This window comes from Megascapheus bottae, chromosome 1 (genome assembly GCF_031878675.1).
Source record: "Megascapheus bottae isolate mThoBot1 chromosome 1, mThoBot2.hap1, whole genome shotgun sequence".
NCBI classification, from domain to species: domain Eukaryota; kingdom Metazoa; phylum Chordata; class Mammalia; order Rodentia; family Geomyidae; genus Megascapheus; species Megascapheus bottae.
The window spans coordinates 103,740,688-103,881,955 of NC_143509.1; the positions used below are offsets into that span (position 1 = coordinate 103,740,688).

The window sequence follows — 141,268 nt, forward strand, 5'->3', positions numbered from 1 at the left end:
ATGCCACCCCGTGAAGAAGCCAGACACAAAGGGCCACTGTGTGATCACTTCTGTGAAGCACTCAGAACGGGCGAGTCTATGGAGACGGAAAACATACCAGTGGTTTGGAGGACTGGGTGGGAGGAGGGATTAGCCGCAGAAAGCACAGGACCTTTCTGGAGCGACGCCAATGTTTTAAAGTGGATTAGGAGGTGGCCATGTGACTCAGAAAGCTCACAAAAATCACCCAATTGTCCACTTGAAACAGGTGAGCTTTATGATACAGAAATCCCATCTAGATAAAGTCCTTTAAAAACAAAACAAGACAGGTGACTGGTACACCAGCAGGAATTCACACAAGGCGGGGCGGCGCCAGCGCTAGGCAGTGCCACCCTGAGTTGGCGTGGGCAGCCCCCCGGCCACCGTTTGCTCAGGGTGGGGCTAGGAGGCTCTCCTTCTTCCATGTCACTTCTGAAACTCAAACAAGAGACACTTGGACAAATAAACAAACAAAAAGAGCAGCCAAGCAGGGCAGCCGCACCCGTGTTCTGGCTGTGGTGGGGACATTCCGTCTCGGAGAGCCGCGGGTCTGTTTGTGCAGGCAGCTCTGTGTGACGTCAGCACCCGCAGCTGCCACCTCTGCCCCACAGGCTCCAGTGCCACCACCCAACCCTCCCTCTGCAGCCTGGCACCTGGTGCACATCTGTGAGCACTGCAGGAGCGGAGGGTCTGAGGGCGCCCCTGCTTGCCAGGGAGTGATGAGGTGGTAACTGCCCCCCCGACACTGTACCCGCCAGGGTTATGGAGACCTGTCCCCATCATAAGCACAGAGGAGTCCTCAGGTCCTGTCCTCCACCTGTCCCCCCCTCAACATCCCGTCCCTTACTCTGACAGGGGGAAATACACCCCTCCCTGCCCAGTCTGGCAGGGAGACTGACCTAAACAGAAAGATTAACAGAAGGACCGCGTGCGAGTCAGGACAAGACCTGGGAGGAGACCGGAGGCAGGAATGCCGAGCGGCACCCTTTCATCTTCCCCATGCTTTATTTATCAAGAATAAAGGGAACTTGGAAAAGTAGTGTACTTAGCCATTTAAGGCTTGATTATAACCCTGACTAAACCCCCTCAAATCATCAAAGCCATGGTGGCTGATTTAGGATGATTCTTCTAAACACTTGCAACCTCTGGAACGGCAGACAAAACATCCACAAATGTAATTATCACAGAAACTACAGCTGCGGTCTCCTAAAGCATTGCATTTCCTTCATTTTCGTTTTCTTGATTTCCATCCTTGTTTTCAAGTCTCCATAGGGCTTGAGTAACATTAATACTTTCTCAAGATCACAGAAGTCCTTTATGACCCAGAGGAAGTATATAAACCCTGTCAGCAAATGCATGATGTACACGGTCTACCTGCTTCGTGGTTGTGTTAAATCAGATTAAATGTGGCCCAAAGAGGCCTAGATGGTCCCTGTGTATCAGGAATTGTAGATTATTAGCCTAGTGAGCAAACCAAGAAAAAGACTGAGCGGGGACAGCTCTGTGACTGCCACCAGACCCCGCAGCCCTGGGGTGAGGAACCAGGCAGCGGCAGCAGAGCAGGCCTTCTCTGTGCCTCCTCCATTGTCTGTCCATCAGCTTTCCAAGCCTGTTGGTCAGCGCTCTGCCTCTCCTAGGTTCTAAGGGCTGTGTAACTGAAGAATGGTACAGAGGAATCATTAACACCTGCAAAACTGGATGGTCTGTAATTTTGTCTCTTGGCGATCATTGATAGGTTTTAAACCTTTCCTACAAAGTGTGGCTAGCGGCTCACACCTGCAGGCCGAGCCATTAGGAGGCTGAGCTCTGAAGGTCAAGGTCCAAAGCTAGCCAGGCAAGCAAGTCCATGAGCCTCTAATCTACGATAAACTACCGAAAAGCTGGAAGTGGAGCTATGGTTCACTCGTTAAAGCGCCAGCCTTGAGCAAAAAAGCCAAGGGACTGCCCAGGTCCCGAGTCCAAGTCCAGTCCCCGGTAGACACCAACACCGCCTCCACCCTGAGCCCACCCCACCCATCCCCTACTGGTTCACTGTGGACTAAATCCTTCATCTCAATCAACAGTACAGAATCTCAGAATGACAATCACTTTTCTAAAGCCCAGCACGATTATTGCACCCAGAAATAAAATAATTCCTTAATACCACCAGAGACCAAAGCTTCCAAATGCCTCATAATTTCTCTTTAGTGGTTTTTGTTTGTCGACTACTTGGCTTGTTGGAAAGCTGAGGTCTGGACAGGGTCTGAGGGTGGCATTTGCCCCCCACCTCTTCTAAATGTTTTTAATCAATAGATTCAACCCTTCTGTCTTTCCCTGCTTGTGGAGAACCGGTTGTTTGTCCTGAGTCCTGTGGTAGTGTCCTTGGGGGCAGTTCATTGAGGCCTTGTGTCTTCTGCAAATCAGGACCTGTCCCAGCAAATCCACCTGAGATTTGTCCAGCACCCAGATCCTGAGTTCAAGCCCCAGACTGGCATAAAAAAAAAATATGAGCAAAGATGAGACCTCTTATGGTTTGAATATGAGTATAAATAGCTGTACAGTCTCATGTGTTACATATTAGGCAAGAGGGCCTCGCCAGAGGAAGGAGGCTCTTGCAGTGTGTCACTGTCCCCACCTCTCTCTCTGTCTCTGTCTCTGTCTCTCTCTCCCCCCCTCTCCTTCTCCCTCGCTCTCCCTCTCTCTGCTTCCTGCCCACCATGACAGGTTGAGCCCCCTGACACTGTGGGCTAGAATCAGTCCTTCCTCCTCTAAGTTCACCAGACTGTGATGACACCAAGTCTGACGACACTGCAACACTGGTAACAGAGAAGTGATTCAGAACTCTGTGGTTCTTGGCCAGGACATCCAGGAGCTGGAGAGGCCACTGGACATTTCCTCAGTCCCGAGGTGGCCTGGTCGCTGGGGAGTGTCTATGGCTGCCTCCCCAAAATTTGAAAATGCCTTTTACAGTTTCTATTAGGCCCCATGCGCCCTGGGAGAGGATGGGGAGGTCGGCTGTGACGCGTTCACACATGTATACAATGTATCCGGTCATGCTCCTTCGGTCCCTCTCCCTTAACCCCCCAACGGGGCATGTTAACCTGAACATCCTCCAGACAACGGGCTGTTTCTCCAGCAGCGACTGTCACACTAGAGCAGCCTCCTCCCTGCGAGGCCCTGATCTGTGGTCCCCCTTTGTCACTAAAGCAGCTGAGACACAGGCTGGGCAGCTTGGCTGGACACCACTGTGCTTTAGGGGGAGCCCTGTGGCCATTCTTCATGGACCAGGCTGGCAAAGATTCATCTTCTTATCTCAAAAGCACATCCCCACCAGAGTCTGTGGTTCTTCCTTCCTCCCAGCCTCTCTCCCCTTCTCCCTTACCCCAGACTACGTCCTCTGCCTCTGTCCTGTTCTATCTTGGTTTCCATTTCTGCCTGCTTCTCTCTGTGTCCCTCCACCCCCCTCCTGTCCTTGTGTGATGTCTCTGCCTCTGTAATCTGCCTCTCAGCAGCATGGGATTGTGGGAAGTGACTGTGCCCCAGTCCTTCCAGTGTGGACAGGACCAGCCTGTGTTTATCACAGTGACTCACCTGCCCTGTGGCCACTGGGTGGCTGGTGGAATCCATACTAAGCTCCTGGGTGAGGCTGACGCAGGAGGAGGCATGGCTGCCTGGCTATTTGAGGGACATCCGGTGTGGGCATCACCACTCAGCCGTCAGCACTGAGTGCTGAGATGCCCTGACAGCTGCCTGCGGTGGGGGTGGGGGGGAAGACACTGCAAGGGACAATCTCAGGGCCCGGCTTTCGTGGGGAGAGCTGCTTCCACCTGCTGGTTTGGGGAACCAAAACACAAGTTTTCTGGGAATCCTGGGAGGTTCAACCCCTGGACTGCTGGGGGGACTCAGCTCTGTGGAGCTCTTCACGGAGCCCCGGACCCGAGAAGCTGCAGACTCCTGGAAGGGCTGGGGCCTCTCCAGTTGGCCCGGAAGCCCCAGGGCCCCGCGCTGGAAAGGGGCTGTGGGATGAAGGTCAGAATGTGTTCTGCCCTGGTGAGCAGCTCTGGTAGAAAAGGACCTCTCCGTGCCACCTTACTTGAAGCGTACGGGAATGGCTGGGGCCAGGCTCCAGCAGGCCCCTCCCAGCAGCCCACCCCAGAGCCTGGCAAGGCAGAGCTTCCCCTGAGCATTGTCTGAGACCAAGTTTCTGTGTCAGGATGGATGAACCACCAGCTGAGGTGGCTGAGGAACAGTCAAGCTGGTAATCTCCGAAACAAAAATGAAAATACCACATTCATCCACGTGGCTGCTCAAATTCCAGCTGTCCCCCGGTCCAGGGGCTGAGAAGGTGTCCCATGTGATGAGCAAGTGTGCCTCAGGGAGGATCAGAAGCTCCGGGGAGGGAGCAGGCGTCCCGGGGGATGAGCAGGTGCTCCACGGTCAGAGCAGGTACCCCCAGAAGCTGTGCTGTTGGTGGTCAGCTGGACCTCCCACTCCCAGCCACCTCATAGCGTGATTATATGAAATGGGTTGACACACACCCGTGCTCCTCATGCAGTCGTCATCACACCCGCCACATGTGTGTGCCACTCACACACCACAGCCCGCTCTTGTGCTCTCGCTGTACAGGAAGATCTCTTCACCTAGAAGGCCACACACACACACCAAAAATCTCTTTAGAACTAGTAAATGAATTCAGCCAGATTTCAGGACACCTGTCAACACGCGTCAGCTTCAACTACACCCTCGCAGGCACAGTCTGAAAAGGGGGTAGTCCATCTGCACTAGCACCAGGATGAATGAAGTACACATGAACTGAGAACTACACGGCACGGCAGAGAATTAAAACACAGCGACACATCCTGCTCATGAATTTCCAAGTTTTGTTGTTCTGGTTTGGGGGTCAGGCTCTCACTATGTATCTATCTTCAAATTCACACACCTTCTGCCCAATACCTGAACTCTGGGATTACAGGCGGGCACAATCATGCTCAAAGCTTTAAAGATTTAATACTAACAAGCTCTCAACAGCATTATTTGGAAAGAACATTAACAGAAAAATCCATCCTAAAATTCATAGAGCATGTTTTCAGTAGACATTTCTGTAAGGAAGACATACAGACGGCCAACAAGCTCATGGAAGTATGCTCAACATCAGCCATCATTAGAAAAACTACCTTACAGTCCAAGAATGGCTACTATTGAAAAAGTCGAAAAACAAGTGGGTGGGAGGGAAGACAGCATGTGCTCTGAGGGAAGATGACGGTGATTCTTCCCTTGGAGGGCAGATAGATGGGGACAGCTGTGCTGACACAACACTACTCACAGTGGACAAGAAAGAACAAACCACCGCGTGTCCATGCATCCAGTGAGTCTACCCATCCAGGGGAATATTATTCAGCCTTAAAAAGAGAACAGCAGCTGGGTGCGGTGGCTCCACCTGTCATCCTAGCTACTGAGGAGGCTGAGATCTGAGGATCAAGGTTCAAAGCCAGCCCGGGCACACTAAAGACCATGAGACTCTCATCTCCAAATAACCCCTAGAAAACTGCAAGTGGGGCTGTGGCTCAAGGGTAGGGTGGTATCCTTGAGCTGAAGAGCTCAGGGACAGTGCCCAGGCCAAGTTCAAGTCCCATGACCCACACACACAAAAAAAGAACAACACAGAAGGACCCTGAGCCATGCCAGCACAGGACACAGCTATGTGATTCCATTTACATGAGGCAGGGAGTAGTCAGCATGATGGAATGGTGGGTGGCAGGGGCTGAGGCAGGTGGTTGTTTAATGGAAACCCCATCTTCCTGTAATCAAAACTGGCCCGTGTGGAAAACCCGGCTCCTGTCTCTTTCTCCTTCCGAGAAGAAAGCCATACAACAGCTGAGCTTCAATTTGGTAACGGGGCACTTCAGCATGAATGAGTCTATTTGGATTTTTGGTCTTGTCTTCTAGGGCCCAGTGCAAGGCCCAGAAAACAGCATAGCTGCCTGTAGTTTTTAATCCCACATTCATAAGCTGCTGGCATGCAAACACTTGTTGCCACAAGATACATGATGGCTGGTCCCAGTCAGTCCCCTGGCTGGACCAGGCCATCTAAGGAGGGCACAGCACAGGCACTTGAGAACAGAAGACTACTCTCAAAAGGACGAGCCTCTCGGACGTGCCCTGCCTGTGTTGGTGAGCCCAGGAGGACAGCTTTGAGTATGAATATGAAGTGCTATTCTTGGTGACCACATGCGCCTGCCACCCATAGCCCAAGGGGGCAGCTCCAGACACAGCCAGGGCCCGACAGGGGAAGCTAGGAAAGTTCTGAGGGAGTGGGGGGACCAGAGGCGTGGGCAGGGTTGGTGCAGGGCAGGCCTTCGGGACAGGCGGCCCAGCCTCCACTCAGGACAGCCAGCCCCTGCACTGCCCTGCCCTGGGGACCCAGGGTGCTGGGCTAGCCCCGCATGCCATCCCTGGGTGGGGCTGCCACCCCTCCCTTGGCCCTGAGCTGGGACCCTGCCAGTGACCCACTTTAGGCTTAATCAGGAGTCCTGTGTTCTTACCCCAACATGACAACTCTAGGCCAGGAAGCAGAGCAAGGGCATAGGGGTGCTGGTTTTGTTGTTTTCATTTTTTTTAACAGCTCCCCCTTAGTATTGGAGCTCACCACACTGGCCTTTCCTATCCCCTGCTCAGCTCCTACTCGCTCAGGCACACAGGGAACACCCCCACTCCCTACCCCCATAAAATACACACACACACACACACACACACACACACACGCCCCGTGCCTTGCTTCTTCCTGAGCTCAGGACTCCCACCCTATGCAGCTGCCCCCAGGCCCCCCCCAAGCCAGTGACGCACAGCCAGGAGGCTGAGGCTGAGGGCAGGAGGAGCCTTCCAGAACGTCTCACCATCCGAGGTTGGCACTGGCTTGGGTAGTGGAGCCTTTGCCTGAGTGAGGAAAGTGGCTCCAGCAGCCCCAGCAGCTCACAGGACACTCTATGTCTGCACCCTAGGAACAGGCTCGGCCCCAGCATGGGACAGCTGCCTCTGCTGCCCAGCGCCCCCATGGCACAGTGGGCACACAGCCCACAGGGGATACCCTCAGGCACATCAGGCTCAGCACGCAGGGGCCGTCGCTGGCCTTGCCCTGGCCAGGACAAAGGGCCGTCTCTGCAACTGAGCCTGGCGGCCTCCCCACCGTGAGTGGCGCTGAGAGACAGCACACAGAAGGCAACTCCTGGGCACAACTGAGAATGCATTCACGACTGCAGTTCTACATCCATGTGCCTCCCTGGGGCCCCAGAAGGCCCCTGCAGTGGCATAAACTACATGTGGCATAGGCACAGGAAGTGAGATGCATGTTCAGTGGAGATTGTACTTTGAGTTCTGATCTTTTTTAGGGCGGAGAATTTTGAATACTGGGCAGCGGCGCCAGCTACATCCTCCAACGCCCCAAGATGAGGGAAATAAAAGTCAGCAGTCCACACACGCCAGTGGAGAACTGAATGCATTTGACATAATGATGTGCTCAATGTACATCTTTCTTGGGTGTGGGGGAGGCATCTATCATAAAGAGCTAGCAGCTCTAAGAAGAATGAACTAGATTAAAACTGTGTCAGGTACAAATGCCATACACATGATGTAGGCTCAAAGTAAAACCAGTCAATGGTACCCAGAGTGGATGGGACAGGGCAACCTGCCCACAACACGCCTGCACCGGATACGTGGATCCTCAGTCAGACCCATTCTGAGGGGGCTGGGGCCTGAGGGCCAGGGGGCAGAGAGAAGGCACACGGACCTGAGCATGGCCACTGAGGGCTGAGGGACAGTGGAGAAGGTGGTGAGCACCTGGCAAGAACACAGGGAAGGTCAACCCTAAGGGGCAGGGGGTGGGCTGTCATCTTCAATGGCCCCTCAGACTTCTCAAAATAAGAGGGAGGAATCACAGGCTCAGTACAAAGAGTAGGGCCTCTCAGGACCTAGAGAATAGGACAAGGGCCACATATGGTGGCTCACGCCTGTCATCCTAGCTACTCAGGAGGCTGAGATCTGAGGACCAAGGTTCAAAGCCAGCCCCGGCACAAAAGGACCTGAGACTCTTATCTCCAATTAACCTCTAGAAAACGGGAAGTGGGGCTTGGCTCAAGGGTAGGGTGGTAGCCTTGAGCTGAAGAGCTCAGGGACAGTGTCTAGGCAGAGTACAAACTCCATGAACCACAAAAAAAAAAAAGTCTCAGGTCCTTTTGTGCCCTGGCTGACTTTGAACCTTGATCCTTAGATCTCAGCCTCCTGAGTAGCTAGGATGACAGGCGCGAGCCACCGTGCCGGCTCACACTTCTCTTGGCCACACATGTGGCCCATGTAGACAGGGGTGAGGTCCCCCCTTTTTCTGGAGCATGAAAGGAGCAAACATGGGCCAGCTCTCAGTGGCAAACGGAAACCACCCACCCCTGCTGAGTGCCAAGGCCTTCCAAGGGTGGAACTCACAACCCGGTCCTTTCAAGGAGCAGGAAATCCCTGGCCCGAGGTGGGGCTTCCCTCTTTCTGTGCCTCAATGGCCAGGCCAGGACCAGACATATTTGGATGCACAAGGCAGGTGCCAACATGGCCAGATTTACTCTTGTGGTCTGGCTTTCTCTGCTGAAGGGTAGACACAGCAGATGGCTGCTCCTGACCCCGGGCATACGCAGGCTGCCAAGTAATTATGGGTGGACCAGACAGTCAGAGGACACTGCCTACTGATTAATGACCCTTGGGTGGCTTCAGGCTCTGAATCTATCCTTGCCAGCCTACAGGACTGGTGTCAGGTGACTAGACCCCCGTGCAGGGCCTCCAGACTCCCCTGCCTGCCCTTGACAGGTGGCAGACTGTCTGACTTAAACAGGTGTGCCCATATGGTGCCCTCAGTCATCTTTGGCACACAACTCTTATCCTCGCTTCATACCACCTCTGGATGGCTGTTATCAATGGCATGGCTGTCCCTCGGGGCGGGGGGCGGGGAGAGGTCAGAGGGTACCAGGAACGGTGCCACACCACTACCCCGCAGGTGCAGGGAGGCCACAGGAGGAATTCCACCCAGAAGAGTGCTAACGCACTGGCATGGCAGGGCCCACTTGACAAGAACTGGCTCCCTCCGCAGAAGAGCAGACTCAGCCCGCTCCAGGCCTCCCAGCTTCTGGGGTTTGGCAGTCACCCGCAGAGGTCACTGGCTTGCAGAAGAGCAGCCCGATCTCTGCCTTCATCGTGGTGACCACGGTGTCGGTGTGTGGCTCTGTCCAGGCTCCCCTCCCTCCGTGGACAAGAGCCACATTCCTGCTCTGGTTGACCTCATCTTAAGTTGATGACTGTGTGGAGACACTTTCCAAGTAACGATATGCTAAGGGCTGAGACTTCTGGACCTTCTTGGAGGAAATGATTTAACTCCTAACAAGTAGACTTTCAAATGAATTTTTTTTTTGCCAGTCCTGGGCTTGAGCTCAGGGTCTGAGCACTGTCCTTGGACTTTCTCAAGGCTAGAGCTCTACCACTTGAGCCTCAGCACCACTTCCGGCTTTTTTTTTTCTATGTATGTGGTACCGAGGAATTGAACCTGGGTCTTCATGCATGCTAGGCAAGCACTCTACTACTAGGCCAAACTCCCGGCCCTTCAAGTGAATTTTTAACTACAGAATGTGGTAAATTTGATGGACATGCTAAATTTTAATCCTCCCCAACCTTATACAAACTTGTAAAGATCAGACTTTTTTTTTAAGTGCTTTAGGGAAAAATAGGGTCTTCACTCAGGCAACGTAATTATGCTTCAATCTCAAGAAGGTGTTCAGTTAGGAGACTGCTCTCCATGGCTCCCACCGAGCCTGGCTTCTGTCACTGACGCCTCTAGCAAGGACTCCACACTTCAGGCCGAGGCAGCTGTGTCTGTCCTGCTTCTGGCTTGGAGACACAGTCCCAGGAGCAAAGGTGAGCCCCTGGCTAGCATGACATGAAGCAGCTCTCCCAGCAAGCCATCCCTATGTTTCTGCCTGAGTCCCAGGATTGGAGGGGGGGTTGGGGGGGCTCTGAGGGAGGGGTGCTGCGGGGTGCCATGGGGAGGCTTGGGGGGAGAGTGCAGACAGCCACGCTCTTGCACCTGACTAGGGTGAAATACCACTGGAGTGGAAATTTGGCATCTACCTTGTCAGCCAGGCCAGATTACTCATAGAACACAGCAAACATACAAAAGTTGTTTCTGTCACAAAGCTTCTTCCCTGAACCATGCTCATGGAAGCTGGAAGGCTCGTGTGTGTGTGTGTGTGTGTGTGTGTGTGTGTGTGTGTGTGTGTGTGTGTGTGTGTGTGAAGAAGATACCTGTACCCACCCGCCCTCCGTGGAGATGCTTCCTGACTTCCGGGCTCAGCTCTGTCAGCTACCGGGCCCTGGGAGGAGATGGGAGGCGTTTGCTGCAGAGGGCAGCGCTGCTGGAGCCCTGGGACCGGGGAGTGCACTTTCCAGGAACCAGGGCTCTGACTTTCCATCCTGATCCCCCTGCAGCACCAAGATCCTAGCTGTCTATACGTGGTCACATCCTGTAATTACCCAACTCCTCCATCTCCTCACCCCCTGACTCTCCACTCCTCTCCTTGCCCTGTCCTGCCTGCCTCCCCTCCTCTTCCTCTCCTCCCCTTACCTCTCCTTTCTGCTTTTCCCTTCCTCTTTCCTTTCCCTCCCCTCATACCCTTATCTTGGCGGTACTGGGATTTTGAACTCAAGGTTTCACACTTGCTAGACAAATGCTGCACCACACAGGCCATGCCCATTCACCGGGTCTTGATCTGAATTAAGTGTAATCAATCCTTTTGTGACTTGTGTTTCTGGTGGTGAGACCAAGGAAGTCTTCCCTGATGGGAGGTTTTCCTCTGGACATTTTAGAGAGTGAGGCTTTATATTCAGTCTATGGTCTGTGTTGAACGCACACCCTGACTGTGGGCTGCCCGCTCCTCCTCGGGCCTGACCCATCTGTTAGAGGACTAGCTATCTTTCTCCATGGGGGGAGCTTGCACTCTTGTTGGAAATGTATTTGTAAGCCTAATCTTCTCAATATGTTGTCAACCACATTGCCACCATCATGCAATCTCAGTTGTGGTCAGGTTAGCAATCTGTGTCCTCCTGTCTGACTTTTGCTGCTGCTGCTCTTGGCCACTCTGGGTGAGCCGATGACCCCGAGAGGATGAGTCAGTCCAGTGCCCCTCCTCAGAGTGTCTCTCCACTGATTGCATCCTTTGTTCCCCTCAGCAATGTTTTGTGCTTTCCAGCATTTAAAATTTAGCCCTAAGTATTTTATATTTGTTGGTCATATTTTTTAGTTCCATTTTGAATATGTTACCAGTAAACAGAACATGATTTATTTCTGTGCATGAATCTTGTGTTAGCCTTGCTAAGCCTATTTCTGTGTCTGGGAGCTTTTCTGTACATCCTTGTAAGATTTTCTACATGGCTGATGAGGGCCTCTACCTTCCAGTCTGGAGACCTCCTCCTCCACGTAACCTTGAAACCTGCACTGTCAGAGGGAGGCCTTGGCCAGGAGACTGTGCTCAGAAAAAGGAGACATTTGGACCCGCACGGAGAGGAGGTCAGGAGAAGGTGGAGGCCGAGGCCGGGGTGAGGCGTCTACAGAAAAGGAATGCCAAGGAAGGCGAGTGGCACTTCCGGAAGCCAGGGGAGGCTGACCAGGACCCCAGACCGCAAGACACCTCCGGGTGGTGAGAACAAAGCTCTGTGCTCCCTGCCTGACACCCCTGCAATCCTACAGAGGGAACAGAATCTACCTCACTGCGAAATGTGTCCTCAGCCGGGGCCTCCAGGCTCCTTCCATCAGGCTGAAGCCCTTATGTGGGCACGCATAATACCACGAAAAGTGCCCGTCAAACCCTGGCCAGACCCCGTGCCCCACGCCGCAGTCCCAGGAGCTTAGCACGCATGTGTCAGGTACAGCTGCCCTAGCCTGCTGCTCCCATGAGCTCCCAGGCCTTGGGAATTTGGCTCAGAAGGCAGGGAGAGGGTCCTGGCCTAGAGTTTATCTCCAGTACAAGGCAAGGACGATGCCAGAACAGGCACAGGATCTGGTAAGCAGCCAGATTCTTTTGCAACATACACTGGTGGAGGAGCATGTGGGCTGGGAGCTGTCACTACCATGCTGGCATGCCTTCCCTGGGACCTGGTTAACTGGTACACCTGGGAGAGTCTGAGCCAGAGGCGCTCCTCTTCCAAGGCCACTCGGGGCCTCCCTCCAGCCTGAAAGAATGAGCACTCTGGCTAGGAAAAACATCCAAACCCAGGCAAGCTGTATTTTCTAGCAAGAAGTGCACTGAAAGTCACGGGACATTCCTCTGACGCCCCCTCAACAGGTCCAGCTCCTCTGCGCACCGCTACCACTGTAGCCCATGGGGGCCACAACAGCGGGCTCTTGGGAAGCAAGTCTGGAGCATTTCCCACAGCCAAATCAGAGATACCATGGATAGGGCAGGCAGAGCAGTGGGCTTTCCAGGCCAGAACAGCTTCCTTCCCATAGGAGAGCCTCTGCTCTGGCTAAGATCACATTTCAGCCAGAGTCACCAGTAATGGAGGTGCTAGCCAAAGATGCCCTTAAAAGGCCAGGGCCCAGCCAGTCCCAGGGCTCCCAGGAGGGCGTCTAGGGCTGTCGGTGTCGTCACACTGGACATGGTGGTGACAGCTGCTTTGGTCCATTTATAACTCACAGCCCCAGATCTCTGAGACCCCTGGACGACAGACAGACACATCACACACCGATCTATCTGGGAGCTGAGGGGAACAAGGAGGGGCCCAGTGCTCCTGGATAGTTTCTCAAAGGGAACAATATGGGTGATGAAACCACCTTTGCCTCCCATCGGTCACTCACTAGAGCTGTGGTCACCACCTGCCCATCACATGCCAGGGGAAAGGAGGGGACAGGCCAGACCTAGGCTGGGGGAGGTCATTGACCCTGCCTGTACTGACCACCTGCCAACAAAGCAATGAGGGCAGTAGTAAGTTGTGGGCCTCAATCCAGTGAGATCCCACAATGCAACTCAAAACCTGCCTGTCCCTCTCGTCTGTTCTTTCTCCAGTGTCTTCTAGGTCCCTGGGTCTTTGCTCATCCTGGCTGTGCCAGCCCCTTTCGAAGCTCCAAGCCCCCTCCTACCACAGCTCTCGCTTGATGACCATGCACTGCTGATCTGGTTACCTGTTACCTCTGTCCTCACCCCAATCCCCAGTGGGGTGTCCTCATTAGTCAGTGGAGAGACAACATAGCAGGGACAAAGGAGACACCTCCAGCTATCTCTCCTTCCTATGTGTCCTGTACTGTACCCTGAGTTTTGTCCTAATTTTCCTTCTCACAAAAACCCAAAGTTGTCAGTTGCCCCCTGGTGGGTCCTCACTTCCTGACAGTGAATACAGAACCTCTCCCAGAATGGGCAAGAAAGCCCAGCAGAGTCCAGAGACAAAGCTGCCCCAGCCAAGCAGAGTCCACCCAGGAGGCTTTCAGGGCACGAGGGAGGACCGGGGACCCACTCTCCTCAACCTCATTCCTCTGCACGGTGGCTCAGAGACTCTCCTCTCACAGATTGAGACTATGGGGCCTAGAGGGTGGGTACCAGCCAGGGACCCCCATTCCGCCCACACTCTTCCTGAGAGGTAAACAGATCTATTGACTGGAGGCTGGCCTCACAAGCCCATGTGGGAGTAGCGCTTCCTCTGGCTAGTCAGAGCCTAAGGATCCTTCCTTTTGAAATCAGTCGATCAACAAACCGTGGTAGCTGGGATTTCCTGGAAGGCCGAGTAATCCCTCCCGGAGGACTAACAAGGCCTGCCGCCCACAGCCTTGGCCTGGGCCAGTTCCAGGAATCTGGCCAGTGGCCTAAGTGTTGTCGGAAGTTGCTCCAGGGGCTGGAGGAGGAGCTGACTCTGGTCACAGGGCCCAGGGGACCAGGCCTGGCCACTCCAGGCTACAAAACCTACCCTCTCTCCACATTCTCAGAACCATAGGCAGATAAGCGAGACGGAGTGGTGGTTCCTGCCAAGAGGCCAGGCTGTGGGGTTGGGAGCCCAGTTGCCCAGTCACAGAGCTAAACACCTCTCACCTCCTAAACCCAAGCTCATACTCAGATAAGAGCTTCACCACACGCGGCACAGGGAAGCCACAGAGACTTTCAACGGGTGCAGCTAACACCTCCAGAGGAAGAGCTTGAGGCCCTGAATTCAAGCCCTGCTACCTACACATACACCCAAAAGTGTTTTATACCCTTTCCAGGAGTTCAGGGAATGTAAATCAGCAGCAAAGCCACTCTCCATGCTGGGCAGTTCCGGCCAGTCTCCACGTGAGGAGGGCTAATCAACTCTCATGAATGAAACCTCATTTGGAGTGCGCCTATGTTTAGAGAGCTGAGTCAAAGCACGCCGGGGTCCTAGAGAGGATAAGGAGAATGACAAGCCAGGTGGCTTACGCCTGTAATCCCAGCTACTCAGGGGGCTGAGGATCGCAGTTCTAAGCTGGCCCTTGAGACTCTCATCTCCAATTAACCACCAGAAAACTGGAAGTGGCACTGTGGCTCAAGTGGTAGAGCCCTAGCCTTGATCTGAAGAGCTCAGGGACAGCACCCAGGCCCAGAGTGCAAGTCCAAGACCAACAAGAAAAAAAGGAGGAAGAGGAGGAGGAGTCCAAAAGCTGACTCCATGGAGACCAGCAGGAGTCCAGGAGACCCCAGGAGGACCAGTGGCACAGGCCCTTGGACTTGCAGCCTCCAGGCTGTGACATAATAAGCCTTGCTGAGTAAGATTGTGAGTGGCCTTACTGTGACACCAGCGTGTTACAGAGGCCATAGTGGATGCTCTACTGGGCACAGGTGACATCACACAGTTAGTGGACCCTCCACCTGCCACCATATAGGTTACAACAAATCTCATACCCCCTCAGATGTCTGCCGCCTGGATCCACAGGGAGGAGCTAACTGCTCACCCAGGTACACTCCCTGTAGGAAAGCCGGCAGCTGCAGACCGAGGTCTCCACGAGGGGCTCCTTACACTGAGCCAGGCTCTTACCCTGACAGTGAGGGCCCTGGCACTGCAGTGGGAGAAAGGCACAGAATCCCATGGGTAGGAAACAACAGGGACTCTTGAGGCAAACTCATGTGCACTCATCTGTGCATGCACGAGCACACACACGCACACACATGCACACACACGCACACACACACGCACACACATGCGCACACACGCGCACACACGGACGCACGCGCACACACACGCACACACGCACACACACGCACGCACACACGCACACACGCACGCATGCACGTGACAGTAGCCTGTCCTCAGGCCCTGTGGCTGCTGAGGACGACTCTGCTGTCCTTACTGAGGTCCAGGTGACTCTTCCCACTCAAGGAAAGAAAACTGTTGTCTCCATAAAAGGAGGCTCCGAAAGCTGCCTCTGCCATCCAGGTGAGGAAAGCAGCCTGGAGCCCACAGATGCCACACAGATGTCAGGTCTGTCCATTCGCTGCCAGCATGCTATGACACGCCTGCCCTGAACACCTTTCTCAGAGCAGCCCGTGTCCAGTGAGTAGGTCCTACCTCCACAGGAAGTGACCCCAGTCCTGCACGAAGAGCAGGCAGTTATCTGGCTGTTGAATTACCCAGGATGGGACGCTGAGCTGTGCTTAGGCTACGATTGACGCCCAAGATCTCATCCCCAGTCTAGTCAGTCTTGACAACCAGGAGCCTTCAGAATGCAACGATGCTTATCTCTTGCCTTCTGTTCCTAGCTAGCCTCTTCTGTGACAGTGTCCCACTGCTACAGAGAGCCATACCACTCCAAGACAGGACATGGTTTCCTTGGGCGCTGTGCTATACTGCTGTGGTGACCATTCTGACTCACTTCCTCCTCCTTAGCCTCCGAGAGAATGACAGACTCAGTGATTGACTTGGGTCCCTTGGCTGCTGTGGTGGCTTCTCTGTCTCCAGTAAATGTCTTGGTCCTGGTGTAGCATGTGGGTGGCTGGGAGGCTTGAGTAAAAAGGGAGCTTCCTCCTGGCCTCCACTCGGCTCCTTCCCGTCTGGGTGAGGAAAGACCTTGGTAGGCAGGGCTGTCCTTCCTCCTGAATCACCCGCGATGATCCATCCACTGGTCCCCGGGAAGTAGAAATGGACTCATGAGGCTTTCAAGCTCCCAGACTGTGCTCCTGTTAATAAGCAAGGCCCCTTTCTGGACAGCACTGGCTAGCAGGCCAGGCCCCTCTATAATCAGCAGTGCCCGTCAGGCTATGCCCCTTGTGAAGAGTGGTGGTTCTGACGAGGGTCTGGTCTGGAAGGCAGGCTCACAGGCCAGAAGTCTCTTCTATTAGAAACCCCTACTGGCCAGATCACTGCCTGAGCATCCAGAAACACACACCCGCTGGCAAGCAATGACTTCTAAAACCTTTCCCCTGTTTTTTCCACAACGGTAGTGGGACAGGGGGTGACCATGTCACAGATGAGAGGGATCAGAGTCATGCTCATGGCTCCAAGAGGAAGACAGGGTTCAACTTCACACAGAGAACTTTGGAACAGTGGGAACTCTCCACAAGTTCCTCTCTCCAGTGAGCATCTGTTCTGGTGGCTTTTCTCAGACCTATGTAGGAATTTATTGCCTGTCCTGGCCACTGAGAGAACCCAGCAGCCCCCTCTCAAGTCCCACAACTGTACATGGTCCTGGGTGGACGGACATAGCTCCCATCCTAGTCCTCTTGACTTTCAGATCAGATTCTGTGAGACCTTGGTTTCCTTTACATTCCTGAAAATCAGTGGCATACTCTTGGCTTAGCAGTCCCCAGCTGACATTTCAGAACATCAGAGTTGGCAGAGCCAGGCCAGGCTGGAGGAGGCCCTATGGCCAAAGAGACCTGAAGGAAGCCAAGGAAAGCAGAGACTCCTCCAGGGCTTCCTCCACCTTTGCTGGTCTACGCAGATAAAGCTGCAGGCCTTCCAGGCTCATCTCTCTCTGGAGTGAACTGTGTGCTGTATCTTAACATCACAAGAATCTAGTGGTGGACACAGGCCAGAAGACACTGGCCAGCCCGAGGCTAGCTTCCTATGGGAACCAGACACCAAGCCAGGCCATGGTGAGGCCAGAAGAGACACAACACAGACACCTTCAGGCTTCCCAGTACAGAGGAGAGTCCCAGGGTCCAGCTGTCCACAGAGGGATTCTGTACTGGCCTTTTTCTCGAAGTCTCCAAGGTGAGTGTAAAATGTCAGGACAGAAAATGTATGTGGCTAGAGTCAGGTTCCCAATAGCCAGAGAGCAGTTAGGGCAGATTTGGTTCAGGCCAAGAGACTGGCTTAACCACAGTGCATATTCAGGCCAGAGGAATCTTCCACCTTTAGCTCCTACCCACTTCTCCACCTCACCTCAGGCAGGGAGTTTCAGGGACTGATGGGCGAGGGTGTCTTTGGTCATTAAGTGACCACCCCAACTGGGCAGCAGTCACTGGGTACCTGCTCACATAACGCGTACCCCCCACCCCAAGAACACCTCATTCATCATTCCTCTGTCAGGTTTTACCGCCTGTCCACCTGTGTCAAGCATCATTCTACATGTGGGGCACAGGCAAGATGTAAACCTCAATTTACCTTTGTGATTGTTTTTTGTTATTTTTTTGCTAGTCCTGGCACCTGAACTCAGAGCCTGGGCACTGTCCTTGAACACTTTTGCTCAAGGTTAATGCTCTGCCACTTGGGGCACAGCATCACTTCTGACTTTTTCTGTGTATGTGGTACTGAGGAATTAAACCCAGGGCTTTGTGCGTGCTAGGCGAGCACTCTACACTAGGCTATGCTGCCAGCGCTCTGATTGTTGCTCTTAATGTATTATGTAAAGTTATTTCTTTTCTCTTTTTTTTTCCACTTATAATTTCATGTGGTTACTGTATCTGATTTTGTTACCTGGTATATTGTATATACGTTCACTTGAAATAGGGAAGGAAAGGAAGAAAACAAGATGATTGGGGAGGTGAGGAAAAAGGGATCAAAAACATGAGAAGGGGTATCAAGGTTTGAGAAGTAATGTACCCATTACCTGATAAAGGTAACTGTAATCCCTCTATACATTATCCTGACAATAAGATACAATAGGAAGAAAGCAAGCAAGCAAGCAAGCAAGCCTCAAACAATTAGCAAGGACTGTGTCAGCCTGTACCTAACAGGTGAGTCTAGAACTTGAACAGCAGGCTTTGCACACTGCGAGTCAGAGGAATTTTAAGCAATGTGACGTGATATGGTCTGGTGTAGTCTACTTTTAACTAGCTGGCTTCTGAACGGCAAATGATGGCCAAGGGATGGAAAGGAGGTGGGGGTCAGGGGAGGAAGTCAGCCTTGGCTATTGTCATGGCCAAGCCACAGAAGCCTATTGATCAGTCACCACCTCCAAATGGGAACCTGGCCAATGAGCCGGTTCCAGGAGATGTCGCAAGGCCTCAAACACCTGGTGCGCCTTTACAAAGCGTCAAGTACCCCTGAGGCTTTCTTGAGAAAGAAGGAAGTCTACTCCCGGGCTCTTAGCCTCTTAGTTCCCAGGCAACCCATATCAGGTTTCAGGCATCATCAGCCTCCATGTGTACAGGGCCTAGGCTTCTCTGTGCCTGATGCAGGCCTGGGAAGTGTGGAATGCCTTCATGAGCTCACACGGGGGCTGGGCATGGGCACTTTGGGGACAGCTCCAGGACAGGGACACCCAAAGAAGTAAAGGGAACTGAGAGGGAAGCCAATGTGAGCGGAAGGGTATTAAGACAGCGATGTGTGAGGTAAGGGGCAAGAGGCAGGCAGATGGGGGTGAGGGGACATGGGAGGCTGAAGGGTGCAAAGTGGGGTGTGGTATGTGGAAAGCATGAGTGGGGATGATGGGGTGCATGTGGATGTAAGCTGCCCAGTGTCCCCAAGACATAACAGCTGTCCCCAGACACAATTCAGCTGCCAGATCAGCCACTGAAGAGCAGGCTGACAAGGAAGCAGCCTCTATGCAAGACTTACTCTCTAACTCAGCAAAGCTTTCCAGAGAGCTTTCCAGGCCTTTCCTAGGCATTGGTGGACAGAGGTCCAGGTCTGTTGCCAGCTTGCTGGGGTGGGTCCTGGAGTTAATTAATAAGAAAAATGTAGAAAAAAGACAGGCAGAGGATACCTGAGGGAGTCTTTCTGAGGGGGATTAGGCCATGGTGACCTGGAAGGACCACCAGGGCTAGTCCAGGTTTCCAGACACAGTGTCAAATAACTGAAACCACAAAGAGAAACCTCAGTTAGGTATATGAGGAGCCTCCATTCGGCCATGTGCACAGACCCAGTGCCTTGGCTCAGCATCTCCTGCATACAGACACAGGCTTCTCTCCAGAGACCATGCCACAGTGTACCTGAAGAGCAGGCTCTAGGAAGGCAGGGCCCTAGGAAGACAAAGCTCTCTTTCCCTGTGAATTCCAATCCACGCAAACGTGCATACATACCTGCATACACTCGGGGGGTTGTGCTTTCTGTAAACATACAAGTCACACAGGATGTAAGACATACATGTTTACATACCACAGAGGCCCTTAGTGTGTCCCCAGTGCTCTACCATGTTCCTCTGACTCTCTCCAGACTGCCTGGCCCATGAGTCCAGTCCAGCCCTTCGTGACAGCCACCTCCAGCTGCCCCCAAGCCTTTCCAGGATCCTCCAGCCTAACCTCAGTGAGTATAAGAAGACAGGTTACAGGTGAAAGAAAACAGGTAAGTCTAGGACACTTGAACAGCAGGCTTTGCACACTGGAAGTCAGAGGAATTTTAAATAATGTAACATGATATGGTCTGGTATATTCTACTTTTAACTAGCTGGCTTCTGAATGGCAAATGATGGCCAAGGGATGGAAAGGAGGTGGCTTAGTGGTAGGGTGTTTGCCTCCCATGCATAAAGCCCTGGGTTCAATTCTTCAGTATCTATCACATATACAGAAAAGGCCAGAGGTGGCACTGTGGCTCAAGTGGCAGAATGCTAGCCTTGAGCAAAAGAAGCTCAGGGACAGTGCCCAGGCCCCAGGACTGGCAAAAAAATTTTTTAAAAAAAGAAAAAGAAAGGAAGGCAGGCATGCAGGCAATGGGTTAGGCACACAGGTAAGAAGTACCGTGAACCGTCACCAACATAGATGGGGCTACAATCGAGCCTGGAGACAAAGCACAAGTACTAAGCGGACGTGGAGGTGGAGACTGATCTGGCCCTCTGTGTCCTGAGGAGGATCCAGTCCTAGAGGAAAGTCTTTTTAGGAAAGCTAGTCATGTGCTTGGTCTCTGGAGCTAGGGGTGCAGAGCCCGCCTCCAGTCTCCAGGAAAGGGCCCATCAGTAGACATCGAGTGTTCTAGCCTTATGTTGCAAGGCTGAGCCTCCCGAGACAAGATGGTGTTTCGGTCCCCCAGGCTGCTGCTGGCCCTGCCCACCTCTCCTGAAAGGGCCTCCCCATCACCAGTCAGCTGGCCTCTCTCGCACACGGGGTGAGACTGCCCATACCCTTTCCACTGGCCTCATGGACAGGAAGTGCTCAGGCCAGTTTTACTGCCTTGAAGTAGAACCCATGGCAGTGGCCATAGGCTGGTGTGTCCTCTGCCATGCCGCCCTGACTGGGTGCCATGGCCCTGCTAACACAACAGGCAGGGGCTGGGAAGATGGCTTGGGCAGCCTTGAGTTTGTGAAGCTGGAGCTCTCTGTGACCTCACTCCTCTTGTTTTTCTGGTCCAGTGACTCAAGAACACACAGTTCTTCCCCCGAGTATGAGTCATCCACATTGGATGTCCAAACCTTGCCAAGAATGCAACCTCACCAGAGCAGGTTGCCCATCCATAACAAATGTATGTCAATCGTCCTAAAAGGTAGGGACCAAACAGAAAAACCACCCACTGCAGAACAAGGCCAGGTGCCAAGTCAGCACTCCTGAACAAGGAGTCACAGTGAGGCTCTTAATTCCTCCCCCAAGAACTCTGCCCTGGAAAGGGGCCTCAGTGGAAGTCAGCAACATTTACTACAGGCAGTATGTGGCAGCTCCAGAGTCTGCAGAGGTAAGACTACGGTCCAGTGAGGCCTTGATGGCCCCAGCAGTGACAACCCAAGCTGGCACATGCTACCTTTCCCCACCAATCCTCTTCCATATCCAGCTTCTGTCCTGTGTCCTTCAGAATCCAATTCAGAGTCAATTCTACGCTGCTGCTAGAACCCTTTCCTGCCAGAGGACCTCTTCTCCTCCTCTGTGCACTGCCCCAGCCCAAATGAAGGACAATCCCTGCTCACTCCTTCTGTAAGTTGACTCTGGACTGTCCTGGGAGACAATAGTGTTTTCTAGGAGCTCTGGTGAGGATCCATGAGGCCACCTAAGTGATGCGGGTACTACATTCTATATACATACTACATCGTATATACATACTACACGTTCAGGAAACATCAGCTTAGATTCTGGTGACTGTGTTATTCCCAGCCCCTAGAATTCTGATGTTGAATCTTTGGGGTCTGGCCCAGGACCAAGAGAATGGCTCTGGTGTGGACTTGTCTACTCAACTCCACCTGAACTCTGTGTGTGCTGTTGACGAGCACATCTGGATCTCTGGCTGTAGTCCTGCTTCTCGCCAACCTCATGCTCAAGGTGCCAAGGACATGCAGATGGATGTTAATAGGAACCAGAGGGGGAAAACATGTGACACATTCCAAGGTAAGGAGGGAAATCAATTAGTCTAGGACTTCCCACCTCAGTTCCTGGATACAGCCCTGCCTTTTCCGTCCTGCAGCTCTGAGAACTGAGAAAAGCCATCATACCTGAGAAGGAATACCCTACTGTAACCAGAGCCACTGGAACATGGTTTTCTGCTGCTCTGTGAGAGGTGCAAACACACCACCCATTCTCTGATCCTGTATGCATTCTCTCCCCATGGGGCTTCCAGACATGCGTCAATACAGAGCTGGCTGTATTCCACCTCTGAAAAGACCGCCTCAAGCTGAGTGACTGAGGACAGCTATGGCTGTGGACAGGCTGCTAGCAGACTAGAGAGCCTGGAAAAAGATTCCGCTGTTTCACACAGTGCATTGTTCATGGAGGGGCAAGAGAGGCAATCAATCCCTCCAAGAAGTATATATACCTATTGGTAAAGAGCAATAACTTGAACTTTGTTTTTCTTGGCATGTTCCATCTGTAGCTCCTAGGAAGGCAGAAGCAAAATGTTGCCTCTCCTTTCCTCTCCAAATTGGTAGTGAGGCTACTCTGTGTGACTGAGAAGCCCAGGCCAGTGCTGGCAAGAGCCAGCATTCTGGGGCCGGGAGTTTGGCCTAGTGGTTAAAGTGCTTGCCTAGCATGCATGAAGACCCGGGTTCGATTCCTCGGTACCACATACATAGGAAAAAAAAAAGCCGGAAGTGGTGCTGAGGCTCAAGTGGTAGAGCTCTAGCCTTGAGAAAGTCCAAGGACAGAGCTCAGGCCCTGAGCTCAAGCCCAGGACTGGCAAAAAAAAAAAGAGCCAGCATTCTGTCCATACCCACAAACACACAGAGGAGGTGGAGGTCCCCAGGCCTGACAGCCATCTCTGGATGGAGACCGAGCCCTCCTCCAGCATAAGCACTCTTCATTTCCCACTCAGGTGAAGGCTGCTTTCTGAAACTGTATAAGACATGCCCCAGGTCAGAACGTTCTGGAAGGACCTGAAATAAGGAAGTGAGTGCTGAATAAGGGCAGAGATTGCAATTTACAGGAGAAAGATACCAGCTGCAGCCTCCATGTGGGCTGTCAAACCCCTCTGGTGCCCTCCAGGACCAGAGACTGATGCCAAGACCAGACAACTTGGCCTAGAACCGAGTGTGACTAATTGAGGATAGGCAGGACCCCGGTCAGGCTTCCTGTGAGACAAGACAACAGTATCAGTAACCCCTCGAGTACAGGCAGCTTTGTTCCTTGTTCTGAATCTTTCAAGCTAAGAACAGATGGGGTGTGCAGGAAAACAGAGCTGGTGAGTGTATGTGTGAGAGTCTCAGAGACCTCGCACCACAATCCTGCACCCTCGGCCCAGGGTTTCCTCATTTCCCTAAGATTCCTGCTCCTTGACTCTGAACATAGCATTTTGTCTGGCAACCTGCAGGAATGGGATTCTCACATCAATAAAAAAGGAGATGGAGGAATGGGCTTTGGGTGGTGAGATAGCCAGGAACGGTGTAGGCGGCAGTGCAGGTTGTGCTGTCTAGGGCTTTGGTCAGAGGTCTGTGAGCTGAGTTGTAAAGGGCTCAGACAGCGCCTTGGTCACCTGTCATAGCCTCTGTGCCTGATCAAATGTCAGGCACCTTGGTCTGCTGCCAAAAAAGAGTTATACTAATAATATGGCCTGGGACATTTAGCCACATGGACACCTCAGGGTATCCTGCATTTCCTAGGCCCATGGAATGCTGTAGCCACAGTGCCCTCCAGCCTGTCAGACCCAGGGCAATGATGAGGAGAGGCGGGAGGGGAGAGGCTCACCTGAACCCTAGCACTACCCCCACACAACTAGGGCCAGGACCTCCCCGTCCCCAGAAAACTTACCCTGGGCTCCATATACCATGCAGTGCATGTTGGACCACACCCCTGCTAGGTGCTAATGGCCCAGCTCTCACTTAAAACACCAAAGCACAGCCCTCAGAGCCTTCCTTTCCCAGCACACTCGGTCCTCAAACTCTGTACTTCCCTTCCACTCTGGAGAGAAACCTAAATGGAAAGGCTCAGGTTTTCTTATTTGTAGAGAAATCCTTGATAAGCCTTCATGAGACTAGGAAAGGAGTAAAGATAGGTGTGTCTGGCATGTTAGGACGCTATGGGAATCTATACACACCTGCACACAGAGACATAACTATAGATAGGCACATGTAGATAGGTACACACAGGCACAGACATGTACATAAACACACACAGAGATGCACAGACATGCAGAGACAGAGAAACCCATCTATTCATACTTCAAGCATATCCATGATAAGTGACTACTTCCCCTGATTTTCCTCATTGGTACAACTGTAGACACCAAGGAGCAGGGAACCATGGTCTGAAAGCTGGAGACATGGACAAGGCCCAGAAACAAGCAGATGACACCAGTTGAGAGCAAGTCACCACAGAAAGGGGCAGATGTGGGTCAAATCCCCGTCACCAGTGCTTCTGCATCCTCATTGCTTGCCATCCAAAAATGCCTTGGTAGACCTGGCCCTGTACTACACCACAAAAGTTCAGCAAATGTGGTTCTCAAGTACAGAGCTCGAGAGGCTCGACCCATGAATTCTCAGAAAGTGTATATGGCAATTTCTATTTTAAAGGAAAAATAGGTATGCGGCACAAAGAGGAGCGTGGCAGCTGGTGGAAGCAACTGGGGGGCAACCCTGAGGATGTACTTTCCTGGGGCAGGAGGACAGATGACAACAGTCTCTACAACTACACACGTGCATGCCACTCTCCCTGGAAGAGGCATGTTAAGGTAACTTCAATCAGGTATGGAGTCGTGGCCTTCTGCCACTTTATGAGGCACACAGTTCCCCCACCAAATAATCCTAGAAACATTTTCACAAGTATACCTATAGCACATCTATCTACTCCTCCCCACTTCCCCAAGAGTCCATGCTGCCTGCACACACACACACACACACACACACACACACACACACACACACACACACACACACACACACACACAGCTCTGGGCCTTCACTTCTCTTCCAGCTCTCTGGGCCCTGAAACCTAGCAAATGGAAAACTTGATATTCACATACAAAAGAATAAGGCTGGACCCTAGATAATAACATAATCCAAGGTTTACATAAGCCAGGCCTAGGGACATGTGTACGTAACATGTGTACGTATTCCTAGCTAATCAGGAGGTGGAGGAATCCAGGATTCTGAAAACAACTTGGGCAGCACCATCAGATCTCATCCCAAAACACACAAACAAAAACTAATCCTCAGTGTGTGAAACAGCAGTCAACAAGGAGAAAATCTCTTGGTCACTGGTTTGTTGATATTATCTTGGATATGGCACCAAACACACAGACAACATCTGAAAAGATAAACTGGACCAGTTCACAATCAAGATGATCTGCCATATCAAAAGGCACTGTTAATCAGGAAGATACAACAAACAGAATGAGAGGAAGCATTGTAGATCACATATATGATAAGGCATCCAGAGCCTGTGAAGAACTGCAACAGAGCAACACAACCCCATTCAGAAACAGGCAAAGATTCCCAACAGACTTTTCTCCAAAGAAGACATCTAAATGTCCAACAAAAACCTTTTTAAAATGGTCAACCTCATTGTCACTAAGCAAATGAAAACCAGAGCCTCAAGAAGATAGCACTTAGCATTTGTTATCAGTGGTTTTGTCAATAAATGAGATAGTGAGATAAAGAAACTGGAGCCCTTGAATATTCAGCTGCTGGAAATAGAAAATCATGCAGCTGCTATGGAACTTGGACAGGTCAACAAAAAGTTAAAAGTAGAGTTACCATACGATCTGGCCATTTCATTCCAAGGAAGGTACCCCAAAACACTGAAAGAAGAAATTCAAACTAACACATATAATCTGGGCAGAGTCATTCACTAGTAGCCAAAGAGCAGAACAAGCCCAAATGCCCATCCATAAAAGAATGGGTAAATATAATATGTTACAGTTCTGCTAAAAACATGCACCAACCTTGGGGACATTATGTAAGCAAAACAGGTCAGATCCAGAAGGACATATGCTATCTCATTCTACTCATAAGAAGTGCCTGGGGGGGTGGGGTGTAGGGGAGGGTAATGGGGACCAAGACATGTGAAAGGGTATCAATATATGTGAATTAATGCACCTTCTATCTGGCAAATATCATGTAACCCTTTTATTAATTACAATTAAAAATATTTTAAAAAAAGAAGTGCCTAAATGGGCACTGATGGCTCACTCTTGTAATCTGAGCTACTCAGGAGGCTGAGATCTGAGGATCATAGTTCAAAGCCAGCCTGGGCATGAAACTCCATGGGATTCTTATTTCTAATTAGCCACTAGAAAACCAGAAGTGGTGCCTTAGCTTAAGTGATAGAGTGCTAGCCTTGAGCTGAAGAGCTCAAGGACAGTGCCCAATCTCAGAGTTCAAGCCCCACGACCAACAAAAAAAAAATAGAGAGCCTATAAGAGTCAAATCTATACGAAAAACAAAATAAGGATACCAAGGGTCTGGAGGGAAAGCATTTTGGGAATGAGAATTGCACTTGGAGATGAGGAAAAAATTGTATATTCTGTTATGTTATAGTGTTATGGAACACTAAATATATTTAATGCCATTTAATTTTATACTTAAAATAGTATTTTTTTAATATTAGGCCCACCTTATCATTTTAAAAACTTAAAAAGAATCACAAATACCAAGTTTTTGGAGCCAGGCACTGGTGGCTCATACCTATAATCAAGCTATTTCAGGAGGCTGAGATCTGAGGATCACAGTTCAAAGCCAGCCAAGGCAGGAAAGTATGAGACTCTTGTCTCCAAGTAACCACCTGAAAACCAGAAGTCACATTGTGGCTCCTTGAGCTGAACAACTCTGGGACAGCACCGAGGCCTAGAGTTCAAAGCCCCATGACTGACAAAGAAAAAAAAATTTTTTGGCCAGGCATGAGTTGCATATGCCTGTAATTTTAGCTACTCAGGAGGATGAAATCTGAGGAAAGTCCAGAAACTGGACATGGCACTGGGGCTCAAAGTGGTAGAGTGCTACCCTTGAGCAAAGAGCTCAAGGACAGTGCCCAGGCCCTGCGTTCGAGCCCCATGATTGACAAGAAAGAAGTTTTCATTTTGTAATGTGAACCAGTCATTCAAAGCATGCTAACTTATCACACGAAGCCAAATTTAAATGTTCATACTCTCAGAGCAGAAAGACAGCCACCAGTCTTAAAGATAAGCTTGTGAAGACACAGCCCCTGTAGGAGAGAAGTACTTAGGACCTGTCAGTGGGTTAGCACACTGTTCTGCAGGCTGTGAGGCCTGTTCTGAACCACCCACATCATCAGGATCTTTACCCACTCTCCACCCTCAGAGAAGCCCTGAGACATTTCTTCTATACATGGAAGTAAACTTCCAGTCAGAGCAAACTTCAAACTCCATGGTTTCGTAGAAAATTATTATGTCTGCCAAAGTACTGATGAACCTTTTCCATGCACATGCATGTCCCAGCAGTGTACAGTGGCAGACCAATAAGAACCAGTGTTGTGGGCACATTTACAACCTTGCTTTTTTCTTTTAAATTTTTAATAGTAGTACTGGGGTTTGGACCCAGGATCCTGCAAACTTGCTAGGCAGATGTTTTACCACTTGAACCACACCTTCATCCTCCTAGTTTTATTTTTTGGATAAGACCTTCACATATGTACCTGGACTTCCACTCTCCTACCTATTTCTGCTCTCCTAGCTTGGATTACAGATGTAGACACCACTCCCAGATGGTTGGTTCTGACGAGGCCTCACTACCTGTTTATTCAGGCTGGCCTCAAAAATGCAATCCTCTCAACCACTGCCCCTCAAAAGGCTGGATTGCAGGTGTGAGCCACCATCCATACCACATTTACAGCTTTCTGGGATGCTTACCTTCTTACTACTTGTCTACTCTGTTAGTTTCGTGTGAATCTAGACCTTTTCTTTGGTCTCTGCCACTGGTGTAAAACAAGCTATGGGATGAGAAAAATGGGACATCTAAGCCCACAGACTGTTTTGTCAACCAATTACACAAAGGGAATAAATTTCCTAACATCAAACTTACATTTCAGAATATAATGGTTTTAATATGCTGACTCTTTTTTTATTCAAAAATAGAGGCCCCAAAAACAAACAGCTAAAATATCTAACGTCATATGAAATCACAGGATCTCCAAAAGGTTATAAAGGTAAACCTGCATAATAAGGGCATTCATTCTAATTACTGGAGAATGAGTGAGTTGTTTTTCAGAGAAACACATGTGGAAAAACGCTGGTCCCAGCCCATGGTGATCTGATCCCCCACCTTTATGGTGAGGTACTGCTCTGAGAAAACCCTCTCCCCGGGAGTTCTGGCACAGCTTTTCCAGAGAACAGATTCTTGTCTCACTCCCCATTCTGGCAAGATTAAACCCCCCACTGTGTGCGTAGCTTTGCAGAGAGCACGCTGTGGGATACCGATCCCCTCAGGCCCACCTCTGGTCAGTCAGCCACACTGTGGGCCCTCTAACAGCATGTGGCACAGCACGTGGGGATGGCAGGAACCTGGGGAGGACTGGGACACTGGCACGTCACCACACCTTGGTGACTAAGTGCACCTACTCATTGCGCTCCAGGGAGCGGAGGTCATCCAGGAGCTCCTGGGCCGCTGTCTGCAGGTGGGGGTTGCGGCTTTTTGACATGGCCAAGATGCGCTGCAGAGGTAGAGAGTTCCGGAACTCAGAGGCTGACTTGGAGAAGACTTCTGGTTCCAGAACCACAGACTGGATGAGCCGCAGAACATGGAGACACACCTCTGCGTCTGGATCTGAGAAAGACAGATGGTGTTTCTGGTTAGAATTAGAGCTTCTTCAGGAATCAACCCTGTGAAGGCCTGGAGTGACATCTAGATGGGTGAGAAAATGCCAGGCCAGTCTAGAAACAAGAGTTATTTCCTGAGGTGAAAGCCCTGCTCATAAAAACACTAGACAAAACTCAATCAAGCATCCACCTACAAGCACTCTCATGGTCTAATTTAGAGTACTGAAGCTGCAATGGGAGTTGGGAAGTGGCCCCCAAGGCTGAAGCTGACCCGCAGCCTGTGGTGCTCTGGGATGTGGTGAACCGCTGGGAAGTGGGGTCTACTGGGAGGAGGTAAAGTCACTGGGGATGTGTCTTGAACCCCTTCCTGCTTCCCCCTGCTTCCATGAGCTCCTGTCCTGATGCCCCTGTATGCTGTCCCAGGCCCAAAGCACCACTGAAACCTTGAACTGAACACAAATAAGCCTTTCCTTCTCTGGGTTGGTATTCTCGGGTATTTTGTCACAGTGACACAAAGCTGGCTAGCACAGAGGCTTTTTGTATGATTCTGCTCACTCGATTGTCTTAAAGCTATTACTTCATTTGCAGCTCAGCTCTTGTTGTCTTTTGTCCTCGTCTTTTGATTTGTGGTGGGGCTGGGCTCCCGATCCTCCTACCTCAGCCTCCCAGTGCTGGGTTAGAGGTATGCACCACACACCTGGCTCACGAACTCTGCTTATAACGAGATGACACCTCAAACTAGGGGTGGGTTCTTTCACCAATTTGGAAAATTCCTTCAGCTTTATCTCTCCAATGTTGTTTCTGAGCTATTCTTTCTCTCTTCAGTTTCTAGAACACTAATTCACTGAAAGTTAAGGTCTTTGTCTTCTCTCTGCGTATCTTACTTGCTCATATTTTCCAACTTTCTCTTTGCTTCATTCTGAATAATTTCTGCAGATCTATCCATTCAATTATCTATTCAAAAATGTACAGTCTAGGGCTGGGAGTTTGGCCTAGTGGTAGAGTGCTTGCCTAGCATGCACAAAGACCCAGGTTCGATTTGTGAGTACCACATACATAGAAAAAAGCCAGAAGTGGTGCTGAGGCTCAAGTGGTAGAGCTCAAGCCTTGAGAAAGTCCAAGGACAGTGTTCAGGCCCTGAGCTCAAGGCCAGGACTGGCAAAAAAAAAAAAAAATGTACAATCTGCTATTAAATTAGTCCAGTATCCTGGCGCAGTGGCTCATGCCTACAATTCTGCCTACTCAGGAGGCTGAGATCCTAGGATTGAGGTTCAAAGCCAGCCCAGGAACTAAAGACCATGAGACTCTTACCTCCAATTAACCACTAGAAAACTGCAAGTGGTGCTGTGGCTCAAGGGATAAGGTGGTAGCTTTGAGCTGAAGAGCTTGGGGACAACTCCTAGGCCCAGAGTTCAAGTCCCACATCCAGAAAAAAAAAAAAGAAAAGAAAAAGAAAAAAACAGTCCAGTAAATTTATAGCTGCAACTAATTATAATGTTAATTTCTAGAAACGTTATGTGATCTTCTTTCAGGTCCACTGGGTTATTTTATAACCTCCCTTCAGTCACATGTTAATTCCGTTACGGACTTTTCCATTCATTTCATTTTTGCAGTGTTGATACTAGGCACTTGCTTTGCCACTAAGCTACAACCCCAGCCCCATGTTATGTCTTTAAGTACATTATATCTGCTGGATGGCATGTTGGCTTACTAATTCTCATCTTTAAACCTTCTGTAGGTCTGACAGGGCAAACCTGTTCACAGTACTTTTTGAGACTTTATGATGTGATCTCTGATCTTGGAAAATTATGTGTCTAGGAATGTTTAAAACACTTGAGAGGATTTGTGGTTTCCTCTTAATGGGGACTGTATTAGTCAAGGTTCTCCAGAGAAACACAAGGACATAAGGAGAGACAAATAGATGAACTGACAGATGAAGAGAAAGATAAAACTATTTTCTGTAAGGGATGGCTCACAAGTTAGAGAATCTGAGAAGTCCCACAAGATCAATGGTCAGCAACATGAAGGTCTGATGTCTGGTTCCAGTCTGGAAACTCTCAAGCTCAAGGCTCAAGAGTGGATGTTTCTGTTTGTGTCTTAAGGCAGGAAAAGACCATATTCCAGCCAAAGTAGCCCAGGAGTTCCTTCTCACCCATCCTTTCTGTTCCACTCGGGCCTTCAACCATCAGGGCAAATACTAGTCACACCAGGGAGGGCATATGCTTTAATCTACAGATCCCAAAGTTCATTTCCCTCTGAAACATCCTCAAAAGGGAATGTTTGACCAATGTCTGGACGCCTTGTGGTCTAGTCAAGTTGATGCATAAAATTATCCATCCCAGGAGCCACCTAGGTGGGCTGAACTAAAACTACATGAAAATCATTCCAGTACCTGGTTTCTAGAGCCAAAGGTCAAAATAAATCGCTGTTCTGAAGATTCCAGCAGTGGCTGATGTCTTCAGCTTACCCACGCACGCTGCTCCGCACTGCTGGGCATTCTCTATTGGGCTACCGTCTGGAGTAGGACTTGAGCCCCATGAGCCACAAAAGTCAAGGCCAAGTTTAAGCAGGTGGCTGTGCTACCTGTAATTCTAGCACTCAGGAAGTGAAGCACTCAGGAGGACTGTGATTTTGAGACCATCTGGGCAACAAAGGGATCAGAAATTCTGTTTCAGACTTAGTCCTTCCACTTTCACTTGGCTTTTGTGTTCTAAGGTATAATTTGTTTTTTAACTCAAAAGAGCATATAAAACTCTTTTCTTCTTCTTCCTCCTCTTCTTCTTCTTTTTTTGCAGCTTACCCAGTCCTCGGGACTGTTCAGTGAGGAGAGCCAGACTCCTGGCCCCAGTTCGTAGACTGAAGGGCATTGTATTCTCCTGTGAGATGCTGGTGGCTCAGAAAAAGGAGCAGGAATGACAGCTAGTGATGTGATCTTGGGTGCTTTGAAAGCAGAGCCCTCAGTCAGACCTAACATATTCGGTATGAGTGTGAAAGACTGGGGGGAAAACAGTCGAGAATGACTAGAGGGATTTTACGGCCTGGAAAATCAAAAAGGGAGCTGTAATCAGATGAGTCTGGGAAGGCTGTGGGTAGCACTTCCCACTGGCCACAAAAATATATTAGATGTCCACATGGATGGATCAGAGAAGGATCCATGAGTCTGGAACATGAGAGAGAGCCTGACCACGTAAGTCTAAAAGAGTATTCCAGAAAAGCCAGACAGATGTTAACACGAGGTATCAATGCCTGTGTGCTCAGCTCAGCACTGGACAGGTACAAGTGTGGTAAGGACATGAGGTTTCATTAGCAGTGACATAACCTGTGCTCAGCATCCCAAACACTCTGTTCTCAGCAGTTATCTGCTGGAGTTCTAATGCCAGTTTTGTGGCTTAAGAGGAATGTGAAGAATCTGGACCACGCCTAGGCAAAAGCAAGCCATGTAGATGAAGAAAAGAAAGGGAAGTAAAATCCAGTGGAGGATGGAAGGAATGCGATAATCTAGGCAGGGTTGAGACTGCCAGCACCAGTCATTTCTTCTAGATCAGAGGCATCGGGACACTTAGAGATAAGTTGTGCCCACCAGCAAGCAAGATCAAAGCAAGATCCATCACAGCACAAGATATTTAGATAAGAAATAAAAGGGGAAAGTAGCACCTGTTTAATTAATGCCTACCACACTAGGTATGAAGACATTTGAGTTAGAAATTCCCACTTTGTAGATCAGAAAACTTGGCTTAATTAAATTTCCAAATATTATAGCTTCAATTCAAATCTGGGTCTACTGAGTCTAAAGCTAGTGTTCAAATACATCTATTTTGTAACAATAAATATTGATAAAATGGGAAATGATGACTAAGGTTTTTCCCTAGATCATACAAAAATTAGACTGGGGTCTGGTGCCAGTGGCTCATATCTGCAATCCTAGCTACTCAGGAGGCTAAGATCTGAGGACTGTAGTTTGAATCCAGACTGAGAGGTTCATGAGATTCTTATCCTCATCACCTACCAAAAAGAAAAAGAAGAGGAGAAGAAAAAGAAAAGAAAGAGAGGGAGGGAGGGAGGGAAGGAAGGAAGAGAGAGAGAGAGAAAGGAGAGGGAGAGGAAGTGAGAGAGAAAGGAAGGAAGGAAGGAAGGAAGGAAGGAAGGAAGGAAGGAAGGAAGGAAAGAAGGAAGAGAAAAGCTGGAAATAAAGCAGTGGCTCAGATGGTAAAGTACCAATCTCAGTGAGAGCACTCAGGCCCTGAGTTCAAGCCCCACGACTAGCACCAAAATAAAAAAAAAATAGATAGGACATCAGAGAGACCCATACTTGAAACCCTAAGCTATTCAAGAGGCTGCAATCTGAAGGACTGCAGTTTCAAAGCCAAATACTAAGCAAAAGGGTATTATGGCTCAAGTGGTAGAGCATCAGCCAAGCAAACTAAGTATGGGGCTCAGAGTACAAACTAGATCTATTACCTAAAGCAAAGGCAAAGAAGTAGGCAAGTTTAAATCCAGGTTTTAAATCTTCTTCTGATCTTAAGCAGTCATGTACCCTGGATTCTGAAAAGAGTACCACTATCACCAAGTAGCACACACCTTTACAGTGAACTACTTTTGCTGGTATTTTCCTACTCTACAACAAAATGTATATTCAGCTTTCTAAAACGCACCATGGATAGAGATATAACTCAGTGATAGAGTGTTTGCCTAACCTACCTGAGGACCCAAGTTCCATCGACAGTACTGCCCAAAACAAAGCAACTTCAAACGCCCATTCAGGGACTCCTCTTTAGTCCCTTCTCTGTATGGATAGAGAGTCTTGATACTCTCTTTTATGGCTTTATTTTCATTTTCAAATAAAACACCATCCAAAGCTGAAGCAAACATGAAGTAATTCCATATATAACAGTAGTTAAATACCTTCGACTACTCTGAGTAAACTTTGTTTAGTCTGACTTCAGAACAGATGGTTCTAAAGATACCAAGTGATGTGGCCTTGCACAGACCTGCAGGATATGAACTGTGCTTGCTGTGTTCAAAGAGCCAGAAACAGCTGGGCATGATGGTTCATTGCCTATAATCCTACCTACTCAGGAAGCTGAGAACTGAGGATTGAGGTTCAAAGTCAGCCTGGGCACTAAAGTCTGAGACTCTTATCTCCAATTAATCACTAGAAAATGGGAAGTGGGGCTATGGCTCAAGGGTAAGGCCAAATCCTTGAGCTGAAGAGCTCAGTTACAGCACCCAGGCCCAGAGTTCAAGCCCCATGACTGACAAAAAAAAAAATAGCCAGAAACTGTCTCCAGGGACAGAACCAAAATGGTATATTAACATACCTTAACAACTATTTCACACCGTCTGTGACCCAAGCTTTTGGCAGAAAATCTACCCACATCAAGAGCACTCTGATGAGAGTGAGGAACTTACATTGGATATGTGCCATCAATAGAGTTACCTAAGGTGAAACTTGTGGTTTCTACTCACCTAGGAACATTTCTGGAATAGCACAGCTAGAAAAGGCCAGAAAATATTTGGCCTACGCGCTTCCTTTTTTGTTGTTTTTTTTTTTTAACTGTATTTTTTTTAACTGTATCTTTTTTGGCACTGGGGATGGAACCCAGGACGTTGCACTTCCTAGGCAAGCGCGTTCCACTGAGCTACATCCCAGCCCCTAAGCTCTTCTTTTCATGAGAAAGCAAAGACTCACAGAGGCTGCTGAAGGATCACTGGCTGCAGCACCCCACGCCGTCAGCACACTGTTTCAGGGCCACTCTCTGCAAAGCTAAGCAAAGCCCAGCCTAAAACCAAGGAAAGCCTGGCCTACACAACAATGAAATGGTTACCTCCACACCAGAGCTGCCAGCCCTAAGTCACCGCCTGATGAATGTTGTCAGTGGTGTAAGGTAGCTGCTGCTACCTTGTGCTAACTACTTTGTCTCCTCAAGATTTGTTCTCTAAGCACAGTGGCTCACGCCTGTCATCCTAGCTACAGGAGGCTGAGATCTGAGGATCAAGGCTCAAAGCCAGCCCCGGCACAAAAGGACCTGACACTCCAAAGAACCTCTAGAAAACAGGAAGTGGGGCTTGGCTCAAGGGTAGGATGGTGGCCTTGAGCTGAAGACCTGACCACGGCCAGGCCAAGCTCAAGCTCCATGACCCACAAAAAAAAAAAAATAAGTTCCAGAAAAAATTTTTTGGCAGAAACTAACAAGCTCATTCTCAAATACATATGGAAAGGCAAAGGGCTTAGAAATAGCCAAAACAACTTTGAAGAGACTTAAGACTTATTACAAAACTATTAGGTTTCATTAAACTTAATGATACTGACAAAACAACCCAGACTGACCAGTTGAATAAAGCAGAGTCTAAACCCGGCCCTGTGTTTATTATTGTTGATTCTCAGCACCTCAGAAAAGACAGCTCTCTGGATAAGTCTGCAAGTGGACCCTGTTGAGGCAGCCAAACAGTCTTACACAAAAGAATTTTTTTCTTTTTTTTTGCTTGTCCTATGGCTTGAACTCAGGACAGACCTAGGCACTGTCCTTGAGCATCTTTGTACTCAAGGCTAGCACTCTACTTGAGCCACTTGAGCCACAGCACTACTTCTGGCTTTTTTGAGTAGTTTATTCGAAATAAGAACTTCACAGGGACTTTTCTGCTGAGGCTGACTTCAAACCACAATCTTCAAATCTCAGCCTCCGTAGAAGCTAGGATTACAGGAATAAGCTACCAACACCTAGCCACAAAAGAATTCAAAAGATGCCAGGAGTTTGGCCTAGTGGTAGAGTGCTTGCCTAGCATGCATGAAGACCCAGGTTCGATTCCTTGGTATCACATACATAGAAAAGCCAGAAGTGGTGCTGTAGCTCAAGTGGTAGAGCTCTAGCCTTGAGAAAGTCCAAGGACAGTGCTCAGGCCTTGAGTTCAAGGCCCAGGTCTGGCAAAAAAAAAAGAGACCATCCCCTTACACAATTATTAACTTGAAACAGGTCATATTACATGAAAAAGTACAAAACTATCAGAAGAAAACACGTATCTAAGACATATGTATCTATGACATACAAACCCTCAGCTTAATTTTAATTATGTCCTAAACTCTAACTGCCAGTGATTGTATATATAGATTCCCTTTTGAATACTTCTTTGTTAAATACGTCATTTGAAATATGATGTAAAAATCAATGTTAATAAATTCTTTAATAAAAAAAGAAAAAAATTTTAAAAACTTTGGAATCTACAAATTCTTCACCAAGATAGAGAAAACAATCAAAAAATTCATATGAATTTGGCAAATAGCCAAAGCAATTTTAGGCAAAAAAAGGGAAAAAAAAGCAATGCTGGTGGTATCACAAACCTAGACATCAAATTCTTCTTTTTTTTTTCTTTTTTCTTTTTTTTTTTTTGCCAGTCCTGGGCTTGAGCTCAGGGCCTGAGCACTGTCCTTGGACTTTCTCAAGGCTAGAGCTCTACCACTTGAGCCTCAGCACCACTTCCAGCTTTTTCTATATATGTGGTACCAAGGAATTGAACCCGGGTCTTCATGCATGCTAGGCAAGCACTTTAACCACTAGGCCAAGTTCCTGGCCCCTAGACATCAAATTCTACTACAGAGATATAATAACAAAATGAATAACAAAAAGCCTGGTACTGGCAAAAAAAATGGACCCAAAGATTAATGCAATAGACAAGAAGAATCAGAAATAAGCCAAATACTTATCAAGGGAGCCAAATGTATACACTGGAAAAAGCCTCTTCAATAATTGGTATTGGGAAAACTGGAAATCCATGCATTGAAAACAAAAATTGGAATCCCATTTGTCATCAAGCAGCAATATCAACTCAGAATTGACCAAAGACCTCAGTGTCAGACCTGAAACTTTGAAATTACTCCAGGAGGGAATAAGAGAAGCACTAGAACTCATAGGCACAGGCTGAAACTTTTTGAAGAGTCCTGGGGCAAAGAAAATAGGAGAGAGACTTAACAAATGGAATTACATCCTCAAAGGACATAGTTACTAAGCTAGAAGGAGAGATTTCTACCAGTAATATATCTGACAAAGGCCTAATATCCAAAATACACAAAAAAAAACTCAGAAAACTAACCCCTCTGAAACTAACAAATCAAGTGTCTTGATTTGTTAGGAGACACTTCTAGAAGAAGGAGTACGCATGGCAAATAAACACATGAGGAAATGCTCATATCCCTGGCCATAAAGGAAATGCAGATCAAAACAGCACGGAGGCTGGGAGTTTGGCCTAGTGGTAGAGTGCTTGCCTAGCATGAATGAAGACCTGAGTTCAATTCCTTGGTACCACATACATTTAAAAAAAAAAAAAAAGCCGGAAGTGGTGCTGAGGCTCAAGTGGTAGAGCTCTAGCCTTGAGAAAGTCCAAGGACAGTGCTCAGGCCCTGAGTTCAAGGCCAGGACTGGCAAAAAAAAAAAAGAAAAAAAGAAAAAACAGCACAGAGATTTCATTCCACCCCAGTTAAATTGACCACCATCAAGAATTGAAGCAGAGTCCAGAGGAGGTAGCACCAACAGCCTGTTCCGTCTATGGTGGTTCTGGAACCTGCTGTGGTATCCAGGACGAGGTATTAGTCCATGAAATAATATTGGGCACAAGGTGAGTGGACCTCTTGAACATACCACCAGCAGGGAAGCTGTCCTCCAAGATGCATAAAACCAAAGTGTACCAGAAGGACCACTTGCAACTCTACAGGTAGGCCAGCTGCAGTATAATGGCCGCACTGCCCACAGTTTCACCAATGGAATCCAGCCTCAGTCGGCAAGTGCCCCTCCCAGTGGATTATGCATCTCACCAGACCAGGTATCTTGGGAACTCATGGACGACATGAGGGACTTTTAGATCTGGCCACAGATTATTCTTGCTTAGTTTTACTGTATAGTATGTGACAAGTACAACACTGGCTTCTGATAAGTTAAAATATTACTATTCTGTTTTTAAAAATAGAGAATCCAGGGCCAGGAGTTTGGCCTAGTGGTAGAGAGCTTGCCTAGCATGCGCAAAGACCCAGGTTCTATTCTTCAGTACCACATACATAGAAAAAAGCCAGAAGTGGTGCTGAGGCTCAAGTGGTAGAGCTCTAGCCTTGAGAAAGTCCAAGGACAGTGCTCAGGCCCTGAGCTCAAGCCCTGGACTGGCAAAAAAAAAAAAAAAGTAAAAACTAAAAATAGAGAATCCTAGGCAGGGCACAGTGGCTCACGCCTGTAATCCTAGCTACTCAGGAGGTGGCAATCTGAGGATCAAACCCAGAGCCAACCCAGGCACTAAAGTCCATAAGACTTTTACCTCCAATTAACCACTAGAAAACTGGAAGTGGGGTTGTGGCTCAGCGGTTGCGTGGTAGCCTTGAGATGAAGAGCTAGCTCAGGGACAGTGCCCAGTTAGTATAACCACTCTGGATGGTGGTTTGGTAAATCCTTCAAAACCAAAACATAGAACTTCCCTAGGACTCAACCATACCATTCCTGGGCATCTATCCAGATCACTTCAAGTCAGGATATAGTAAGGACACTTGTGGGCCAGAGCGAGGCCTAGTGGTAGAGTGTTTGTCTAGCATGCATGAAATCCTGGGTTCGATTCCTCGGTACCACATATACAGAAAAAGCCAGAAGTGGTGCTGTGGCTCAAGTGGTAGAGCTCTAGCCTTGAGAAAGTCTAAGGACAGTGCTCAGGCCCTGAGTTCAAGCCCAGGACTGGAAAAAAAAAAAGAGATACTTGTGCATACATGTTCATTCCTGCACTAGTCCCAATCACCAAGTTATGGAAACATCCCAGTTATCCTAATACAGAGCGTGGACCAAAAACTTGTGGTACATATATACAAAAGTACTTTACTCATCCATTAGTAAGAACATTATGTCATTTTCAGGGAAACAGATGAACCTAGAACAAATCATGTTAAGTGAGCACACCAAGGTCAGAGAGACCAACAGTGCATGTTTTTCTCTCCTATGTGGAAGCTAGATCTAAAATACCACTGGGTATGATCATTTACACAGGGCTCTAGGCACTCACATACTGTCAGGCTAAAGGAAGACTTTGAGGAAAGAATCCAAAGGTATAATGCCTCTGAACATCTGAACACTATTTATCAAAATAAATTCCAGGAAATATCCTTGTTGCTGTCATTGGTAGTGGTGGTGTTTTATGTCTTGGATTGCGGGGGGGGGAGACAAGTGAAGGGCACAGAAATGAAAGAAGGGGGGCCGGGAGTTTGGCCTAGTGGTTAAAGTGCTTGCCTAGCATGCATGAAGACCCGGGTTCGATTCCTCGGTACCACATACATAGAAAAAAGCCGGAAGTGGTGCTGAGGCTCAAGTGGTAGAGCTCTAGCCTTGAGAAAGTCCAAGGACAGTGCTCAGGCCCTGAGCTCAAGCCCAGAACTGGCAAAAAAATAAATAAAAAAAAATAAAAAAGAAATGAAAGAAGGGTGAACAAATATAGTCAGGGCATTTAATATATACTATGTGAAAAATGAACCATGTGTGGGCAGGCCTCAGTGTGGAAACTGGGAGAAAGCAAAAGAAGATATGACACTGTCCAAGAACTGCACTCATTAACTGACTTAAGGAACTGCAACTCCTTTCTGTACAATTCCTTAAGAATAACAATAAAATTTTAAATATTCAAACTACCTTAAAAACAAACCAACAACTTTGTGGAAGTGAAGATATAGATCAAGTGATAAAGTTCCAGGCTTGAATGAAAAGCCAAGCAAATGCTTAAGGTTCTGAGTTCACTGGCACCAAAAACAAAACAAAAACAAAAACAAAAAAAGCTTAGTGATCTTAATTTAGGCAAAGATTTCTACACTAAAGCATGATTCATAAAGCAGAATGAAAAATTGGACAATAAATTGAACTCAATCTAGAATTGCTTCTCTTTGAAGATGTACCAGAGAATGAAAAAATAAGCCATGAAATAAGAGAATGTTTTTGTTCACACTCCTAGGAAAAGATGTATATATTAGAATATACCAAGAATTCTCAGCACCCATTGACAAGAAACAGCCTTTTTTTTCTAGTCCTAAGGCCTGAACCCAGGACCTGGGTACTGTCTTTGAGCTTTCTCCAGGCAAGCACTCTACCACTTGAGCCCACAGCTCCACTTCTGACTTTTTTTGCTGTTGATTGAGGATAAGCGTCTAGGAATGTGGCTTAGCATGCATGAAGCCCTGGGTTCGATTCCTTAGTACCACATAAATAGAAAAAGTTGGAAGTGGCACTGTGACTGACTCAAAAGGTAAAATGTTAGCCTTGAGCAAAATAAGCTTAAGGACAGTGGCCAGGCCTTGAGTTCAAGCACCAGGACTGGCAAAAAAAAAAACAAAACTAAACTATGGCAAGAGGCTCTCTGGAAATCAAGGAGCAGGAGGCAAGAGAAAAGGCCCTTAGAGCACAAAGCACCCTTGAGGGATGAGAGTTCCCTATTATCTTAACTGTAGTCACAATCTTTATTATATTTCTATCAGAATTTATTGTTTAAACATGAGCTCCCTAAACCCATAAAACTGAGACTAAGTATGTATTCCAACACCAAGTATAAATTAAATCCCCAAACAGAGATTAATTTGAATTTTAAGAAACAAGAAAAAGCCCTTTTTGCATACTGAATGACATATATAGCCATTATTTTAAATTATGATGACATAGGGACAAAACCCTAAGTTGGTGGTATTGAGTGAACAGGAAAGAAGGTAATAAAGACATTTTGGGTTTGTTTTGACTTTTGTCAATACTAAAAATTGGATTAAAGACTTGGCATTTGCCACAAGCAGCATTTTGTTTTTTGCTTTAGTTATTTTTCAGACAGAATCTTGAGCTTTCTGCCTAGGACCAGCCTTGGACTGTGATCTGGACACCCATGGCCTCCCCCACAGCTGGAACCATAAATATACATCACTACTCCCAGCTTGTTAAGAAGATGAAGGTCTCGCTCCCAATTACCACCTCCTGAGTAGCTGGTCTTACAGACTTGCAACTCCATCCCCAGCCTGCTGTGGCTGTGTGTGTGTGTGTGTGTGTGCACTCAGGGTCTCACGTTCTTACTCGACTTTTTTTGCTCAAGGTTGGTAGTCTACCATCTCCACTCCTGACATTTTGGTGGTTAGCTGGAGGCTTTCCTGTCCAAGCAGGCTTAGAACCATGATCTCAGACCTCAGCCTCCTGAGTAGCTACGATTACAGACATGAGCCACCATGCCCAGTCTGATGGGTATTATTTTTTTAAATGCATATATCATGTGTAACTTCAGAGCTGTAGCATCTTCCCATTATCTTTTTGCCCAAATTTCACAACAGGACTTCCCTTTTAGAGAGAGTTGATAAGAGTTTTACGAGATAACCTCTTGTCATAACCCACCACGAACCACAACTCAGTTGAAAGTAATACCCAAGAAACAGGATAAGAACCATTAAGCATGCAATGAATATTCTAGAGCTTGAGTTCAGTTTTCCTTTTGGTTTTTGGTTTTCTTTAGTCATCCTGGTGCGTGTAGGTGCTCTCCCTGAGTTACTTTTGGTCAAGGCTAGTGTTCTATTATTTGGACCATACTGCTACTTCTGGCTTTTTCTGAGTAGTTTATTGGAAGCAAGAGTTTCCTGGGCTAGGGCCAGGAGTTTGGCCTAGTGGTAGAGTGCTTGCCTAGCATGCACAAAGACCTGGGTTCAATTCCTCGGTACCACATGCATAGAAAAAAGCTGGAAGTGGTGCTGAGGCTCAAGTGGTAGAGCTCTAGCCTTGAGAAAGTCCAAGGACAGTGCTCAGGCCCTGAACTCAAGCCCAAGACTGGCAAAAAAAAAAAAAAAAAAAAAGAGTTTCCTGGGCTTGTTTCAAACCACTATCTGCAGATCTCAGCTTCCTGAATAGCAGGATTACAGATATGGGCCACCAGCACATGGCTCAAGGTCAGTTTTTAAAGAGTAAACATCTAGAGAGGTCAGTTCCCTTTTCTAATCTTTCAGCGCCTTTGCAGGGTACAGCACATTACTCCTTACCACTCAGAAGCCACCACAGCAAAGGGATGAATCCAGGGCTCTCACTGATGTATTTCAAGCCTTTGGAATTGATGCTCACATTGTACAAAGACATCAGCATTAACCTGGAATGCAAAAGAAAATTGTGGTGATAAGAGGTAAGGGACAGGGGCCGGGAGTTTGGCCTAGTGGTTAAAGTGCTTGCCTAGCAGGCACGGAGACCCGGGTTCGATTCCTCAGTACCACATACATAGAAAAAAGCCAGAAGTAGTGCTGAGGCTCAAGTGGTAGAGCTCTAGCCTTGAGAAAGTCCAAGGACAGTGCTCAGGCCCTGAGCTCAAGCCCAGGACTGGCAAAAAAAAAAAAAAAAGAGGTAAGGGACAGCACCCAAACCCTGAGTTCAAGTCCCATTACTGATGATAATAATAAGGAGGAGGAGGAGGAGGAGGAGGAGGAAAGCATCACTGACAAGTAAAAAGGAAGGAGGTTAAATGCAGAAAATAGCAGGTTCTAGAAGCCTAGAATTTCAATTATAGTGGATTCTTGTAGAGGCTTCTTGTAGAGGGATTGAAAAAAAAAGCCTGACCGACATAGTCATTCATTCAGATCACAGCTCTGCAGAAAACAAAAAAAGAATAAACTGTTAAATCCATATGAATTCACAGCTGGTAGCCCTGGAAACACCACAAGCCTAAAACATAAAGCAGCTCTGGGCAGCAGCTTTCCCAGCTCTCCTGGACATTAAGGCATCCCCATTAATACAACTCGAACAAGTGTAGGTTCATAATGCAAACCACAGTAAAAGTCATGGAAAAAATAAGACTACAAGTAACAGGCAGCAGCCAATGGCAGAGTATGAACCAGAAAGCTCTCAAGGACTAGAGGTGCAGACTGCAAAAACAGGCACAGTGTGTTGAATAGATTACATATACACCCACACAAACACACTCATGCATAGACACATATACACATAATGCTGATACTGGGCTTAAACTCGGGGCCTGGGTGTTGGTCCCTAGTTTTTTCACTCAAGGCTGGCACTCTATCACTCGAGCCATAGCTCTATTTATGGCTTTTTTTTTTGCTGTTTGTTGAATACAAGAGTCTAACAGATTTTGGCTAGGAATGTGGCTTAGTGGTAGAGTGCTTACCTAGCATACATAAAGCCCTGGGTTTAATTCCTCAGTACCACATAAACAGAAAAAGCCAGAAGTGGAGCTGTGGCTCAAGTAATAGAGTGCTAACCCTGAGCAAAAGAAGCTCAGAGACAGTGCCCAGTCCTGAGTTCAAGCCCCAAATCTGATACAAAGTGCATGCACACACATACACACATAAAAACAACAATGGTAACATGAGTGTATAAAGGAGGCTGTCTGGAGGGAAAGGGAAAGGCAGAAAAAAGCACTTTACTTATTTATCTAAGACCTCAGAATAACGAAACCCACCACTTTTTAAAAGGGAGAAAGAACTTGATGAGACTGGTTTGGGAGTGGGAGTGAAGGAGAAGGGAAAACGACAGGGTGGTGATTATAATTTTTTTAAGTATTGTATACATCAGTGGTGCTGTTAAAAAGTCCCTTTCTACAACAAATAGACGTCAATTCATTAAATCAGAGGGAGAAGGGAGAAGGGAACACAGTAGGAAGGTGAACTTGCTCAAAGTTACTGTGCAAACTTATGACCTATCGCAGTGAAAACCCTTTGATGCATGCTAATTAGAATTTTTTAAATAAAAGTTTTTAAAAAAAGAAAATCCTCTTGAGTTGGTAGCCAGCCTCAGAACTGCACAACTGCCAATAAGGGAGCTGCCAGGTGCAGTGGGGGCCAGCATGTAAGTTGGGTGAAACCAGTGGCTGTTGCCTGCTGTGCTGAGCGCAGCTGTGGTGTTCTCCTCAGGGAAGGACAGCAGCCCCTGCAGTCTCCACAGCACACCTTCTGCAACATCCAGTGCAGGGACCAGCAAATCTTTAACTGGCAGCTACAAAGTCGCATAAGGAGAGGACAGTACTTGCTTTGGGCACAGATTCAAGGGACTGCCAAAATGCTTGATGACTTTTTAAGTATTACAATTCAACATTTTTTAAACCAAAACTAATGCAAAAAGTCTATATTATAGTCTATATGCCATGTAAAAGTATACTGGATCCCAGAGCAAAATAAAATAATGGGGCCCAAAGTGTCGTCTAGGGGTAGAATGCTTGCCTAGCATGCATGAAGCCCTGGGTGTAATTCCTTGGTACCACACATACAGAAAAAGCCAGAAGTGGTGCTGAGGCTCAAGTGGTAGAGTGCTAGCCTTGAGAAAGCCCAAGGACAATACTCCGGCCCTGAGTTCAAGGTGCAGGACTGGCCAAAAAAAAAAAAATAGAAAAAGAAAAGAAAGAAAAAGAAAAAAAAATAATGAATACTATTCAATCCCATTAATTAGGGACTAAGAGAAATACGATACTTGCATATGTACATGTCACAAAACTCATTGTTTAGAAGGTCAGTACACCAGCAGCTCCTGCCAGTCTTGACCCCTGGAGACCCATGCCCAGTAGCACCACTGTCCACAGTGGGAAGAAGCTGCAGTGGCTGTGGGAACCCAGACAACTGAGACATCAGGAGGGCACTCATTCCTACCACGTCAGCCCTACCCAGAGAGGCCGATGAGCCTCTAAACTCCCCTTCTGGGTAGCTGTGGGCAAAGTGAAACCAGAATCTGCAATAACAATGACACTGCACAGTGCACTAGCCCCAGGACTGACTGGAGGTAGGGGTGAGAAAATGGATCCCTTAGGAACTGTGTATTACGGGGGTACTGGGGAGAGTTAGGAGCTTGGCTAAGTGAACCTATTCCATGCTGGACATACGTGACCTCTTCATAAACAGCATCTGTAGGATTCAGTCCTATAGAAGAACGCCCACCAGAGGCGAATGGTGGCATGCTTGGACGGGCAAGGGCATATCCATCCCACAGCAGGGGAAAGATCCAGATAAAGACAGTATGAAAACGGGATTGACACTGAAATACAACACAGAAGATTTCACTGGAACTTGTAACCCAAGCCCAGCCGGGTTGATTGGTTGCTGGTTTAAACAAGGCTGAGTCTCAAAGACAATGTCCAAATGTCTAGGATTAACCCAAAGCTACTTTAATAAAGAAGTAAGAAAGGGTCGGGAATTTGGCCTAGTGGTAGAGTGTTTGCCTAGCATGCACGAAGACCCGGGTTCCATTCCTATGAACCACATACATAAAAAAAAAAAAGCCCGAAGTGGTGCTGAGGCTCAAGTGGTAGAGCTCTAGCTTTCAGAATGTCCAAGGAGAGTGCTCAGACCCTGAGCTCAAGCCCAGGACAGGAGGAGGAGGAGGAGGAGGAGGAGGAGGAGGAGGAGGAGGAGGAGGAGGAGGAGGAGGAGGAGGAAGAGGAGAAGGAGAAGAAGAAGAAGAAGAAGAAGAAGAAGAAGAAGAAGAAGAAGAAGAAGAAGAAAAAGAAGAAGAAAAAGAAGAAGAAGAAGAAGAAGAAATGAAAAATCTCAACCAATACATAAGAAGAAAATCAAAGGACACTAAGGCCAGGATAACAGAGATGCTAAAAATATATGGCATTAATTTGATTTGATTTAGTATGTGTTTTCATGTACTTGAGGATATGGCACTGGAGCTTGAACATAGGACCTCAGATTTGGCTTTTTCACACAAGACTGGTGCTTTATCACTTGAGCCACACTTCTATTTTCCATTTTTTGCTGGCTAATGGAGAATCTCATGGAATGATTTCTACCCTAGCTGTCTTTAAACCACAATTCTCAGCTACTGCTTTCTGAGTAGCTAGGATTACAGTTAAGCCACAGGTGCCTGGCTGGCTTCTATTTTAAAGAGATTATAGAAAACAACAAAAAAAAAGAAAAAGAAAGAAAAACAGTGCCCTGATAAGGAAAAGTCCACTCTCTGGATGGTGTGACAAGAACAATACTAAAATACCCCCAAGATTTCCTGCCTTAGGGCTATAGCTCAGTGGTAGAGGGCTTACCTGCTTGTGGGAAGCCCAGGATTCTATCATCAGGACTTCCAAAAAAGGAAAATGAAAAATCTTTCCTTCCCTGTAACTATAAATATATCACATCTTGATTGTGTTAAATTGCCTGGCAAAGGGGATTCTGCAATGAAATTAAGGTTACTCATCAGAGCTCTGAGTTGATTAAAATGGGTTTATGCAGGTATGTCTAATCTAAACACATGACCCTATATAAAGTAAAATGTCACTGGGCTAGGCTAGTGGCAGAAGGGGAATCTGAGAGACTCCAAGTAGCAAGAGGACTCAGAGAGCAAGGAGGCCACATGAGAAGGGTTCCAATCAGCCGTGTAGGGCACTATGTGCAGAAAGTACTGAGTGAATTCTCCCCTGAAGTCCCCTGAAAGACCCAGCCTGGCATTCCCTTGAACTTGGCCTTGTGTGACTTAGGCAGAGACGCCATTCAGAATCAGACACACAATTCAAGCAGACTCAGCATTCTGACCCATAGCACTGTGAGATGATAAATGTCCTAACTTGTGTTCCAACTTGTTCCATGACAACAGGTATCTGGACGTGGGGCACTGTGGTAACAAGCGCCTATTGGGGGTTATAAGACCACTAGTGCTATCCCCCTAAGGCAGCACATGATTCTATAATTGGGACTCATGTGTACTCTAAAGTAAGAACAAGTTTTCTTACCCTCCCCCATCTCTCTATCTTTCACTCTCTCCCTCTTTCTTCTCTTTTTAGGCTTTGAGACAGACCTTGATGTATATCCCTGGCTGGTCTCAAACTCTCAGTCCCCCTGCCTCAGTCTCCTGAGTGCTCGGATTATACAGAACTATACAACCACACCCGGCTCAATTTCTTCTAACTATACTAGATTGAACCCAGAGCTTCTCATTTTTTCCTAAATGTACTAGACTGAACCCAAGGCTGCTCATTTTCTTCTAAATGTACTAGATTGAACCCAGGGCTTCTCATTTGCTAAATAAGTGCTCTATAACTTGAGCTACATTTCCAGCATATTTTTCTAAACTACTATTAATCCAATAGTTGGGAGGCTGGACAGGAGGATCATGAGTTTAAGGCCAGTCTAGAATCTACAGCCAGTCCCAGGTCAGTCTGGGACTGTTTAAAACTAAATTAACTCCCATCAAGTAGATAGTACACCCTTAACCTCTCCAACCAATTCTCTTTCTTTCTTTATTTTCTTTCTTTTTTTTTTGCCAGTCCTGGGCTTGAGCTCAGGGCCTGAGCACTGTCCTTGGACTTTCTCAAGGCTAGAGCTCTACCACTTGAGCCACAGCACCACTTCTGGATTTTTTCTATGTATGTGGTACTGAGGAATTAAACCTGGATCTTCGTGCATGCTAGGCAAGCACGCTACCACCAGGTCATACTCCCAGCCTGTTTCTTCTTTTTTTAAAAAAAAAATACTGCCAAGCTAGGCACAGTGGCTCACACCTGTAATCATTGCTACTCAGGAGGCTGAGATTTGAGGATGGAGGTTCAAAGCCAGCCCAGGCACTAAAGTTTGTGAGACTCAATCTCCAATTAACCACTAGAAAAATAGACATGACACTGTGGCTCAAGGGTCAGGATGGTAGCCTTAAGCTGAAGAACTCAGGAACAATGTCCAGGCCCAGAGTTTAAGTACCACAACTGAATATATATATCTACATATATCTATAGATAGATATATAGATAATATATAGATATATCTCCAAATCAACAATTTACTTGGTGAAGCCCAATGAGCACTAAGCACTTTGTAGCTCATCAAGAACTGGGAGCTGTTATTCACATACACTTTGAGTTTGGTGCATTGTCCTGGCTTCAAGTCCCCCAGCAGCTGTAACATGGTGTCCAGGAGCACCCGACTGGAATTAACCAAGAATTCACGACCGCAGGCTATCGCAGCAACATCTGCAACAAACATGAAACAAAGCGTCAAGACTGTGGGGCTTCACAATATGGAAAATTGTGTTTAGGACTGAGTATGCAGCATTGATTCTCTCCTAAGGAAAGTATCAACAACTGGTCAGGCACTAAAAGCTGTGTTGTTCTTGGGTCACTGCTGCAGCACAAGGACCTGAACACCATCAGAACTACTAAGGGACGGAGAGAGGCAGGGAGACGTGGAGGCAGGGAGGCAGGGAGGGGCATCCTGTGCTGTGGCCCCACGCACCAAAGCACTGGCTGGCTTCCATCTAGCCCAAGGTGGGCAGGTGGGGCCTGCCCTGGAAGTAAGCATGCTCTCAGTTCTGCCAGTCCTGGCTAGTAACAGTTGGGGATTTTTTTTGTTTTCTGTCAGTCATGGGGCTGTAGAACTCAGGGCCTCAGTGCTATAACCCTGAACTTTTGTACTCAAGGCTAGTGCTTTCACATGTTGAACCACAGCACCACTTCCAGTTTTTTGTGCGTTTAACTGTAGATAAGAGTCTCAGACTTAGCAGGCTCAGCTCGGTGGCTCACGCCTGTCATCCTAGCTACTCAGAAGGGTAAGATCTGAGGATCTCGGTTCAAAGCCAGCCCAGGAACTAAAAAACTGTGGCGCCTCTTATGTCCAATTAATTACTAGAAAATGGTAAGTGGGACTTGGCTTAAGGGGTAGGGTGGGAGCCTTGAGCTAAAGAGCTCAGGGACAGCATTCAGGCCCATTACTGACAATAAATAAATAAATACATAAAAATGTTTCATGGACTTCCTTCCTACGCTGGCTCTGAAACTTATTCATCTTGTAAAACTAGGATAACAGGCATGAGACACCAGCACCTGACTAGGTAGTAACTTTTAACTGTGAAACAAATCATATGAGGTCAAGGACAGGGATGAAAATTTACTCTGAAAAAGACTTTTTCCCCAAATGTTATCAAACTATACTATGATCAGCAAATAACATCTTCATACACGGGGCCTGCAAACCAGCATGGAGACGACAACAGGTCATCTACCTGGCTCTCAGTGGACTGTGCTACCACCAGCCGGGCTCTATCAACACCTCGGCCTGTGTAAGGTAAGGAACATCAGGGAGCCAAGAATGCACACCAACAATGCACAGATGTACTTTCTGTGACCCTGGAGCATGATCCAAAGTGATTTAAGAGTCATTAAACAAGCAAGGCAAGGTGGAAGCAGCATCTTTGTCTTTTTCCTGACTTCAATAGAAATGCTTCTAGAAATCCACAACTAAGTGTAATGTCTGACCTGTTTCTAATGGACAGCCTTTGTCAGTTTCTTGTCAATTTGCTAACAATTATCAAAATCAAAGGAATAATTTTTACACTCATTTTGTACTTGTTATCTTACTGCAGAATATAAAATGTCATCAGGGCTACCTGATCAATGGAATCATGCCTTCATTTTCCTCCTTATCTTTGTTGACCTGAGCTATAATTAAGCAAGTGGTATATTAAAAGCCTCCAATTGCTAATGGACTTTTTCCTATTTCTACTTGTCTTTCTAGCATTTTTACTTCAAAACTGGTGCTATGTCATCTGGAACATAATTTTGTGATAGCTATAGCTTTATGGAGGATATGACCCTTCTTTATCACAATGTATTTTCTCTACTTAATGAATTTCAAACTGGTAACTAGTCTCCTGCAAATGACACATCCCACTTTTACTAAGGAAATTCAATCAAACATTTGGCATCATAAACACATGGCACCTTTGCAGGGGGAAAGCAATGCCAGGTAAGCAAGCATACCACCCACTGGGTCCCAGAAGGAAACATCAGCAATGTGGCATCTGGTAGCTGGTCCCCAGTAAGACATGCTATCCAAGAGTGGAACCCTATGCTCTTGCCTACACTGTGACTCACTTGTAACTGGTAGAACAGAGCAAAATTGACTTCATAATCTAGGAGATAGGAAAAAGCCTCACACTCATTCCCATCGTGGTCCCTTGTCACTCTTCTAGGAGCCCAGATTTCCCAAGGGCTAAATTGATGAAGTGATGGGATGACATCATGACACCATATAAGGAGATGGACAGCTGATAAGCCACAGCTGCTCCATCCCTCACAACTGTGGTGCTCCCTGATGAGCCACAGCTGATCCATCCCTCACACCTGTGGTGCTCCCTGATGAGTCACAGCTGCTCCTTCCTCACAACTGTGGTCCTCCCCCTAAGGCCACCACAGGTTGCTGAAGGGCAGCAGCAAGTTGTCCTGTCAAGTCCTTATCCAACTGCAGACTTGTGAGCAAAACCCATGCTGTATATAGCAGACAACAAGCCCCAGAACAGCAAATTACTAGGCAATGAGGTCTTGCACGGTAGATCCAGTACTATTACAGAAAATGCCATGGTACCATTCACTAAGTAGCAATAACTAAAGTCCAAACTAGTTTTAAATGAATGCGAATCAAGTCCTACACAGAGAGAGCCAGTATTTGTTCTTACTTGTTTTAAATCATAGTGATTTAAATTTTTTTATCAGTGGGTCAACTCTTGGCCTGAAGAATTGACTTTATTATCATTCACCATACAATAACAAAAGATGAGCTAATTTTCTGTTAAGATACACTTTTGGGGGGATGGGAACATAGCATGCTCATCTAGCATGCATGAAGCCTTGGGTTCAATTCCCTGATATCACATACACAGAAGAAGCCAGAAGTGGTGCTGTAGATCAAGTGGCAGAGCTCTAGCCTTGAGCAAAATGTGTCCAGGGATGGTGCCCACGACCTGAGTTCAAGCCCCAGGACTGGCAAAAAAATTTTTTTAAATGAACTCCAGGAAATGAAACCAAGTGTCTTTTGCTGTTTTTGCTTGGTTTCCTTTTCACTCTATTATTCATATGTCTTTGGGAATACAAGGGGAGACACAGCAATGGAGGGAGAAAGGGTGAACCAATGCAGCAGGGTGTTCAGTGGATATTATGTTGAAAATGAACTAGACAATTTATGGGTAGGAATAAGGAGAGAAACTGGCAGAGAGCAAAGTGATGCTGTCCAAAAGGAAATGTTTTTTTTTTTTTTTGGTCAGGTCATGGGGCTCGGACTCTGGGCCTGGGTCCTGTCCTCTTCATCTCAAGGCTACCACCCTTCAGCCACAGCCCCACTTCCCATTTTCAAGTGATTAATTTGAGTTAAGAGTCTCATGGTCTTTAGTGCCTGGGCTGGCTTTGAACAGAGATCCTCAGATCTCAGCCTCCTGAGTAACTAGGATTACAGGCCTGAGCCACCATGCCAGACAGGAAAGGTATTCTTTTTTTTTTCTTATTTTACCAGTCCTGGGGCTTGAGCTCAGGGCCTGAGCACTGTCCTTGGACTTTCTCAAGGCTATAGCTCTACCACTTGAGCCACAGCACCACTTACAGCTTTTTCTAGGTATGTGGTACCAAGGAATTGAACCTGGGTCTTCATGCATGCTAGGCAAAACACCTGACCCAAGGAAATGTACTCTTTACCTGACTTATGTAACTGTAACTCCTCTGAACATCACCTTTAAATTTTAAAGATGAACTTTTTCTAGGCTCATTTTTCATTAAAATTGATTGTATTTCTAAAGATTAGGATAGCAATTACGTATTTTTATTATCTTTAAATAGTTGTTCAAATGAGTTTCTGTTCCACATATCAATTAGTAAAGGTGTATGTGTGTGTGCATGCATGTATGTCTGTGTGTTGGTACTGGGACTTGAACTCAGGACCTGAGCAGAACTCCTGAGCTTATTTTGTGGCTTTACCACTTAAACCACAGCACCACTTTGGCTTTTTCTGAGTACTTTATTGGAGATAAAGAGTTTCATGGACTTTTGCTCCGGGGCTGGCTTCAAACCAGATCACAGCCTCCTGAGTAGCTAGTATTATAAGAGTGAGTCATTAGCACTCAGCAATAACTATATAATTGTCAATATTAGGACTGGGAGTTTGGCCTAGGGGTTGAGTGCTTGCCTAGCATGCATAAAGCCCTTGGTTCAATTCCTGAGTATCACATACATCGAAAAAAGCTGGAAGTGGTGCTGTGGCTCAAGTGGTAGAGCTCTAGCCTTGAGAAAGCCCAAGGACAATGCTCAGGCCCTGAGTTCAAGCCCCAGAACTGGCAAAAAAAAATTAATCTGGGGCCGGGAGTTTGGCCTAGTGGTTAAAGTGCTTGCCTAGCATGCATGAAGACCCGGGTTCGATTCCTCGGTACCCCACATACATAGCAAAAAGCCAGAAGTGGTGCTGAGGCTCAAGTGGTAGAGCTCTAGCCTTGAGAAAGTCCAAGGACAGTGCTCAAGCCCTGAGCTCAAGCCCAGGACTGGCAAAAAAAAAAAAAAAATTAATCTGGTAATGTGACTTAGTGGCAGAGTGCTAGCCTAGCATTCATGAAGCCCTGGGTTTGATTCCTCAGTACTACAGAAATAGCTGCAAGTGGCATGTGACTCAGATGGAAGATTACCAGCCTTAAGCAAAAGAAGCTCAGGAACAGTACCTACGACTTGAGTTCAAGGCCCAGGACTGGCAAAAAATAAAAATAAAATAACTGGATCTAAGAAGGTATGTTGTTACCAAGACATGAGAAAGGTATCAATGTGTGAATTAATGCACCTTCTATCTGGCGAATATAATGTAACCCTTCTATTAATTACAATAAAAAAATATATGAAGAAAAAAATTTTTTTTAAAAAAGAAGGTATGTTGTGGGCCGGGAGTTTGGCCTAGTGGTAGAGTGCTTGCCTAGCATGCACGAAGGCCCTCGGTACCACATATATAGAAAAAGCTGGAAGTGGTGCTGTGGCTCAAGTGGTAGAGCTCTAGCCTTGAGAAAAGTCCAAGGACAGTGCTCAGGCCCTGAGTTCAAGCCCAGGACTGGCAAAAAAAAAAAAAAAGAAGAAGAAGGTATGTTGTTATATCCTACTTCATATCACATATAAACATTAACTCATAATGTAACGAAGTCCTAAATATAAAAAAAACAAAAACTGTGAAATTCATAGAAGAAAAAACAAAAACTGTGAAATTCATAGAAGAAAATTAGATAATAGTGACACTAAAAAGTACAAGCTAGTCAGAAAGTAAACTAGTCATAAAGCTTAAGACCTTGGGACTGTCACATGACACTAATAAGAAAGTACAAAGATTCACAGAATGAGAGAAATATTTACAAACTATATATTTGGTCTAGAATATTGTAATAATTCTTGCAGCTCAATATACAAAGATAATTCAGAAGAAGAAGAAGAGGAGGAGAAGGAGGAGGAGGAGGAAGGAGAAGAAGACACTAGACTTTAATAGATATGTATCCAAAGGAAATTTGCAAATGGACAATCAGCATGTGGGAAGATGTAATCAACATCAACAGCCTTGATGGATATGCAAATTAAAACCACAACATGATACTACTTTATGTCCCCTGGGATGGCTGCAGTCAGGACAAATAACTAATGTCAAGAAAGCATAGAAAAACACCACATTGCTGGTGAGAATGTGAATGGTGCAGCTGCTGCTTAAAATAGTCTGGTGGTTCTTCTAACAGTTAAAATATAAAAGAGAGCTGGGTGCGGTGTCTTATGCCTGTAATCCTAGCTACTCAGCAGGCTGAGATCTGGGGATCGCAGTTCAAAGTCAGCCCAGACACTAAGGTCTGTGAGACTCTTATTGCCCATTAACAATTAAAAAATGGGAAGTGGTGCTGTGGCTCAAGAGGTAGGGTGGTAGCCTTAAGCTGAAGAGCTCAGGCCCACAACTGACAAAAAATAAATAAATAAATAAATAAATACATAAAAAAGAAATGAAAACCTATATCCATGCAAAATCTTGTGCATAAATATTGGCCTAGTGGTAGAGTGCTTGCCTAGCATGCACGAAGACCCAGGTTCGATTCCTCGGTACCACATGCATAGAAAAAAGCTGGAAATGGTGCTGAGGCTCAAGTGGTAGAGCTCTAGCCTTGAGAAAGTCCAAGGACAGGGCTCACACCCTGAGCTCAAGCCCAGGACCGGCAAAAAAAAAAAAAGTTGAAAGCTATGTAAGGTGGAACACACCTGTAATCCCAGCACATAGGAGGCAAAGGCAGGAATATCTCAAATTCAAGGTCTGATCCTACCAAGGCCCGATCTCAAAAAACAAATAAAACAGTAGTATACTGGTGGCTCACACCTACTTAGGAAGCTGTGATCTGAGGATCATCTTCAAAGCCATCCCAGGCAGGAAAGCCCATGAGACTCTAATCTCACACACTGGCATCAATCTCACCTCAGGCTCAGCCTGGCTATCTGAAAGCATTCCTTAGAGATGTTTCCTTACCCAGTAACTAACTACCAACCTATGTAAATGTCACCACATTTGAAAAGAATAACTTACTTGTTACAATTCCAGCCAGTGCAAACACAAACTGGTTTTCATCAGAATCCAGCTCTTTAACATCGCCATCCAGTGACTTCACAAAACTCTCCATTGTCTGACCGGTGATCCTGAAGAACTTCAGAGCCGTGTCCTGCCCCAAAGTTTGACAATGTGTCAGACTTTTTCACAGATTCCAATGTAAGAGTGTTTAAGACGTTCAGGATACAAATAATCCTGTGTCTAAGGAGGAATGCAGTTCAAAGCCAACCTGGACAGGAAAATCTGCCACACTCTTCAATTAACCATTTAAAGAAAGCCAATGGAGCAGGGAGTGGTGGTAGCCTAGTAGTGGAGTGCTTGCCTAGCATACATGAAGACCCAGGTTCAATTCCTTGGTACTACACACATACAAAAAGCTGGAAATGGTGCTGTGGCTCAAGTGGAAGAGCTCTAGTCTTGAGAAAGCCCAAGGACAGTACTCAGACCAAGTTCAAGGCCCAGGACTGGCAAAAAAAAAAAAAAAGCCAGAAGTGGAGCTGTAGTTCAAGTGCAAGAACAACAGCCTTGAGTACTACACTAAGGAACATGCCTAAAATTTAAGCCCCAATATTGGCACATTAAAAAAAAAAAAAGATCAAGATATACAAGAGAGATTTAGGAGCCGAGCGTGGTGGCTCACACCTATAATCCTAGCTAGTCAGGAGGCTGAGATCTGAGGATCACAGTTCAAAACAGCCTGGGTATGAAAGACCAAAGACTGAAAGACCGAAAGACCATGAGACTTTCTCCAATTAATCACTACAAAATGGGAAATTGGCCTGTGGCTCTAGGGCAGTAGCCTTGAGCTGAAGAGCTCAGGGACAACATCCAGGCCCAGAGTTCAAAGCCCCATGACCCACCAAAAAAAAAAAAAAAGATAGAGAGATAGCATTTACAATCTCTTCCTCCATATTAAAAGTTTCTGTTGAAAGTGGTTCACTCCTGTTATCTGGCCATTAGAGAGGCTGAAAAGAATCACAGCCCAAGGGCAGCCAGGCAGCCTCCAGCACACAGGAAAATGCTCAGCTTGATGGCAAGAGTCTGTCACCATCGCTGTTATGGGAAGCCAGAGTAGACAGATCACAGTCCAGGCACACACACCCAGGAAGTGAGACCCTGTCTCAAAAATTACCTGCAGAAACTGGGCACTAGTAGCTCATGCCTATAATCATGGCTACTCAGGAGGCTGGCAGCTGAGGATTTCAGCTGAAGCCAGTCTGTGAGGGAAAGGCTTAAGACTCTTACCTCAATGAACATCCAAAAATCTGGAAGTAGAACTATGGCTCAATGTGGTTAAAGCACTAGCCTTGAGGAAAAAAGTTCAGGGACAGGGCCCAGGTCTTCAGTTTGCAATCCATAACCAACCAAAAAATAAAATAAATTACCCAAGAGATAAAAACATATAAAAGCACTTTAAACTTCATCAAGCTCTTTACATATAAAGTAATTATTGAAGAGATTAATATACCCAAATATCCATGAGTGCTAGGGAAAAAGGGGATAGTATTTCGTTCCTTTCATTTTACATATCCTCAGAGCACCAGGTGCTAGGTGAACACTGGAGGTATTTGATGACCACCCAATATATGATTTACAACCCAATGGGTAACATACTCTAGGTCTCTGAAGAGACAAAGTCTCCTCAAGCACACTGGACAGCATCCAGAGAGCCTCTGGTACTTACTCCAGCCAGAATGGCTTTGACGACTTCCTCGCTGCTGGAGACTCCCCACAGGAGGGTACAGGCAGCCGCTCCCAGTTCTGTACAATACTCAGCCTGTTGTAGGAGCTGCTGTTTGGCTTCAATCAGCTGTTGTCGAAGGGCCAGCTTCTCCTAAATGCATTAACAACAATAAAAAAAATAAAAAAAGAAATTAGAAAAACAGACACTAGCATTTAACCTCAAAATATCTGTTAAGCTTTCCTCTTTTACAAAGACATTCGCAGAATTACAGAAAACAGATGCATATGAAAGCTAGTTCTTAAAAAAACATCATAGCCCTTACATAAAAAGTAAACTCCAGGGCTGGGAGTTTGGCCTAGTGGTAGAGTGCTTGCCTAGCATGCACGAAGACCCGGGTCGATTCCTCAGTACCACATACATAGAAAAAAGCTGGAAGTGGTGCTGAGGCTCAAGTGGTAGAGTGCTAAGCCTTGAGAAAGTCCAAGGACAGTGCTCAGGCCCTAAGCCCAAGCCCAGGACTGGCAAAAAAAAAAAAAAAGTAAATTCCAATCTTAGAAAAGAGTATGTTGTGTGCTTGCTTCGGCAGCACATATACTAAAATTGGAACGATACAGAGAAGATTAGCATGGCCCTTACGCAAGGATGACACGCAAATTCGTGAAGCGTTCCATATTTTTTATAGTATCTCACTTTGTTATCTGATATATTGAATTTATTTGTATTTGGATATTTGAAATTTGATGGGGAAGGGGGGAAAACCAAGACGGTTGGGGGGTATTGGGGGGGAGGGAAAGGGGTACCAAGACATGTGAAAGGGAATCAATGTATGTGAATTAATGCACCTTCTATTTGGCAAATATCATGTAACCCTTTTACTAATTATAATAAAAAAAAGATGCATTGTATATGTACAAAAAAAAAAGAAAAGAGTATGTTGTAATACATTAGTGCTTTTGGATATCCCAAAGATCTGAAGTTGTCCATCTAGTGAAGACAGGAGGAACCTCAAATCTTAAGTGATGACACCCAGCACATCACCAACCCTGAATACCTGAGCAAAGCAGCATCCTAACCTGCAGTCCATATACAGAGCAGCGTTTCTAGCAAAGGAGCCTGCTACCTCCAGTGGCCAGTCTACCATCAGGACATTGCCAGAGCAGACACTGGATAACAGGGACAGACACTGGATAGGACATGAGGTACTGCAGGAGAAATTCTAGGTAGCTATAACTAAATGGCTTTAAAAGATATAAAATGGTGGGCTGGGAGTTTGGCCTAGTGGTTAAAGTGCTTGCCTAGCATGCATGAAGACCCGGGTTCCATTCCTTGGTACCACATACATAGAAAAAAGCCGGAAGTGGTGCTGAGGCTCAAGTGGTAGAGCTCTAGCCTTGAGAAAGTCCAAGGACAGTGCTCAGGCCCTGAGCTCAAGCCCAGGACTGGCAAAAAAAAAAAAAAAGATATAAAATGGTTTCTGTAGCTTGTTTCTTTTTAAAAGAAATTCTATCACAGCATTTCCTTTTATAATTCTTGCTTTACTCCCAATAAAACTGTCCACAGCTGAGTGTGCGGCTCACACCTATAATCCGAGCTACTCAGGAGACTGAGATCTGAGGATTGTGGTTTACACCAGCCCTAAAGGTATCTATCACCGCTCAAGAAGCACTGCACCCTCTACCTGATGAATGTAGCTGTAGCCCCAACAATAAAACCTTAAAAATAAAATAAAACCAAGTCAGTCCTAGCAGGAAAGTCCGTCAGACTCTTATCTCCAACTAACCACCAAAAGGGCAGAAATGGGCTATGGCTCAAGGGGTAGAGCACTAAGCAAAAAAATCTCAGAAGCAATGTTCAGGAGCTGAGTTCAAGCCGCAGAAACAGCAAAACTACAAAACACGTTTCTTGAAACTTTGTATCAATGTTTGCTACAACTTCCCTTTTATTATCATAAAAGTGACATCTCTTTCCTCTCAAATCAAAAATATACAAAAGCCAGGTGTGGTGGCTCAAGCCTGTAATCCTAGCTACTGAGGAGGCTGAGATCTGAGGATCACAGTTTTCCTGGTTTTGAGTACAAACCTTTTTTGTTTTTTTCCCATTTTCCCTTCCTATCCCCACCTACAAGTTACCTAGTTCACTTTTTTTTTCCTAGTTCACTTTTTACATATGTATTGAATACAATAAAAATCTAACACAAAAAGAGCAGAAAGACATGAAAACCAGCTACTCAAGAGGCTGAGATCAGAGAATCAAAGATTGGAACAAGCCTTGGGCAGACAAATTCATACGACTCCTATCTCCAAATAAACAGCAAAATGCCAGAAGTGAAGTCACAGCTCAAGTGACAGAGAACCAGCCATGAGTAAGAACAAAAAGCTCACTGGACACAGAGGCTTAGACCTATGATCGTAGCTACTCAGGAGGATGAGATCTGAGGATCACAGTTCAAAGCCAGACTGGGCACTAAAAAGTCCATGAGACTCTTATCTCCAATGAATCACCAGAAAACCAAAAGTGGCACTGTGGCTCAAAGGGTAGGGCAGTAGCCTTCCCTTTTATGCATACTCAAGTACTTACTGGCAATATCCTAATTTAAGATCACAGTCACTGGATTCTTTCCTGATTCCTCAACTCTAATTTAAGCTTCCAAACTCCTGCTTCATGGTCTGTACAGCCCTGAACAGGGATGACAAGGGTTCAGAAAAGACAGCTGTCAGAGAGGAGAGTCTTATTATAGTAATCTTGAGGGGCTTCCATCAGTATTAAACTAGCATGAGTACCCAGTAGGAAACCTGACTCAAGATAGAAAAATAGTGCAAACTAAAATATTCCTATATTTTTAACCAAGGTCAAAGTACCAGGGCAATTACATGCTATGGATTTGAAGCTACTTTACCAAGGTCATTTCATTCACTGACACTGGTATTTGTTGGAATAGCTTTTGAGCTTTTGTTATACTGGAGTTTGAACTCAGGGCACATACTTATGTAGCAGACACTTAACCATTTTCACTGCATCCCAGTCCTTTTGGCTTTCATTGTTTTTGAATAGGATTTCACATTTGGCTCACGACAAGCCTGGACCTAGAACTAGTTATTTGTGCTTCCTACACAGCTGAGACTACAGATGTCAACCACTATGCTTAGAGTTCTATTGGTTAGGATGGGGCTTTGTGAACATTTTGTCTAGGATGGCCTTGAACCAAAATCCTCCTGCTCTCAGACTCCTTAGTAGTTATAGTTAGGATTACAAGTTGTGTAAGTCACCATGCCTGGTTTGTTTTCCTTTGTAAATAGTACCCTTCTATGTAGCTCAGCCTGGATTCAAGCTCTATATGGAGCCCAGGCTGATCTCTGTCTCACAATCATCTGCCTCAGCCTCCAGAGGGCTGCGATTACACGCAGGCACCACCTTTACCCAGCCTGAAGAAAATCTGTCTTTTATTATAGCTACAATTCTGCAAAACATTCACTTTCCTATAGCTATGAATTTCTCCTCATAAAAGAAAGAAAGGGGCTGGGAATGTGGCTTAGTGGTAAAGTGCTTGCTTAGAATCCATGAAACCCTGGCTTCCATTCCTCAGCACCAGATAAAACAGGAAAAACCAGACGTGGCACTGTGGTGCCACTGTGGTAGAGCACTAACCTTGAAAATAAAGAGGTTCAGGGACAGTGTCCAGGCCCTGAGTTCAAGCCCAGAACTGGCAAAAAAAAAAAAAATCTACAAGTCCCAGGACAGTACAAATTGTGTGTGTGTGTGTGTGTGTGTGTGTGTGTGTGTGTGTGTGTGTGTGATTTTGATCAGTTACTTTAGGAGTGGAAAAGAAAGATGGAGAGGCTGGGAGTTTGGCCTAGTGGTAGAGTACCTGCCTAGCATGTACGAAGACCCTGGTTTTATTCCTTGGTACCACATACATAGAAAAAGCCTGAAGTGGCACTGTGGATCAAGTGGAGAGCTCTAGCCTTGAGAAAGCCCAAGGACACTGCTCAGGCCCTGAGTACAAGCCATGACTAGCCAAAAAAAGCGGGGGAGATTAATTTTTTAAAAATTTAGCCTTAAAGCCAGGCATGGTGGCTCACACCTATAATCCTAGCTATTCAGGAGGATGAGATCTGAGGATTGTAGTTCAAAGCCCAACAACCAATGTCGTCCTCCCCCCACCCTGGAAAAAAAATCAATCTTAACAAATATCTAAGAAAGAGGACATGACCAAATTGTTTGCATTTTCAGATTTATCAAAGTTCTTCCTACCTGTTGGTTATCTTTGTTCAGACCATGAAAGGTAGTCTGAAATCAGACTAAAATTCTGGTTTGTTATCATCTGGTAAAACTACAATTTCAACTTTATGTAAACTCAACCTAACTCATATTTAAGAATAAAACTCCCATGCCAGGCAGGGCGGCTCATACATGTAATCCTAGCTACTTGGGAGGCTGAGATATGAGGATCATGGTTCAAAGCCAGCCAGTGCACTAAAGTCCATGAGACTCTTACCTGCAATTAACACTAGAGAACAGGAAGTGGTGCCGTGGCTCCAGGGGTAGGGTGGTAGCCTTAAGCTCAGGGATAGCACCCAAGCCCAGAGTTCAAGCCCCATAATCCATTTAAAAAACAAACAAACAATAACAACAAAAAACACCTCCCTCCCTCCAGTGATAGTGAGACTGACTGGAATAACAATAACTAACAAATGTTTTTTAGAAACTCCCTCCAACTTTGCTATGCTTGCTCAATATTAAAATATGTATAGAGAGGCCAGTGATTCACATGCCTTTTGTAATCCTTGCTACTCAGGAAGCTGAAAGCTAGAGGATAATAGTTCAAAACCAGCCTAGGTAGAAAAGTCTATGAATTCCATCCAAAATTAACCAGAAAAGGCCAGGGTGGAGGTGCAGCCCAAATGGTAGAATGCCAGCCATGAGCAAATAAGCTGAGCAAGTGCAAGGCCTCAAAGTTCAAACCCCAGTGTGTACAACATCTACCTTTACTGCCACTGCAAACATGGAGAATTCCTTTTTATACGGAGGCAGAATGAAACACAAGTGACCAGGCACACAATGTGACTTTGGATAGGCAGATTTACCTAGTGTCTGATGACAGTGCTTGTTGACACAGCTGTGCTGGGAGCACATGCCCTTGCCAGTACACAGTACAGATCCAATACTTACTAGCTATTACTATTATTATTATTATTGCTATTACTGTTTTTTTCACTGAAAGATTACAACACATATAAGCTTAAAACTTTCAAGTGGCAGAACAGATCTAAGTTCATAAAAGAAATAATTTAGGGGCCAAGAGTTTGGCCTAGTGGTAGAATGCTTGCCTACCATGCATGAAGGCCTGGGTTCCATTCCTCAATACCATATACATAGAAAATGCCAGAAGTGGTGCTGTGGATCAAGTGGTAGAGCACTGGCCTTGAGGAAAGCTCAAGGACAGTGCTCAGGCCCTGAGTTCAATTCCCAGGACTGGCAAAAAAAAGGGAGGCTAGGTGCGTAACATGCTCACCTAGCATACACAAAGCCCTGGGTTTGAGTCCCCAGAACCACATACCCAGAAAAAGCTAGAAGTGGCACTGTGGCTCAAGTGGTAGAGTGCTAGCCTTGAGCAAAACAATGTCTAAGGACAGTGCTCAGGCCCTGAGTTCAAGCCCCACAAGTGGCAAAAAAAAAAAACAAACTAATTTAGCTAAAAATATAAAAATACTTTAAAAAAATACTACACTCTCCCAATATCAAAATAAAACATAAGTAGCTATTCTTAAATATTAGTAAACAATCCAAATTGATTATAAACTTCTGATTTAATATCTATATCACCAATTACTAATCATTATGTACACAATATTTCCCCAAGATTTTTAAGAACCTTTATGTTTTTATTTTTATTTCCTTGGTGCCAGTCCGGGGACTTGAACTTGGGGTCTGGGCACTGTCCCTGGGCTTTTTTGGTCAAGGCTATCACATGAGCCACAGCTCTACTTCCAGGTTTTTTTGGTGTTAACTAGACCTTCCTACACAGGCTGGCTTAGAACCAAGATCCTCAGATCTCAACCTCCTGAGTAGCTAGGGTTACAGGCATAAGCTACAGACACCAGGCTTGAGCTTTATGTTTTAGAATGAGTGCTATATATGAAAGTTAAAAGGCAGCAGGAACTGGGCACTGGAGACCCACATCTATGATAATAACTTGTCAGGAGGCCGAGATCCTGAGAATCATGATTCAAACTCAGCCAGGGCAAATAAACTCGAGAGTATCTCCACTAAACCAACAAGAAGCCAGAAGTAAAGGCATGCCTCACATGGTTGAATTCCAGCCATGAACAAAAATCCAGTTGAGACCCTGAATTCAAGTGTCAGCAGAAGTGCAAGAGGAATATAATTAAATACAAGGTACCAAGCTAATATTCTGTATGCTCAGTGGTTATAAAATCCAAAGATTCATCTATCTTCCAGCCTACTCAGAAAACAGACATATAAAATTACAATCTCTGGCAGACTGAGAACCTTGAAGCCTCGCTGCTCATTACAAGCAAAGAGAAGCAGGCTGACACAACTGTCAGGACAGTGATGAGCCTGTGGATCCTCTGCTGGACCCATCCCAGGAGCCCTACCTTCTTCTCCTTCCCGCTGTCAGCCTGCACAATTTCCAAGCGGGCTTTGAAGTGCTCGAAGTCCAACTTCAGCTGCTCTAATTCTTGTTCTTTCCTTTCAAGGTCTAAAAGAGACATAGAAAGATGTAAGACACACAAAATCATTTAATCCTTTGAAAGCATCTAAGCATCTATTTCTCTCATCTTCCCTTAGTTAAGCTGGTATTGAGAACATTCTCACTTCTGATTTCCAAAAGCCTTGCATAACTAACATTCCTTAAGTGTTCTGTTTAAAGTTATCAGTTTCCAACCCATAGCAGGAAGGATTTTGTTTTTGAGGGGGATTTGTCAGCATGGCTAGGGATGAAACCCAGGGCCCTTTGTCTACTAAGCATACATTCTACCACTGATACACACCCCCTAGCCTTGAAGAACTTTTGTTGTTTCATATTATGATTTAAGGCCTCATTTTACTGCCAGACATGTTCTTAAGGCTTCAGGAAAATGTGTTATTTAAAGGACTTATGGCAGAGCTGAGAGCCTGACTGTCTCATGGCACCGACTTACATCTGCTCCATGAGCAGCAGAAGGCAGCGTAGTGAGTAGTGCCAACATGAGCTGATTCACACATTGAGTCCCACCAACCGGCAGGCTGACTCAATGGGAACAACTGCAGTAGTAGTGGATGGAGGCGGGAGGCACCAGAGATCAGAACAAGAAAATTCGAGCAAGGGGTAGAACCGTGTAATACTTCCTCTTTACTGCATTCATCTGGTGGATGAGGCAAATGGCCAACACAATTCCTAAAAACACCCACACCAATATACCAACTAAAATATTCTGTGACAGAATTACTGATACTCAAAAAAAATCAAATACATAATTCAAATTTTCAAGTGCTTGATCTCAAGTCCTGAGAAATTTTTTCTTTTTTGTCAGTTGTGGGGTTTGAACTCTGGGCCTGGGCACTGTCCCTGAGCTCTTCAGCTCAAAGCTATCGTCCTAACCCTTAAGCCACAGTGCCACTTCCAGTTTTCTAGACTTTAGTGCCTGGACTGGCTTTGAACCACAATCCTCAGATCTCAGCCTCCTGAGCTGCTAGGATTGCAGGTGTGAGCCACAGTGCCCAGCTGAAATTACCTTTTTATTATGTCAGTATGTGCCAAAATTTGAGAGTGAGTGCTCAGAGTGGATGATGTCAGGACACTGACTGTAAACATTAGCATACATCACAGCCACGTGGAGGACGTTGGCCCCATACCCAAGGTTTTGTTCCAGTAGATCTGGGGGAGATCTGAGAAAATTGTTTTGTTTTGTTTTGTTTTTTTGGGGGGGGGCCTGGATGCTGTCCTTGAGCTTTTCTGCTCAAGGCTAACACTCTACCCCTGAGTCGCAACTCTGGCTTTTTGGTGGTTCAAAGAGATGAGTGTCTCCCAGATTTTCCTGCCTGCATGGAAAAGACCCCAGCCTCCTGAGGGGCTGGGATTACAGGCATGACCTGCAGCATGCATTGCTAGCAGCCTGCCAGGAGAGGCCACTGCTGCCTGTCTAGGAAGCATACTTGGAGAATTACTTCGGCACAAGAGCCTTATCCTTGTCATCATAAGCAAAATGTAATGAACACACAACACATAAGTAGTACCAATCAGGAAAGGAATTCAGACCCAGCAATGCAGTAAAACTTAGAGGATAGGAAAATTGCCTGTGACAGTAAAATAGTCTCTAGGAGGAAAAGCAACAAAAATCTAAGATCGCCTCATCTTGAGGAAAAGTTTACAGACACACACTCAGTGGAGAAGGGCCAGGGCTCTGTAATATGGGGCAAGGGGTCTGAAAAGCAAGAGGAAGCTGAGATACAGACATCATGGCATCCTACTGGCTCTGGAAGAAAAAACAAGGCACTTTGACCTTTATAAAGACCCTGTTCAAGAATAAAGACTAACTTCTGGGTGGAGACAGGAGAAAAAAACTGGGAAACAGCAAGGGATCTGGTGACATTATCCAAACTGACTTAAGTTACTGTATCTCCTCTGTATATCACCTTTATGATAATAAAAAATAAAAATTTTGGCTGGGAGTGTGGCCTAGAGGTAGAGTGCTTGTCTAGCATACACAAAGCCCTGGGTTCCATTCCTTGGTGCCACATACACAGAAAAGGCCGAAAGTGGTGCTGTGGTTCAAGTGGTAGAGCACTAGCCTTGAGAAAGCTCAAAGGCAGTGGCCTGGCAAAAATAAAAAATTTTTAAAAATAAAAATTTTAGAAAAGAATAAAAGCTAGAATCTACAGGTCCATATTCAGACCTGACAGATTATGAAATAGGTAGGCTCCTCTTAAAATGTGTTTCTTAGAAACTAAGGTGAAGTCACTGTGGACTCTTTCTTTTCCTTTAGTTTTCTTTTCTGCTATCTTACCATATAATGCACTACTATATAACTTTTACTGGAATTATATATATTATCATCATTTATGAAACATATCACAAAGAGAAACAAAACAGGAACTAAGATCAAACTTAAATAATTTAACATGATCATTTTTCTCTTTGAAATTGCCTTAAATTTTTATTATTAAATTACATGTTACATGTGATACTTAAATTATATGTTAAATATATATATGTGTTACTTCCTTGTGTATACAGTTGTGTAGGTCCAAGGTCAGGTCCAAGGTCATTGACCCCACAGTCGGTCCCCAACATTTACCTATTCAGAACGCTGAGATCTGAGGATTTTGAAAACCAGGCAGGAAAGTCTGTGAGACTTCTCTCTAAATAACCACCAAAAGGCAGGAATGAAGCTATACCCCAAACGGGAGAACACGAGCCTTAAATGAAAAAGCTAAGGGATGGGCCAGGAATTTAGCCTAGTGGTAGAGTGCTTGCCTAGCATGCACAAAGACCCTGGTTCGATTCCTCGGTACCACATACATAGAAAAAAACCAGAAATGGTGCTGTGGCTCAAGTGGTACAGCTCTAGCCTTGAGAAAGCCCAAGGACAGTGCCCAGGCCCTGAGTTCAAAGCCCAGGTTTGGCAAAAAAAAAAAAAAAGAAAGAAAGAAAAAGCTAAGGGACAGTGTCCAGAATCCACAGAGAGGAAAACCAAACACCACCGCTACCACCCTGCCCATCAGCCAGCACCTGTGGTTCACTCCGACATCCCGCTACTTAGGATGCTGAGATTAAAAGGATCCCGATTCAAAGCCAGCTAGAAACAACGTCTGGAAAATGAGAATTCCAAAAAGAAAAAAGTAAGGGTGGAGATGAGGCTTACTGTGACCTAGCAAGTGAAGAAACAAGCATGAATCACTCAATTCAAACCCTCACACTCAAGGACAAAGAAGTACAAATAAGACCTTTCCATTTAGCCAGGTATCAGTGGCTCACGCCTGTCATCCTAGCTACGCAGGAGGCTGAGATCTGAGGATCATGGTTCAAAGCCAGCCTGGGCACAAAAGACACAAAAGACCGTGAGACTCATCTCCAATTAACCACCAGAAAAGTGGAAGTGGGACTGTGGCTCAAGGGGTAGGGCGGAAACCTTGAGCTGAAGAGCTCAGGAACAACACCCAGGCCCAGAGTTCAAGTCACAGCCAAACAAAAATAAATAACAAAAAAAGCTTTCCCTTCAAAAATTCCAGATCACTGATGGTGGGGATGAAAATACCCATCCAGACCAGAAACTGCCTTTCTGCTGTGTGAGACTGCCCCCATGTGGCCCAACAGCAATTGCTGTTACCTCAGAACAACTGCTTTTTTTTTTTTTTTAAAGTAATCATGTTTGAAGAGTTGGGTTTTTTGTTTATGTTTTGCCAGTCCTGGGCCTTGAACCTGAGGCCCGAGCACTGTCCTTGGACTTCCTCAAGGCTAAAGCTGTACCACTGGAGCCACAGCACTATTTCCAGCTTTTTTTTCTGTATATGTGGTACCAAGGAATCAAACCTGGCTGGGTCTTTGTGCATGCTAGGCGAGCACTCTTGCCACTAGGCCAAACTCCTGGCCCCTGCACACAATTTTTTTAAACCCAAGGACATGGGCCAGGGGCCTGAGCTCAAGCGCCAAGACTAGCAAAAAAGAAAAAAAAAAGTGGGGGGACATAATATGGATAGAGAGTGAATGATAAATCATATAATCAAGGTATTATCTTACACATACTTGATATTAAAATAGGGAAGGAGCTACAACCTAACCTCGATTCCTTCATTTGTTCTTAGCATTCAAAATGAAGGCAAAAAACTACATAAAGTGAAAAAGAGATGGCAAGGCTTCACAGACCTGATACAAAAAAATCACCCAAACATCAGGTATTTCAATACCAACTGAAGATATCACTCATAATCCCCCCCCCCTTTTTTTGCCAGTCCTGGGGCTTGAACTTAGGGCCTGGGCAGCTTGGGCTTTCTTAAGGATAGAAGCTCTGTCACTTGAGCCACAGCAACACTTCCGGGATCAAACCCGGATACTCATCCATGCTAGGCAAGCACTCTACCACTAGGCCAAACTCCTGGCCCACGGATCCCCCTGTGATATTTTTGTTTTGCGTTATGGGTTGGTTGTCTGGTTGGTTTGGTTTGGGTTTCTTGGCAGTACCAGAGTTTAAACTTAAGGCTTCATGCTTGCTAGACAGGCCTTCTCCTACTTGTTATCATCATCTTTGGAGTAGAGCCTCCTGTTTTTCTGCGTTGGGTTGTGATTTCTGGAAGGGTAGGGCTGGCTGGCCTACATAGCAATCCTCCTGTTTATGCCTCCCCTGCAGCTGGGATGACAGGCAGGATGAGTTGTACATCTCCCCAACTTCTCACTCAGGCTGCCTCCTAAATAGCTGGGATCACAGACATGAGCCACAGTATCTGCTAACTTTTATCACGAAATTTAGAAAATAACTTAGAATATGCTACTGATGGATCTGGGAGTCATGTATCAGAATGCCTTCTATTAGGAATGTTTCCTAGGGTATGGTAACAAAGTGTCACAAATCTAGCAGCCTGGAGAAACTGAAGAGTATTCTCTCAAGGGTCTGGGGAAAAATTCCGGTGCAGGAGAACCATAATGACTCTGAACAGGATCAATTTTTGCTTGTCCCTTTCATCTTCCAGTAGCCTAACACTGTTTTGTTTGTGACTGCATCTTACTAGTCTCTGCCTCCCTCCACCTTCATATGGCCTCCCTGTGTTGTCTTCTTACCACCTCCACATAACATTCACAGGTCTTTTACTGTCTTCCCTCTGTGCCTGAGTACAAAGGTTGGGGCTTTTCCCCCCAAATACTGGGGTTTGAATTCAAAGATGCAGAGATGCATATTTTTATAGAAAGCACTCTTGAGGCATATTCAGCCCTTTTTTTTTTTTGTCAGTGGTGGGGCTTGAATGCCTGGGCATTGTCCCTGAACTCTTCGGCTCAATGCTATTGCCCTGCTCCTTGAGCCACAGTGACATTTCCTGTTTTCTAGTGGAGATAAGAGTCTCATGGACTTTAGTGCCTGAGCTGGCTCATCCAGTCCTTTTTGCTTTTGTTTTCATTTTTCATGTTGGATATCTCTCTCCCTCTTTCTCTCTCTCTCTGTCTCTCTCTGTCTCTCTCTCTCTCTCTCTCTCTCTCTCTCTCTCTCTCTCTCTCTCTCTCTCTCTCTCTCTCTCTCTCTCTCTCTCTCTCTTTTTATTTAACCTGGACCAGGATTCCTCTACTTAAATCTCCACGTAGCTGAGATGATAAGTATTAGCTACTCTACCTAGCTAAACTTTTCCTTTTCATAATGTTACATCATATTAGACTCAAGCCCACCAAAGCAATCACTTAATTTCATTGAGACTCTATTCCCAAGTCCAATTCTAAGAAAGTAGAGGCTAGTCGGGTGCAGTGGCTCACGCCTGTAATCATAGTTACTCTGGAGGCTGAGATCTGAGGATCAAGGTTCAAAGCCAGCTTGGGTACTAAAGTCCAAGAGACTCTTATCTCCAATTAATCACCAGAAAACTGGAAGTGGCACTGTGGATCAAGGGGTAGGGTGGTAGCCTTGAGCTGAAGAGCTCAGAGACAAGGTCCAGGCCCAGAGTTCAAGTCCCATAACCAAAAGAAAAAAAAAAAAAAGTAGGGGCCAGAGCTCAACATCTTTTGAGGGGACAGTGATATTCAACAGTGCTACTACTAAGTGTCATCTGAAATCTCTATGACAGGACCATCAGCCTTTTGTGGGACTTATAAAGCTATCCTACTCACATGGTTTTCCAAACACACAGCAATCTCAAGGATGATTCTCAGTCCTTCAAGGTCCCTAGAGAAGGAGCAGGGGAAGCTGGAGATTTCACAAACTTCAGAACACCATCAACCCAATTCTTATTCTAGCAAGTTGCCTATTCCAACAACAACAAAAAACAAAACCTGTTAAGCATCTCAGGGCTCATGGGAAAAATCCAAAAGGTCAACCAAATCTAATGGGCTTACATAGCATTGCCAGAGGTTCTAATCCATCACCAGAGTGGGGGGGTCCTGTGCTGCAGAGCCTGCATTTCCATCACAAAAAGCAAAGTCACTTTCTAAAGTCTATCATGTGCCACATGCTTCTCCCATGGCTCTCTTGGCTGAACCACTCCCACTGAGCATGCCTCTCCACCAGATCCGACTTCCAATCCTCCACTGGACCTCCTTTCATCTTTCTCTCCCAACCTAGAATTCAGAACTCCAAGGGAAACGTTCTGAAATGGGCTTTTCTGTCACATGGCACCAAACATCATCCTTATTTCCTACACTGCCATAGCTGTTTTCATCTTCCCTGATACTATGTTCCTTAAGGATTACACCCATCTAAAATATCTAAGTGGAATCCTTCAAGTGACCAGCATCAGACTTCTAAGCCCCAGGGTCACTTTGCAGATCCAGGGCCTACAGTCCAGTGGCTCCCTCTCTGTTTCAAGTCATCAACATCTATCCTCTCTTAAAAATATCAAGTGTATGGGCAGGGAGTTTGGCATAGTGGTAGAGTGCTTGCCTAGCATGCACGAGGACCCAGGTTCGATTCCTTGGTACCACATACTTAGAAAAGGCCAGAAGTGGTGCTGAGGCTCAAGTGGTAGAGCTCTAGCCTTGAGAAAGTCCAAGGACAGTGCTCAGGCCCTGAGCTTAAGCCCAGGACTGGCAAAAAAAAAAAAAAAATATCAGGCCAGGAGTTTGGCCTAGTGGTAGAGTGCTTGCCTAGCATGCACGAATACCCGGATTCGATTCCTCGGTACCACATACATAGAAAAAAGCTGGAAGTGGTGCTGAGGCTCAAGTGGTAGAGCTCTAGCCCTGAGAAAGTCCAAGGACAGTACTCAGGCCCTGAGCCCAAGCCCAAGACTGGCAAAAAAAAAAAAAAAAAAAAAAAAAAAAAAAAAAAGAATATCAAGTGTAGCAGGGCGGGCTCACATCTGTAATCCTAGCTACTCAGAAGACTGAGATCTGAGGACCAATGTTCAAAACCAGCCCAGGCACAAAAGGACCTGAGACTCTTATCTCCAGTTAACCTCTAGAAAACAGGAAGGGTGGTAGAAAAGGGCTAGGGTGGTAGCCTTGGGCTGAAAAGCCAGGGACAGCACCCAGGCCCAGGCCGAGTTCAAGCCTCAAGACCCACAAAAAAGAATCTCTTGGACTTTCCTTCCAGCCTGGCTTCAAGTTTCAGCCTCCTGAACAGCTAGGGTCACAGGTACGAGCAACCAGTCTTAGGTTTCTTTTAGTGCACAAATTACCTAGAGTACTTGACAAAACCCAGGTAAATGTTCACTGTTCAACAAAAGGCTTGAAAATGAATGCCACCGCACACAAAAAAAAAACTAAGCCTGACCTTGATAGACTCAAACTGGAGCCAGGGGATTTTGTTTCTCATGTATTAATACGCAGATGTGACACAAGATGGAGGTTCAAAGCGATGGCATACATTACCTGTCATTGTCTTCTTCATCTCAATGACCTCTCAGCTCCTCTGTCCTCACGCTCTTTTTCTTCTTCACATGCCCTGTATTGTGGACAGCCTCTATGTGACTCTTCACATCCACTCTCCACCCTCTGCTCTGTGCCCCAAAAGACTGACATCAACAACTACACCAACTGTCCTGTGGCTCTGGCTGGAAGCCAGAGGAGACATCCAGACAGTAGCCATGCCTCTGGGACTTCATCCTCTGGCTGGGGCTATGGGAACTATCAAGTATCTTCCCCATAGAAGCAGCTTTTCACTGAGATGGCAATATTTCCTCTCCAAGCATGTGCTGGTCCCCCTCCTTAAGTCACCTCTCTACTGTTTCAATATTGTTGCCAACACTGGAGAGTTAAGCAAAGTTCTCAGCTTTCTCATTTTGTTTGCTTGGCTCTCACTCTACCACTTGAACCAGCCTGGCTTTTTGCTGGCTATTATGGAAATGGAGTCTCAGGGACTTTTCTGTATAGACTGGTTCTCAGCCTTCTGAGTAATCAGGGTTATCAGTGTGAAACCCTGGCAACCTGCTTTCATTGCAGTTCACTACTTTTATTCCTCATCAACACAAGAACTCGCATTCTCACAGTCTCTGAAGCACCAGAAGCTTACTGTCAAATTAATCACCCTTTCTAGTTCATCTGTGGGCTACAGGAAATTCTTCTTAAAGCTAAATAGAGTCTACTTTCTCACTGATATTAAATTCCCAGTCAATTAATCTCAGAAACACTTTAGCAATCTTGTACTACACTGGTTTTCAAATCATACTGCTAAGAACCCAAGAGTGTCTTTAGGAATGATTGTTCTGTAAATGTTCAGTATTTCCAGTTTAATTTTTACAGTTATTTGTTTGGGAATAACTTCAAATTTATAACATATTGCATGAATAAAATTCAAAGAATGTCCACATATCCTTTTCCCCAGTCTTGTATAACACTTTACCAACATTTAAACCTCTCTCTCTCTCTCCCTCTCCCTCTCTCTCTCTCTCTCTCTCTCTCTCTCTCTCTCTCTCTCTCTCTCTCTCTCTCTCCTCTCTCTCTCTCCCCCCCCCCACTCCCTCTCTCCCTACCTCATCATTTGAAGACAAATTACATAAACCATGTCCTATTGCTCCTAAATACTTCAATACCAAGAACAAGGACAATGTGTTAGACACCCATACTCATATAATTACCAACTTCTAGAAAATAACACCTTTAACACACTCCCATCTAATCTGCTATCAGCATTTGAATTTTGTTTCCCATAGCACCTTCTATAGCAAGTTTTTTAAAAATCAAATGTTGCACTAGGTGTCATAGACCACGTATTGTGAAACATCTTCACAGCCTATGTTTGCTTTCATTTATTTATTGATTGATTGATTGACTGGTTATGGGACTTGAACTCTGGGCCTGGGCACTGTCCCTGAGCTCTTCAGCTCAAGGCTACTGCCTAACTCCTTGAACCACCACACCCCACTGCCACTTTCTGGTGGTTAACTGGAGGTAAGTGTCTCATGGACTTAGCCAGGTGTGATGGCTCATGCCTGTAATCCTAGCTCTCTGGGGGCTGAGATCTAAGGATCATGGTTTAAAGCAAGCTGGGCACAAAAGGACCTGAGCCTCTTATCTCCAATTAATCTCTAGAAAATAGGAAGTGGGGCTTGTCTCAAGGTAGGGTGGTAGCCTTGAACTGAAGAGCTCAGGGAAGCACCCAGGCCCAGTTCAAGCCCCACCAAAAAAAAAAAAAAAAAAAAAAAGTCTCATGGACTTTCCAACTTTTGTGCCCAGGGCTGGCTTTAAAATATGATTCTCAGATCTCAGCCTCCAGAGTAGCTAGGATTACTAGGATTACAGGCAAGAGCCACCCTGCACTACAGCCTATGTTTTCTGTGACAACATAGCTGGGTCTGGGAGTGTTGGATACACAGATAATCCCAACTACTGAAGAGTCAGGAAGCACTAGGCACCTGTGGCTCACACCTGAAATCCCAGCTACCCAGGATGCTGAGATCTGAGGATCAAGGTTCAAAGCCAGCCCGGGCAGGAAAGTCTGTGAGATTCTTCTCTCCAATTAATCACCAGAAACCACAAGTGGCAGTATGGCTCACTAGCCACACTGGTTTAGAGCACTAGCCTTGAGCTGAAGAGCTCAGGGACAGTGCCCAGTCCCACAACTGAGTGTGTGTGGAGGGGGGAAGCACAAGGCACTGAGTTCAAATCTCTGTCAAAGGAGATTATTTTCAAGTATGAAGATGAAACAAGATGTGTTGGGGATACTATTTGGAAAGAATGTGATATAGGGGGCATAACTGGTTGGAATATAGTATAAATATGTGGAGTGTATCAGTGAACACCTCCACACCCCACCCAATCCCTTAAAGATAATAGAAGCCAACTTAAATGCAAAATGAAGGGGCTGGGAAGATGGCTTAGTGGTAGAACGCTTTCCTGGCATACATGAATCCCTGGGTTCAATTCCTTAGTACTACATAAAAAAAATTAATTAAAAAAAAACAGGAGCAGGGAGTGGTGGCTCATTCCTATAATCCTAGCTACTTAGGAGGCTGAGATCCGAGGATCAAAATTCAAAGCCAGCCTGGCTCAAAAGGACTTGAGACTCTTAACCTCCAGAAAAAAAAAAACGAGAAGTGGGGCTTGGCTCAAGGTAGGGCAGTAGCTTTGAGCTAAAGAGCTCAGGGAAGCACCCAGGCCTAGGGGTAGGGTGCTAGTCTTGAGCTAAAGAGCTTAGGGACAAACCTGGTAGCCTTGAGCTGAAAAGCCCAGGGACAGTGCCCAGGCCTAGTTCAAGCCCCATGACCCACAAAACAAAACAAACAAAACAGAAAAAGCCAGAAGTGGTGCAGTGGCTCAAGGGGTAGAGTGCTAGCCTTGAGCAAAAAGAAGCTCAGGGACTGTACACAAGCCCCAGTTCAAGCCCCAGGACTGGCAAAAAGAAAGGAAGGGAGGGAGGGAGGGAGGGAGGGAGGGAGGGAGGGAGGGAGGGAGGGAGAGAGAGAGGGAGGGAGGGAGTTTCTAAGTAGAGAGGGGGAAGGGAAGGGGGAAAGGGAGGGAGGGACGAAAATAGGTTTATCCTATCTTAAAATACGATTTTAACACCCACTATTGGATGAATACAGGATGAGAGGAAACTATTTTCACTGAGCACTCAGTTGTGCACTGCTCTGCCAGGATTATCTGGAGTAAGCCTAGACACACTATGAGCACCAATCTTACAGGCAGAAAGCCCTAAAGCTGTGGGTTACAGACAATAATCAACAGAAATGGAATTCAAAATTAGACCATTCCTTTATTTGTTTATTGTGCTGGTACTGGGGGCTTGAACTCAGAACCTGTGAGTACTGTTCTTCAGCTTTTTTACTCATTGTTGCACTACAACTTGAGCTACTGCTTCCCTTTTTTTTTGGGGGGGGGGTGTTAACTGGAGGTAAGAGTCTTGCAGGCTTTCCTGCCTGCCTGAATTATAGGTGTGGGCTATTTGATCCTAGGCCAATCTTAATCTAACCTCTCAATGTCTTCCTCAAATTTATGAGGTGATGGTGCTTGAGCCAGAAAAGAGCTACCAGGCTATAAATCTGAGTGCTCTGTTATACCAGGAGGTCAGGTAATTTCCTAGATGGCAGCACTATTTATCCATGAGCCAGGCACTTGACTGAGCCAGCACTTTAGGGGATTATGTCATCTTAAACCTGCCACATCCTCAGAAGGAAACATTTTTGTCTCCATTTGCCAGTCCTGGGATTTGAAATTCAGGGCCTGGGCACTGCTCCACCACTTGAGTCACAGTACTACTTCCAGCTTCTTCTGTTTATATGGTGCTGAGGAATTGCACCCAGGACTTTATGCATGCTGGGCAAGCATTTTACCACTAGGCCACACTCCTGGCCCCACAGTCTCCATTTTATAAACAAGTTAACACATTGATGAGAGTTGGCAAGCAGGGAAGATCCCCCCCACATGTCTATTTGTCCTCTTAATAATGACACTGTTCTCACATCATCCCTAAGACTAATCATCTCTGCTTGCCTTCCTCCTATTTCAGCCAGATTCCAGTGGAGCCCAGGGCCTGGTTGAAGAACAGTCAGCCATGCTTCCCTCCATCTCCACCCCTCCCCCTCAAACCTATCCTGTACTCAGAAGCATGACATTGCCCTGAGAAAGCTTCCTGTCACTAGTTAGTGTCCTTCGCCTGTCAGAATTCCCAAATGCCTCTTATCCTCATTAAGACAAACCAAAACTGACTTTTGTACACTTGTCACACTTACTATCCCCACTTCTGCTTTACCCCCTTCCTTCCTCTACACAGCAAGTGGAACAATGTGCTAATGATCATTTCCATTTGTGACACGAAGTACCTAAATCTATTCTAAAATAGCCTTTGCCTTCTAAAACATGCTTTTCTCCTCAGTGCTCACCTGTGCCCTAATGATACTCAGGCAATCTTCATCGGATTCATTCCAAACCACTATTCACCGGCCTGCAAATTGTGTTACAGCCTAAGTGCTCTCACCGAAACCATTCAAATAGAACCTTATCTATATTCTAAACTTCTCCTCAAATTAGGTACACCGCTTCCTTCTACTCCCATCCTGTCTCATTTGTTCCCACCTTCATGTTGTCCCTGGTCATTGCTTAATACTAAAGGAGGTAAAATGGTGCCTAACATGCACAAAGACTCGGGTTCAATTAATTGGTACCACATACATAGAAAAAGCCAGAAGTGGTGCTGTGGCTCAAGTTGTAGATCTCTAGCTTTGAGAAAGCCCAAGGACAGTGCTCAGGCCCTGAGTTCAAGCCCAGGACTGGCAAAAAAAAAAAAAAAAAAGCTAAGAAAAAAAGAAATGTACTCATTACCTGACTAATAAACCTATAATGCCTCTATACATCACCTTTATAATCAAAATAATAATAAAAATGGGGCTGTGGCTCAAGGGGTAGGGTGGCAGCCTTGAGCTGAAGAGCTCAGGGACAGCGCCCAGGCCCAGAGTTCAAGCCCTATGACAGACCAAAAAATAATTAATTAATAATAATAATAATAATAATAATAATCTTAAAAGAGCACATCAACCTCTAGAAGCAAAAACAGGTGACACTACTTCAAAGCCAAGAACGTACTAGACTACTAGACTAACATGAGGAAAGAGGAATCAACATATGGCATGATCAGTGTATTTCTAAACCATGACCTGAGTGATTTGAACAGAATGACAAGTCATTGCAAAGGACTAAGACTGCCCTATGTAGACCTTACAAAATTTTAAAAGGGGGAAGACTATTTCCTTTCACATATTTCCCAAGAACTCAAGAGCAAAAATGATATATAAAAGTCTTTTTAGGAGCCTATCTTTTCATTTAGACGTTGGCCATAAGAGCAGAGACTTCATCTGAAGTTCACTGTGAGCGTTCCTGTGAGTCATCTTTGGTCCTTCCTTGCTGCAAACACCAGGTTTCTGGTAGCACAACACAAGCAGCACAGCTACAACTCAGAAAGAGAAGCATGCAGACAAGGGAATATGATCCCTTGGAACCCTCAGATACCAGAGAAATCAGTACACAGAAACAGGAATCCAGAAATCCCACAACTCACTACACAAAACAAGAACAAAACCATATTGGCAGAAGAGGAAGCCAGAAGATTACAACAACATCTAACAGGAGAACTAGTCTCCGGGAAGTCAGGGCTGACAATGATTCTAGCCTAAGGTTATGTACAATAATGAAAAAGCTTTTAAGCTATGGCAAGTATTGTTTAGGTCTTGGGTGGTTTGTTGGTTGGTTGGTTGGTTGATTGGCCTTTATCCTAAGAAAAAGGAGTTGCTGTTTCAATAGCTTGACTTAAATAAGGGGATAACATGCTCAGATTGAACAGTCAAAAATGACTCCAGACTGGATGCAGTGGCTCACATTGTCCCACTTACTCAGAAGGCAAAGATCTGGAGGACTGCAGTTCAAGGTCATCGCAGGAGAAAAAGTTAGTAATACCCCACCTAAATCAATAAGCCAGGCATAGCGGCTCACACAGAGATTCTTTATCTCCATTCACCAGACACCAAAGTACCAAACACAGAAGTGGAACTGTGCTCACGTTATAGAACAAAAAACAAAGCTCAAGTATAACACCCAGGCACTGAACTCAAGCCCCAGAACTGGCACTTGTCACATGCACATACGTGCGCAAGCACACACTCACAAAATCTGAATTGACAAGTCCTAGAAATTATAAACTGGGTGGGTTTTTTTTGCCAGTACTGGGCCTTGAACTCAGGGCCTGAACACTGTCCTTGGGCTTTCTCAAGACGAGAGCTGTACCATTGGAGCCACAGCACCATTTCCAGGTTTTTTCTCTATGTATGTGGTACCAAGGAATTAAACCTGAGTCTTTGTACATGTTAGGCAAGCACTCTTACCACTAGGCCAAACTCCCAGCCACGGAATTATAAACTTTAATCAGTGCTAAAAACAGATGAGTGCAAAGCTGAGCATGGTGGTGTATACCTGTAATACCAACACTTGAGAAGTTGAGGTATGGAGACTGCAGGAACAGCTATGATTCAGAGAGAGTTCAAGGACAATGCAGGCTATATAACTAGACCCTACCTAAAGTAAATTTTAAAAATTGCTGGGCATTGATGACTCACACCTGTAATTCTAGCTACTCGGGAGCCTCAGATCTGAGGATTGCAGTTCAAAGCTAGCTGAGTACAGAAGTCCATGAGACTCCTGTCTGCAGTTAACCACTAGAAAACCAGAAGTGGTGCTGTGGCTCAAGGGGCTCAAGAGCAGTAACCTTGAGCTGAAAAGCTCAGGGACACACCCAGGCCCAACGTTCAAGTCCCACAACTGACCAAAAAAAAAAAAGAATGTCTTGGAGCCAGGAGTTTGGCCTAGTGGTAGAGTGCTTGCCTGACATGTACAAAGACCTGAGTTTAATTCCTCCGTACCACATACATAGAAAAAGCCAGAAGTGGTGCTGAGGTTCAAGAGGTAGAGCTCTAGCCTTGAGAAAGTCCAAAGACAGGCTCAAGGTCCTGAGCAAGTCCCAGGACTAGCAAAAAAAAAGAATGTCTTGTCTAGAAGTATTAATTGATCTTCCCTCATGAAGACACTACAACTTCCGGTAATGATGTGCTCCTTCAGATGCTGTGCAATGCCCCCAGGCACACTTGTTTCTGTGTGGTGTGCATCTGGCCCTTTGGGGTGGGGCAACTTTTACTCCACAGAACACTGTCTTTATTTTCTCCTCACGTGTGCATACTTAATGAAAAGCATTCCCATGAAGACTTGTGAATATAGTTGTTGCATACATTCTTACTGCGAATGTAAGAATAGCAAAAAAGCAATTTGGAAATCGTAAAGCACAAACCAGAAAAGCACTAGCTGTGCAGTAATTAAGCTGGAGATAGCTTAAATGTTCAGTTTGTCAAAGGTCCTTCCTATTTTCTATGGTGAAGCTTTTGACACTTGAAAATACTCCATTTATTTTTGTAAGTACTTATATTATTTTTAATGATTGCCCAATACAACTGATGTGATTTGTTTTGTTTTGTTTTTTGCCAGTCCTTGGGCTTGAACTCAGCGCCTGAGGTCTGTGCTTGGGCTTTCTCAAGGCTAGAGTTCTACCACTTGAGCCACAGCACTACTTCTGGCTTTTTCTATATATGTGGTACCCATTAATTGAACCCAGGTCTTTGTGCATGCCAGCTAAGCACTCTACCAGTAGGCCAATTCCTAACCTGTGAAACATTTTATTTGTTTATTTTTTGCCAGTCCTGGGCCTTGAACTCAGGGCCTGAGCACAGCCGTTGGGCTTTCTCAAGACTAATGTGCCACCACTTGAGCCACAGCACCACTTCCAGCTCTTCTATGTATGTAGTATCAAGGAATCAAACCCGGGTCTTCTTGTGAGGCAAGCACTCTAATACTAGGCCACACTTCTGGCCCCTGTGAATTTTTTTTTTTTTTTTTTTTTTTTTTTTTTTTTTTTTTTTGCCAGTCCTGGGCTTGGGCTCAGGGCCTGGTCTTTTTTCTATGTATGTGGTACTGAGGAATCAAACCCAGATCTTTGTGCATGCTGGGCAAACATTCTACCACTAGGCCAAACTCCCAACCCCATGTGAAATAAACGTTACAATAAACTTCCTGCTTCTGAAAAAAAATTCTTTTGCCAATGAAGAGAGCAGGAGAGAAGGCTGCCATCCTTTACCCCAACACCAACATATATGTGCAACTTACTTGCTGATGGCATGTTCAAGCCTCTCTTATGTTTAACTTCCTCAAATGTAAAGGATACAGCAATACCTTCAGATTTATTTACAATTGCTTTACAGCCATGCATTTAAGATAATCCTGATGGAACAGATTACTGTCACCACCAAAGACTGCTAAAAATGTTATGAAGACTCACTTTTCTCTACAATCTTTAACTTCTGGAAGCTTTCCAGTACCTCCCCATTTAGTATTCTGGGTAAGAAGTCCCGTATTTGCATAACTTCAGTTGTCAACCGCTCCAGGTCCTTCTTTCTGACTTTAACGAATTCTTCTTTAGTTCCAATGTGCTAAAAGAACAAAGGGATTCTTAAGATTACTATGTTTCTTTTCAGATGACTAAAACAAGCAATCTGAGTCAACTTGCTTCTTTTCTTCTATGCCTCTTATGATGGTAATTGTTTCAATTACCTAGTGTTTCTTTTGATATAGGTTATATACAAAATAACACTAAGTACTACTACTCAAGCCCTACCCATAGAGATGGGAATCAAGCCACTGAGGCTGTACCTACCTACAGTCAAGATATTGCTTGGGCCCAGGAGTTACAGGGCAACCTGAGCAACACAGCAAGACCCCAGTTCAAAAAAAGAGATAATATGGATGCCATTGACTCATGCTGTTATCCTAACTACTGGGGAGGGTGAGATCTGAGGATCACAGTTCAAAGCCAACACAGGCACGAAAGTCCATGAGACTTTTAGCTTCATTGACCACAGAAAATCGGAAGTAGCACAGTGGCTCACAATCGTAGAGTGCTAGCCCTGAGCTAAAGAGTTCAGGGACAGCATCCAGGACGAGTTCAAGCCCCACACCAGAAAAAAAAAAAAAAAAAACAGAAAAAAAGAGGTGAGCTGGACACCAGCCACTCAGCAGAAAGCTGAGATCTGAGGCTGGCAGTTCAAAGCCAGTACTGTCAGGAAAGTCTTTGAAACTATCTTGAAAGAGAGAAAGGGGTGGGGGGGGGGTTGGCCTAGTGGTCGAGTGCTTGTCTAGCATGCCCAAAGACCCAGGTTCGGTTCTTTGATACCACATACATTGAAAAAGCCAAGCAAGGTGGCTCACACCTGCAATCCTAGCTAGTCAGGAAGCTAAGATCTAAGGATGACAGTTCAAAGCCAGCCCAGGCACTAAAGTTGGTGAAAGTCTTATCTCCAATTAATCACCAGAAAACTAGAAAACTGGAAGTGGCGCTGTGGCTCAGGGGTAGGGTGGTACCCTTGAGCTAAAGAGCTGTGGCTCAAGTGCTGAAGCACTAGCCTTGGGATAGTGCTCAGGCCCTGAGTTCAAGCCCGAGAGAGAGAGAGAGAGAGAGAGAGAGAGAGAGAGAGAGAGAGAGAGAGAGAGAGAGAGAGAGAAGGAGAGAGAGAGGAGAGAGAGAGAGAGAGAGAGGGGGGGAGAGAGAGAGAGAGAGAGAGAGAGAGAGAGAGAGAGAGAGAGAGAGAGAGGGAGAGAGAGGGAGAGAGAGAGAGAGGAAGGAGAGGGAGGGAGAGGGAGAGAGAGAGAGAGAGAGAGAGAGGGGGGGGGGGAAGGAGAGGGAGGGAGAGGGAGGGAGGAAGAGGAGAGGAGAGGAGAGGAGAGGGAGGGAGGAAGAGGGGGAAAAAGAGGGGGAGAGAGAGGGAGGAAGGGGGGAAGGAAGGAAGGGAGGGAGGGGAAGGAAACAAGCAAGTAAGCCAGCAAGCCATCAGTAAAATTATGGCTCAATCTTGAACAAAAAAGTCCAGACCCTGAGTTCAAGCCCCAGGACTAGCACACAAAAAAGTAAGGTGAGGTCGGGAGAGACATACTAAAGGGAAAAAGGGGCATCTTATGGTGGGCACCAGGGGCTCATGCATGTAACCCTGACTCAGAAGGCTGAGATCTGAGGGTTGTGGTTCAAAGCCAGTCAGAGCAGAAATGTCTGTAAGACTCCAATCTTCAAATAACCACAAGTTCAAGTGGTAGAGCACTAGCCTTGAGCACAAAAGCTCAGAGAAAGGGCCCAGGTCCTGAAATCAATAGAGAACAGAAGGAAAAGAAGTACATCCATGAGTTCTATTCTGCAAAGCCAACTATATCAGCATCATCTCTCATGGCAGTGGCAGGCTACAGGGGAGGAGGCAACCACAGCTTTACTAGATCCCCAGAATGGCACCTGCCAAGTGTCACTGTCCATCTAATGTTCATGCCTGCCCACTGTCCCTAATACCATGATAAAGGTAGGGCCATTTCTCTGGGTAGCACTGTAGCAAGGGTCAGAAGGTGGAAAGGAACACAGGTTTGGTTGAGCCTAGCACCTTCTCCTAGTCACATGTGGCAGATGTCACTGCTTCTACACTGCAGTCTACACCCCAAATTCACTCACCCAGACCAGGCTAGGAACAGGTACAGCCCAAAGTCTGCAGCCCCAGCCCCAGGGCCCTCCTGACTGGCAGTGTGAGGGTCTCTGAGGATTCCCCTTCTGACTCTGACTCTGCCTTGAGCCCAGTGATGTCCTCTAGGGGCCAGGGCACCCTGACTTCAAGCCCTGGACAAGGCCTTAAGGAGCATGGAATGCTGAAACTCAACAGGCTAGAGCAGGAGCACCCCCACTGACCCAGCTGGCCTCCTCAGCACTGCCTGCCTCGCCCATGGCCACGGCCTAGGCTCCCGCAGGCCAGAAAGCACGGGACTGCAACCAAGCTGGGTCCAGACAGAAAGCCTTGAAGCTCAAGTCTCCTGGAGTCTGCACCACATTCTCTGTGAAGAGAAGAGATTCGGGGGTGGTCAGTGCACGGTCCCACTCAGCAGCCAGGTTCAGCCAGGCAGCCAATTGCAAAGTGAAGACCAAGCATGAATGTCTAATGTTGAAATGGTCCTGGGCTGCTGAGTGCGGAGGGGGCCCAGATGGCGTCCTCACTCCTTCCTCCCCTCTCTTCCCTCCTTGCCTGCTGGGCTGGGGGTTTTCCTCTTTAGGGTTGCTTTTTTGGGTGCCCTAACAGAGCCAGTCCCCTTCCACACCCCTACACCTGTCTCAGAACACCTGGGAGATGGAGGGCCAGTCTATGCTCCACACCCTCGGACCTGTCCTGGGTCACTGAGGACGCCAGCGGACACTCTCCCTCCCCTACACCCCTGCACCTGCCCCAGACACTGGTGACACTGAGGGCCCCTGCCCCACCACACTCCTAACCCCGTCCTGGGACCCGGGGGGGGGGGGAACCGGAAAGCCACTCTCCTCCACACCCCTGCATCTGCACTGTGGAGACCGGGCCTCCCTCCCTCCACAGCCCTGCACCAGCCCCGGGTCACTGCATCTGAGGGGACAGCACGGTGCCCCGGCCGAGGTGGGCCCGGGCAGGGCTGGTCCACCTGCTGATCACTGTAAAGACGGCTTGCTGGCGGCCTCAGCTCCGCCCGGGGAAGGAGGTTCTCCACAGAGACTCGTGCGAGGGCTCGACGGCCCTTCGCGGGCCTCGGAAGCTGTCCAAGGCGACTTTCCGCCTGCGCCTCCCGGGCTAACCTCGCGGCCAGCCGTCCTCAACTGTGGCGGGGGAGAAGGCAGGAAGCGCCTGGGGCGGGGCGGGGGACAACCGAGGAGCGGCCGCTCTGCCTCCGGCCGGCGCCACCGCGGCGACCGCCCCACAGAACGCGCGGAGCGCGGCGCCTCTGTGACGTCATCGCGCCGCGCCCCGCCGCCGCCGCCTCTGCGCAGGCGCGGCCCGAGGCGGGCCGCGAGGCGGGCGGCGCGTGGTGACGAGCGGCGGCGGGCGGCGGGCGCGCGGCCCGGGATGCTCGAGCGGGCGCGATGGCCCCCGCCATGCAGTCGGCGGAGATCCAGTTTGCTCAGCGGTTGGCGTCCAGCGAGAAGGGCGTCCGCGACCGGGCGGTGAAGAAGCTGCGCCAGTACCTCAGCGTGAAGACGCAGAGAGAGGCAGGTGGGCGCCGCGGGGTCCGGGCGCCACATGGCGCGGGGCCTGGCCGGGCCGCCGGCCTCCCCGGCGCGGCGCGGCGCGGCGCCGCTCCACGGTGCCGCCGTCGGGGGTCGGAGGCGCCGGGGGCCCTGGTCCCTGGGTCCGAAAGCCCGAGCGGCCGCGGACGAGCCCGCCCGCCTGTCTGCAGCCGCGCGCGCCGGCGCTGCACTCGCCCGGGGCCGGTGTGCGGCTGGAGCCGAGGCTGTGCGCGGCGCGGGGCGGGCCCGCTGAGCACGCCCGACCCCGGGCAGACGAGCCGTCGGGGACCGGGGCCTTCCGAGGTGGGATGGGAGTTGCTGGCCGGGGCCAGGTCATGCAGAGCGTGGGAGGCAGCTTGGATGTGCCTTTGAAGGGTCCAGCGTAGGCTCTGTACGGAAGTGGTGGAAAAAAAACCTCAGGGACAGCGCCCGGGCCCTGAGTTCAAGCCCACGACCGACGGAGGAGTAACCACAACCTAGGGTCTTAACTCCGTGCGTAAACACATAGGGCGAGCCATGGACCGCGATGTGCTGAACGAGTTTCACGTTGCCCTGAGACGGTTAAATGAGTTAGCCACTGCTAAGACATTTGGAAAGAATAGACAGTAGTATCTCCTCCATGGCTAACATTCTTTGTTTCCTATCGAAGCAGAATCGTAAAGGACCACACATGGAGCTGGGCTCGCTTGTCTCACCCCTGTATTCCTAACAAACTATTCAGAAGCCTAAGATCTGAAGGTCTCAGTTCGGATCCAGCTCAGACGGGAAAATCGGAAATCTGTGGGACCTTCTTGTTTTGGGGTTTTTTTTCTTTCCCTTTTTTGGGGGGGATAGGCAACGTGGGGACTACCCCTGAACTCTTCGACTTAAGGGTAGCTACCATTTTGAGCCACAGCACCACTCCAGTTTCTTGGTGGTTAATTGGAGTGAAGAGTCTCACTGACTTCCATGCCCAGCCTGGCTTTGAACTTCAGTCCTCAGATCTCAGCCTCCTGAATAGTTGGGATTACAGGCGTGAGCCACTGGCGCCCAGGTGGGTTTCTGTGACTCTTATTTCTGTTCATCAAAAAGTTGGAAGTGGAGCTGTAGCTCAAGTGGCCAGGCCCTGAGTTGACTAGAAATGCACATACACACAAAAACAACTACAGCTCTTTACTGCCTGGTGGTTTTTTTTTTTTAATCTGTTGAACTTGTGTCCTCACTGTTATGAAACAAGTACCCAGCCGGGCATAATGGCTCACACCTTTAATCCTAACTACTCAAAGGCTGAGATCTGAGGGTCATGGCGCAAAGCCAGCCCTGGCACTAAGGACCATGAGATTGATTAACCACTAGAAAGCCGGAAGTGGCACTGTGGCTCAAGAGGTAGGATAGTTGCCTTGAGCTGAAGAGCTCAGGAACAGCGCTCAGGCCCAGAGTCCAAGCCCCACAACTGGGGGGAAAATTGCCCATGGCTTTAGTTCACAGTGGTTCACTGTGTCCTGATATAGTCGTGCATTCAGCAAACACTGTGTGCTATTATTGTGTACACTATTCTTGGCAACTGGGTATACAGCATTGAACCAGAAAATGCCTGCCTTTTTTTCTTTAATCAGCTCTTCAGTTTTAAACATGTAGAACCAATATGCAGTGGTTTCATTTGTGTCATTGGTTTCTTTTCTTGTCACATCACTGTAGGTGATGTGAAAAACAGTGCTGCTTTTTTTTGTGTGTGTGTGTATGCAGTAGGGCTTTCCACCTGAACAGATAACAAGTAGAAGTTGTATGTGCTTTGGGTCTGGGATGAGATAGCATATAAGCACTATCCCCATCTAAAAAGGTCCCCGTGCTCATTTCAGGGGAAGGTTAGCACTTTGATTTTTTCCATCTCAAAATTTACTGGCACTTCCTGTGTTTGCATGTCTCAGTTTCATACTCAGCCTTAATCCATTTCATTTTAAAGTAGCCAAATGTAAATTGTGGTCAAAAACTGAATTGTGTGACATTTAAAAATGTTTTCCCCAAGAAGAAAAGATAGACTTTAGATACTGTTTCTCTCTTCCTCTCTCTCTAAATGTTTCAAAGACTGGTACCTTGTTTTTTTACCAACTAATTCCTAGGTAAAAAATACAGGAAGTAGGGCCAGGAGTTTGGCCTAGCGGTTAAAGTGCTTGCCTAGCATGCATGAAGACCCAGGTTCGATTCCTCGGTACCACATACATAGAAAAAAGCCAGAAGTGGTGCTGAGGCTCAAGTGGTAGAGCTGTAGCCTTGAGAAAGTCCAAGGACAGTGCTCAGGCCCTGAGCTCAAGCCCAGGACTGGCAAAAAAAAAAAAAAAAAATACAGGAAGTAGATGTGGGGGTAAAGGGGCAGTTGAATGTAACGATAGTAAGAAAAATGAGTTGATCAAAACCACAACCACCAGTAGAGCAGTACTTGAGAACATGCACTTGGTTTTAACTATACATAGATTGCAATGAGGGAACTGAAGCCAAAGGTTGACATTTTTCTGAACCTGTACACTTGAAAATAGTCCACAGTTAGTTTCCACCACTGTTGCCTTGCTTCAGTATAGATAAGACAGGATATGTTGTCCTGTGTAGCTCTCTTCTTTGCCTGCTCTCCAGAGTTGATGTTGCAACCCACAACCACAGTGATGGACACCAGACCATGGAGATTTGGGGCACCAGGGGCCTAAAGTCTTCCTCCAGCTTCAGGTGTCCTGGGTCCATTTTACAAGGTCAGGGTATTGATTGAGAAGGGTACGGGGTGTATGTGCAGAAAAAGTGAGATCAAAGTAACCTTGAAGTCACAAGCATCAATCATGTGATATACTCAAATGATAAACAATTTTTTTTATCGTAAGAAGCAGGTGGAAGCAGCAGATGACTTATGATTAACATAGATTTACCTCTATCCCTAAATTCCCAGAAGGTTGGTGTGGAATTAGCCTATAGCTAGGATAGGAATCTGAGGTCCCTCAAGTCAGGAGTGATTGACCAGTTCAGGAGACTCGGCATTTTGAGAGTCCAGGGAAGGGGCACTCTATTCTCCCAGTCCTTCCAGGTGGAGAGCTTGTCTTCTGGGGACTCTCACAGGTTGACTTCTACTCTCACTTTGTCAAAAGCTTGTTTTCCCATTGTAGAAGCCTCAGGTATGGGCACATTTTGTTAGCGCTTGGGATTTGCCATAGTGGTATACTTGTTTACATGCACACTGTTGTTTTTAAATGAGAAAGGCTAGGATACAGACTATGACATGGTAATGCCTCCTAATGCCTGTACATCCATTCTTCAAGTATAGAAAATGAGAGTTCAGGTAGGAGGTGATGGTGCCCTCTGGAGAGGGACTGAAATTAGGGAGACAGTTAAGTAGGCACTCTTTTGGCTTGACTCATGGCTTTATGCCTCCCAGGCAGGTACTTTTCTAGTTGAGCCTCACTTCCCTGTTCCTCCTCCCTTTCCCCCTCCCCCAGCTGACCCAGATCCTCCTGTTAATACGCCTGGTTTAGCTGGGAAGGCCGGTGCATACCACCGCATTGCTTTTATTGGTGGTTTAGATGAGAATCTCAGATATATCCCTTATCCCCACCCACAGAGAGAGGTGGTACAGGACTGGCCTTGAGCTAGAATTCTGCCAATCTGTCAAGTAGCTAGGATTACCAGCATAAGCCACCGTGCTCACCTGTTATCTTTTCTTGAATGTTCTGTGGCTGAGGAATTCCTGGTAATTTGGTTGGCTCCAACTCTGCTTTTTTTCCTCCCATGCAAATGTGGGTTGCCTGCCCTGCTTTGAAAGTTGGTAGCCTCTGCTGGAGATCTTGTGGTTTGGTTAACTGAGGCCCCTAACCTCAGGCAGTAACCTGTCACCTTAATCCTTTTCTCCAGTCATAGGAATTAGGGAGAAACAACCTCGGGGGTGTCTCCATAATCTCCTTTACTCTTTTCCTTTCTTTCTTTCTCTTCAGCTTTTTGTTGTTGTTGTTCCTAGTGAAATATCCATTTGTGATGCACATCAAAATTTGAGGATTTGGTTTGTTCTGATTTCACTGCCCAGAGGCTCACAAACTCCAACAATGTTCTGTGGCATTGTCGTTTTGTGAATTCTTAAGTTATTCAGCACATACTTTCTGATGCCCTCTGTAGGTGTCATAGAAGAGAGTTTGGGGACAGCCACTTTTCCCCATGGTTGGGTCCATGAGTAGAAAAGGCTAACCTGAAACACAAGACCCTGAGTTCAAGCTCCAGTATGAGTCTGTCTGCCAGTTTTCTGAGACCAGGGAAATGCATTGGTGTGCAGGGTGAGACGCTGCACTGAGCAGCTTCTTAGTTCAAGCCCTAAGACTGATGAACTGAAGAGTCACATGAGGTTTTGCCTGCTCACGCTGGCTTCAGACCATGATCTCTAGATCTCAGCCTCCTCAGTGGCGTGAGCCACTGTCACTGACTTGCTAACCTCACCAACCTTCTCAAGAGTTCTACTACAATGTGGTTTTTCCAGTAGGGTTTATTAGATTTACCCTGGAGGAAAAAAAAAAAGCCATACCAAAAGAGAACAAGACCATCAGGGAGCACCAATCCCAAGCTAACTAGCCCAACAGGTTACCCTTCAAGTTATCCTTCACACCTTTGAAACAAAGCCATACACACACACACACACATACAATGAAGATATTAAGGGCTCTTGTTCTATTTTGCCCTGCAGGTGGTTTCAGTCAAGAAGAACTCCTGAAAATATGGAAAGGACTCTTCTACTGCATGTGGGTACAGAATGAGCCTCTTCTGCAGGTAACACAGCCCTGTCATGTTCCTGAACCTTTACTGCAGGGGGGATAAAAGAGACTTGACCATTTACCCTCCATCATCCACTGACATAACTAAACAGATGGAAAATCACTCAGAAGCATTTCTCACTTACATGGACAAAAACGGATGGCACACCAGCATTTAGGTTCATTATATTTCCAAATACAATGGGCACGCTAAATCATAGGTGCACTATTTCTGTTGTCATTTTCATAGCCTCTGTGGTAGGTTTTACATTACATACTTCCAAGTTTCTGTTTTACCTTCTGCTGAGTTGATTGCTCTCAAGTCACAAGGCTCAACTGGTACCTTAGTCTAAGACCCCGGGGAACACAGGTTACAGACCTACAGGTTCGCTGGGTACCCAGGTGGTCTTCAGCCAGGCCCTTACTGCCCACAAAGCTGGGTGGTGCCTGCAGGGGTATGTGAGCTTCCATCCCGTGTGCTGTGCGTACTAAGTCTCACCTCAGAAACAGCCCAACAGAGCCTTGTCACTTCCTTCTGATGCCTGAGCTCAGGCCTGCCGTGGTAGTGGTAGAGCCCTCTACAGACCTTCTGCAGAATTTGTTCTGGTAAGGGCTGGCTCACTTTTCTGGTTTTTTTTGTTTTTGTTTTGTTTTGTTTTTTGCCAGTCCTGGGCTTGAGCTCAGGGCCTGAGCCCTGTCCTTGGACTTTCTCAAGGCTAGAGCTCTACCACTTGAGCCTCAGCACCACTTCTGGCTTTTTTCTATGTATGTGGTACCGAGGAATCGAACCCGGGTCTTCATGCATGCTAGGCAAGCACTTTAACCACTAGGCCAAACTCCGGCCCCTTTTCTGGGTTTTTATGGACAGCTTTGCCTCTTCCCAGGCCGTGTAACACCTTGAGTAGGATAGCAGAGCAAAATATGTTCGGATTATGCATTTAAGAGTGACAATCAACAAATGGGAATTTGATTTTCCAGTCCAGAGGTCATTTAGGATGAGTAAGAAAAACTGTGTAAGCATAAGCTACTCATTCCGGTGCTTCAGCCTACTGTGCAAGTAGTTGGATTGCTACTCCTTAGCAGACAAACTCTTCAGGGGACACTCTGGTCCCTGGCAGTCCCCACTTTTATATGTCTGCCTACTATGGCCAAGCCAGACAGAGAAAAAACTTTTATTTATTAACATTGATTTTTACATCATATTTCAAATGACATGTTTAACAAACAAGTATTCAGGAAGGGAATCTATATACAATCACTGGCACTTAGATTTAAGAACATAATTAAAGTTAGGCTAAGGGTTTGTATGTCATAGATACATATTAATCTTGTAATAGAACATTATGTCTATAGAGTCATAAATTTTTATGTCTATGTAGTTGTGTTCATATTTCCAATACCATGTCCATAGCATTGGGTACACAAATATTGAGTCCTCGCTCTTGTACACTTTGGATCTAATAACCACATATTAAGGATACCATGCTGCTTTTGTTCTTTTGGTCTTGACTTGTCTCACTCAACATGATTCGCTCTAGATTCATCCACTTCCCTGTAAATGCCATTATTTTATCTTGTCTTTTGACTATGTAGAATTCCATTGTATATATATACCACATTTTCTGTATTTATTCATCTGCAGTAGGGCATCTGGATTGTTTCCATCGCTTGGCAATTGTGAATAGTGCAGAGATGAACACAGCTGAGCAGGTGTCCTTATCATATCCTGGGTTCTGATGTTCAGGGTAGATGCTCAGGAGTGGTATGGCGGGATTGTATGGAGATCTATTTTAAATTCTTTAAGGAACCTCCACACTGCCTTCCAGAGTGGCTGAACTTGCTTGTGGTCCCCACCAGCAGTGCAGTAGGGTTCCTTTTTCTCCACAACCCCACCAGCATCTGTCATTCAGACAGACAAATATTATTTTGTTTGTTTTTGTTGGTCATGGGGCTTGAACTCTGGGCCTGGGCACTGTCCCTGAGCTCTTCAGCTCAAGGCTACTGCCCTATCCTTGAGCCACAGCCCCACTTCCCATTTTCTAGAGATTAATTGGAGATAAGGGTCTCACTGCTTTGTAGTGCTGCTTTGCTTTGTAGTGCCTGGGCTGGCTTTGAACCTTGATCCTTAGATCTCAGCCTCCCGAGTAGCTAGGATTACATGCATGAGCCACCACACCCATTGAGAACGAACTTTTGATCCCTCGAATTGGTTCTCTGGAGTAAGAACCCCAGTGCCTGTTGAACCAACATGATCCTGTGTCTTTTGTCTTCCAGAGTGTCTGGTGATCTTGATAGAATCTGTTTAGTTTTCAAGCAGGAATTGATCACTAGTTCATTCCTTTGTGGGTAAACTGTTTACTGCTTCTTAAACCAGTCCCAGAGACATAGACCGCCCCCTCCCGCCCCCACTGAATTGTGAATTGCATATTTATGTGATATAATCCAGGCATAGCCATCCTAGCTCTACTCTGGGGACAAAAGGCTCAAGTCCTTCTGCCAGCAGGAGGGAGGAGGATGCAGGCCACAGTGCTGTGTGCCACCAAGTACCACTACCTATAATAACCCCTGCTGTTTCTCCCCACCTACCTTTACAGGAGGAGCTAGCGAACACTGTTTCCCAACTCATCCATGTTGTTAACAACTCAGAGGCTCGTAAGTCTGATGTTTTTCTGCCTTTCCAAACTTCGTTGCTGATCAGACATGGTAACTTGTCTAGGAATTCTAGTCAGTTCCTTCTGTCTTCAAAGTTTTCATTTTAGGTGTTAATTTAACAAGAGCCTATGCTCTTGTTTTTAGACTGTATGGTAGATGTAGTGTCTACTGCATGTGGTGAAAGAGGTATCTGAGGAGCTAAAAGTGGCATTTCTTCAAGTCTCCAAGTCTGAGTGAGTATAATGCTTTTAAAGTAATAGATGGATATGCCAATATTTACACCACAGTTACCTGTAGTGCAAGTGGGTCCTCACTGGAATTGACCCATTCAGAACTCAATATACTAGAGGACATCACTCATTTTAAAAGGAGGAGGAGGTGGAGTAAGTTAGACCTTTCTACCAAAAAGAGAAAACTAAGATTTCTGGGACAAAGATCAGTTACTTGCCAAGGAAGAGAGGCCAGCAGACTGTTCAGTTAACACACCACAGAATAAAAACCAACCTGCTGGGTGTGGTGACTCCTGCCTGTGATCCTAGCTGCTCAGGAGGCCGAGATCTGAGGACCATGGTTCAAACCTAGCCCAGTCACTAAAGACCCTAAAGACCGTGAGACTCTTCAGTTAGTCACTAGAAAACAGGAAGTGGAAGTGGGACTGTGGCTCTGGGGGTAGGGTGGTAGCGGACCATAGTTCAAGCTCCATGACCAGGAGGGAGGGAGGGAGAGGGGAAGGAAGGAAGGAGGGAAGGAGTTCTCGTGACAAGAGTGGTAGTGGTTCTTTGAATTTTAGATTTGACTTTTGATGTATAATAAAGGTTTACATATATTAAAGAACTCTGGTAGGTGTCAAGGCATACACCTATAATCCCAGAACCTTGATGGCAGAGAGAGAAAAATCTCAAATTCAAGGCCAGCTTGAGCTACCTAGCAAAACTTGGTCTCCAAAATAAAAGGGGTAGGAGGATGAAGTAATAAATTCAAAAATTATTTTCAGTGAAAAAGTCATAGTTTTATGGCTCAAAGAGAAAAATAGAATGTTTTGCAATGTGGCCCAACCCTTCTAAAATCAGAAGAAAAGCCAAATTTCTTTCTTTCTTTCTTTCTTTCTTTCTTTCTTTTTTTTTGTTGTCAGTCATGAGGCTGAACTCAGGCCTGGGCACTGACTCCAAGCTTTTTCCCTCAAGACTAGTGCTCTGCTATTTTGAGCCACCATGACACTTGTAGTTTTCTGGTGTTAATTGGAGATAAGTCTCTTGGACTTTCCTGCCTGGGTTGCTTTAAAGCGTGATCCTCAGATCTCGGCGTCCTGAGTAAGATAATAGTTGTAAGCCATGAGCACCTGACTTGAAAACCGAGTTTTTATCTGAATGGTGTACATGGTAATCAAGATTGCTGAATTTAGTTACTGTGATGGTGGTGGTGGTTACTGGTTTTGTAAAGGTATAGGTAATGATATAAACATAACTACATAGACATAAAAATCTATGACGGGCTATATATTCTATAGACATAATGTTTTATTACATATATTAATATGTATATAAGCCATACAAACCCTCCACTTAATTTTAATTATGTTCGAAAAATCTCTGTGCCAGCGATTGAATATAGAGATTCCCTTCTTGATTACTTATTTGTTAAACATTGAAATATGATATTAAAATCAATGTTAATAAAGTCTTTAATAAAAAAAATTTCCTTTTGGACATTGTTACCCCTTTCTTCACTCCCTCCCAGTTTGTTCTTCCCGTCCCCACCCTCAAGTTGTGCAGTTCATTTTCAGCATGGTGTCTGCTAAGTAGGTGGTGATGGTGTTCATGAGTGATTATGGGCTGGTTGTTAGGTGCGGGTTCAGTGGAACAGTCAAAGGCAGGTTCGTGGTTTAATAGTAAAGCACCCTTTTAGAAGATTTTGCCAGCCTACTTGTTCTGGTATCCATATATAAATATGGAGCCACCCATCATTTTTTCCCCAGTCCCAGGGCCTGAACTCAGGGCCTGGGCACTGTCCTTGGACACTTTTTGCTCAAGGCTAGTTCTCTGCCGCTTGAGTCACAGCACCATTCTGGCTTTTCTGAGTATATGCTACCAAGGAATTGAACACAGGACTTTGTGCATGCTAGGTAGGCGAGCACTCTACCACTAGGCTACGCTCCTGGCCACCACCCACAAATTCTTAAAGATAAAACACTAGTTTGGTTCTCTAGCATCTTGCTATATGCTCATGTGCTAACAGGGAAAGAAAACATTCAGAGATTCTTGTTCCCTGCAGAACACCTGTTCATTCAGACCTTTTGGCAAACTATGAATCGAGAATGGAAAGGGATAGACAAGCTGCATCTGGACAAATACTACATGGTAAGACCATTGTGCTTTTCCCACAGTGACTTGAGCTTAGATGTAGAAAGAATATTCTGTATTTTAAAACAAAGGGCTGGGGGTGTGACTCCATGTAGAACACGTAGCTAATACTCATGAAGCCTCAAGTTCCATTTCAAGAATTAGAAAAGAACAGTCAGGGCTCACACCTGTAGTCCTCACTACACAGGAGGCTTAAGATTTGACTGTCAGGTCCAAAGCCAGATTAGACTTAAGTCTTTATTTCCAGTTAGCCACTCCAAAACTGGAGATACCTTTTCAAAAAGCTAAGGGACAGTGCCCAGGTCCTGAATTCACACCCCCCCCACCCACACACACCAAAAAAAAGACGAAGAAGAGAAAAAAAAACAGTGGAAGACTAGCCTGTCCAGCAGAATGAGGGGCCCTTGTGGTGTGATTGAACAGTGGTGATTGTTAGCATGGGGGATGATGAAGATGTCAGTTCTTGGAGCTACTGTTGAGGATTGCATTGTTAGTGAACCTTGACTTGAGATGATGTCTCACTTACTGTGTTGTTCAGGGGCCCAGACATAAACCATCGTGAGTGGGTTTGTGGTTTTCCATCTAGAAATTAAATTTGCTGGTTGAGAGCATTGTTTGGCTTTGGGGATCCAAATTGACCCCATTTTTATTGGTGGTCTCATTTAGTCAAGTTGATTGATATTTCTAACTTTGCTTTTGTAACAAAAATCTCTCTTAGCTGACCCGCATGGTCCTGAGGCAGTCCTTTGAAGTTCTGAGGCGGAATGGCTGGGAAGAAAGGTTAGTACCCTAACTTAGCATTTGGAGACCTTAGAGACTTGTAAAAATCTGGGGGGTGTCATGTTCAGTGCAGCACTAGTCATAGCAGCTTAGCAATGGAAACAGCAATGTCCTACACCTGATGAACAGGTCGAGACTATATGAGGTTCACTCACAGTGAGATAGCCATGAAGAGGAATGATAGGCCATTTGCAGCAAAGTCGTTGGATATGGAAACCATTGTATTTTAAGCAAAGTAAGTCAACTCAAAAGTGCGGCGCCCGGCACCCCTGACCAGCAGGGAAGAACGGACACCACCCGAGGATCCTTCTCGATCACGCTTTTAATGAAGAGCCACTTGGTTAAAGGGAAAGCTGAAGCAGAGGGGCGCGGGGCAGGGAAGTGCAGCTGCTTATAAACAATCAAGGAACGCGGGACTTTTTCCATTGGCTGCTGTGCTGCTAAGGTCATTTTAAAACTCGGGATTGGTCAGGCCTCTGACTCAGCGGAGCGAGCAAAGGCTCTGCACTCACACACCCACTAAGGGGAACTAAGAAATTTGTATACAATGAGCGAGGCAGGGGACAGGCGCTGTCTGCTGTCTTGTCGGCCACTCTGGCTCCCCACACAAAAGCACAAAGATTACCTGTTTTCACTCATATAATGGGTGTTAGACCTGAAATGTGATCTGACCTTATCCATGTGTCATGTATGTATGCATGTGTCAGATGCCGTTGTAAAATCCCTTTGAACAATGAATGTATACTTTAACCAAAATGAGTATTAAGAAAGTGAAGCTGGCTGGGCGCAGTGGCTCACGCCTGTAAGCCTAGCTAGCCACTCAGAAGGCTGAGAATTAAAGCTGGACACTGATGTCCATAATGCCTGTAACCATAGCTATTCGGGAAGCTGAGGTCTGAGAATTTTGGTTTTGATTTGGGTTTTGTTTTGTTTTTGCTTTTGGTTTGGTGTTTTTTGTTTTTTGGGTTTTTTTTTTTTTTTTTTTTTTTTTTGCCACTCCTGGGGCTTTCTCACTTGAGCCACAGCACTACTTCTGGCTTTTTCTGTGTTTGTGGTCCCAAGGAATCAAACCCAGTGATTGCATACTAGGCAAGCACTCTACCACTAGACCACACTCTTGGCCCAAAGCAGCACTCTGATCTTTTTGTGTTGTTGTTCCCTGAGCTAAATACCAACCCCCTCATGAGATTATTATCCCTAGTTAACCAGCAAAAATCTAGATGTAGAACTGTGGCATAGTGGTAGAGCACCCGCCTTGAACAGAAAAGCCAAAAGGGGGTGTGCCAGGCACTCTTGAGTTTAGGTACCAGTATCTACACATAAAAGAAACATGTCTGAGGTGTTAGGTGCTTGTGGGAAAGGGTAGACAAATGGAGAGGAGGGTGGAGAGTGAGTGAATTCAATCAAAAACCTTATGAACACAAATGAAAATGGTCCAAGGAAACTTGCTGAGACTGATTAGGAGGGCGGAAGGAATAACTATTCAAATACATTGTATGTGTAAATGGACAGGTTAAAATGAAAACTTGTACAATTTAATCAATGTTAATTTTTTAAAAATGGGAGTTTTGCCAGGCACGGTAACTCACACCTGTAATCCTATCTACTCAGGATGCTGAGTTCTGAGGACTGAGATTCAAAACCAAACCTAGACACTAAAAAGCATTAGACTCTCATCTCCAATTAACCACTAGAAAACCAGAAGTGCTGCTGTGCTCCAGGGGTAGGGCAGTAACCTTGAGCTGAACTGCTCAGGGACAGTTCCCAGGCCCAGAGTTCAAGCCCCACAACCAACAAACAAAAAGAAACAAAAAATGGAAGTGTAGCTTTGTAGTAGAGCATGTACACTAGCAAGTAGGGCCTTGGGTTTAATCTCTGGCACTGGTTGGAGAAAAAAAGTGGGGGGTGGGTGATGCTTTTCAGTTCATCTGATAGGACATATATGCTTGGTCTGTGCCTACTGCTAGTGGCATGGGAACAAGCATATGCTTCTACAGAGTGAACTCAAAATGCAGTCGCAGGGCCTGAAATAGTTACCAGTATGACATTTTATCTTTGTTGTGTGACTGCTGCTTTCCCTATAAATCTCTGTTAACTATGCACTAAACTTTGTGTTTTCGTTTGTGCTTGAAGTGCAGAGAGGTGTTGTCGTGGTGTCATTTAAAAAAAAAAACCTATGTTTTCGTTTTTGTTTTTTTCTTGAGTCGCATCAAGCTTTTTCTGGATGTCTTGATGAAGGAGATCCTGTGTCCTGAGAGCCAGTCCCCTGATGGAGTGAGGCTCCACTTCGTTGACATTTACCTGGATGAGCTGGCCACAGTGGGGGGGAAAGAGGTGAGAGGGCATCTGACACTACCAGCATGCATTGGGACCTCAGTACCCAGGGCAGCTGTCCTAAGTGGGGTAGCTATGATTGCTGGATATCAGTGACAGGGGGCAGGAGTAGAAATTGCTTCTGTTTTCTTCTCCATTGGGAATGTTTCCCCAAAAAACAGAATTGAGCCTGGCTTTCTGGCACGTTCTTAGATACCCAGCTATTTGATTGAGTTCAGCACTAGCCTAGACTGCATAGGACACCCTGTTATAACAAGGAAAACAAAAGAAGCAAAAGCAATCTACAGTTTCTAATGGAAAACTTGATGATGAACAGAACTACCCTCAGGATATATTCAGTGTTTCCAAAGCAGTAAGGGAAAGGACATTATGCAAAGCTCTACAAATTTATACCCATGTATAAATAGACCCAAAAAAAGCTATAAAGAAAATACCTTTTTTGTTTGTTTTGGTGTGTGTATGTGCTGGTCCTGGGGTATGGATGCTATCTTGAAGTGTTTTTGCTCAATGCTAGCACTCTTAAGCCACAGCTCCACTTGTGGCCTTGTGGCCTTTGGTAATTAATAGATGAGTTCCATGGACTTTCCTACCCTAGCTGGCTTCAAACCATGACCGTCAGCTTACAGCCTCCTATATAAGCTAGTAGGGCCTGACAGAAAAGATCTATTTTAAAATGCAAATTGTTATCTGAATTTTATAGTGCAAGCAAGTATTACACTTTTTTTCTTTCATGAGTGTCCTGTAGTGAAACTTTTTAAGTAGAAGAAAGTGTAGGCTAGGATATGGTACATCTGCATAACGCATAAGAGAGTTGAAGCCAAGTGCAGTAGCTCACGCCTATAATCCTAGCTACTCAGAAGGCTGAGATCTGAGGATCACAGTTCAAAGCCAATCCAGGCACTAAAGTCGGTAAGATCTTATGTCCAATTAACCACTAGAAAACCAGAAGTAGCACTGTGGCTCAGGTATAGGGCAGTAGCCTTGAGCTGAAGAGCTCAGGGATAGGGCTCAGAGTTCAAGCCCCACAACAGACCAAAAAAAAAGAACCTTGAATTCAAATATCAGTACCACCAAATATATATTAAAACAGTAGTGATGGCTCATTTCCATAGTCTTAGCCCTTTGAGCTGCAGTGATAGGAGGAATTTGAGGCCAGCCCAGGCAAAATGTTAGCAGAACCCTATCAAAGAACAAGTGGGACCTTGTCCAAAAAGGAATGGACTCTACTTACATAACTGTAACCCCTCTGTACATCATCTTTATAATAATTTGGGGGATCAATCATGGGGCTTGAACTCTGGGCCAGGGTGCTGTTACTGAGCTCTTTAGCGTGAAGCTAGTGCTCTACCACTTTGAACTTTGAGTCACAGTGCCACTTCTGGCTTTCTGGTGGTTATTTGAGATAACAGTGTCACAGACTGTCATGCCTGGGATGGCTTTGGATTGCCATCCTCAGATCTCAGCCTCCTCAGTAGCTAAGATTACAGGCGTGAGCCACTGGTGCCCAGCTATAATAATAACAATTTTAAAATTAAAAAAGGTATAAATATAGAGCAGCTGTATGAAAGGCAGGACTAGAGGAGTCGAGATCCAGGCAAATGCCCAAGACTATTTGAAAAATAAGGCCAAAGGATAGGGCAGTTCCTTACCGCTGCCCTCCCCCGCCCCCCCCCCCCCCAAAAAAAAAAAAAGAGCACTTCTGTCTGGGTTTGGGGTATGCCCATGCAGGACTTCTCACAAAGGAAGAGTTGTGGCTGGCTGGTCGGCCATGCACTAAAATCATGGGTGGCTGGAGAATAGATGCCATCACCACCACCACCACGGCCAGGTCTCTGGGCGGCTCTCTCAGGTGTTTGCAACATTACTTCCTCTTTCGACTTGCAAAACACACAAGCTATTCCTTTTCTGGGACTCTTCAGAAAGGAGAAAGAAAGACTTTTTTTTTTTTTCTAAATTACAGCTTGTGGCAGATCAGAACCTCAAGTTTATTGACCCATTCTGCAAAGTTGCTGCTAAGACTAAAGAGTAAGTGGTTCCCGCTTTTTTCTCTGGCTTTGGTTGATGTTTGGAAAGTGGGAATTTGTTGGACTGAGGGTACAAGAGCTAGGATGATTATCCAGAGAGAAGACACTGAATTCACAGTTCTCCTTTACCAAGCCTTTGAGAGGTTGAGTGGCAGTTTGTCTCTCTCAGCTTCAGCATTTGACCCAGTCCTTGCTAGAATGTCCTTCCCAGGGTACCTCTGTCTGTGTTCCTTGTACTCAGGCCTAGGGTTGTTAGGGACTCCTGCAGACTGCCACTGCCTGCCTAGGGCTAGTTCCTCTGCTTCTCCAGCAGACTGAGGCCCAGACCAGTTCCTCTGCCCACATTCTCTCCATTGTACTTCTGCCCACAGCCACACCCTGGTACAGACTATAGCAAGGGGCGTGTTTGAAGCCATTGTACAGCAGTCTTCCTTCATACCCGAAGAGACCAGGGTGGACCAGGAAACAGAAAGCAGTGGCCAGGACTCCTCTGGAAAAGCAATTCCAACAAATGAGACCACATGGAAGAAAGTGGGTGGAGGAAGTAAGACAGGTAAGAGAATCTCCTTGAGCCATCATGTTTTAGTTTCTGGCTTTGCCTCTTTAAATACATTTGTTGGTATCTCTGTATAGCCAGGTGTTAACTTTGGAAAGTAGTAGGGTTGCCATTAACCCCTCCAGAAAAGGAAGTGGGGATTCATAGGTACTTGGAGCGGAGGTGGCCTCTACTAAGACTTGAGTATTTCCTTTAAACCATTGATGTGGACCCATTCCTGTAAGGACCTTCTTTTCTAGAGACCTCTACAGGCAGATAAGAGTAGCTCTGCTTCCCTACAACAGATTTGTACCTCCCAATGTTTTGTTGATTTGTTTTTGGTTTGGGTGGCTTAGGGAATTGTTTTAGTCAGGGAAGTTGGATCAGAGGTCAAACCCAGGGCTTTATGGTTGTTAGTATTGTACATTTACCATCTATACCCCACCATCATTTTAAATTCCAGTGCTGCCAAAAAAAAAAAAAATTAAACCAAAAGCAGGCCGGGAGTTTGGCCTAGTAGTTGAGTGCTTGCCTAGCATGCGCGAAGACCCAGGCTCGATTCCTCAGTACCACATACATAGAAAAAAGCTCAAGTGGTAGAGCTCTAGCCTTGGGAAAGTCCGGGGACAATGCTCAGCCCTGAGCTCAAGCCCAGGACTGGCCCAAAAAAAAAAATCAAAAGTAAGGTCCATCACTTGTGACTGGTGCTTGTAATCCTATCTACTCAGGAGGCTGAGATCTGAGGATTGCAGTTCAAAGCCAGCCAAAGCAGGAAAATCCTTGAGATTCTTATCTCCAATTATAGAGGATATCAGTAGTGGTGCTGTGGCTCAAAGAGGTAGAATGCTAGCCTTGAGCAAATAAGCTCAGGGACAGTGTCCAGGCCTTTAGTTCAGGCCCTATGACCAACCAAAATAAATATCCCTACCTCTTTTTCCTCAGGTCAGGTCACCGATTAAGGTATCAGTGTCCAAAATCAGTGCTATGCTTCCAATATTTAGTTTAGAGATAATCAGTGAAATTTATATAAATAATCAAAGATCAAAAACTTACTAAATCTGAAGTGCTTTGGTCTGATAAAGGATACTCAGCCTGCTGAATAGGTTTCAGTGTAGCCTAGTGGTAGAGTGCTTGCCTCGGATGCACAAAGCCCAGGGTTCTTTCTATTCCTCAGTACCACATATACAGAAAAAGCTGGAAATGGTGCTGTGGCTCAGGTGATAGAATGTTAGCCTTGAGAAAATCCAAGGATAGCGATTAGGCCCTGACTGGCAAAAAAAAAAAAAAAAAAAGCGGGGGTGGGGGTGGGGAACAGTAGTGTGGCGCCCAGTGGTAGAGTGCTTGCCTAGCATGCACGAAGGTCCAGGTTCGATTCCTTGGTGCCACATACACAGAATAGGCCAGAACTGGTGCTGTGGCTCACGTGGTAGAACTTTAGCCTTGAGAAAGCCCAAAGACAGTGCTCAGGCCTTGAGTTCAAGTCCCCAGGACTGGCAAAAAATAATAATAATAATATTCAGTGTGGTTTTTGCCTTTCCCAAAAGTAGCACCAGTGCATCCATTCCCCATGGAGCGGCAGTCACCCAACCCAATCACTCACCTAAGCCCCTTAAAGCCTCTGCCCATTCCCTCGGGCACACCCTGCACTGTGGGTGGTGATGTGGCCAGAAAGCATAGGCAGCATTTTGCTGTGACTTAACTACAGGTAACAAAAGCAAAATACGTCCTTCCCTTAGCTTCCTTTCCCAGGACTAAACCACCAAAACATCTTGTAGTTTTCCCTTCTTCACTGATGAGTCACTTCTTCAGGCAGGGCTCCTCTGGAAGTAGTTGCCAATGTGTTCTTAAATGCAAAGATGTTGTCTCCGGGTGTATTTTGACAGACCTGGACACATGCCTCCCCAGGAGAGAAGCCGATGACTGCACCACCCCTGAGGACTCAGGGCCGCCTCTTCAGGTGGGGCCTGCTGTTGTTTTTTACAGCAAATACATTTACTGATGTGGCTGGAGAATTAGGGTCAGGGCTGATCAAGCCAGAAGGCCTGATGTGTAAAATCCTTTATAATCCCTTTGGTCACCTATGTCACCTTCCTAAGAATGAGCTTATTGGAGACTAAATATGGTGGGATTGGCCTACATAGTGAGTTGCTACTTTATTCAGCAGAGCCAGCTCCAGTGGTGCTTTTCAAGTAAAAGGTTGACTGCTATCAAGCATAGATGGAGAATCTAGTTAAATTTTTAAAAAGCACTCATTCTGTTATATTACAATTAAAGAGCAGGGGCTTTACTTACTAGCTTCTCCCAAGACTTCCTAAAATTCTGATTTTTTTCTGTCCGTGCTTACTTGCACAGTCCCACATCAGCATATGCACACCAAGGCATTCCCTTATTGGAAAACCTACATTTCCAAGTCAGGCCAAGGTGCCTGGTTCCCGCTTATGTTTCATTTCTCTTTGTAGTTTGACTATAAGGCTGTTGCTGATCGACTCCTGGAAATAACCAACAGAAAAAACACCCCTCCTTTCAACCGGAAGCATCTCTGCAAACTAATCAAGAAGTAAGCTGTTGGGTGCACAGGGTCCTTATGTGTTCTGGTGGTTAGGACCAGCCTTCTCCGGGCTTAGCTTTTTCTTCCTCTTTTAAACTTGTACACAGTGTGCAGATGTAGGAGCTGGGAGTTTGGCCTAGTGGTAGAGTGCTTGCCTAGCATGCACAATACCCACATTCGATTTCTCAGTACCACGTGTACAGAAAAAGCTGAAAGTAGTGATGTGGCTCAAGTGGTGGAGCTCTAGCCTAAAGAAAACCCAAGGACAGTGCCCAGGCCCTGAGTTCAAACCCAGGACTGGCAAGAAAAAAAAAAGTGCAGTTTAATGGGGACAGCTCCCCCTTCCCTTCCAGTCCCTTCAAACACAGCCCCACTCGTCTTGTGTGGCTGTCTGATAATGATGCCCACTGTTGTCAGGGAGCACTATTGCTAAGGTAGGTGGGGGCTTAGTCATCTGCCTCTTGTCCTCACCTCCTACCCAAAGGGCTGTGCCAAAAGGGTAGGTAAAGAGTCGGTGTTGGGGTCATGCTGACCAGAGTGACGTGATGACGGTTGACTGTCAGTGATGACAAGGGACAACTGTCTGGACTAGGCAATGATCCAATTACATTACTGTTATTTATCTTTTTTTTTTAACTGTATTTTTTTCTTTTCTTTTGTCTTTTCTTTTTTGGTGCTGGAGGACCCAGGAAGTTGCACTTGCTAGGCAAGTGCTTTGCCACTGAGCTACATCCCTACATCCCAGCCCTGTTATATATCTTTTTATGTTAAGAAACCCATAGAAGGTAGCATCTCTAACTGGGTGTCTGAAGGCTTGGAGGAGGTGACCAGGATGCCATGGTCTCTGGTGCAGATGATAGGTCCTGCCTTCCTCTGCGCTCCGGTATATCATGCTGTCCTCAGCCAACATCTCATCAAGAGAACTGAGCTTGAAAAATTAATCTGGGCAGAGTTGTGAGCTCCTGCCTTCATAAATGAAGGAAACTGAAATTCTCAGTAGTTTTAAAGTGCCAGACTCTTGAGATGTACCGTCAATGGAAGTGCTTGTTAGTGCCCTCTGCTGGAGGGAGAGGAAGCAAGCAAGCAGATAATCCAATTGTATTGTAGCAATCCTATGCCTGGGTCTGGAGGACGGGAGGAGGGTTTTTTCCATGAGCGCCTGGTGTTTTCTTTTTCAGATTCCAAGAACTCTCTGAAGGTGAGGACAGTTGAGATTGTAATTCAGGGTACTCTGACTTAATGTGGACCCCACTGAGGGCACCTGTGCTGAGAAACGGGAAGGAAGGGCACTCCTGGGAACGTCTCCTGCAAGATTGCAGCCCTGGACTACACTCGCCCCGCGCACCTGAGGCAGAGGCAGAGGCTGCAGGAGGTGCAGCAAGTTCAGGGCCCTTTATAGCCACCCTCCTTCCATCTGGGCTCCCCAAAATGCCACACTTGACAACTGTGTTTGAGTAGTGTGGTGTTTTGTTTAGACCTTCATTGTTCGTTTGGTTTGTTTTTTTAACTAGATTTTCATTTGGCTAAGATCCATTTGATAAACTCATCTGTCAATGTCCTTTTCACGTACTGTTATGATCTCATGTCATTGGGGAAAGCTTCTGTAATTCAGGTTGCATCCAGTAGACCAGTGAACTTGCCAGCCTGCATGGTGCACTGGGGCCCTGGAACTGAGGAAAGCCCCATAGAACCAGAGGGGATGTGAAGGATCCTTACCCCACCCATTCTCTGCAGTCCCCTGCCTGCTTTGTCTTGCTCAAGAAACCACAGGGTTGAATCCACAGCAGCTTTCTGCTCTGGGTTGGGGGAGCATAGTACAGAGATTGGGGTCACAGGTTCTCCTGGATGGCTTGGGAAGGGCCCTGCTCCTGGGCACTGGGACCAAAGCTCAAGGCCTGAGGAAGCTGATGGTGTCACTTTGGTATCCAGCAGGCAATGTAGCTCAACTCAGTTTTGCTAAGGACATTGCTGGTGAAGGTGATCAAGCCCTCAGCCAAGGAAAGCGGAAGAAAAAAAGAAAGAAACTCTTAGAGAAAGCCAGCTTGGGACAGGAGAAAGGTAAACTGCGAAGCTTACGATCCTAGAGATGTACGTAGAGGGTTCACAGGTAGCTGTGTGTGTGTGTGTGTGGTGTGTGTGTGTGTGTGTCTACACCTACGTATCTACCACCACCACCACCACCAAGGTCTGTGAGGTATGTGAGCAAAGGTGACCAATTGGCTGTTTTAAGTTGTTTCTTTGTGAGTACTGGCACTTTGGCACTTTGGACTTGGGGGCCTCACCAGACAACCCCCTGCCGCTGAGCTGTGCTCCAGCCCTTATTTCTTCCTGGCTATTTGTAGGACCACCGGGTTGGTACCTGGCTTCCAGGCTTTACAGGAGTCACAGGTGTGAACACCACCATATCTCACAGTCCTTAGCAGAGATGAAATCTCCCGACTTTCTTTCAGTGCTGGCTTGGTACTGCGATCCTCCCCTGTCCCATGAGATATCAGGCACATACCACCACATTGGCTTTTTTTTTTTTTTTAAGCATATTTAGTTAGACCAGGAGGGATTTCATTGTGACATTTCCATTCTTGCATAGAATAATTCCATGAAATCTGCTCTATTACTTGCACTTCTCCCTTCGTAAAATAATTTCAGCAGGTTTATGTTTTCATACATGCAAACTATATACATAAACCTGTGTTCCTCTTCATTTGACCTCTGTAGCCCAACCCTCTCCCTCCTTCAGCAGAAGCTTTTTTCTCTTCCCTGCTCCTCAATGCTTTATTCATCAACAACTTTCACTGAGTTTTGTTAGGGCTTGTTATTCTTTGGTGAGTAGTTATACTGGGGTTGAAGTCAGGACCTCTTTCTCACTTGGCTTTTTCATTCGAGGCTGGTACTCTATCATTTGAGCCATACCTCCACTTCCTGCTTGTAGGTAGCAAATAGGAGCCCCTCAAATTACAAGTGTGAGCACCAGTGCAAGGTTCATGGTTCTTGGTGGATTTTTGTGTGTAGTTGAACTGTATCTCAAAACTTCATCATCTAGGAACTGGTAGCTCAGGCCTGTAATCACAGCTACTCAGGAGGTTGAGATCTCAAGATCTCTGTTCAAACTAGCCCCAAGAGAAAAGCCCGTGAAATTCTCATCTCATTGAACCACCAGAAAACCAGAAGTGGAGCCATGGCTGAAAGTGGTAGTTTTGCACAAAACCTCAGGTCCTAAGTTCAAGCCCTAGGACCAACACACACACACACACACACACACACACACACTCCCTGCTAGAAACCTGACTGCTTTAGTCCTGTCTCTACTGAGAGGGACTTGAGGAAACTTTCCAATACAACTGGAAAGAGGAAAATGGGACCAATTGGCAAAGCTGACTGGTGTTACCAGGAGCATCAGGAAGGTCTGAGAAAGTAGGCCTCATGTGTGGTTTATGGTAGAGCACTTTTCCCCACCCCCTCCCCCCACAAAAAAGGAAATTCACAGCACCCAGGATGTCAGCAAGACTGTCCCCCGGCCTTAGGCATGCTTATTGGTCTGCATGTCTTTGTAGGAAGCCAGATCTTCCTTCCTGAGGAAGAGGACAACGAGGGGAGCACTCAGAAGAGAAGAAGGAAAAAGAAGAAAAGGAGCCACTTCCAGCCAGAGACTCAGAGCCTCAAGGACACTGCTGCTTCTCCAGCTCAGAGCATGGACAACCAGGCTGAGGCCACTAAGATGCCGGCTCTGCAGACCTGCGAGGGTGAGCCTGGAGCGGAGGCCGAATCCCTCACCCAGGAAGAGAGTGGTTCAGAGGCCCCCCACACCATCCCTACACATAGTAGGAGGAAACGGCCAAAGAAGAAGAGCCTGCAGGCTCACAGAGGGGCCTGGGAACCCCCTGTGTCACCTGTGGAGAGCCCTGAAAGTGGCTCAAGCTGTGAGCCTCCTCAGGGTCCTGCTGCCCAAGGCTCCCCCATAAATGGTGCCCGAGTTCTGAAAAGGAAGCGTAAACTTGGAGCGCTCCCTGTCAATGGCACTGGCCTACCCAGCGTGCCGTGGCCTTCCACACAGGCCAGCCTGGGGGAGGGAGAAGACAACCCAGTCCCCCTCTCTCAGTTCAAGAGACCGCAGAAGAAGAAGGGAGATCCCAGCAGCCTCATCCTCCACGGCCTGTCCAATCAGAAAACAGCAATCTTGAAAAAAAGGAAGAAAATAAAAGAGATGTCAAACTTCATAGAGCACAATGGAGTGATGGAGTCAAGAGTCAAGCAGATCCAAGCTCTGGTAAGGTGGGGTAGATCCTAGGCAGGGATGTTTAGGAATTCACTGGCTCCTGGAGACGGGATCGTCAGGCTTGGAGGCCTAGTTTAAGCAGGGGTTAGGATATACTGGTCTAGAACTACCTCCACCAACAGGAAGATGGCACGTACCTGGCGCATGGACCAGAACAAGTACTTTGGATCCTCTACCTTTTCTGTGTCAGCCTGGAACTGCATAGTCAACCCTAAGCAGGGCCCAGGCCCTAGGTGCACACAGGCAAACATGGGTCTTGCTCTCAGACACTCCTCTCATTTATTTCATCTGCTCAGCCACTAACCCTATAGAGTGAAACCCAGAATCTATAGGCATTCACTTGTTATTTTCAGTTTGTAGGTAGGTAGAAAGAAAGAATAGGTTTACTAACACATAAGTTGTACCTTAGATATATTTTTCTTAGCAAACAAGTTTTTAAGTGAGGTTTTATTATGACATTTCCCTGCATGCATACAATGTATCCTATTCTTACCCCTCTGTCACTCTCCCTTAACATCCTCATAGTTTCTTTTTTTTTTTTTTTTTTTTTTTTTTTTTTTTTTTTGCCAGTCCTGGGCTTGAGCTCAGGGCCTGAGCACTGTCCTTGGATTTTCTCAAGGCTAGAGCTCTACCACTTGAGCCTCAGCACCACTTCAGGCTTTTTCTATATATGTGGTACCAAGGAATCGAACCCGGGTCTTCATGCATGCTAGGCAAGCACTTTAACCACTAGGCCAAACTCCCGGCCTCATAGTTTCTTAAAGTTTCAAATGGTGCTGGGTGCTATGGCGCATGCCTTTAATTCTAGTTACTCAGGAGGCTCAGATCTGACGGTCAAGGTTCAAAGCCAGCCTAGGCACAAAAGACCATAAGACTCTTATCTCCAATTAACCGCCAGAAAACAGGCAGTGGTGCTGTGGCTCAACATGGTAGAACTGAAGAGCTCAGGGACAATGCCCAGGCCTAGAGTTCAAACCCTTTATTGACAAAAACTTTCAAATAGTTTTATTCTGTTTTCATGCACGCAGCCTCGGCCAGCCATATTTGCCCTGGCTTCATTCACCCTCTCTGCTTAGCACTCAATAGAGCCTATCTTACTTTTACTTTCCTGGCATTTTTCCTTTTTTTCCTGGTCCTAGAGCTTGGACTCAGAGTCCTTTTGTACTCAAGGCTTGCTTACCACTCTACCACTTGAGCCACAGCATCACTTCCGGCATTTTCTGAGTAGTTCATTAAAGATAAGAGTCTTGCAGACTTTTCTACCTAAGCTGACTTTGAATCACAGTCCTCAGATCTCAGCCTCTCAAGTAGCTAGGCTTACAGGTGTGAGCCACTTGCACCAGCTTTTTCTTTTTGGCCAGCCCTGGGATTTGAACTCAAGTCTGGGCCTTGTCCCTGAGCTTTTTCTATTTGTGTAGTACTGAGGAATTGAACCCAGGGCTTTATGCATGCCAGGCTTGAACCCATGGCCTGAGCACTGTCCTTGGGCTTTTCCAAGCCACAGTATTATTTCCAGCTTTTTCTATGTATGTGGTACCAAGAAACCTCAGTCTTTGTGTGTGTTAGACAACACTCTACCACTAGGCCAAACTCTCTGTACCCCTAAAGCATATCTTTTTAACTAAAATCCTAGCTACTCAAGATGCTGAGAACTGAGGATTATAGTTCAGAGCCAGCTGAGGCAGGAAAGTCCATGAGACTCTTATCTCCAGTTAACCACCAAAAAATTGGAAGTGGCTCTGTGGCTTTAAAGTGGTAGAGCACTAACCTTGAGTAATAAGAACTCAGAGACAGAGCCCCGGGTGGGGGGCGGGGGGGCTCTTTCTTCTACATGTTTAGAATCAGGCTTTTGCTGTGTCTTGTTTCCAGGCCTGCACTGGTAATGAAACAGCACATCCCCTACATACAGTCTGTGGCCATGGTCACTCACTAGTGGCTGAGCTTGGTAGTGTAACAGACCATATGGCTTGCAAAGCCAGGAGTATTTACTCTGACCTTTACAGGGTTAGTTATGTACCCATCTATCTCCTGCTTTGTGGTAGCCATGACGTTGAGGCCAATTCATGACTGTGCGTATGATTAGAAAACTCTCAGCGAGACTGGTGCTGAGCTAATAGGGAGCCTCTGACCTGGTCCTAGCTAGTACTATCACACCCTTGCCCACACAGAAGAAGAGCTGAGATGCCTCCTCCTTTGTGTGCTCTTTCTGGGTCATTCCTGGAGCCCACAGAAATGTTTCTCCCAGTGGGCTGACATGTAAGCATTTGTGCCAGCAGAGGCAAGGAGGGAGCTGCAGCCACAGCCAGGCAATGTGGTACTTCCTGTGTTGGGCTCTCCAGGGCCTTGGCTGGGATGTGGTTCGGTGGTAGAGCACTAACTTTGAGCAAAAGAAGCTCAGGAACAGTGCCTATGCCCCAAGTTCAAGCCCCAGGACTGGCAACAGAAACAAAAAAGGAAAGAATCAGAGCCAGGCTTTGCTCTGCAGGTTGCTGAGCATGCATACACCAAAAGATGGCTGCCTGTAAGGCACCTGCAGCCCTGGTGGTGTCATGCAAGACTTGTGCCTCATTAGCATTTGGCAACAGATTAGAAAGTGAGTTACTGGCTCATGGGAAAGGGGAGTTGTTGAAATCATGGGGCCTGTGTGGGAAGCTGGAGGTAGGAATGGGGGAGGTCATCACTGCTACCAGGTGAAGTGGCCCCTGGCCCAGGGAGCTCATCCTGCACTGCGCTGAGCAAAAGGGGTCTTGGTGCTGGCTTAGCTCACAGAGCACACTCTGGGCTTGGGTAAGGTGGTAGCCTGCTTCTGCGGCCTCCCCCACATGAGTCTCTGTCTTCCTTTGTGAGTTTGACGGGGACTCTGACAAAGTCTTCTTTCTCCCTCAATGCCTTTTGCACACAGGGAAGCAGCAGGGCTTTGAGTCATTTGAAGAAAAAGAAGCCACTGAGAACAGAGAATGACTTTGTGACGTTCGAAGTCTCCTGCTTACCAAAGCCCTTGTTTGTCAGAAAAGTGAAGAGCAGCGCCGCCATCCAGGAGTGTGCTCCACAGCACACCCTCCCCGGGGTAAGCTGCTCCTGCAGGGGCCAGCCCCCAGCAGCGGTCTTGCCACCCCTCATCCTGACCCTGGAGGGCAGTGTCTCCTGCCTTGACCCGGGACTTGCAGAGCCAGTCTTCTCCCGGGAACATATACAGTGCTGGCAGGGAATGAAAAATGTGAATTTGGGTGATTCTCACAGGGCGGTATCTTTCCAAATCTCCCAGCCAGTGCACGATGACTCCATTCCGGGACTATTTCAAGCAGGAAGGATAAAACAATGTTGAGGGGCTGTTTATAGTAGGATATCTGACCAGTGTATGTGTTCTACAGGTTAAAATTTGTAAATTCTGGAGAAAATGAAGAAGGGATAACATGGTCTGTAGTTTCTCAGTGGCGAATGGGTGGGCGAGGGGTGTGCAGGCTTCCTCCCTCATCTTGTATTACTTCTTGGAGTGCAGTCCTTGGCCATGGAGATACACACAGGCCAGAAAAGACTGGTAGCAGGTCATAGTGCAGACCCAGGCTGTGAGATTTAACTCGGGCACTGTCTCTTTGGCCAGTGTACCTGTATGTCCAAGTTAATAAGCAAAGACCAGACACTCCTATCTGGGTGAGAGTTCTAGAAAGCTCCACAGGCAAGCAGGTTCCACCTACCTTACTATGCACAATTATTATTACTTTCCTTCTGCAGCTAAACAAAACACCCACCAGCTCCAAGAAAGTAACCTTCGGACTGAACAGAAACATGACAACTGGTGAGTCCACATGCCCTGGCTGGCTTGAGGCCTCCCTAGCACTGTGCCACCCTTGCCGCAAAACACCAGGATGAGGGCCAGGTGTCCTGGGACCCCTGAGGTAAACTAGCAGAATCCTGGGGCAGAAGCTATCTACCTGAGCACCTCCCTAACTCATCAACAGGAGCTACCAGAGCACCAGCTTCCTGAGAGGAAAGAGACACAGGAGGACATCCCAGTCTTACTGATTTCATGGTCTTGCCACCACTGGAAGTTTTCAGGGCTCTTAGTTTGTTTTTTGTTTTTGTGCTAGTCCTGAGGCTTAAACTCAGGGGATTTATATTCAGATATAAAGACCTGGCTGTGGCCAGGAGTTTGGTCTAGTGGTAGAGTGCATGCCTAGCATGCACGAAGACCCAGATTTGATTCCTTGGTACCACATACATAGAAAAGGCTGGAAATGGGCTTAGCACCATGGCTCACACCTATAATCCTAGCTACATAGGAGACCGAGATCTGAGGATTGAGATTCAAAGCCAGTCTGGGCACTAAAGATCATGAGACTCCTATCTCTAATTAACCACCAGAAAACCAGAAGTGGTGCTATGGCTCAAAGGGTAAGGGTTAGCCTTGAGCTGAAGAGCTCAGGGACAGTGCCCAGGCCCAGAGCTCAAGCCCCGCAACCGACCAAAAGGGGGGAAAAAAAAAAAGGAAGTAGTGCTATGGCTCAAGTGGTAGAGCTCTAGCCTTGAGAAAGCCCAGGGACAGCACTCAGGACCTAAGTGTGTGTGCACATTGAGAATAGAGGGTAAGGGAGGAAAGAGGAGGAGCCAGCCTGCCTTGGCTAAGCAGCCAGAAGCACAGGTGGACCCTCCTGGGAGGAAGAGTCCTGCAGCACAGCTGCTGGTCCAGGGCACCTCTGCAGTACCTGCCTCCCCTGTGGGAAAGCAGCCACACTGCCTTCCTAGCCACAGGGCCCGAGGTGCTTGTCAAAGGGCTAGACAGCCCCTGACACTTTCTTGCTTTCCTTTGGCACAGAATTCAAGAAGACAGACAAGAGCATCCTGGTCAGTCCCATGGGCCTTGCCCGGGTAGCCTTTGACCCTGAGCAGAGACCCATCCATGGAGTGTTGAAGACCCCTAGCAGCTCACCTACCATCACCCCCCTGGTCACCAAGATGCCACTGGCCACCACACCAAAGAGGAGGCCTAGGGCTGCGGACTTCTTCTGAGACTAGCAGAGGTTCCTTTTTAAAGACTGGTTTTGTACGGAATATTCTATAAATTATAACTTTAAAGATGTGGGCTTTTTATATTGTTTTCTAATCCCCAAACACTGTGCACAAGGTTCTGAACCTGAGCTGCTGCTTCCTGTTCTGGGGGTGGAGCAGCGCCATCTTGGCTCAGTCTGCTCTACACATTCACAGGTTTCTGCCTGAAGAACACTAGTACTGGGGGCCCCTGGGGAGCTGTCTTCAGGGCCAGCTTCCCATTTCGTGCCCTCGGTACCTACCACTGCCTCTGCCCATTTGCTTGGTTCTCTGACTGTCTTACAGTCTTTGAAAGGTATGTAGATGTCACTCGTATATTCTATAGGTCCTTGACAGTTTTCTGCGGGGTGATGGTCGGCACAGAACGAGTAGTGCCCTGCCAGTTCCCATCCTGTTTTCCTACCTCTACAGTAAACCAGTGTCATCTTCACATGGCCAGCACCCTTCATCTCGCCAGGCTGCAGCAGCCTGTGTGTGTTCCCCAAGGCCTGGACCCTGGCCTTATCTGGAATACAGCACCGCTCCCCTAAAATGGCTGCCAGAAGTGCGGGCTTGCCTTCTCACACAGCCTGGAACACGGGCACTCAGACTTCCGTTGAAGAAACAAATCTAACGCTTTGTGCATGCTGGTCCTGGTCCTGAGCAGTGCCCCCTGAGCTTTTAAAAACAAACAAAAAAGCCCTCCAGGCTAGTGTTCTACCACTTGAGCCACAGTTCCACTTCTGGCTGTTTTGGGTGCTTGATTGGAAGTAAGAGTCTCATAAGCCGGGCACTCAGGAGGCTAAGATCCAAAGATCGCAGTTCAAAGCCAGCCTGGGCACTAAAGACCATGAGACTTAACCACCAATTAATCTCTAGAAAAAGAGAAGTGGGGCTGTGGCTCCAGGAGTAAGGTGGTAGCCTTGAGCTGAAGAGCTCAGGGACTGTGCCCAGGCCCAGAGTATAAGCCCCCTAACCCACCAAAAAAAAAAAAGAAAAAGGCAGAAGTGGTGTTGTGGCTCAAGTGGTAGAGCTCTGTCCTTGAGAAAGCCCAAGGACAGTGCCCAGGTCCTGAGTACAAGTCCCGGACTGGCAAAATATATCTGGGTACACTTGCCACCCAGCCCACTTTGGGCTCAGATAACTCTTTGGGGCCCCTCACATACTACACCACAAGGACCCCAACCTGTCCTTTCCACTGCTGCCCCCTCAGCAGAGGACCTCCCAGGTTGCTCCAGGGCTTGGAAGTGGTGTTAGCCACATGTATGCTGGGATAGCCAGATGGGTACACTTGCTTATGACTTAATTCACAAGCGAGGCTGAGGCTGCATCTGCACAGGTCCCTTGGCTTCTTGGTGAAGGCCCTGAGAAGTGGTAACTTTAGCCAGGCACGGTTTTGGCTTACACCTGTAATCCTAACTACTCAGGAGGCTAAGATAAGAGGATCTTGGTTCAAAGACAGCCAGGGCACTTAAGTCCAGGAGACTCTTCAATTAACCACCAGAAAACAGGAAGTGGCACTGTGGCTCAAAGGATAGAGCAGTAGCCTTGAGCTGAAGAGCTCAGGGACAGTGCCCAGGCCCAGAGTTCAAGCCCCACGACCAACCAAAAAAAAAAAGTGGTAACTGTTCTTTTGCCATAAAAAGGCCATGAGAAGTTGTGCTGTTTAATTGTGACAAGAAGTCTTAGACAGCAATGGTCAGTTGGTGGTCAGATAGTAGCCAGATTTTCCTAAGTATTCATGCTATCTGCCAGTCCTTTGGAACAGTGACTATTGTGACAGCATGGCTCTTGGAATGTCAGGCTCAGGTAGAATGGAGTGTATACCTTCCATTCTCTGTCCTCTAATGTGTCTGATTTACTCTGCTGGATTTTCTTGTTTTAGATAGTATCTTAATACATATTCCCAGGCTGGCTTCAGACTTACGAATATGTCACATAAAAAATGTTTAGAATTCCAGTTTTCTATTTGGTGTTTATTGAGTCAAAAAAAAAAAAAAAATATATATATATATATATATAGTTTGCCAGTCCCGGGTCTTAAACTCAGCCCGGGCACTGTCCTTGGGCTTTCTCAAGGCTAGAGCTCTACCACTTGAGCCACAGCGCCACTTCTGGCTTTTTCTATGTATGTGGTCCCAAGGAATGGAACCCAGGCGTTTGTTCATTCGTGCATGCTAGGCAAGCTCTCTACCACTAGGCTATGCTCCCAGCTCTAATTTTAATACTAGTAATATAGCAATATTTCTCATAGTTATATACAATTTGGTATCAACCTCATTTCAGCGAACTGAATGCACAAAAGATATAAGGAAAAGCTGGAGCCATTTAGGAAGCATATGAAGTTGCATCCATTAATTTGTGTATTTTCTCCAATCTAGCAAGGATGTCTTTACTATGGAATTGTAATCATGTCTGCCCAGCTTGTCAGCAACCAGCAAAGCCATGTCCAATTAAAAGAGTGTCTTTGCCCAAAGAGTTGCATTTTATATTGAATTAGTGTGCATAGAAATATACCTCTTTATACAATATGAACTACATTTTGTAATGGATTAGTGTGCATGGAAATACACCTCTTTATACCATATGAACTGCTAGAATGTTCCTTAGTGTCCAGGTTCCCTGTCCCTTGGCCTTGTGTCTGCCTCCTCAGCCAGAAGGATTGCCAAGGAGCCTCAGCTGGGCCGTCCTGCCATAGATTACAAGGGTAAGCAGAGGTACCAGGTCTAAATCAGGAGTCTTCAAAGCATTTTGCATTACCCTAAGAGGCGCTTCCTTACCCACTACTACTACTCTTCTCCCCCTAGCTCTTGGCAACTTCCCAGATGGGTAGACACATACACCTCATTGTGTGTGACCAATGCACATGGTTTTACCCCCAAAAGAGGTCCAAGATGCCAAAGGAGGGACTGGCAGAGCACCTGTGTGTTGGCTATACTGAAGGCAAATATCCTCTAGCACCTTCAAGAGTCCTGCTCACGCCTAGTGGTAGAGTGCCTGCCTACCGTGCATGAAGCCCTGGGTTTAATTCCTTGGTACCCTGTAGACAGAAAAAGCCAGAAATGGCTCTGACACTAGCCTTGAGAAAGCTCAAGGACTGTGCCCAGGCCCTGAGTTCAAGCCCCAGGACTGGCAAAAAAAAAAAATCCTGCACCACCCCTCCATCTTTCTATCTTACACAGCCCACGGCCAGCGTCACTGCAGTGAGGGCAGAGATGCACCCGGCTTAGGTTCTGAGGGTGCAGTTGCTCTGGGAGCCTCTTGTGCAGGCTTTGCCTCACAAATACCTTGCCCAGTACTCCTACCTTCCCAAGTGAAGAATTCTCATTAGTCTCTGCCCAGGGAAACTGAGGCTTGGGGATTCTAGAACCAGATTCCTCCAATACTTCTTAAGCTTTCACACATACACACACAGCATAGATCCCACAGACCACAACCTTTGTCAGATGGCTCTGGTCCAGCACAGCTTAGTTCCAGGAGCTGGCTGGCATGGTGTGCCAGGCCCACCGAGTTGCCAGCTGCTCCTCACTAGTACCTAGGGCCAGGTACCCACAGTCTGGGGAAAGGTTGGTCCAAAGATCTGCACCATTTAGCCTCACAGGAAATGGTCATTGAAATCAAACACAGTTGGCAAGCCACAAAGTTTGGCTGGGACTGAAGCTCAGTGGTAGAGCATTTGCCTGGACAGGATCAAAGTTCTGGGTTTAGTCCAGCACCTCTGAAATTAAGTGAACAAAGTGTTTTATTTGGCTGTGGATACCACTTCCCCAGTGTGGAAAGCCTTGGAAGCCTGAAGCCTCAGCTACTTGCCAGCTCATGCCTTGGGATAGTGGGCTGGTTGCTGTACCCCAGCCTAGTCCCCCAGCTTTCTCCAGAAGCTAGTGGCTCACATCTGCAATTCCAGCTAATCCAGAACCTGGCATGGGAAGATCCCAGTTCAAAACAAAGACGCTTGGTCTAGAGGGCTTTTTATTTTCAGCTATTGGAAGAGAAGGCTCTCCGCTCCCAAGAGAGGCCACAGTGACAGAGGTCTCACCCAGTGGGGTGTTGGGCCAGGCACTTTGGGGACACTCCAACCCCAAGGAGGCCTCAACTTTCCAGAGGCCTGTAGTTCCTGCTGTTGGTCTAAGGCTGTGGACACGCCCAGGACCTCACAGGTCAGTACATTCCAGGAATGCCGCAGGCAGCACAGGTGTGGATTGTTTGTGCAAGTGGGCAGAACCTAAACACTTACTCTGCCAACTCCACAGCTACAAGGGAAATTTAACCCAGGCCCAAGTTTTGTTTAAAAACAACACTGTTGGGTGTGGTAGCCACATACCTATAATCTGAACTTAGAGGCTGGAGGATTATGAGTTCAAAGGCAGCCTGGGTTATATGGGAAGATGCTGTTCCAAAATGCCAAAAAAGGAAAATGAAAACAACAGAAAAGTACCCAGTTTTCTAAGCCCACTTTCCATGGCTCAGATAGAACACTTGCCTAGCCAGTAAAAGGTTCTGAGTTCAGATTCCAGTACATGCCACCCACCCACTAAAAAAAAGAGGAAAAAAAAAAAACCACCTGGTAGAGCCAAAGTACCTCCAACCAATTCAACCTGTGTGCACGGGGGCTCAACAGCACCCCAAAGCCAGAGGACACCCAGCTTCCACTGAGCAGCTGGCCCATGGGCATATGGAGGGACAGTTGGGACATGGAGGGAGCCCCACCTGCTGCCATACCCCAACCCCTCCTGCGGAAAGGTGGGTGCAGATGTAGGCGCTCCACTGGCTTCCTTCTGTCCACACACTGCTTGGAGCACAAACTGGGCCGGTACCATTCAGCCACAAATGCAAGCCACAGCTGCAACTCCATTTCCTAGTACACACATTGCACGTAAAGAAGTGGAACACAGCTGTGCACCTGGTTCCAGCACTGAGGTGGAGTGACTCACCCAAGAGAGGATGAAGGATTTCCTCCGCCTTGCCGTTTCTACTCAACCCTCAGGTCCTTGTGGCCCACTCATGAAGAGCACTTTAGGGTGTCTCATAGTCAGGAGAGTCTCCAAAGGTGAAAGGACTAACTTGAGTGTTACAGACAGGGAGAAATAGTCAGAAACATTTCCTGCTTCCCATGCAGGGAATAGGAGTTAAGGACTCAAAATGGCAGCTATTACCTGCTGCCTTTGTTCTGTATCTTATACTTTGAGCTAGGCAAATTCACAAGATCTAGCAGCTCCTTTGTTGTTATTGCTGGTGGTACTGGTGGTCTTGGGGCCTGGTCACCATCCCTGAGCTTCTTTTGCTCAAGACTAGTGCTCTACCACTTGAGCTGCAGTACCACCATCAGCTTTTTGTGAGTAGTATTGAAGAGTCACAGCCAGGCGCTGGCTCACACCTGTGATCCTAGCTACTCTGGAGGCTGAGATCTGAGGATCAAAGTTCAAAGCCAGCCTGGGCACAAAAGGACCTGAGACTCTTATCTCCAATTAATCACTAGAAAAGGGGAAGTGGGGCTGTGGCTCATGAGGCAGGGCGGTAGTCTTGAGCTAAAGAGCTCAGGGACAGCACCCAGGCTGAGTTCAAGCCCCATGACCCACAAAAAAAAGTCTCAACCTTTCCTACCTGGACTGACGTCTAACTCTGATTCCCAGGTCTCAGCCTCCTAAGGCTCTAGGATTACAGCTGTGAGCCACCCTCTTGTTGTTATAACAACACTGAAAAGGAGGTATGGTAGAAGAAGATCTTACCGCTTATTCAGTTTCTTTTCTCTGTTAGCATCTCAGCCTGGCCCTTCTGATATTTGTTGAAAATAATACAATATCCCTGTTGCCTCCTTGGTCTTGCCTCAGGTTAGGTTCAGGAGTTCAAGACCAATCTGGAAAACATACTATGCCTCAAAAAACAACAAAAACAAAAAACTAAGCACCTTTGACCTAAGCCTTTAGTCCTAACTACTCAGGAGGCAGACATCCAGAGGATGGCAGTTTAAGGCCAGACAAAGGGAGCTGGGAATATGGCGTAGTAGTAAAGTGCTTGCCTACCATACATGTAGCCCTGTGTTCGATTACTCATCACCACACAGACAGAAAAAAGCTGTGAATGGTGCTGTAGCTCCAATAGAAGAGTGCTAGCCTTGAGCAAAATAAGCTCGGGGACAATGCCCAGGCCCTGAGTTCAAGTCCCAGGACTAGAAAAAAAAAAAAGCCAGCCCAAGCAGAAAAGAGAAAAGTCTTCTGAGTCTCCTTCTCCATAATAACCAGCAAAATATCAGGCTGGATGTGTGGCTCAAGAGGTAGAGAGCAAATGGGTCAGCATGAGACCCTGAGTTCAAACCCATACACCAGGGCTGGGAATGTGGCTTAGTGGTAGAGTACTTGCCTATATGCATGAAGCCCTGGGTTTGATTCCTCAGTGCCACACAAACAGAAAAAGCCAGAAATGGCACTCTGGTTCAAGTGGCCAAGGGCTGGCTTTGAGCAAAAAAAGCTCAGGGATGCACGCACCAACAAAAAAAAGGCAGTGCCAAGATAAAAAAAAGAAAAGAAAAAAAATCTATTTTATGCTTGTTATTTATTTCATTATACATAAATTATACTGCAACGTGTAATCAAACCCAGCATGGTGACGTATTTGAGAGGCAAAGGCAGAAAAGAAAATCTCCAGGCCAGTCTTTGTCACACAATGATCTGTCACAAGAAAAAATCAAGGGATACCAGTGGCTCATATCTGCAATCCCAGCTCCTCATTTTTTTGACAGGTCACAACGACCTTTCCCCTCCAGGACACAAGTCAAACTGAGTCCCTGAATTCAGCAGGAACAGGAACAAAATGTCCATGGGCCAGCTACCTACCCAGGTGCTGTCCCTGCCGCCGCTCCAGCACACCTTTTGTTCTTAGGACTTGCTGCTTTTCTGAACCCAGTCTAAAAATTGCTTCCATTATTCTTGGTATGAGTCATCACTAATGACTAATTAATCTTTAAACCCTGAAATTATTTTGTTTTAGAAGTTGAGGGTATCCTCAACCAGAAGCGACTTGATTTGAGTCACATGCCCATACCTTCAGGGGCCAGGAGGTGCAGGCGGCACCAATTGTGCCAAGTGAGCAAAAAGGCCGATGTGGTTTTGTTGTTTTGTGGTTTTGTTGTTTTGTTGTTTTGTCGCTTTCTCCCCCAAGAGCAAGGCTGGCTAAGAGATTGATAGTTGACACAGTTGGGCAGGCAGCTTCCCTCAGAAGGGATTATGTGCTGCGATCTCCCGGGGTGGGGGGGGACCCCAGGAGACAGTGCTCAGCATAGCTGCAGGGTCCGTGCTCTACAAGGTGGGGGAAGAGTCGTGCTTAATGGGGGCGGGGAGATTCATGCTTGTGGCTGCTTTCTTTCCTTTTTTTTTTTTTTGGGGGGGGGTGCTGGTCCCGGGAGCTTCGACTCAGAGCCTGGGCAATGCCCTAAACTGTTTTGCTTGACTAGTGCTCTACCACTTGAGCCACAACTCTGCTTCTAGCTTTTTCCTGGTTACTTGAAGCCAACAGTCTCAGGGACTTCTCTGCTTGGGCTGGCTCTGAACTGTGATCCTCAGACCTCTTGAGTAGCTAGAACAGTAGGCGTGAGCCAATGGTGCCCAAGCTTTCTCTTGACATGCTGGAAAAGTCCATGTTCTTAGAAGCCTTGGCAGCCTCACCCCTGCCTGCGCCCTCTCCAAAGCACTACCTTCCCCTGTGTTTCCCAAAGGGCTGTGCTCTCTATCACCCACCTGGGCAGTGACCTGCGCCAGGGACCCTTTGCCTGGTTTGGCTGGGAGTCACCTCACTGTCTGACCTGCTCAAATCTCCAGAACTGCCTCCAGGCCTGCTGTAGACCAGACCCCCAAAGGGACTTACCCCCTAGTCCCCAGAGGGACAATTCCTTCAGGAGGAAACCGAATCTGTTGGGCCTGATTTTCCACTATACCATGACCTAACTCGTTTATTTTTGTGTGTTTGTTTTGTTTTTGCCAATCCTGGGGCTTGAATTCGGGGTCTGAACACCGTCCCTGAGCTTCTTCTACTCAAGTGGCTAGCGCTCTACCACTGGAGCTGAGTAGTTTATAAACAACAGACACCTACTCCTCATCAAGTCCAAGAACAAGGCCTCCACCTGGCTGGGGAGGACCTGCTTTCTGCTCATAGATGATGTTGTCTCACTGGGTCCTCATGTGTGGCTAAACGCCACATTCATCCTGCTGGCATCAGGGCCGTGCACTTGAACCATGTCTGCCATCCAGCATTTTGCTGGTTAATTGGAAATAAGAATCTTAGGGATTTTACTATCTCAAGTAACATGGACAGCCAGCTCCTAGAAGCTCAAGCCTGTAGTGCTGGCACTTAGAGGCTGAGGCGTGAGGATGGAGAGTTGGGACCCTGTCTAGGTTTTGTAGTAAGGTGCCTGCAGGTGCCTGGTGGGCTTCAAATCTCAGGAGCAAACCACACTGGGCCACCTAGGGGAGGGGCTTCTCCTCTCCCCTGCTGCCCCAGCCTTGGCATACCTGGCCCCCTGCTTCTGCAGCTAGAAGTGGCACTGTGGCTCAAGTGGCAGAGTGCTAGCCTTGAGCAAAATGTGTTCAAGGACAGTGTCTAGGCCCTCAGTTCAAGCCCCAGGACTGGGGGGAAAAAAACCCACGGGCTGAGAGTGTAGCCTAGCCGTAGAGTGCTTGCCTAGCATGCACAAAAACCCAGGTTCCATTCTTCAGTACCACATATATAGAAAAACCTGGAAGTGGTGCTGTTGCTCAAGTGGTAGAACTCTAGCTTTGAGAAAGCCCAAGGACTGGCAAAAAACAAACACACACAAAATACGCTCTCAAGGCTGTGCAGCCATGCTCACCATCCATCCCTAGAATGTTCTCATCTTCACAGCAGCTCCTCAGCCACTGGACCCACCTTTCTACTTTCTGCCTCTAGGAATTTGCCATTCCTAGGGACTTGACAAAACTACCCTCCTACAGGCGTTTCCTGTTTGTGTCTAGATTATGTCACTGCACGTAATGACATAATGTCTTCAAGGTCCACTCATGTTGCCCCTGTGTCAGAATAGTCTTTGCTGTGAAGATTTGACATCTCATTAAATAGCCAGAGCATTTTGCATTTGTCATTCTGGCTCACTGACGAGTGTGAGGGAGGCACCTGACGTGATCAGATGCAGCAAGGTCACTCTGACCTTGCTGTTTCTCAGAAGCAGGTAGTGAGGTTCCCTGGGAGAGAGTCCTCCCCTACCAGAAGGAAAACAAATCTTCTCATCAGTGCCGGGATGCTAGGCAAAGGGAAGTCTGGAATCTGTGCAGACAGACTGTCAGACGTCCCCCTTACCTCCTTCTGGCCTCTTCCCCACCCACTTACTACTCCAGGCCAAGTCCCCTTTTTGCCTACTTGCCTGCCTTCTTTCTGCCCCTTCCTTCCTTCCTTCCTTCCTTCCTTCTTTTTTTCCTCCCTCCCTCCCTTCTTCTCTTCCTTCCCTCCACCTTTTCTACCTCCCTTTTTTTTTTTTTGACTTGTTGAGAAAGTCTTATGACAGCATCATAACAATGCAGGCGGGCCTCTAATCCCCAGTCCTCTTGCCTCAGCCTCCCTAGAGCTGGGATTATAGTAGTGTGCTACCATGGTCAGCAAGCCCAAGCCTCTTTCCCTTGCCCACTATCATCCATTATGACTTGTTTTAGTTGTCCCTTTACCTTTTCTTTCTTTCTCTCCCCTGGTGGATGGTATTAGGGTTTGAACCTAGGGCCTCCTGCCTGCCACTCTATCGACATTTGTTTTTGGTGTTAATTTTTAAATAGGTACCTGAGTAGAAACATGGTGCTGGTGGGGAGAGGGATGTGGTGGAGAGAGGAATGTTGTAGGTAGAGAGCCAAAATGGGTCGAGCATGACTCACATACTCGCAGTCTCAGCACTGGGGATGTGGAGACAGAATGTCAAGGTCAAGGTCAATGGGGCCACACAGCAACTCGGATCTCAAAAGATAATGAGCAGGGTATGTAGCTCAGTTCAAAAGAAAAGAAAAGCTGGGCTCTCGCCTGTCATCCCCGCTACTCAAGAGGCTGAGATCTGAGGATCATAGTTCAAAGCCAGCCCAGGCACTAAAGTCTCTGACTCTTGTCTCCAGTTAACCACTAGAAAACTGGAAATGGGGCTGTGCTGAGGGGTAGGGCAGTAGCCTTGAGCTGAAGAGCTCAGGGACTGTCACAGGCCCAGATTTCCAGTCCCATGAACTAAAAAAAAAAAAAAAAAAAAAAAAAGGCTGGGAGTTTGGCCTAGTGGTTAAAGTGCTTGCCTAGCATGCACGAAGACCCGGGTTGGGGTCCTCTGTACCACATACATAGAAAAAAGCCAGAAGTGGTGCTGAGGCTCAGGTGGTAGAGCTCTAGCCTTGAGAAAGTCCAAGGACAGTGCTAAGGCCCTGAGCTCAAGCCCAGGACTGGCAAAACAAAAAAAAAGGAAAATCCAAATCCTTGGGCTGTTTTCAGTTGTGTTTACCAGCAAAGTACTGTCCACCTCTGTATCAGACTTAACATCTTTTTTTTTTTTTTTGCCAGTCCTGGGGCCTGAACTCAAGGCTTGGGCACTGTCCTTGGACACTTTTTGCTCAAGGGTCAAGGATAGTACTCTACCACTTGAGCTACAGTACCACTTCTGCTCTTTCTGTGTATATGGTATGGAGGAATTGAAGCCAGGGCTTTGTGCATGCTAGGTGAACACTCTACCACTAAGCCACACTCCCAGCCTACGATCATCTTGATTTTATTTATGTATTTATTGCAGGTCCTGGGATTTGAACTTTGTCCCTGAGCCTCTTTGTGCTTAATAGTAGCACTCTACCACTTGAACCACAGCACCACTTCCACTTTTTCTAAGTAGTTTAGTGGAGAGTCTCAGGGACTTTTCTACCCAGGCTGGTTTCAAACTGCCATCCTCAGATCTCAGCCTCCTGCGTAGCTAGGATTATAGGAATGAGCCACCACCAAGTGTCAATTAGTCTTAACTTTAGATATAACCCTTGGGAGATAAACTTGATGATTCACCTAATTTCCATCTACCCTAAATCTAAGACTGACATCAGGGCACTGGTGACTCACACCTGTAATCCTAGCTACGCAGGAGGCTCACATCCAAGGATCACTGTTCAAAGCCAGCCTAGCTAGGCAGGAAAATCTGTGAGACTCTTTTTTTTTTTTCAGTCCTGGGCTAGAGCTCAGGGCCTGACCACTGTCTTTAGACTTTCTCAAGGCAAGAGCTCTACCACTCGAGCCTCAGCACCACTTCTGGCTTTTTTCTATACATGTGGTACGGAGGAATCCAAGCCGGGTCTTTGTGCATGCGAGGCAAGCACTCTACCACTAGGCTAAACTCCTGGCCCCAAGTCTGTGAGACTCTTATCTCCAATTAACCACCAGAAAACAGGAAGTGGCGCTGTGCCTCAAAGTAGTAAAGTGCTAGGCCTTGAGCAAAAGAGCTTGAGAACAGTGCCCAGACCCTGAGTTCAAGCTCTATATCCAACAACAAAAACAAAAACAAAAGAAAAGAAAGGAAAGGAAACAAAAGCAAAGGAAAGGGAAAAAAGAAAAGAAAGAAAAAGCTCAGGGCCAAGTTCAAGCCCCATGATTGAAAAGAAATCTACTCTGAAGCTGTAAACTGTCATTCAAGCCTCAGGGTTAATTTTTACTGGTTAGTAGGAAGCCCTTAAATTTTCTGGAGCTAGGAAACGTTCGTAAGTCTGTCCACAGAGGGACAGAACAACGGTGGGATTTCCACCAGGACCCAGGGGGAATTCTGCCCGGGCATTGGCTGTGCTCACCTGCCTGGAATCCAGGGGGGTGCACTACCTGCTGGGAGACCTCCAGCACACTTAGGTAAACCCTACTGCTCACAAACTCTCAATCCATCCCTTCTCTCTGGCTCTCACCATCAAGCCATGTTCCCCAGGGCCAAGGCCTCCCTAGGGCACCCACTTTCTGCCACCCCTTCCTCACAGGGTAGTGGTACAGCCTAGAGCAGGGCCACTCATGCTCTGCCTTCCTTCCCAGGAATTAGCTGACCTGGGCCTACGGTACCATGGCCAGGAGGCCACCTGACACACATACATACGACGTGGCCCTGGCTAGCCAATTTGGCCATGTTTTGTCAAGAGAGACCCAGTTTCCAGAAGGTTTTTTACTCTCGAACATCTAGGAAAGGTTTGGACTTTGATCATGAGGGCTACTGACAAGTCCTCACAAAAACACCAGAAGCGGCTCTTCCCTGTGGGTGATTTCAGAAGGCCCTGGAGAGCTGAAAAGGAGCATAAGGCCAGTGAGAGAGGACAGTCCATGGGTGAGCTGTGGTGACCTGCTGAGAGAGGTGAGCTCTAGGTCCAGGCGTGACAGTTGGGGGTGGGTACTGGACCTTTCAGAACTCTTAAAGAGCAGCGTCTTTATCAAGTGTGCTTCCCCGAGATCTGTCTTCTGGAAAGGGAGTCCTCAGGTGAGTAGGTCCCAGAGGCTGTGAGTTCCTTGGGTGCCTCTGCTCTTTCCTCCTTGTGCTGTGCGTTTATCTGGACTAGAGGTGTGAGGAGGGAGTGGGCCTGATGGGGGTGAGGAGGGAGGGCTGTAGGTGGCAGGTGGGGGAGATGAAATTGAAATCAGCTTTGGAGATGCCTTCATCAGACCCCCAGGGGCCTGGTGGCCTCACAGGGTGGGAGGAGGAGAGGGTGGGAGGAGGAGAAGGTGGCAGGACCAGGGCTGTAGTGGGCACTCACAGGGTGCGGAGAGAAAGGATGGCAGAACAGTGGTTGGCACCTGGCACTGCAGGATCCTGGGACACCCACCCAGCCACACTTTTCACACCTGTAACCTCTGACTTCTTTTCCTGCTTCATCAGTGTAAGAGATGGGAGGTGAGTGACCAACACACCTCAAGGCTCCGGTGGTAGGGGGAAGACCTGGCAGGTGCTCCAAGCAGGAGTGGAGGCAGTCCCACGGGTCACATGTGGTGGACCATGGGAATTTGGGGTGCAGAGCCAGTTCTGAGAAGGTGTTGGGAAGGTGTTACATGGGCTGCTGGAATTGGGGCCAGAGTCACATTCTGAGGACTCTTACAGCCGGGGCGGGAACTAGAATGTCACTGGGGAAACAGAAGCTGAGCAGACTTTGTAAACAGACACAGGGTGGGTACTTGAGGGGCAAGCTGACCCTCTAGACCTTAGCATCCTTTGCCTTGCTGAGTGCTTGTGAAGATTTGATGTTCAACCAGTAAAGGCTCAACAAGTAGTGGTTGATATTAACCAGCCATGAGTACAGCATGACAATGTGCTTGTTCTCATTTATGTATGCTAGAGATTAAACCCAGGCCCTGTGCTCACCCTTCCTCATGATTCCCTTCCCTGGTCCTCAGCACCAGCCTAGCACCCCCCAGCCTGCTGCACACCTCCCAGCTGCAGGAGGGGGGCCCCGGTTCTGGGGAGCCGGGGTAGGCCCTAAGCTGCACCAGGAGAAAGCGGGGAGGGGAGGCGTGGGGACCCCAGCCGGCTTGGGGGCGCCCAGGGCCTGGGGCTTTCTGGCGGGGAGCTCGGGGACCCCACTCGTGGGGCCGCGGCGAGGCCCTCCGCCCCAGGCCGGCTCCCCGCCCTAAAGGCGCAGGGCCGGAGGACGGAGGCGCAGGGAAGGAACCTGAGCGAGTGCCCCAGGGAGCGGCTCCGCTTTTCCTTCCGGAGGGGCGTGGCCTGGGCGTGGCCCGCGCCAGGCCCCGCCCCCCGGACAGCCGGGCCCCGCCCCGGCCCCGCCCCGGCCCCGCCCGCGCCGCGCCGCGCCGCGCGAACTCCCGGGCCCTCAGCCGCCGGCTGAGGTCAGAGGAGGCGGGCGGCGCGTCCGAGCCGAGCGCCTGCGCGAGCCGGGCCGCGCGCCGGAGGAACCGCGGGACCGGAGGCCGGGAGCCCGAGGCGGCGAGCCGGGGACAGCCGCGGCCCCGCGCCGCGCGGCCCGCCCGGCATGGAGGAGGAGTGCCGGGTGCTCTCCATCCAGAGCCACGTCGTCCGCGGCTACGTGGGCAACCGGGCGGCCACGTTCCCGCTGCAGGTACGCGCGGCCCGGCTTACGTCACGCGGGCGCCCCCCGGGCCGCGCTCCGGGGCCGGCCGCCGCCCCGTGACCTTGGCGAGGCCCCGCGGGCCGCGTGGGGGGCGCACGGGCCCTGCCCTCGAGCCCGGCTCCCCCCGGCCTGCGTCCGTGACGAGTCCCCAGGCCGGGCGGGCTGCAGAGCCACCGCCCCCATGACGCCTGGGAGCCCCTGGGTGCGAGGAGGGAGGCAGCCCACCCGCTGCGGCCTCGGCCGGGCCCGAGGCGAGGTCAGGTAGACCGGCCCAGCAGGGAGGCAGGCTGGGCCCTGAGCAAGGATGCCGATGTGGCTGGGGGCACCCGGGACGCCTCCTGCTGTAAACGCCTAGCCCTGTGCCGAGCCCTGGGAGCAGTGAAGAGGGTCCCCCGTGGACTGTGCCAGCAGTGTGGCTGCCGGCTGGCGTGGAAGGATGGGGGAGGATGGGGCGTGTCGCAGTAGCATCAGAAGGCCGGCACGCTTGGTGGACTAAGTAGAGCAAAGAGGTACAGTAGTCCAAAGGTACGGCCGGTTGCTGGGCATTGAGCCCTGCCTACTGCATTAGCTCCCTTCTCCTCCACTGTGCTGTGCCCCTCCCCCTGACCCCATCCTCTGTGTGTCTGGCCTAGGCCCCAGCTCTTAACCACTGCTGCCTGTGGCACCCCAGCTGCTGGGTGGGGGCTCTGGCAGGGTCACTGGGGTAAGATGGGGCTTCAGAATGAAGATCCAGGGTTCCCCAAGAAGAGACAGCTCTGAGCAGGCCTCCAACCTCGGGCCTCTGTCCTGCTGTGGCTCCTCTTCCTCTTTCACTCCCTCTTCCACTGGCTGGGGGCCTCCAGCAGCAGCCATGGTTCCTAAATTACCAGGTACCTGCTCTCAACTTCCACCCCCTCACCCCGCCCAGTGAAGGAGGGTGTTCCAGCTGCTCAAGGGGAGCAAGGGGGGCTTTCCCAGACCACCTGGGAGGTGCCTCTTACTGACCACACTTCAGCAGTTGCCACGGAGGAATCTCTTCAATAGCCACCTTTATTTAATCAATTCATCTATTTATGCCAGTCTTAGGGCTTGAACTTAGGGCCTGATTTTTTTTTTTTTTTTTTTTTTGATCAAGGCTAGAGCTCTACCACTTGATCCACAGTGCCATTTCCGGCTCCTTCTGTGTATGTGGTACTGAGGAATAGAACCCAAGCCTTCACGCATGCTAAGCAAGCACTCTACCACTAAGCCACATTCCCAGCCCTTAAGTTTATATTCTTTTTGTTTCATTTTGTTTTGTCAGTTGTGGGATTTGAAGTCTGGGCCTGATCATTGTCCCTGAGCTCTTCAACTCAAGGCTACCTCTTTGTCCCTTGAGCCACAGAGCCACTTCCGGTTTTCTGGTGGTTAATTGAAAATAAGAATCTCACAGACTTTAGTGCCCGGGCTGGCTTTGAACTATGATTCTCAGATCTCAGCTTCCTCAGTAGGTAGGATTACAGGTGTGAGCTACTGCACCCAGCTTAAGTTTATATATATATATATATTTTTTTTTTTGCCAGTCCTGGGCTTGGGCTCAGGGCCACTGTCCCTGGATTTTCTCAAGGCTAGGGCTCTACCACTTGAGCCAAAGCACCACTTCTGGCTTTTTGCTATGTATGTGGTACGGAGGAATCAAACCCAGGTCTTCGTGCATGCTAGGCAAGCACTCTACCACTAGGCCAAACTCCCAGCTCCTAAGTTTATATTCTTAATTTTGATCAACACTGTACAATGTGAACATCTCAGGTCTTGTCCACATAACTGAAAATAAGGAAAGAAAAGTTAGAAATGTGAAGAATGTAGACTCTGGCTGGGTGTCAAAGATTTGTCCTCCTGTTGCTCTGAGAGAGGAGGGGTAAAGAGAGGCCACCTATGAGGACAGACCCAGGGGTCCAGAGGTCGTGTCAGGAAACAAACATTCTCTTGTCCCAGAATCCAGCTGGGGGTTGGAGAGTGCACTGGAGTACAGATCCTTCGTGCTGGATGTGGCATATGCCATGGCCAGGGAAGGCCACTGGTGGCTGTGGTGAGGCACAGATCGGCCCCTCAGGACCGTCGTCCTGGTGTTTCCTGCTGGATTGTCCAGCCCAGCAAGCCCTGGCAGCCTCCTTCCCTGGGCCAAGAAAAAAGTGGAAAGAGAAGATGCAGAACTTTGACCCTGTTTTTGGATTTTGTTTCTGGGCCAGATTCTAGGGAGCATTTTGGTGATTGAGGGGAGTTTCCTGACATGAGCAGAGCTGGCAGGAAGTAGCAAGGCAGGTGGCTGGGGTGTGCAGTGTGAGGACAGCCAGAACCTGCTGGTGGGCTTCAAGGCCTCCCTCCCTGTTCCTCACACAGGGCGGAGCACAAGGACTTCCTGCTGCTGGGGCTCTGGACTGTATTGTAGAGGGTGGAAAAACAGGGCTGGAGCCAAGCAGTCCTGCTGCCTTTCCTCCACAGACCCCACCGGGACTGCTTCCTTCTTTTTTCTTTAGTCTTTTATTTTGTGTGTGTGTGTTGGAACTAGGGCTTGAACTCAGTTCAGGGTCTCTTGATCTCCCTTGGGTTTTTCCATTCCAAGCTGTACTGAACCGCTTCAGACATAGCTCCACTGACAGGAGAGAAGAGTCCCTTGGGCCAGGCATGGGTGGCTCACTCCTGTAATCCTAACTACTCAGAAGACTGAGATCTGAGGATTGCAGTTCAAAGCCAGCCCGGCAGGAAAGTCTGTGAGACTCTTAGCTACAGTTAACCGGAAGTGGCGCTGTGGCTCCAAGTGGTAGAGAGCTAGATTTGAACAGACAAGCTCAGGGACAACATCCAGGCCCTGAGTTCAAGCCCCACAAAGTCTCTGGGAACTGACTTCCAGGCTTGTTGGAGTCGCTAAGATTGCAGATGTGACCCACTAGCACCCACATTCCCCCTTTTGTTTTTCTGCCATGCTGGAGATCAAGCCCATTAGCCCACTTTAGGAAGCCTGTTCTCCGGGGTCGGGCTTGGCTCTCCTGGGTGTCTGTAGAGCCTTGTGGGTGTGTTTGCAGCCCCCTGCTCTGAGATCCTGGGATGCCAGGGCAGCCTCCAACCCTCTTTCTGCTCCGTTGCTTGCCAGGGTGATGAAGATAGGGTGTGCCAAGCTTAGGGTAATGGTAGAGTGTTGTCACAGTGCTGCAAACTGGATGGCTTCAAACAAAATTATTTTCTTCTCATTTGAGATCGTAAGTCCGGCTTCTTGGGGTTGGCAGGATCCAGCTTCTTGCAGAGGCCCATCCTTCCTGCCTCTCCCAGTTTCAGGTAGTCCCTAGCCATCCTAGGCTGCTAGCTGTATCACCCGTCTCTGCCACATGGCCTCCTCCTCTGTCTCCCCTCCTGTCTTCTCTCCTCACGTTACTTGTCATGGGATCCAAGGTTTATCCAGAAAATCCAGGACAATTTCATCTTGAAAGCTTTTTTTTTTTTTTTTTTTTTTTTTTTTGCCAGTCCTGGACTTGAGCTCAGGGTCTGAGCACTGTCCTTGGATTTTCTCAAGGTTAGAGCTCTACCACTTGAGCCTCAGCACCACTTCCAGCTTCTTTGTATGTATGTGGTACCGAGGAGTTGAACCCGGGTCGTCGTGCATGCTAGGCAAGCACTCTACCACTAGGCCAAACTTCCGGCCTCCTCTTGAAATCTTTATTAACTTATATGTAGTCAAATATACTCATGTTTACAAGTTCCTTTGGTTGGCCTACCACATCCACCGTGGGCCAGAAGAGCCTTCAGTGACTGTGGGAAGTGGCCCAGTTTAGGGTGCAATGAGAAGCTTGGGGCTGGTGACATCAGGGCAACTGTTCTAGAAGGGAAGGGGCAGAATGGCTATCTGTATTGCCATGGCTCCAGAGCCTCCAGCCCGGCTGGGGGTGTAGTGAGTACCTCCAAGGCCAGCTTCTGTCCTCTGAGGCAGATGAGCCAGAGCTCTGCATGCAGCTGGCTGGGTGGCGACTGCACTTGTGAACCTGTGGAGCAGCTGACCTGGGCCTGGCACGGACACCCCAGATACACACGTGACTTCCGTGGGGGGTGAGGGGTCCCACACATTAACTCACCGTGTGTTGGACCTCAAAACCCCCGTAGACAGCAGGGCAAGACTATAGGTCGCTTGCACTGGCCCCTAAGAACGCTACACGGTGGACACATAGCTTTGTTCATGTAGGGCCTGTGGAAAGCAGATTGTGGTGCAGGCCTGGAAACACCGATCTGGTTTTAGACTTTCTCCTTCAAGGAGCAAAACTGGGCTGGGAACGTGGCCTAGTGAAAGAGTGCCCATCTAGCATACATGATGCTTGTGTATGAACGTGGGCATGTGATGTGTATTGTGCAATGATGTCACTCGTGGTTGCTCTGCCCTCCGTGAGATCCCAGCTCAGGCACCCAGCATGCTGTGGAAGGGGTCAGGACGAGGCCTGCACAGCCGAAGTCTTAGGAGCAGACCAGGCCGGCTGACAGCTGTGTGTCCTGATGAGCACCTCACGGAGTCGTTGAGGTGCCGTGATGGTCCAGCGGCGCTGGGGGAGAAGAGCCCCGCTCCGGGAAGTGGAGGTGGTGAGGAGGGCCTCTGGCCCCTCCCTGTGCCCTCTGCACCCCAGGCCCTGTGCCATTCTGCTGCTGGCACGAGCCTGTGCACTCCTCCCCTCTCCAGTAGATGCCGAGAGGGCCTGTCCTGGCCCCCTGCCCGACTCCCTTCTAGAGGGCCATCTCCTTGAGGACTCCACTGAGGAAGCTGTGGAGGTGGACAGGGCCTGGCCCTCAGGCTGGCTGCCGAGGCAGCGAGGTTCCTGGAACCCTAGCTCCTGACAGATGCCTGTTAACTGGGCAGGAGGAGGAAGACTGGCACCGGGGCTTCCTGGCTCACAGTCCCCAGGCAGCCGTTTGTTCTGAAGGGCTGTGCATGTGGAGGGCTGGAGGGCAGGATAGGAGCTGGCAGGCAGTGACCTTCCATAGCCTGTAGAGTCTGTGGCTACATTACGGAGTGTGCTACTGGCTCAGCAGTAGCAACTGCCCACTGCCAGGGGCTCTGCACACTACGTCCTGACACGGTGGGCGCTGTGACCCCAGAAGCCCAGTGCGTGGGTCAGGAGAGGCCCGGGTGCACACATGGGATGGCGGTGGGATTTGGGGTGAGCCGGAGGTGGGAGGCCGCTGGTGGCACACAGGCTGTTTCTACTTGGACGTTCTCCTTGGAGCTCAGGTATGAAGGAGGTGAATTGTAGAGCTGACCGGTGGTGACCTATGGTGGAAGGGACAGGGGGCCTTGGGCCCGGAGGTTGCTGCTTCCCAAATGCTGACTGACCTGTGGAGGAGGCTCAAGTGAAAGCCAGGGTGTGGGTTCTGTAGGGTGGAGGTACCTCTGCGGTTACCTCCAGGCCTTCTCTATGCCCCTGGATGCTTCGAACAAGGGTGGCCTGGCTGGGTGGGGGACCCATACTGGAATATTCCAGAGCTTTCCCTCCCCAGCTGTTCTGAGTCATTCTGCCTCCCCCAGCAGGAGATCCTCAGGCTGTGTCTGTGGAGGGGTTGATGATGCATCGAGGGAGGAAGGAGGGGTCCTCTGAGATGCACAATGCTTGCCTGCCACAGCTGCCTGGCACGACTCGTCACTGGGGAGAGGAGCAGGGACCACGACTGCATGGGGGTGGAAGAAAGAGCTTATGTCTGGGTGGCAGGAGAATCGGAGATGGAGAGCTTCCGCATGTCCCTGCTTCTGCTCCCACTGTGAGCTGCGCGCTCCCAGGGCTCCTCTGCACCCAGGCGAGGGCCAGGAGCCTTCCCCAGCCAGCCCACCGCCCGCCCGGCTGGCTCGCTGGCTCTGCCTCTGCCTTGACCACCTGGGGTGCAGCACTCTGAGCTGCTTGGTCTCTGGTCTTCCTAGATGCATTCTCCTATGGCCTGACCTTCCTGTAGCGCCCGGGGGCCCTGCTTCATGCCAGGCCTTGGCAGGGCTTGGCATCCATTCAGAGGCCTGTAGGCAATGTGGAGTCCAGAACCCCATACAAGACCCCACACAGTGCAAGGAGCCCTAAGCAGGGCCCCTAAGAAGCGAGACTTCCTTTCCCTCCCTCTCTTCTTCCCTCCCTGCCACTTTCTTGGAGACTGGGTCTCAGCATGTAACCCAGGCTGACCCTGACTCCAAGATCTTGCTGCCTCTGCTTCCTGAGTATTGGTATTACAGAAGTGCACACCTAGCTTGGAGACATTTTCAGTAGTGTAGAGCTCTGAAAGTGCCCCCTGGATCCACAGGGAATGTGGAGGATAAGAGCCAAGATGCCAGCCAGTTGGTAAGTGATGACCACTCCTGAGCATGGAGACAGGTTATCAGTGGTCTTGGATGGTGATTGACTGCAGAAAACGAAACCCATGGAGAGCAGGAGCGGATCAAGCAGGGCGCTGCCTCCTGGGTTGAGAGGAGAGCCTAGGGAGGGCACAGAGGCTCAGCTTTTGGGGGTGTAGAAAGTGACTAGCAGCTGTGTGGCCCCTGCGTAGAATACACACTAGGAGTGGGGTATGCTGTGGTAGTGGGCGTGACCAGGGAGCCTCAGAAAGGGTTTAGAGACTTGGGGTGGGGTACAGCTAGCTGGAGGTGGAGGTGAGAGCCAAGAGCAGGGTGGGGTAATGTGGAGGCCAAGGAGGGCAATGATATGGAGATGGGCTGGGCCAGGGAAGGGGGAGTGACAGCAGGCAGGAAGGTCAGCCCACAGGCAGGGACAAAGGGACAATTGGCAGATCTACCTGTTCTCTTTCCTGAGCTGAACCAGCCAGCTTGAACTCTGGGCCTGGCACTGTCCCTGAGCTCTTCAGCTCAAGACAACCACCTTACCCCTTGAGCCACATCACCAGTTCTGGTTTTCTGGTGGTTAATTGGAGATAAGAGTCTCACGGACTTTCATGCCCAGGTTGGCTTTGAACCTCGATCCTCAGATCTCAGCCTCCTGAGTAGCTATGATTACAGGTGTGAGCCACTGGCGCCCTGGCTGCCTTTGCTTCTTGGGTGCTGGGATTACAGGTGTTTACCACCTGTCTGGCTTGTGTAGCTCTTTATCATGATCCCATTGCATGCTGGTTATGTCTGGGGCAGCATAGAGGAGGGAAGCTTGCCAGGGCAGGCGCCAGTTCTCTGGTGTAGACACTTCCACTGTGGCAGAAAGACTCTTTCAGCTTGAGCCTGGGGGTGATGGACTGTCACCTGCACTGTGTGGTGTCCTGCCACACAAACAGACACAGACAGAAAGCTCAGGGACGTTGAGAATTGAAAAAGCTAGTAATTAGGAGATGGGAGACTAGACTAATATGTTTGCTTTTGAAGTAATTGGAATTGTGAGTTTTATGGCTCAATGACTACATATAAAGCTGGCCACGCAATTGCTTTCCTTATGTGGAAGAGGCGCTCTTACTGGGAAAGACTGGGACTGGGAGAAACCAGCAGCTGCTCCTGCCCATTCTCCTCTCTTTCCCTGCCAGTGCCCTGTGGAGCTGCTGGCGCTAAGGACTTCTAGAGTCTTGTCCCCAGCCCTGAAACAGAAGTGTGGGTTTTTGCTGAGGGACAGGAGTTGAGTGACCGCAGGCTCCTCCTTCTGGGGCCCACGGGCCCCCTCAGAGCTCAGCCCACCCATGCCTCGTGGTTGCGGCTTGATGGATAAGTGGACTCTAGAAATGCTGAAACTAGCATGTGACACTTAGTGAGCAGCCAGTATTTGAAATGGAGATGCCAGCTCAGAGGCTTACCGCCTTCATTTAACAGCAGAAAATAGCGACTTACTTCTCAGATCCATTTGCCAGTTTCAAAGGATTCATTATCTGCCCAAGCAGAAGTGGCATAGCAGAATGTCTTGGCAGGATTTCTGAGATTTGTGCCCCGTTGCCTAGACACATTCATCAGAGTTGGTTTGAGGAGTCTGTGACACTGCGCATAATGTGAACTTGTAGCTCTGCCCTCCGGCACCCCCTTCCACCCATCGGTCCTGGCCAGGTGAGCCCACACGGACCACTGAGTGGCTGGCTCAGTGGTGAGCAGTTTGGCAGCCATGCTGGTTTCCAGGGAGACCTGAGGCCCTGGAGTGGGGCCCGCTTCCTCCAAGCTGACCAAGGGGCGGGGAAGTTGGCTGTGCTGCCTAGTGGGGTGCTGCAAGCCAGTGCAGTGCCCCAGCCCTGGCCCAGTGAGTCTGGACAATCACTCTGTTGCTTCCTCAGCACTTTAATTCAGTGGGGTCTCCAGACCCATCCACAAGCCCTTCAGTGAGTCCCAGCAGGCTGAACCAGAGCTTCTATGTGGCCCCTTAAATGGCTTCTCCTCAGTTAGCTTCCTACTTAATGTAGGAACAAGGGACAAGAGACAGCCAGGAAGTACAAATGGCGGCTGGCTGTGTCCCCCGTGACCCTCCAGTGCACTCTCTCCAGGAGTCTGCCCTGCACCCTCCTCCCACAGATGCCCAGCACCACTGGGCACCTGCACTGGGCACCGAGTGGGTTCCTGGGGCACCAGGCGGAGCCCTTAAACCTGTCCCTGCCATTTGTCTGCAGGTTTTAGGATTTGAAATCGACGCAGTGAACTCGGTCCAGTTTTCAAACCACACAGGTAAGGCCTGGGGCAGCAGCCAGAGCCGAGCTGGGACAGCCCTGTGGGCACAGTGCCGCCTGCAGCCAGGGATCTGTGTTCACGCTTTGCCATGCTGCATGAGGGAGTCACCTGGGGAGGGTGGACTCTTGGGTTTGGACCCCAAGGACATCCTGCTCCGAGTGCTGAGGGCAAGGTTCTCAGAAGCCCTTGCGTTTCCATTTCTGGTACAAGGGCTGGCTTCCCCTGACTCTCACCCCGTGTCCTTACCCCGTGACCTCACCCTGTGACCCCAGAGCCTGCTGTGCCTGGCGTCCATCCAGGCTCCATGTGACAGGAGAACAAAGTCCCCCGGTTCCTTGGAAGAGCCCTGCAGCCCTGTCCTGAACCCAGAGGGATTCAGGGAGTGACCACAGCCTGCAGTGGGCTTTCCAGTGATTTCTTGTGTGTGGCACACTGAAGAGCCTGCTGGGCGTTCCTGGTACCAGGTACTGAGTACTCTGATGAGATGTTCCAGAAGACAAGAGAATTTGCAGTCCCCAAGAACTGCTGGGTTTTAAAAACATTTACTTAAATTTAAGCAAGCAAGCCAGACCGGCTTGAGCACGTATTTCTGTTGTTCATGGGACTCAGGACAGAGGTGTGGCTTCCGGGATTGCCTTCTGGCCCCATGTGGCCTTCTCTCTTGCTCAGGATCTGACCTGTGACTGGCTGTCACTGCACGTTAGGAAGCTTGTGGGGAGGGGAGGGCAGGGCAGGGTGAGCCTCCACCTGCCTGGGTGCTCAGTGGTGGCTCGTGATGGGGAGGGCCTGGCCTCCCGCTGCCCTCTCTTTCCTCCTCCCGTCAGCTCAGCATACAGGCTTCCCCTGATATCCAATTCCCAGCAGGAAGTTGCCGAGGGAAGCTGGAGGCTCGTGGTCTCCCCAGCACCATAGGGCAGGTCTGCCAGGACAGGACAGGGCCACTGAGGCACATTCCCGAGTGCTGGCCAGCCCGTGCAGAAGGGCACTGCACTGGCCGTCCTCAGGAGAGCGGCAGTGTCACCAGGAGCCTGTGGCCTGCGTACCCATGGCCACATGCAACAAGACCTGTGTGACCTGTTTTCCCAACAGGCTATGCTCACTGGAAGGGCCATGTGCTGAATTCCCAGGAGCTCCATGAGCTGTATGAAGGTCTGAAGCTGAACAACGTGAATAAGTATGACTACGTGCTCACAGGTGAGGGCCTGGGCTCGGCCCTGGAGACTGCTCTGCCCGGGTGGAGTCACAACTTGCTCCCTTGACTTGTGCCTGGTCTCTGCCTCCTTTGGGAAGAGCCTGGGTGGACATGCCATAGGCACATCCTGTCCCCCCCACACCCTGTCACTTTGGGGACCTGTCACAGGGTCCATCCCCCCTTCCCCCGGTTACCTTGGGGACCTGTCACAGCATGAGTTCCATTTTTCCTACTTCTGTGTGCGTGCATGTGCATGTGTGTGTCCTGGGACTTGAACTTGGAGCCTAGGCACTGCCCTGGGCATTTTTGCTCAATACTAGCACTCGACTACTTGAGCTACAACTCCACTTGTGGCCTTTTTTGGATAGTTAATTGGAGAGAAGGGCCTCATGGACTTACTTGCCCAGGCTGGATATTCTTACTCAAAAAGTCTTTGTGCCAGTCCCGGGGCTTGGATTCAGGGCCTGGGTGCCATCCTTGAGTTGCTGTTGTTCAGGGCTAGTGCTCTACCACTTGAGCTACAATGTCCTTCTGGTTTTTTCCATAGTCTAGTGGAGATAAGAGTCTCATGGACTTTCCTGCCTAGGCTGGCTTCAAACTGTGATCCTCAGATCTCAGCCTCCTGAGTAGCTGGGATCACAAGGGTGAGCCACCAATTTCCAGCTGAAACAATCTTTATGTCTATGGAAAATAAAGAAACCCAGGAGTTCATTCATTTACACGTCACATGGCCTCTGGGAGCCCCGGGTCCCCTGTCACAACTGTAGGCTTGATTGGCAGGCCTGTGCTGGCAGCTGCCTGGTCCCTCTGTGCACCTCACTTGGGCAGTCTGGGTGGCGCTGTGGCTACTGTGGCCGTGGGAGGTGGTGAGGGCATGTATGGAGCATGCCTGGCCCTCTCTCCCCAAGGTTACACGAGAGACAAGTCCTTCCTGGCCACGGTGGTGGACATCGTGCGGGAGCTGAAGCAGCAGAACTCCCGGCTGGTGTACGGTGAGTCTGGGACTGCTGTGCACCCCACAGCCTGCCGGGCCTGAGCCCTGGGCGGGGCGGCCGTCCCCCTTCCTGTCTGGCTGCCTCCCCTGATTGCTCAGCACGGACTACTAGGCCTCCAAGGAAGAGCCTTCTAAGCTCCCCAGGGATGGGGAATTTTAGGGGGATCCAGGCAGCTCATGTGGCGTGTGAGAGGAAGGTAGAGGTGCTGACCACACGGGCCTGGGGGTGGGAGTGTGTGAAGGCGCAGGTGGCCGCGTCTGAGTTAACGGCAGATGGCAGCAATAAGGCGCCTGGAGCAGACATGGGTGCTGAGGCCCTCACCTGTACAGGTCTCCTGGGCGGGCCTGTGCCAGACCTACCCTGCTCCTCTGCTGGACTAATGCCAGGGCGGCCACCGTGAGGACGGGCTTTGGCGTGTGCTCAGCTCGGCCAGAGCAGCCTCACTGGCTTAGGCGCCCCGGGACGTGTCACTTCAGACACAGGTGGGAGCACTGCGTCCTCAGACTCTAACCAGAACACCCAGCACCGTAGGGAAAGAAAAGCAGGCGGCAGGGAAGGAGATCAAGAGAAGCGGCTGGCCCTTTGTACCTTGATGTGTATGTGGGGTAAAAAGCCAGTGCTTCACACCGTACACCTCGCTTCTGCTTGAGGAGAGGAAGGTGTTCCGGCTACCGATGGTGGTGATGGTTGCATGGCCTGAAAGTACCGGCTTTCTGCTCTGAAGAAAGCCTAACGTGACCAGTTTTGTACTGCCCAGTGGACGACAGCGTGAGGCAGCCCTGACCAGGCATTGTGTCTCCACAGTGTGTGATCCTGTGATGGGCGACAAGTGGAACGGCGAGGGCTCGATGGTGAGTCCTTCCCACTGTCATGAAACGTGACGCTGGAAGACGGCCCCCTGTGGGTGCTGAGCAGGCGCCTGCCCGGGCCTGATCGGCTCCTCTGTTAAGAAGGCGAGGCCGGGCTGCTAAGGTCTTACGCCCAGGTGTGGCCACAGATAAAGGCAGTGGGTGAGGGGCTATGGTGTCTTAACATTTTGTGCATGGGAAGTTGAATTTGCAAAGATTTTCATGTCACCGAGTGTTCGCTTTGGTCTGATATTTTCCTTCCTAACCACTGAAATGTGCAAAAATTATACCTAGTGCATAAGCTGTTCAAAAACAGGCCTCAGGGCCGGGAGTATAGCCTAGTGGTAGGGTGCTTGCCTAGCATGCATGAAGACTTGGGTTTGATTCCTTGATAAACAAAAAAAAATCTGGAAGTGGTGTTGTGGCTCAAGTGGTAGAGTGCTCATGTTGAAAAAGCCCAAGGACAATGCCCAGACCCTGAGTTCAAGCCCCAGGACTGGCAAAAGAGAGAGCGAGAACAGGAGAGAGAGAGAGCGAGAGAGGGAGAGGGAGAGAGGGGGAAACATGAGAAGGGGTATCAATGTTCAAGAAGTAATGTACCCACTACTGACAAATGTAACTGTGCCCTCTGTATATGTTACCCAAAAATAAAATACAATTTAAAAAACAAAACAAAAAACCCAAGCCTCAAAGTTTAACACCCAAACAGCTTTAGCGTATACCTTTGTTGATGTTGTGTGACTTGTCCAATTGATCACTGAATTCCTGGATGTGGAAGGCTGGGTGTGGTCCACCCCTGCACTGGATAGGCCCAGGCCCTCTCTAAGAGCCTTGCTTGGTCAATACCCATCCAAGCCAGGTGGTTGGCTTGCTCAGTGGCTACCTTTCCATCTACTTTCTCTGGCACCTGCTTTCTGGAAAGTTCTTTTCGTAGGCCCATTCCTCCTATCTTGCTGTTGCTTACTGCAACATGCTCGGCTGATGGAAGAAAGTACCTGAGTATGATCTGAGGTTCTGTCTACATTAGTGTGGCTATAGGGTCTGTCCTATTTTGTTTTGTTTTTGTTTTGGGTTTTTTGTTTGTTTGTTTGTTTTGACAGTGTTGGCCTAGAACTCAGGACCTGGGTACTGTCCTTGGGTTTTCTCAAGGCTAGCTCTTAAGCCACAGCACCACTTCTAGCTTTTTCTGTGTATGTGGTACTGAAGAATCAAACCCAAGGCTTCGTGCATCTAGGCAAGCACTGAACTAGGGCCAGCCTCCTGGCTCCCTGTCCTGGTTTTTATCAGGGTGCTTTAGTCCTGGGAGCTGAAACCGGTCTGGACCTGAGATAACATGCTAACTCTGATGAGCAGAAACCCCGAATCTCAGGTCTCTATAGGAAAGGGGATTGAGTGCTCCTCCTCCACCTAAACCCTGATTAGCTCCCTTGCAGTGCTGGAGGTCAGACCCAGAGCCTTGCACAGGTGAGGCATGCATTCCACCACTGAGTGACACCTCAGCTCTCAAGTCAGATTTTTTTTTGTCGGTAGTGGGGCTTGAACTCTGAGCCTGGGTGCTGTTCCTAAACTCATCGGCTCAAGGCTAACGCCCTACCACTTGAGCCACAGTGCCACTTCCAGCTTTTTCTGTGTATATGGTACTGAGGAATCGAACCCCGGGCTTTGTGCATGCTAGGCGAGCACTCTACCACTAAGCCACGCTCCCAGCCCAGGTTTTTTTTTTTTTTTAATGTGTAGTAATACTAGTCTTAGAACTCAGAGCTTCCTGTTCTTACGTGGCTTTTTCATTCAAGGCTGGTACTTCTCACTTGAGCTACTCCTCTGGTCTTTTTGGCTGGTTAATTGGAGTCTTTAGATTTGTCTGCATGGACTGGCTTTGAACTGAGATCCTCAGATCTCAGCCATCTGAGTAGCAAGGATTATATACATGAGCCACCAGTGTCCAGCTCAGTGAGATTTTAAAGCACTTTCTTTGTCATGGTCAGATCTATGCCAGGGGCTGGGCTGTGGGGGTCAGCTCTGTCCGTCCATCTTTATTGCTCCTCAGCTAGGACTAGAGTGCTAACAGGTCTCCATCTTGAACACCTTGAGCACCAAGTCCATCCCTTGGGAGCCTGTCTGCGGGGATTCAGTGAAGGGAGAAGCTAGGCACTGCCATTCAGCCCAACGTCTGAGGAAACTGGGTGTCTCTCAGGTTAGACTTTGGCCTTAGATGTGTAGCTCACCTGACTGCTGGCACAGCTGCAGCCTCAGCTCCGTGGTAGGCATAGGCAAGGGGAATGCCAGCCTGGCAGTTCAGCAAGACTGCATCTCAAGATAAAAATGGTTGGGGTTGGGCCAGGAGCTTGGCCTAGTGGTAAAGTGCTTGCCTAGCATGCATGAAGGCCTGGGTTCAATTCTTCGGTACCACATTCATAGAAAAAGTGGTGCTGTGGCTCAAGTGGTAGAGCTCTAGCCTTGAGAAAAGTCTAAGGACAGTGCTCAAGCCCTGAGCTTAAGTCCCATGACTGGCAAAAAAAAAAAAAAAAATGGTTGGGGTTATAGTTTAACAGGTTATAGTTGTTTGGCACGTATTAGACCCTGAGTTGAGTTCTTGGTTCTAGGGGGTGGGAGGTAACTAAAGAAAACTGTTCTGTTAGCTTGTTTGCAGTCAGTCTTGGATACATTGGCACACAACCCTGACAGCTTCCTGGAGGCAGATGGGTGCCCAGGAATGTTCCCTTCCCTGTCCTCTGCATCTTCCCTGCACCCTGGCTGCCGTCCTCCCTCCCCACTTTTGTCTTCCATTCCTGAGGCCTTTGATCCCAAGTGCCCTTCTGTCCCGGGCCCTTGACCCCTGCATCCCTGGTTCATCCCCTCCATCCCGTCCCCATCCTTGCCTCAGAACAACCAGGGCCCTGTGGGTTTCTGCTCAGTGCCTGCTGCCCAAGAGCCCCCACCGAGATCTGGCCCCCATGGCTTTGGGCGGAGCCTCCTCTGCCTGGGTGACCACCCTGACTGTCTCCTCTCCTCTGCCCTTCCTCCCCGAGTGGGTGACCTCCCTGCCTGTCTCCTCTGCCTTTCCACCCCCCCCCCCGAGTGGGTGTCCGCCCTGCCTGTCTCCTCTCCTCTTCCTCCCCGAGTGGGTGACCGCCCTGCCTGTCTCCTCTGCTGTCCAGTATGTTCCGGAAGATCTCCTTCCAGTGTACAGAGAGAAAGTGGTGCCCGTTGCAGACATCATCACTCCCAACCAGTTCGAGGCTGAGTAAGTAATTCTCTACGCGTGCATTGGACTGGTGCCAGCCTTGTCCACGCGTCCCCACCTCACCCACCCAGGTCTCCAGGGGCTCCTCAGAGGCTGCAGGGGTGCAGCATCTTCTCTAGGAGGCAGCAGCGCTGACTGCTGCTGTAGCCAGTGAGGACGAGGCACTCTGGAGAGGGAACATGTCTTGGCAGGCAGAGGGCACAGTTGGCTGGAACACCTCAGGACAGCCATGGCGCTGCCAGGGAAACCCCGAGAAACAACCCACCAGTGCCCAGAGTGGCAGAGCGATGCGTGCGCTAGGCCTGTGCAGTGCCAGTGGATGCCGCCGTGCTGGGTCCCTGGACCCTTGACAGCTGGGGTTCCTTGAGCCGCTGGTGGGCTTCTGGGCAAGTGGCACATCTTTGCAGTCCTTGGAATTGGAATTCTGTGGGCTCTGGTCGCCCGGCTGGTGCTGCTCGCTAGATGTGGTCACGGCCTGGTCACCCCGATGTGGACCTTCCCAGACTTGTCATGTATGACAGTTCCCTCTAGCCCACTCCTACCCGTCCCACAGTGAGGGCACCCCCACCTGTGACAGCCAGCAGATGCTGAGCCAGTTCCTGGGGAGCCCCCATTCTTAGGGTGCGTGGCAACCGAGGTGGCGTCTCACCTGTGTCCTTTTGCCTGTCCTCCAGGTTATTGAGCGGCAGAAAGATCCACAGCCAGGAAGAGGCACTAGCGGTAAGGAGACCTTTGAAGGTGCTCTCTAGTGGGGGAGCAGCTGCATGTCTGTGGGAAGGAGAGGCTGGCACCCCAAGGATGTGGGGCTTGGGGCTCAGGCAAGCAGTTCTGCTGCAGCCCCTCTGACGGTTCAGCTGCAGTCGATGGCCTCCTGGAGTCTCACCCGCCTGCATTTGGTCTGCACACACTGGCAGCACACATGCCTGAGCTGCTGTAACAGCCATGAGCACTGCTCTCATGGGCCTGGAGTCTGAGTGGCCTTAGAAGGGCGGCATCTTGCTTGTTTTTACAACAGTGGACACAGCCCCTCCATGGTAGTCTCATCTTTTTTTTTTTTTCTTTTGTGGGTCATAGGGCTTGAACTCTGGACTTGGGCACTGTCCCTGAGCTCTTCAGCTCAAGGTTACCACCCTACCCTTGAGTCAAACCCCACTTCCCATTTTCTAGAGGTTAATTGGAGACCTCAGGTCCTTTTGTGCCCGGGCTGACTTTGAACCGTGATCCTCAGATCTCAGCCTCCTGAGTAGCTAGGATTGACAGGTGTAAGCTATCTGGGGCTAGCCTCATCTTATTTCCAAATGAAGTCACATCGGAGGCTCTGGGGAGCAGCCCACAACAGCTGCTGAGAGCTTCGCATGTGCCGGGCACTGTTGGAGCTCAGTGTCGTCTCCTACAGAGTCCTGAGGCCCCCTGTGTGCCATTATAATGTGTGTGTGTGTGTGTGAGAGAGAGAGAGAGAGAGAGAGAGAGAGAGAGAGAGAGAGAGAGAGAGACAGAGAGAGACAGAGAGAGACAGAGAGAGACAGAGAGAGACAGAGACACAGAGACACAGAGACAGACAGACAGAGACAGAGGGAGACAGAGACAGAGAGAGACAGAGAGGAGGGAGGGAGGGAGGGAAGGAGGAAGGGAGAATGAGAGAGAGGGAGAGACAGAGAGGAAGAGAGGGAGGGAGGGAGGGAGAATGAGAGAGAGAGAGAGAGTGTCATATCCTAACTGGGGCTTGGCCTGTGGCCCAGAAAGTTCAAGAAGAACAAGAGCTTCTAAGCAGGTGGCAGAAGGCCAGCTTATAGAGAAGCCGCCTCTGTTGCTGTCCCTGTGACCAGCTGCCTTGTTCTGTGCTGAAGGGGGGCCCTGCAGGCCCCAGGCCTACAGAGATGCACGTAGGCCTGCTGGCACAGGGCTTCCCGGCTCCTTCACACTCTCCATCTCAGTGGCCCCAGCAGAAGATGGCCTTGGGTGCCCTGGTGGACTTGACCCCTCCCTGTGTGTGGTTTTCCAAGTTTTCTCCCCAGCACCATCTCAGGGCCTGTCACCGCTGGCTGTGCCTGGTGGCCACTGCCAGCTCCCTCCCTGCGTGTCCCCCCGGCCCCCTGCGGGGAGGTATGGATGGGGTGGCCGTCGGGCTGATGCATCCCCTGTGCTGGGCAGGTGATGGACGTGTTGCACTCCATGGGTCCTGACACCGTGGTGATCACCAGTTCGGACCTGCCCGCCCCCCGGGGCAGCGACTACCTGATTGCACTGGGCAGCCAGAGGATGCGTAAGTGTCCACCCGTGCGCCCGCCCGCCTGCCTACTGTGTGCCCACCCCCAGGTCACATGGCCTCTGAGCGCAGAGTCTGTACCGTGGAAAGGAAGTGAAGTCTTTCTCGGTAGATGGCTCATTTCCTGGGCGCCTGATGGAGCTGCAGGTGGGGCCAGAAGTCGGAAGAGGCCCCGAGGAGGGTGGGGATGAAAGCCATCGGATGTCCATAGTGCCGCAGGAGGCCGTCTCTTTGCAGACTCCTGGACTGCCTGTCCCCACCAAGTAGCCAGCAAGGCTGCTTCTGTGGACCAGGCCTGGAGCCGGGTCTCCTGTCCCCGCCTCAGGAGACAGTCCTCTGCTGGGCTGTGTGGCTTGTTTTCACTAACAATGTTAGTGGAGGGCGGGCAGCAGGGCACGTGGTAAAACAGTGACCTCAAAGTCATGCCCACAGGTCTAGGTGAGCCCTCCAGGTGAGGCCTCCTTCCCGCTCTGCATCTGGCACGTGTGTGCAGGAACACACATCGCTGCAGACGCAAGCGTGCACACTTTAGCGCATGCAGCAGCTCC

General features: G+C 48.0%; 3 protein-coding genes and 1 non-coding gene across 7 annotated transcripts in view; 3 read left to right on the top strand and 1 right to left on the bottom strand.

The window, feature by feature from the left end:
* Positions 1 to 27,777: 27,777 nt before the first annotated feature.
* Positions 27,778 to 81,842, bottom strand: Hsf2bp (heat shock transcription factor 2 binding protein). 2 transcript variants are annotated; one of them, XM_090349875.1, is made up of 9 exons: positions 81,788 to 81,842; positions 80,882 to 81,024; positions 78,446 to 78,596; positions 62,120 to 62,223; positions 55,503 to 55,652; positions 53,798 to 53,930; positions 47,310 to 47,427; positions 41,519 to 41,622; positions 27,778 to 28,522 (listed from the first exon to the last, which is right to left on the bottom strand). In XM_090349875.1, exons 2-9 carry the CDS (start codon positions 80,915 to 80,917, stop codon positions 28,314 to 28,316), a joined length of 1,005 nt encoding a protein of 334 aa, XP_090206001.1. In that variant the 5' UTR covers positions 80,918 to 81,024; positions 81,788 to 81,842; the 3' UTR covers positions 27,778 to 28,313. The 2 variants fall into 2 exon arrangements, with proteins under 2 accessions (XP_090206001.1, XP_090205992.1); XM_090349866.1 differs by lacking the exon at positions 81,788 to 81,842 and adding an exon at positions 81,637 to 81,781.
* LOC150069749 (U6 spliceosomal RNA) lies at positions 56,073 to 56,179 on the top strand. The gene has a single exon (XR_016538615.1). It is a non-coding gene; the product is annotated as a U6 spliceosomal RNA (small nuclear RNA).
* Positions 81,843 to 82,013: 171 nt separating the features above from the next.
* Rrp1b (ribosomal RNA processing 1B) lies at positions 82,014 to 109,550 on the top strand. Of its 3 annotated transcripts, none has more exons than XM_090349888.1 (16): positions 82,014 to 82,202; positions 86,901 to 86,983; positions 89,562 to 89,619; positions 91,891 to 91,976; positions 92,698 to 92,759; positions 94,964 to 95,093; positions 97,054 to 97,118; positions 97,489 to 97,670; positions 99,536 to 99,609; positions 100,112 to 100,209; positions 101,379 to 101,398; positions 102,130 to 102,258; positions 103,752 to 104,464; positions 107,376 to 107,540; positions 108,206 to 108,269; positions 109,287 to 109,550. In XM_090349888.1, the coding sequence occupies exons 1-16, from the start codon at positions 82,073 to 82,075 to the stop codon at positions 109,478 to 109,480; spliced, it is 2,253 nt and encodes a 750-aa protein (XP_090206014.1). In that variant the 5' UTR covers positions 82,014 to 82,072; the 3' UTR covers positions 109,481 to 109,550. The 3 variants fall into 3 exon arrangements, with proteins under 3 accessions (XP_090206014.1, XP_090206023.1, XP_090206032.1); XM_090349897.1 differs by having other exon boundaries at positions 102,133 to 102,258; XM_090349906.1 differs by lacking the exons at positions 82,014 to 82,202; positions 86,901 to 86,983; positions 89,562 to 89,619; positions 91,891 to 91,976 and having other exon boundaries at positions 92,741 to 92,759; positions 94,974 to 95,093.
* Positions 109,551 to 123,310: 13,760 nt separating this feature from the next.
* Positions 123,311 to 141,268, top strand: part of Pdxk (pyridoxal kinase) — a 22,708-nt gene continuing 4,750 nt past the window's right edge. The window contains exons 1-8 of the mRNA XM_090349920.1: positions 123,311 to 123,555; positions 132,118 to 132,172; positions 133,265 to 133,369; positions 134,276 to 134,359; positions 135,167 to 135,213; positions 138,369 to 138,454; positions 139,129 to 139,174; positions 140,606 to 140,717. Of these exons, the coding sequence (XP_090206046.1) occupies positions 123,469 to 123,555; positions 132,118 to 132,172; positions 133,265 to 133,369; positions 134,276 to 134,359; positions 135,167 to 135,213; positions 138,369 to 138,454; positions 139,129 to 139,174; positions 140,606 to 140,717 (622 nt within the window). The 5' untranslated portion in view covers positions 123,311 to 123,468. The remainder of the gene's footprint in view (positions 123,556 to 132,117; positions 132,173 to 133,264; positions 133,370 to 134,275; positions 134,360 to 135,166; positions 135,214 to 138,368; positions 138,455 to 139,128; positions 139,175 to 140,605; positions 140,718 to 141,268) is intronic.

What these genes read in the sequence shown, in the direction of transcription:
- Hsf2bp (XM_090349875.1), bottom strand. Translation starts at nt 80,917, where the DNA reads ATGGGCGAGGCAGGCAGTGCTGAGGAGGCCAGCTGG. An exon ending in GTTAAAGATTGTAGAGAAAA is followed by an intron (nt 62,224 to 78,445) that starts GTGAGTCTTCAT and finishes TGTCTCTTTTAG; the next exon opens with ACCTTGAAAGGAAAGAACAA. An exon ending in TCAAAGCCATTCTGGCTGGA is followed by an intron (nt 53,931 to 55,502) that starts GTAAGTACCAGA and finishes ACTTTGGGGCAG; the next exon opens with GACACGGCTCTGAAGTTCTT.
- Rrp1b (XM_090349888.1), top strand. Translation starts at nt 82,073, where the DNA reads ATGGCCCCCGCCATGCAGTCGGCGGAGATCCAGTTTGCTCAGCGGTTG. An exon ending in AGAATGAGCCTCTTCTGCAG is followed by an intron (nt 86,984 to 89,561) that starts GTAACACAGCCC and finishes CTACCTTTACAG; the next exon opens with GAGGAGCTAGCGAACACTGT. An exon ending in CGGAATGGCTGGGAAGAAAG is followed by an intron (nt 92,760 to 94,963) that starts GTTAGTACCCTA and finishes TTTTTTCTTGAG; the next exon opens with TCGCATCAAGCTTTTTCTGG.